The sequence below is a fragment of the Leptosomus discolor genome, chromosome 1, assembly GCF_034619465.1.
Source record: "Leptosomus discolor isolate bLepDis1 chromosome 1, bLepDis1.hap2, whole genome shotgun sequence".
NCBI lineage: Eukaryota > Metazoa > Chordata > Aves > Leptosomiformes > Leptosomidae > Leptosomus > Leptosomus discolor.
This window is the reverse complement of record NC_141391.1, coordinates 214327123-214456258: the sequence shown is the minus strand read 5'-3', so window position 1 is coordinate 214456258 and position 129136 is coordinate 214327123. Positions and strand designations below refer to the sequence as shown.

Genomic DNA, 129136 nt, shown 5'->3' with positions numbered 1-129136 from the left:
CCACAAAGCACGCGTGCATGAACGATACTGCCCTCAGCACCCAGGTCACCTGGCTGGGGGACCCTCCCGGATTTGGATGCCAACAAGCAGGATCTGGCCCCAAAGCACCTCCCGCAGCGCTGCCACAAACAGCCAGGCAAGGCGAGCGGGTGCCTCTTCCCTGCCCTGTGTTTGCATTACTGATGCTCGTTCCAAGCAGCTGTAAAACCCCCTCCTGTCACAGCACTGACATCTTACATCCTCCTTCCGTAGATACAAATGTCAGCATAAGGTGCCAAGCCAGGGACAGGGAGGTCACCATGTACTAATCCTTCTGATTTCCAGCTGTTCTGTCCCCTACTAGGTGGTTGTCACCTTCTCCATGATTCAACGAGCCATTTCCATGATGTAGCCCGGCTTTGGTAAAGCACTTCTACCCATGCTACAGCCCCAACATACACCAATTACTTTGGGAATACAGCATATTTAAGACTAGTCATCTTCTAAAGCTCTCAGCTGAGTCAGGGCCACGAAGAAGACCGAATCAATATCCCAAACACCCGTTACAACAGGCAAAAGACTTGCAGGGAAGAAGAGTGGCAGCACCACCAACCATCTGCAATGTCCTGTCTTCTCCCTCCTCTGTATTTGAAACAGAGTTGAAATGAGGAAGCCTTTTAGATGGGTAACTTGAATACACACAGCTGCTCATCATCCTGACACATCTCAGATGATGTTTATCATCTCAAAACACCCACCACATGGATCAAAAAAAAAAAAATCAGTCGGATCCCCTGAACGGGACCGATCAGCCAAGTGACAGAAGTCACTCAGCGGGAAACATGAAACACTGTTTTCATGGACTTAATTTAGGGCCCAATTCAGAAGTCCCTCATCAGCCGAAACTCCCATTGCCAGGGGTAATTAGTTCTGCCTTCTATGTTGCGGTGCTTTGGAGCAGTCGGAGTTGTTTTGCAAAAAAACTATGAGATGCAAACCAGAATCCAGGAAACATCTGCCACCTGATTCCAACACTTTTTAGGAAAAATGACATTTTAGGTCTTGGCACTGTTTGGTTCATTTAAACAGCACAGCTGATCAGCATTTGGGCTTAGTCCTACACACGCTCACATCCCTCTCAGCGCTTTGCATCCAGAAGCAGCTTCACTGAATGGCAGGATTTGCCAACCAAAAAAAAAAAATAAATATCCAGCCCTTTCAGCCATCTCCTGCCACCCCTTGGTACAAGAGCAGGAAGAGGAGGATCCCTCCCTTCGCCAAGGGCATATGAGGGCAGCCAGCAGACTCTTGCCAAGACCTATCCAGAACCAAATTCCACGTGACATTTTAACTCAGAACCCTGCAAGTCACATTTAAGGGGCTAATTCCACACCGTTTCTCTAACACAAGACAAATTGGACTCCTTTTCATTCCAGAAGTGGCCTCTAAGAGATGCCGTGGTGAACATGTGAGCTGCTCCAGGACGTGCAGGTTTAATGCCCCACCATCACCCATGCATCATGGCATCTGGTCTCACACCTGCACTGAGCTCTCACCCTGGACTTGGCTCAGAACACATCAAGAAACAGTTAAATATTATTTTTTCTTGTCCTTCCTTTATAGGGTTATTTTTAATGTATCCAGGAAAGCTATTGCTTTCCACCCAAAATCTCCACAAGGGACTTGCAGATCCTTTAAGGATGCTCAACCCATGGTTGTCTTGTCTGATTTCCTACACTGCAGGGGAAAAAGAATGTCACCTGCTGGATTTCAGTGGAGGGAATTCATCTTCCTTGCAAAACTTTCCAATAGCTTATATTCAAACTGGGTCTCAGGACTTCACCCAAGAAAACAGGACTCCCTTCTACAAGCCACCCAGTGATGTTAAGAGTATTAATCATCAAAGTAAGAATCATGAGTGAGAATAAAAATAGCAAGGATTCTGCACACACCTTTTTTTAAGCCTCACACCTACCCAGAAATGATCTCTCAGTCAGCTGTCACGAACTGCTTGGGGTTTTTTTTTTTCTTTCTTTTTATTACTATTTAATTTTAGAGCAAACGCTTCTGATTCATAAAAACGGAGTAACTGTGAACACATTTTCCAAAACAGCCCTCTCAAGAATGCTTTGTTTAGGTCTTGCAAAAGGCCAATCTCAAAATAAACTTTTTCAGGGTTTTTTTAAATGTCAGTGACAGAGTCTTTGCTCATATTTCTGCATTCCTCTGTTTTGCAACCCAAACATTTTTAATCACTGTCAGAGTCATACCTGAGACACAGAAAATAAAGAGAAACCTTCCATAAAAAAAAAAAAAAAAAAGATGTATTTGACTGAGATGACTGTCATGCAAAGATCAACAGTTTCAAATGATAAGTTTTAAATATTGACAAGGTACCATCGGCTACTGTAATCCTAAGAAAAGCTGCTCCTGGGGACCAGCACATTACAAACTCAGTATTTGCAGATAGCTTCACTACTAACAACAGCTACAGCATTTCATTTTCAGCACCGAGGATCCCGTTGCACCAGCTGATATATTTGCACATGTCAATATTCACAGTAATAAAATACCTCTGACACCTCCACCGCCTTCAGGTCATCTAAAACGTGAGCCCTATGGTCACCACATTCATCTTCCCTGTGCAGCTTCAGAAACACACCTCTGGCTCCTCTGCATCAAGTTTTGTCTACTTGTTCCAAGTTTTGGAGCTTTCCGCAGTTCCTTTACTTTGTCACTTGGACACAGTCAGGGACCAGCCACCTCCTTCAACCACCACCACCCCTGAAAACCCCCTCAGCCGCTCTCCACACCTCCCATTACCCCACACCAACTTGAGTTCAACCAGCAAAAAGTCCCTGGAAGAAACAAGACAGCACCTTCTCTACCATGTCCTGTCCTTCGGCAAGGTAATGTCACAGCCCCTCGCTGATGCTCCCATATCAGGCCACCACCCCCATGGCTATGAAAGGCCAGAAACAGTGACTCAAACTACATATATGTATTTCACATGCCAGCCGCACACTCAGCACAGCACAAGTCAAGCGTGGGGGAAAAGCATCCCCAGCCTAAAGAGTTGATGGTTGTGGTGTTCAGTCTATTTCTAGTAACACTGCCATAGAGTCTTAATAAATGCTTCATTAAAACATCAACTGTCTGTCCAGCCAATCAATTACCACCCATAATCACAGCTATATAACTATATACTGTCTTCTACAGATGTTCTGACATCTGTGCGAAACACTCTCCACCTCTGCAACATCCTTATAACATCTGTTGAATATTTGTAAATGTTTTCTCAATATATAAATTAAATTACACTGTCTTGCTTATAATGCCTCTACTGTCCCTCTACCCCGTGCGCCCCCTTAAATCTTTAAAAAGGTATTTTCTTGTTGTTTATAATGTACTACTCTCTTGACAGCTCTTTGCCCTATCTACTTAAATGGCTTTTAGATTTTCACTTAGTAACAGATTTCACCGAGCCTCCATCTTATCACAGGAGTTATTAGGACTTAATCCTTTATAAGCACTAAAGTTATTAGACTTGTGAGAATATTTTCTTCCCTTCCATAAATAATCTGTTAGAGAGAAAGAAAAAAATAAAAAAAATAAAAAAGGAGGAAAAAAAAAAGCCACTTGCATCCCTGCCTACCCAGGCAACAGTCCCAGCCCTGGAGAGAAAACCTGTCTCACCTGATCCTCCTTTGCCCCCAGCAAAGGAAATCAAACTTGTTTGTACCTAAAGGCTTCTTGGAAGGAAAAGCAAATTGCACTAAATCCTCGCCAGCACCCCTTGCCATTGCAGGAAAAAGTGCCCGGAGGAGGTTTGCCCAGTGTGACCAGAGCGAACCCTAAAGCAACCCCACTGGCGTCACAGGTGGGGTGGGGATGGGCTTCGTGCAGCAACAGGACCCCCTCTCTTTGAGGGAAATGGGAGCAAAGCAGTCCCATAAATACAGCCCCTTTGGCTGATGTGGGGGTCCCCTGGCTGGCAAAGAGCCAAGGGCGGGGGGAGGTGACCCCACCTTGCGTGGGGTGTTGGTCAGCAGAGCCTGAAACGGGCAACGCTGATGCAAAGCAAGGTGTTCCCCTCAGAAAGCACAGTTTGCAAGGAAAGAGCCATTTGGGGCTGTTTTTTCCACTTTTTAAGCAGACCCCTCCAAGGCAAAAAAACCCAAAAAGTGAAATAAGGGAAGAAGGGTGAGGCTGCAGGTACAGAGGGATCCGCAGAGACCTTTGCATCCCCTCCATCCCCGCGTCCACCGCGCACCACCAGGCAAAGCTGCTCCTGTGCTCAGACACCACGTCTCTCTGCTACAACATTTTCTTCCCCAAGAGCACCAGGGGCTCAAACTGATTTTAAAAGCTGCCCTGCGTCCAAGGGGCAGCAAACTTGGGGATGGAGAGATGCACCGGAGGGACTGCTTCCATTTTGCAATGGCTCCATCCCACCCTACCCCACCGAAAACCCCACAGGCTGACACTACCCCGCTGCAGCTCTTGGTTTTGGCCACCCAAGTCCCACCACTTTTTGACAGCTGCCTTCCAAGCTGCTCTGCTTATAATTAACGCTGTTTCCTGTTATTTTGATAAGAGATCACAATCCTCCCCTCCCCAGTCTTCTCCTCTGCCCCCCTCCCCACCACCATACCCCGTGATGCGATGTGAGTTTGCTGGCTCCCTGAGCAGCAAAGCTTGGTCACGGCAGGGGCTGGAGGTGGGGGGGGAATGAGGTAGGAAGATGAAGCAGAGCCTTTTTTGGAAGGAGAAACCTCAACGTGCATGACAAGGTGTGCAAACAGCTTCTCCAACCGCTCCTGCTAAATAAAAGCCCGGTGGGTTTCTGCTAAGCATCTCCAAGAGGTGCAGGGAAACAGGCAAGGCAGATTAGCTCTCTTTCTCTCCCCACCCCAGGATCCTCCCCGGCTCCTCCATCCCCACCTGAGCACTGCCTGCGGATGCTGGAGCATCCCATCACCTCCCACGGCTGCAAAGCACGGATGCTCCAAAGTTAACATCTTACAACCACAGTGAAACAATCCCAGCACAGCAGCAACAGAGTGCTCCCTGCACGCGAACAAGGAAGTTTCTCCCGCCTCTGAGGCAGCCTCACTCCTTCACTCCCCTGGAAATTACATTCGCAAAAGGCAGCTGGGAAGGGCACAAACAACTCCCTGCAAACTCCTCGCCAACTCTCATTTCGCTGGCTTTGCAAAAGCTGCGATTCGCCTCCGTCGTCGTGGGCTTTTTAGGGTCTCTCCGCAAAAAGAGACGCTCGTGGCGGCACACGCTGGTAAAGTCACTTGTTTGGCAGCTCAAATTTCCGTGTGTAGCAATTTCAGAGCATTTTTGCTAAACAACAGAGAGGAAAAAAAAAAAAAAACAACAAAAAACGAAACAACCACATCCCCACTTGACTGCGCTGAGGCGAGCAGGGAAGGCTTGACAGCTCCAACAGGACACCTCGTCCCACGACATCTCTACTCTTAATGCAAAATAAATCATCGCTGGCTCTCTCGGCATTTTGTTCCTTTTTTTTTTTTTTTTCTCATGGCATGTCTGTCATTTGGGCATTCAAAGGCAAATGGGCCGGGCTCCGAAGTCCACATACCCCTTCTCATGGTTTCATCCCAGCACACACAAACGCCCTACACTTTTCCCACCACTGAGTCCTGCGGGGGAAGGGGGGTGGGAGACCCCGAGGAAGGCTCCCATCCCCTTCCCTCCCCATTTCATTCAGCAGCGCACCTCTCCGAGCAACAAAAGAGTTGAACCAAACGTGCCGCACCTCGGCTTTCCTCTTTTTCCTCTCTCAAAATGTTTATTTTCAGTTTTTAAAGACACCTTAACCCGCCATGTTGAACTGACAAGCTTTATAAATATTCATTTACCGCAGTTCGGGAGCGGTACGGGAAAATATGTATGGATCAGGGCTGCACATTTTGGCACAGCTGATTGCTTTGCTTTTCTTTTTCTTCCCCTCCGCCTTTTGCAGCAGCTTTTTTCTTCCCCCCCCCCCCCCCCCCCCCGCAGATTCAGAAGAAACCCACCCGCACACCCAAAATAACTCTTCCCGAGACGTGCCTCAGCCTCGTAAATTTGAAAGCAGGTCGCGCAAGCAAAGCACCAAAACGATAGGAATTACTTTTTAAAGGGAAAAAAAAAAAAAAAAAAAGAACACCACAAAACAAAGCGGGGGGAGGGAAAGAAAAAGAAAGGAGCGCATGTAAAATACGCTGAGGTGAACAGCAAACCCCGCACGGCTGCAAACCCAGCCCGTGGGAACTCCGCCGTGCCCTGCCCAGGGACGGCAGCGCCGGGGAGCGGCTCCCGGCACCAGAGCGCAGGTACCGGCTCCCGCCGGGGGGCTCTGCCCCAGCCGCCCCGCAGCCCGCACGGCAACACTTCGCAACAACTCCCCTTCGGAGCAGGGCGGGGTGTGGGGGAATTAAAAATAAACCCACACTTGGCTCCCTCCGCTTAAAAAAAAAAAAAAAATTAAAAATATTTCTACTATTTCTCGGAAGGGGGAGAGCGGCTCTCTCCACCCACGCGGTGCAAAACCCGATAAATAAAATAAAGGGAAACGCCAGCCGGGAGGGTTTGGGGGGAGGCTGCCGGGCGCGGTACCTTACCTGGGCAAGTTTGGCTTTTTTTAGGGTGTTTTTCTCTTTTTTTTTTTTTTAATTTTTATTTTTCCGCGCCTCAGCGGCGAGACCCCCGCGTTGCGCGGCGCTGCGCGGCGCGGAGCCGACCCGTCCCTCCGCCCGCACTCGCGGCAGACTCATTCCAATATGGCATCCGCGCAATGCGCATGCCTGCCGCTCTTTTTAGGGCTGCTTTTTTTTTTTTTTTTTTTTTTTTATTTAGCAGCCAACTCCTTCAGTGACCTTTTTCAGCAGTTTCAGAAAAAAAATAAATAAATAGATAGATAGATAAAAAAATCACATACACATCCCAACCACCATCGCCCCAGCTGCGCGCCCGCGGTGCTTCCGCGCCCCGAGCCGTGCCTCCGCTGGGAAAACGGACTAAATCACCGAGGGGGGGGGGATTGAAATTCACTCGTGAAATTGATGCTCCGCGGCGCGGGGCAGCGCGCAGCGGTACCGCGGTCTCGCCGTCCGCGCGTTAAATGCGATAAAACACCACAAAGCGTTGGGAGTGGGAGCTCTGCCCCAGACCTTTCCCCTCCCCACCGCTCTCCGCAACCTTTTATTTCGGTTTCTCCCCTTATTTCGCGTCGCCAAGAAACTTCCAGGGGAAAGAAGGGAAAGGCAAAATGCGCCGCGTCCCCTCCAGCCCGCCCGTCCCCCGTCCCCCCGCCCGTCCCCCGCGCTTCGCCAGGCTCCTGCGTTACCTGTTTATCCCTTTTTGCAGAAAATAAACGCTAAATAAATAAAAATAATAATAAAAAAAAAAGGCAGGCGAAGGCACAGGCACAAGGCACGATGCAAAATCACCCGGTGCGCACCCTCCGCCCCTCCCGGCGCGCAGGCACACACACAACTTTCTGCCTTTTGCGCGTTGGGTTATTTTACGGTTATTTCTTTATTTAGCGGCTGCAGGGGATTCACGGCAGAATTGCGCTGAACGTTGGTGCGTGCGGCTGGGCTTGTGTGGGGGTGTTCGCACGTACAGCCACACTGCGGGATTTTTCTGGTGGGTTGGTTTTTTTCTTTTTTTTTGTGGGTTTTTTTTTTTTTTCCCTTTCGAGAAAAACAGCCCCGATGCAGGGCTGGAAAGTCTGGCCAGACACCCTTGCCCATGCCCTCCTCCCCGACTGTTCCTGCTCCCAGGGATGCCAGAAAAATCCCCCGGGGCGGAATGGGGATAAAAGCCTTCTCTGCAATCGGGCTTATTCAGGATGCTCCGTGCGGTGGTACCCAGCCGACTCCGGAGCTTTCCCTACCCAGGTTTGCTCCGCAGCGGGGCTGTGTGTGTGTTTTGCAGGGATTTCCCCTGCCCAGGGGCTGCATAATGCTTCTTGCTGGGGATTTTTGGAGCCCCAACTCCCTTCTCCTTGCAGGCAGGCTGGGGCTGCGTCCCTGACAGGGCTGAGGACGCAAAGCGGATGCTTTTGGAGCATCCTCCGGGATGAGGGCTGCCACAGCGCACACAGATTCAACAGGTCTGAAGGAGAGCAGAGGGAAAGGGCATCATTGCTGTGAGGCAGCAACCAGTCCTGGGCTTTGCACCATGAAATTCACCGCAAAAGCTGGTGTGTCTGCCCTCCGCAGCCGGGCTGTCAGATTTGAATCTCGCCCACAGGCTCAGATGCGATCGCTGCCTCCACTTGCTTTTCTCCAGTCATTTCTGAGCCGAGGTTTGAAGTTTCCAGGTGATCTTACGAGCATCCCTTCTTGCAGGAGCAGGGGAGAGCTGCAGGACACGGTGGTCTCACACCTCAGGACACAGCAGAGCAGTGACCCTGTTTTCCCATGTGTGGCCCCAGCTCTCCCCTGTCCCACCGCAACCACCGGCACCCTTTGCACTGGTTCTTACTGGGGATTCAGCGCTGAACCTCCCCATCCCCTTTCTTTTCCACTCTCCCCATACCATTTCTTTTCTACCAGCCTCTCGCAGACACATTAGCACACCACAGGGGTTTTGTGCAAGAAGACAAGTGAGGAGTGCAATAGAGATGAAGACTGGAGAAAAGAGCAAATATTGCAGATGGTGCATTTCTTCACCACAATACACGTTCTTGCCATTCACGGTCCATCTCTGAAAGGTCACGGAGATGGGTTCAGCCCCTCCTGTTTCAGCAGGATTCCTGTAAAACATACAAATCAAGCAGTTCAGGCTTTGGGTCGGATGGGATTTCAAAACAGCCAGGGAACACTGTCAGAACTTCAAAACAAGACCAAAACCCCAATGGTTGCCAGGAAAGCATCGAAGTGTCATTTCTGCAGATGATCATGGAAGTGGCTGACATTTTCAGCATGGTGACATTTCAGATTCTCAACACACTTTTGAAAGGAAAGTGCTCTGCGAACACAATGTCTGTGTTCTTGCTCCTTTTAACCTGCTCTAAATTGGGTTACACTGAGATTCCTCTCACCACAGCATATTTTGATCTAAAGCTGGTGGTGGGTGACGCTACCACCAGCTAGCTTGGGGACACAGCCACAGTGGCTCTCACAGTGTTTTAGATGTTCCTCCATCTCCTTTCTGTTAACACCAGGTGCCTTTGTGCATTATTTCCGTTCACATGTAAGCGGTCTTTGCAGGAGCTTTGGTTCCGCTGACCTCTCCAGAGCTTCTTCTTCTCTCTTGGCCTTGGTTTTCTGTGCCCTCCTCACTTTTATTTTTATTTAGACACTATTTCTGAAGCACTGACAGTGCATTTGGTCCAGTACATAGAGATGTAGAAGAAAGCACTATCCTTGTATCCTTGTCTGGAGAGTCTGTGATCTAAATTAGCTCTGAGGAAGGTGTCCAAAGAGGTGGGTTTTTTAAAAAAAAAATAAAAATATTCCCTTCAGAATTTTTTCTAAGTGGCTGCTACCATAAGACTTTCAGATGTGAATGAAAAGGTGCAGATTTATGTCAGGTCTGCTCTGAAGATGACTGTAATGGCTCCTGTTGGCAGCAAAGACTTTGGATCTTGCTCATAGCTGAGAATACAAATTGGTTTAGTGGACATGAACTGCAGTAATATCTGAGAGATTTTGTACTAATTCTACTTTTTAGAGCATCACTGAGAAAAGAAGACACTTTGAGAAATACTGAATTGTCCCAGCGTAGTATCCCAAGGTATAAAACAGATTTAATCCCTGGTGAAAAAACCACACTGAGGTTAGCTCCAGTTTTAGTCTCAGTGATACTGTGTTCTCGGGGCTGTATCTTCAACTGATTAAAAGCAACTTGGCTCCATTACTGTCACTGCTATCCATGCTGTTTAATGCCACATCTGTTAGCAGCTATGTGACACCCAAACTTGTATTTCAAGTTGGGAACAGAAGTTTCACATCTGAAATTTTTTGTCTTTTTTAACAAAAACACTTTCATGCAAATAGCACTGATGAAAAATGAGATTTACCTGAGCACCAGGTACCCAAATTGCGATGAACATCCATCTTGCGTCTGATGATCACCCCCAAAGGATGTGACTGCTCACACCTCAAGTTTTCCATAGCTGAACAAAAGAAACATGTCCAACCCAGTGAAATCCAGACAGTCCCATTACTTTAGATCAGCGATTTCTGACCTCCAGGGTAGATTCTCCATACACAAAAACCTCTCCCATTTTCCGGGCTGTCATCTTCAGCAGGTTCAGGTTTTTGGAGGAGAGGGTCTGTATTGAGATGATGTCTGTATTTTTGCACACAGGGTCTAAATGTGTTCATAAACGTGAGTAAATAGCATTAGCCTTGCAGGTAGTGCAAATGGTGAGGTCTGAGCCAACCTTTCTACAGGCAAAATGGCAAAACTCAAGCTCTGGAGGTTCATCTGTGATAAACACTACCAGGCTGGGCAGAAGCTACTTGGCAGCAGCCAGGTTTATACCCAGAGGAGCTCCACTTTGGGGAGATACTTGCCTGTGTCAGGATGATACCATCAAGCTGCACTGCACTGCAAGAAGGGGGGCAGGGCCGTGCAGCTGGCACTGGTGAATTGATGGGGATGGTTAGGGGAATCCAACTTGAGCAAGCTGAAGCAGGGAGACTGTCTAACAGAAGCTTGGTGTCAGAGAGGAGATCAATGAGACATCATGTGGGGCCACCACAGTTGCCAAGAGCAGCTCTCCTGACTTGTTCCTCTGCGATAGACATCTCTGCTCTGCAGGACTGCTCCTGGGTTTATAGCGAAGCTACTCTGCACTTTCTCCCCTCCTTGCAGCAAAGCTTTCATCTCCTAAGTCTTGCAGTATTCAACCCACCTTCTACTCAGTCTTTACAAGAGGAAAAGACACCGTAAGGCCCTCATTTCACGCCAGCTGATGCTGGCGCTGTGTCTTGAGGCCAGGGCTATCACTTACACCTTTGTCTTCTCTTCATTTCATCAGCCCTAGTTCAGAGAGAAGTTGGTCCCTGGAAACTGGCATTAGGATGCTGAAAGACTGGTTTCGCAGTGCCATCTCCTGGAGAGGAATATCACTTTTAGGCTGCGGTTTGCACATACCTTGTTTGGTCCAATTTACCGTTGAGTGCCGGGAGCTTTGAAGGCAGGTGTTCAAGGCAAGATCTAAAGAAGAGATTAGCGTAAGTGAAGTTAATCCAAAATTTAAACTCCCTCGTTACGCTTCACAGTAAAAGTCCTGCTTCTTAGATGCTGTAAACAGCAATGAGATTATTGACTTGGCATTCATAAACACTCACCGGGTTATAGCCTCACGCTGCTTTGCCCCTCTTCCTTTGCAGCATCAGCCCTATGTACAGTGGTTGCAGGGTTAAAAAGCCTGTCCCTTGCTGTACCCCTTCTGCAGCAGCTCAAGGGATACCATGGCAAAGGGATCGTCACCTCTCAAACGGGAGGTCTCAGGGCCAGGCATCCCCACAGCCTCCAGCAGCAGCTGCCCTGCAGACCCCTGCCTGGGATGCACGCAGCATGGGGAGACCCACCCACCAAGCCCACAGCCCAAAGCAGTCTTCATTGCAGCTTACGTACCAAATTTTATTTATTTTTATTGCCTGTTGCTGCGTAGGGCTTTTGACTATTCAGCAAAGGGGCAACGACTGGCTTTTGCATTTACTGGAAAATCTGAGCCAGTGAATCTTGTCTGAAGCTCAAGAATGCCTAGAAAGCGTGGTCTCGGTACTAAACAATAGCTCTTCCACCTTAGCAGTAAATGAAAAGGAAGCACATGTTATATCCAATAAATCACAGCACCAAGGCTCAATACTGAGGCTCATAGCTACGAGACTTATTGATCACGCCCGCACTACAGAAGAGATCCAATCCCACATCAAGAACTTGCTCATTTCTTCCACTTATTAACAGCTTCCTTATTTATTTTGAGTATTTACAGGCTTTTTCTCAGCAGGAAAATACGTCCTGGTTTGTTTAGCCTCTACAAGCTGGTGTTGGGAAGGGAGGCTGGGGAAACCGAAGCAGGAGGAGCTGAGCTCTCACACACACTGACGTGCAGTCCCAGGGAAAGGCGGCAGTAATGGAAATGGATGTAGACCTCAGGTGTGGAGCAGCACAGCACAGTGGTTATAGCTTTCACTTAACAAGCATGTTTCTGCCCAGCTCTGTGATGCTAAACAAGTCATTTCTCCCCTTCCCTCTAATACAGGAGTCTCCCTAATGGCAGAACAAGACCAAAACCTCTGCCTGACAAGGATGACCAGAAGCTCAGGGTTTTTTAAAAAGTGTAAATTATGCTTCACATCTGCAGTTCTCATCACTGCTGCAGCACCCCGATGGGGCATCAGAGCAGTTGCTGCATGTTGAGTGAATTCAGTATCATAGTACGCAAAATACTGAGTTGTTCTAGATTTCCATGTCCCCTGCTTGCAGAGCGGACTCAAAAGCCAGCCCAGGCACTCCCATGGTTTTGGTACTGAATCAGATTTATGACCTGGTCAGGTGTGGGCAGAAATGCCCTGCCACGTTCCCACCACAGACCAAAGCCCATCCACGACGTGCTTTGTGCTCAAGTTTCTCTGGCAAGCATCTCCCCTTGCAACAAAAACTAATCTTGCAGTTATACACTAGACCTTGTCCTCCCTCCTTCCAGCCCCCATTCACTCCCCTCCCCCCCCCCCCAATAACATTGATGAATTAAAGCAGCATAGAAGTTTTTTTTATTATTATTTATGAAATAAAGATGAATACGATGCATTTGGAACCATCTCTGTGAAGCTGACTGTGAAACGGGCTTGCGGATAGCTTTTACTCTTTTAATGGCTCCTTCTGTATTAAGGAGGAAGATTAAGAATGAAATGCCACTAATTGCACATAAAGGCCCCGGCTTCCACAACAGTGTAAATGTACATTGTGTTCAGCTTAATCTCCATCTGCCCTGAAGAGCATAATTGATTTTTTATTTTAATTTGAAGAAGCTGACACTTCTATTTCTTCACTGCGAGGTTGCTAAGCACATGTAATAAGAATGCATATGAGTGGAGGAGTCTACAATATGCCATTAAAGGTAATAGGTAACATATTTAAGGTCATAATGAGCTCAGGACTAAGTATCTCAGTCCAGGGATCAGGAGGGAAGGTGTATAAATACTTTCCTTACTAGGACTCTGTTGAGCAAGGCATGACTGCGGGTTAATAAATGAAGAAGGAAACAGAGCTTTTCTTCACAAAGTGGATTTTCCCATCTCATTTCAGACCATGCCCCTTTGGTAGGTCATCTCCTGCCTACAGGTGACCCTGGTTTTACTCTAGACTGGCTGACCTCGAACAGGTGACAGCCATTGTGCCTCAGTTTCCCCATCTTTAAAATGGAGAGAGGAATAGTGCCCTGGCTTTACAAACTGCTTGAAGAATTCACTGCTGAACAATGCCGGTATCCTGGACCTTATAATTGAGTCTTGCCAACCCATTGAGCCTTTTACTCCAAAGCAAACCCTGTGGCCCCTTTCCTGTTACATCCCTCTTCTCCACTCTCCAGCTGTGCAGGATGAGCTCCCTCTTGAAATAACACAAAATCTCTGAAATATTCCTAAAGCCACATCTTTTTAAAAACCACCATGTGCTCATAGGTCTTACCTGCACCTCTGATAACCCACAAGCCTTAAAAATACAGTTTCTTGAAAAGAAACATACTAAAAACTGATGTTCCTGGCCAACTTGCGAGCACAGATAATCCTCGGCTGCAGCACAGTGATTTCTGCTCTCCTGCTTTTCCTCTTCCTCAGTCTTGGCAAAGGCTTGCTGCTGGGAAGGTCAGTGAGGTGTGCAGCGCTGGAGATCACTGAGGATAAGGAAGGTAGCAGTAATGATGACCCACATCAGCTTTCAGCCCCTGTAGATGGATTTATTTTTTTAACAGAAAATAAAGTACATCTCTGTTAAAAGAGACATTTTCTCCTTCCTGTTTGAGGTTAGAGGATACACAGCAGAATGAGTGGCATCCATTGCAGGTCTCTGCAGTTTGGGACTTCCCTTTCATTGTGCCCTGGAGCTCTCGATGGACTGTTGGGGAATCAAACCACATGGATTTACTTTCACTGACAAATACAGTAAAAGATATTTGCAGCAAGAGCCTCATTCTGCTCCAGTGCTGTTTGGATCCAGAGGACCCAGAGGAAGGAATAATCTTTGCTTCCCCCACAATCTTGCCTTTAGAAAGGAAGCACTGTACAGGTTGGAGACTGAAATCTAGGCAAATTAAAAGCCAGGTCCATAGAGGTATTTAAGAATTTAAATCCTTCCTTGATTTCCTTTTGTAAACAACAGGTTTTAGGAATGTAGGAACATTTTTAAGAAACTCAAAAGGTTGTAACCAGCTGTGGACATGACCCCAGGATCTCACCTTCTAAGCAAGCATCTTTGCTCAAGGCAGTTCCTCGAAGTCCCTACTTTTATTAAGACATTGGTACCCTTTTCTGTGCTTTTGGGTTCCCAATAAGCCTGCCCAGGACATGGGTGGTTACGGTCAAGCACCCCCAGGCTTGTACAGAGCCTTAGTCAGGTTTGGTCCGATAGCAGCATCTGGTCTTTTTGAAATTCGCACTCACTCTGAAATCATGCAGAGAGACTCAGCTCCTACGTTGCAGCCAAACCCAAAAAATTCAAGGTTGAAAAAAAATTGTAGCTGCTGCCCCACGCAGAGTCAGGCAGCCAGAGACGGTGAAAACCCACAGCACCCATCCTGGCTGCCCAGAAATAGCCGTAATGGGGGTGAGATACAACTTCTCCAAAATGCAGGACTCTTTCCTATGTACCTCCCAGGGAAAAGTGACCTGGGTTTTGCTGGACCCCAGTGGGCCCAATAAAGGCTGCGCTCTCCCGTAACCCGCACAGAGACCCTGGAAGGATCATGGAAAAAAAGCGGGATCGTGGCTGTGGGCAGACATCCTTACCCAGAGCCCACCATGCCAGCAGAAGCAGATGCCCTCAGTTGCCCAGCTGTGCCATCTGAGTCAACCACTCTTATATGGTGGCACTGACCTGATCCCCTAAAAAACCAGCATGGAACATGATCAGCGACAGTTGATGTCATTTAATAAGATATAGATTTTGTCCAGTTTAACTGTATTGCTACTTCCCTTTCAATTTTATAAACTGGCACTGCTGGAGGCCAGGAATGACAGTGGGATCTCGGGACAGTGCTGTTCATCCAGGTGTTTTCAGCTGGCCAGTGTGCACATCTGGCTGTCTCCTAAATCCTGCCTCAAAGCCAAGCAGAAGGGCAGGAGCAGCTTCTGACACTTGCCCTAGCCCGACTTTTCCATGGGTTCGGCTGTACTGTGAAATAACCTACTTTCCCAGCTTGCTCCTGTCGCTCTCTGATCAGCTGCATAGGATTAATATTCATGGTATGCCCATGAATATTAATCCTCTCCAAGGTTTTCTTTTGGATTGAACCAACCATCTCCCTGTGAGATAAAACCTGGGTGCATTCAGGGGTCACTTGAAGGATTTCCCTTTGCAGGCAGGATAACATACAATAAATTTACATCCCTCTGTCCGACACAGTTCTCCAATACTATCCCAGCAAGCCTCAACCTCAGGTACCCATAGGAGATTCTGACAGAAACCCACAGGAGGAATGTGCCACCAAAGCGTCACTCTGGTGGGCTGCATTTCCAGGCATTTTGCACCGAAAATTAACTCTTTTCTTAGGGCCAGACAGATGCCACGTTAATCCCAGGAGAGACCATGGACAAGTACCAATGCAAGGTGAACACGGCCAGTGGCCTTGGGAAGAGACCAGCCACAAGTTGGATGGACATGACTTGGCCTGGAGGCTGGAGATCTCCCCCTTACAGCAAACAACACAAGCAGGGTAGATGCAGTTAATATTTCACTGCTACTGGACAGGTTTCTTGGGGTCTTCACCGGGAAAGGTGTGCTACCAACAGCTATAACATCTTAACATGAAAAATTTCTCCTCCCTCCCCGCTTTTTGACCGCCTCGCATTATAAATGTGAGGCATAAATGTAGAAAATTCTTGGCATGGTGTTCCGAGAAAAGAATAGGGTTTAGTACTCTGACAAATGTTTTTGTCTAAAGGAACATGTCTCTTTACACAGGGCAAATCACATTTTTCTTTGCTCAGCACAAACAACTTCTGTTTTCTGGTTCGCATCTACGATTTCATACCATGAAATGAAAGAAGGTTTTACCCTGACAAATATCCATAGTCCTTGTCTCAATGTCCTTTAATTTGCCTCTTTACAAACAAAAGGATGTTGCCCAGTCCTGTCAAGAGGAAGTGCTTGCTGAAAAGCATTGGATTTAAAGCAGTGTTTATGTAAACAAATCACACTCACAGCCTAGTATTAATTGATTACATTACTGTCTATGAAACACCCTATTTATCCAGGATCCACAAAAGGCAGCTCATTACATTAGCATAAACAAAGGGTGCAAAGTGGAAGCCATGGCAAAGGGGGACTTTGGAAGAGATGCCAACAAGACAGGGCCAGGGCAAATATTTTCTGTTTGAAAAGCAAGAAGTTAGGAATGTCAGGGATGAAAGCTCGTGTGACAATGCCTACTTAAACTGGCAAGTGTAACGTCACTGTTGCATGACTGGGATGTGTCAACCGATGTGCTTGAAAGGTTTATTTGGGTGGGTTGCACCTCCCTCCATCAGTACAACACAGGCTTCACAGCCAGTGCTCTTGACTCATATTTGGCTTTACAAGAAGCGTATATACAAACCCTGCCAGTGTTTGTAATGCTGCCTTTTAACAAGGTTTCTCCAAGCATAATTCTGTGATAATCAGCAAACAAGCTTCACATATTTATAACCAGGGAGGAAGGTTTTTTTTCTCTCAGCATGACCAGCCCAAATTGGCGCAGGAAAACATTCTGGAGAGCAAGGGAGAGCAGGCAGTGAGGAAGAGGGGGAGATGCTGGCTGTGGGCAGGTCATTTTGCGTTTCTTGTCTACCTCCATTGACTGGCCACAGAGTCTGGACAATTAGCCTGATGAGGTGCTTGGGATGCAGCTCCAGATTAGCACACGTAAATCCAGGTTTCACTAATGTAGGCATCTCTGTGTGGGTCAGGAGACGGATTCAAATGCCTAAATGGAGGTGTCCAGTGCCATTTAATTTGTCTTAGGGTATCCCACCTGGTCTCCGACTACTGCTCTGAAAGAGTTGGATCTCTGACTTGTCTTCTCCACATCTGCTAGAAAGCCTTCTCGTTCAGGTCACCGAAACCTATCCCAGGTGTTCAAGCTCAAGGTCAATAGAGATCCAGCAGCCAGTTGGTCAGTGAGATCTGGAGAACAGCAGAGCTGAGCAAATGCAGGTGTCAAACGTAGGGGTGAGCTGAACTGCTCTCCAGACTTGACTGGCTGCATTGACCAGATATCTACCAAGTATAATGGGAGCTCAGGCATCCAGGTCGTATGAAGACATCTCAAATTGATTCTTCAGATTAATCTCACTCCTTACATACTTCAGTAACACCTCTGAGAGTTTCTGGGGTACCCAAGACCGCATTCCAGAGCAGGAATTGGGATTCTGTTCAGTAATTTGGGGAAATTGTCGTAATTTATTATGAGCACTGTGGAAAATCAGGGAACCAAAGTAGCTGGGGCCTTTGATCTGACAACTCTTACGTTCTTCTGTTCTTATAAAATGTCTGGTGCCCAGCCCAGAGGTAGGATGGAAGTAGTGAGCTATGTCTACGGAGACAGATCCTGGTCTGATCAATGTGACAGCACAGGGAGAGAATTCACATTCCTCCTCTGCTCAGTAATAACAGGAGCCAAGGTAGGGAAGGAATTTAATTTTCCTCATCATAAGCTTTAAAATGGACTTGACTTCCAGCTCAAATTTTCATAAAATCAAGCCACTACAAGTAGCTTTCCAGGCATGGATGGGACCACACTTCCTGGCAGAGCAGGCTCCAAAGGTATTTCTCCAGCTATTTCGGAGCGCTCTGCTGCAGCAAAAAGGCAAAAAACACAGCATGCAAAGTCATTCAAAGGCGTTTGCACAGCAAAGACAGAATTTTCAAAGGAGGCAGAGCAAATTCAGACCCAGCGGGATAGGGACAATATTTCCTTTGGACTGCTTGGAAAATCCTCCCTGCGTGTGCTCAGGAAGGTGGCCCTTGTGAGGGCAAACCATGCGCTTATAGAACAATTTCCAAAAAAGATTAGTGCCAGCGCTTGCATGTTGGAGGCACAGAAAGGTGACTTTCCCACGTGACTGGTCACAGCCCAACGATCCATCATTAGGCCATTCTGCCTCCCCATTTTTCATCTCACCAGGTAGTTTTAATGCTAATCTGCTTAAATGTGTTTTTATAGCTGGTAGCTGGAGGCTAGTTAAGAAACCTTTACAGTTGTACAGTCATTTACAGGGCTGCTTTAAGACATGGCATACACTATGTATGAAGCTTCGTAACAGCCATCTGTATCAGAGCTGATGGAGAACATGAAAGTAATACAACAGCGCTCCTTCCTACAGCATTTTGTGACAAGTGACAAGAGATAGGAGATCCAAAGACTGAGTAAAAACAGTAGCAGTAAATTATTTTCCTAAGAGACTACTAAAGAATGTAATGATAAATAAGAATTTGAAGTTACTGTGAAACAAAAGGCTCCTTTAATTAAGAAGAAATCTGATCCCATAAAATGTTTAAGGTTGCATTCATCTGTCTGAACTAGGATATATTGAGATAACTGCATCTGAAGTATTAATCCCCTTTGTAATTAGTGGAGAAAATCACCGTAGGGACCCGGATAGAAAACTCACATCACTCTAGGGTAAATAGCAAATATTGTATCTATGCTGAAGAATTCCTAACTCCCATGTTTGAGTATTCACTCCTGTCTCAGTGCAAGGAAAACTGGCTCCCAGGACCAAAGCAGTCTGTGAGGCCTCTTGATCTGGACCTTCAGGTAAAAAGAGTCCCAAATCCAACCCAAAGCCAAGAAGAAGTCCCGGTCCCACAGATTCCGGTAGGGAGCAGAGATTCCCCATAGGATCACTACTGGTATGACAAAATTATGCATGTACTTAAGAGATTTGCTGCCCTGTATCTACACTGCTTTGTATCTCTCCGAATCAAACCCTAAATGAGTGCCCTAACTGGAAGTTTTCTTCCCAGAAGACAAACTAGAGTCTGCAAAACTACCTTAAATTCACTGTCGCTGTAATCCTTCCTCATGTGTACAGAAGTTCAAATCATCCTCTTTCCTATCCCAAAACAAAGCTATCAACTGCCTTCTCCATTTTTCAGGGCTGATTACAAACAGAAAGTCTTGCTTCTCCTGGAGTTTAAACAGTTTTGCTTTCATGCTATAGTGGACCACAAAAGTTGAGTTTCACCCTCGGTGATTTCAGCCTTTCCCTTTCCAGAGAGCTCAAGAGCCAGCTCCTGTGAATGAAACCACCTCCCACCACTAAATGCTTCTCATTTACACCCACAGAGTACCTGGGCCAGCTTTTCCAAGAAATGCATTTGTGTTCCCACTCCTTACCATGGTGGTCTACTTCCAGGTAAAGCAAACTTGTATAAAGGCATTATAAGAAGTTCATGAGAAAGACATGTGGTGTAATGAGACTAAATGAAAATATATGTAATGAAAGCTTGGCGTAAAAGCATTCTCTCTTAGGAGTGTTATCGCATTAGCGGCACACACACTGCTTACGAAGAGCTAATGCCCCCTTTAAGTGGTATCAAGGGCTGGAGCAATTGAAAGATAATAAGAAGAAAATGAGTAATGAATCAATTTTATGGTGTGCCGTTGAGCAGTCCTCGCTGGAGGAGTGTGTTGATACTGCCCAATAAAAGGGATGGATGGGAACTGACAGCAGCAGGAACGAGCACTCCCACTCTTTCTGAAGAAATAAATGATTTTTGGAATGACTTTTGCCTTAGCCAGTGGGATCCTGAAAACACAGGATGTTTTCTTGTGGAGTTCAGCATAGACACAGCAAGTGAACAGCGTGCTCTTTATTTATGGAGAGAGAAAATACCAGCTTATTGGAGAGACAAACTCACTTCGCACCTTTCTTGAAGGCGGCTTTGCTGGCTTCCCCAGGAATGGTGCCACTCAGATCTCACTTTGCCACATCTCCCTTTTTTATACACTATGTCCCTGAGCCACCACTCCCCGTTTCACCTCTTAGGTTTGGCACAGGTTCCCAATTCACGCTTGCATCCATGCTGCATCCCAATCCAGACACATATCCAGAAAAAAATATAACTGGTGTAATATGTTCCCTGCTGAAAACAGAGTAAAATGAGCCCACACGGGCATTTCTTCTTCTGCAGCAAAACTGGTTGCTGTTACCAGGCTAGCTTGGGTCTCTTCACCCTAGGCTGAATGGTGGAGATATATATGGCAACCATTGTCTTCTGAAATGACACTCTGTGATGTGAAGAATCCCTGATTATTTAGGACCATTTCACACACAAGATTGCATCCTAAATTCACTGCTGCAGCCTTCCACTGGAATATAATTGCCTGCTCTAGGCTGCCTAGGTGACTGTTATGGTTAAACAGGCACCTCCAGAGAGTGATCCCAAGCACTTCTAGATCTTTGTTCCATGCAGAAGGAATTACATGCTGGAGGTATATATGTCTTTGCCTGGAAAACCAAACTAGAATCATAGAATCACAGAATAGTTTGGGTTGGAAGGGACCCTCAAAGGCCACCTAGCCCAACCCCCCTGCAGTGAGCAGGGACATCTTTAGCTGGATCAGGTTGCTCAGAGCCCCGTCCAACCTGACCTTGAATGTTCCCAGGGATGGGGCATCTACCACCTCTCTAGGCAGCCTGTGCCAGTGTCTCATCACTCTGATTTTAAAAAATTTCTTCCTTATATCTAAACTAAATCTGCCCTCTTTTAGTTTAAAACCATTACTCCTTGTCCTACAGCAACAGGCCCTGCTAAAAAAGATTGCCCCCATCTTTCTCATAGTCCCGCAGTGTTCTTGCAGTGCCTATACGGTGAGGTTTTGTCTTGGGGTGGACCCAGGCCCACTACCCTGATGCTGCAATCCTTTGTCATGTATCTGGGAGTCCAAGATTGCTAAAAGGGGTGGGTCAGGAGAAGAAAAAAACAATGATATTTCAGTTCCATCATGATGAACAAGTTCCTTTTCTTACTGTTTCCTATATTCCATTTTTTTCAGCGCTGTTTAATTCTTCATCAAAGCACAATTTATGTCTAATTTCAGGAATTTGAGTCAGTTCTGAATCACACTGACCAATATTATTTCTCCCCTGTGTTAACTTGCAAACATCTGTGATGGCAAGCAGATGTCTTCTGGCCTTTGGAAATCCCTGGGTATTCAGTTTCAGTTGTAACATCCAGAAGGGAAGAGGCAGGAGGACAAGAACATATGTTCTAAGCCAGCATTAAACTAACAGGTTGCCAGCTACAACAGCAGCCTTTTATTAGGCCAAGGGTGAAAGCAGAAGAAACAGTAGAAGAAAGCAGAAACACCCTTTAGGGTGAGTCTGAAATAAACATTGACTTCAAGAATAGATCCTTATTGAATGGTATATAATAACAGACCTCCTCCTCCCAGGCAGAGAGGAATAATCTCAGTTTTGGGAACCCACCTTGAGCTATGCCAAGAGCTAAGATCTGAGCAGAGCTCATGTGGGAGCGGACGGCAAAATGACTAGGCACAAATCTCCCTGCAAAAACAAACAGACTGTAGAGTTACTATTGTTGTGGAATGAGTAAAAGTTAAGTCAGTTAAAGCCTCATTTTCAACTGCATGTACCGCAAGCAGACAGGTGTAAGCTTCACCCCTTCACTGACCTAACACACAAAAACTTTTTAAGAGTAGACCTGGTGTCAGACATGTACAGTGACTGGGGGTTTGCATATCACTCTGAAAAATACCAATTTTCCATCACTTTTTGTTTTAAAAAGAACATTTTTCTATGTTATGTTATGACAAGTATATTCAGGTGCTTCCTTCTGAACTAGCTATGGGAAAAACCACCTCGTGAATGCTACTTGCATAGTTTACGAAAAGCCTACGGGCATCTTTCCATGGGTATGCACGTGCGTGCTCATCTAATTATGTTCCTGAACGAACCACTCTGTCAGTAAACCCCGATTTACCTACAGACACATTTCAGCTTCCGAGAGCCATATGTCAAATCAGTCCCTGAATAGAGTAACCTTTGCTCAGCTTCCCCAGGGAGCAAACACTGGATCGGAAAATCAATGTCTATTTGTCACCAATTGGCAGAGCCCAAAAGTGCTTGCTGGGGAGCTCTGAGTGTGGGTACAGAACCAGTTACCTATTGCATGGCTGTCTTCAAGCAAAGGTCCCTGGTGGCTTAGATAGGACATTAAGAAGACAATACTACATCTTCCTTGCCTGAATAGCAAGCAAATAAAAAAAAAAAAAAAGAAAAGAAAATCCCATTAGAAACATCTTGTCGCATTGTAAAATAACGCCCTTCTTTCACAATGACGGGAAAGACACCCTCTGCCTCAGGGTTTTACCCATCTCTTCTAGCCTTGGACAACTCAGCTATTCCTGGAAGCCATGTGCAGCTCGAGGTACTGTATGACCAAGGCTCCTTCCAAAGTGTAGACGAGACCACCACCCTTACTCTGAAAGCATTCCCATTTCACTGTGAGAGGTCGTGGCCATCTAGTATTAGACACCTCATTGTAGCAGAGAATGAAAAGATACTGCAGGAAGAGGAAGCAGATGAGATGCACAGATATGTCAGCTGGAGAAACAATACAAGCTGAAGCTGCAAAACAGTTTAAGTCCTGTTTTTCAGAGGGTCAAACCTGGCAAAATACATCGGTGGGGTCTGCAATGCAGTCAGACAGGCAGCTGCTGGAAGGGGACAGACTGGGATTTCCAGCCAAAGCCAAAGCAAGGCAAAGGCTGTGGCACTTCTCAATTAAATGTAGCTGCTTAGGAGTAAGGTGGCTAGATCCCACGGAGGGAGATTGCACTGTTGGAGAGCAATTCATCTCACTATTCCGGACAGCAGTATTAAGAGGAGATGAATCTTCTTTAGAGAACTCTGTCTCCCTCCGCAGGCTCTGGAGGGAGCTCAGACAGCTAACTAATGGTCTGAAGGACAGCTCAAATCGACTGAGACGAATCCCACCCCACTGATACTGGGACCTGAGTGAAAGAAGTGTACTTAATGGTCTTGGTCATCAAAAAAACCCGGATCGAAAGTTCTGCAGCCTCCTCGGGGGCAACAAGTGAATATGCTGAGCTTATAATCATCATCCTTCTTTGTTATAACTGCCACCACCTTAGCTCTCTTTTCTTAACTGCATTTTTTGAGCATTGCTTTGTCACCAAATTTTTCAGCAGAATCAACATTTTTTAACCATTATATGTTCTTGGTGATAATATTCTTTTCACAGGGAAATTGGTCTTTCTTTAGCTATTTCTATACTTCAAGTATAACTTCCTTTATGTAGACGTTATCTACATCCCTCCAGGGATGCCCTTAAGGTGTTTCAACTCCCTCAATGAGAATTAAGGTAGGATTCAATCGACCAAATGCAGCTACCCAAGGATTGTGTCTCTAATTTAAGGTTGGGGTCCAGGCTCCCTCAGTGGAGATGGATGGACGCTTACAGAGGTCAGGTCAGATCACGTCTGCCCCAGGGCAGGTGGACTGCATGGTGAGAGCGCTCCTTTCTCCCCTTGCAAGTCTAAGCTGGTTGTCTACAGGTAAGGTTAGGTGAGGCGGATCCTACCTCTAATATTTGTGCATTGTTGATCCAAGTACGGGTATCCTATTGCCTGCAGGACTACCACTTCCCATGCTTCCTCATCACCTCCGTGGTGTTATTTTTTGGTCTTAAGCTACTATTATGCTGTTTTCCATCAAAAACTCACCGTCTTCCCTGGCTATGTTCTGCAGCCTAGCAAATTCTGATCATTTTTTCTAAGTTTAATCAGGGTATTTTCATAAGCTCCTTCTAAGACTGCCTGATTTTCGGAGTGCCTGTTCTCCTTCATGGTTAGTCTCAACTAAGGGATTCCACAAGTCCTCCTAAACTGTACCTTTAACTCAGAAAACACAGTTTCTTCACACATTTCTCAAACCTTCTCCCTGATTCAGTATTCACTGATGCATGTGACATTTTCCCAAAACTTCATTCCTTGTAGGAGTGCCAAACCCTGCAGCACAGTTTGAAATTCGGTCCCAGCGTCTGAAACAGCCGCTTCCATTCAAGATCTTGAGCAGCAACGTCAAATGCAAAAGGCTGGCATGAACATTTCACTGCCTGTAACAGAGCTGCAGATCCAGAGTAGGCACTGCACTTACAAGCAACCACCTCGAAAAACATTCAGGGAAATACAGGACTCTGTACAGCTCCATCACAAAGATGCTTTCCCTTAAGTAAAGGACAATCTTCGGGTTTATTTCTGTTCGCCATGTTGTGTTCTTTCCCAATGATCGCAGTCCAGTTCGACCCCAAACAGTACCAAGTTTGGGTACGCTGCTGTCATTAATTAAAAGAGGCAGTGCTGTGACCCGGCTGTGCTCCCTAGGGAAAATCCTTAGGTTTTCCAAGCGATCATCCTGACTGCAACCACTCAGGCTTTGCAAGCCCAGCCCACTCATACTGCAATTTCTCATCAGTCTCACTGCCTGGCGGTGATGGCTCTGGGACCTACCTCACCTCCAGCAGCAATGTAGTGATAGAGTCTGCAGATGAAGTATCTTGTCTAAGCCATTCACCCAGACTCTGCCTAAGGTCAGGAGGGTGATAAGTTGCTACCCAAAGAGGCCTCCCATCGACTGGAGGAAGCCCAAGTGAGTAGCTTAGATTAGAAAAGGATTAGTTTGGATTAGATTCAACCTTCAGATGACCAAAGATAGGTCACCGTGAGTGTCTTGCCCGTTGTTGTGGGCCAGTGCTCAGAAGTAAACCCAGCCCTAGCTTTCATCAGGACACTGGGGTTTGTTTTCAACTTGCACAGCCTGAACCATTGATTCAAGATAGTCACAGCTGTACCTTCTGCCCTTGCCTTGCCAATGAGGGAACAAGCTTGGTCCTGTTCGTTCTGGGAAACTTTTGCAGAAAAGGGCCTTGTAGACGCTGGCCAAAAAAAAATACCATACATAACAAACGAAATCAAAGACTTAAAATACAACAAAATCTGCAATTAACTCTGGAAAGTATTTCTGGGAGTCATGGAAAGCAAGAGTAGGACTGTAGGGTGGGATGGATTCATATGATCACCTGTAGTGACCACTGTCCTGCTCCTTCAAATGTTTTTCTCTTCTCCTACTAAAAAGATGGAAATACAGTAAAAAACCTTGAGTCCTCTGGGATTCAGCTTCTCGGGACAATTGCCAGACATTTTGGATAGCTTTGCATCCACACACTGCAGAGCTCAGGAGTCAGAGAAGGAAACACAGCCTGGTCTGCAAGCTGTGCTCACCCGGCTGAGCACTGGGGGTCCCCTTGAAAAATAGCTTCAAAGATCCTTTCGTCCATTCCAGATGCTAAATGCAGGCATGGGGTGAAGAGACACAATTTCAGAGAGGCTAGAAAGCCAGCTTTGACTGCGGGTCTACATGTCAGAGCCCTTAAGCTGTTCAAGAGCAGTATACCCCATGCCCCACAGTCACAGCCTCCCCTCCAAAATTGAAGGAGATAGTGAGCTCAGCAGGCATACATATTTAGGCTATAATATTTCTACACCAAGAGAAGTTGTATGTTGGCTATTTGTGGCATGGGTCCAGTGTTTGGGAACTAGAATGTGAAAACACATCTCCAGTAAACGGATTCATTCCACTGAGATTGTTTTTTATCAGATCTCATCTAAGGGTATGATTTACAGATCTGATCTAACGCCTACTGGAGCCAGGAAAAAGATACCCCTTGAATTCAAAAAACACAGGACTAACCTAAGTAACCTCATCACTGTGTTCATTGCTTTGGAAAACCACTGGATATCACAGTGAATGAAAGATAATAACAGTAAAGTTATTATTTTAAATAAAGTGCATATGTTGCAGCAACTTCCTTTACTAACCACCACCAGATTTCAGGTTACCTGTCACAGGAGAAATGAGCAATTCCCTCCTTGGTATTTTCTTTAGGAAGTCACTAAGCAGGGATTGAATCCAAAATCGAGATCCCAGCACTCAGTCCTCCAGGAAGAACTGGCTTGGGCTAATCAGTTCTTCTGTCTTTTGCAACATTTGCCTTCTACAGCGCAAAACTGATGTTTGGTTTGCGTGTTGGATGATGTGCTGGTCTGGGACTCACACTGTCTGTTTTCCTGGATGGGATCCTAAGGATCCCAAGAAAAATAACACAAGTCTCTGGTTTTATTCCTACTTCCCATTTAATTTCCAGTTTGATCATTATGGACTCTCTTATGCTTCTCGTAGGGCTACCAAGAACTTGGCAGTCTCCACACTTGACTTTTGACCTGAAGAAAGGGTGTGCATCTTCCTCATCAGAGACCAGCTAGAGAGTAACAAAAAACTTTTAAGACAGTGGATGTTTTTTAGCAATCCCTGGGAAGAAACGCTGTAGGTTAGCACAGGGACAGATTTTACTGAGCTTTCCAGGATGAAGCCAGGCTTCTTCCCAAATCCTAAGGAGGCTTATGTGCTGCAATATTTGTTGCATTGTTTCTAATCCCAATACCTCTAACACCCCTTTTCCTGCACACCCAGGTGTTTTTCTGGAAGGAAACACCCCCATTAATCCAGAGAGTGAAACTTAGCCAGAGAGTCAAGTCCTCTTCTGAAAGCTTTTTTGTACCTGTAAGGTTATACCACGCTCCTAATCCATAGTTCTGCAGCTGAGATAGCACTGTGAATGCGAAACAGAGTCCTCGAGCAGGTTATTAGCTTAAAGTTAGGTAGCATTTGCTGTTTTGGAAACATCCCAGGAGATATAACTGAGGTCTCTTTCAGGATGACTGTCTGCAGCCTGAATCGAAATAATATCTCTACGGCAGCTGTAAAAAATGCATTAAAGGAAGTAGAAACGATGTTTTAGCTGCAACATTTATAAAACATCAAGGACGGCTTGTGAAGGAACCTGTGGTTTTCAAGTGCTAACGGAAGAAAGGCTTGGGAGCAGTGAATATTCGCCAGGTCTCAGCAAATTAGCATTTTATTTCAAGACTCTCGATGAGCAATAGAACTCGGGGGAAAATAATCAAGGTCCTCTCTGGTTCATGCTACACGAATTTTGTGAATATTTAACATTTCGCCAATTGGGCAGGTCTCCATTTCCTAACTGATCTTTTCACATGAATAGTCACCCAGGAAGTCAGATTCCCACATCCAGCAAAAGATTTGAGAGGACTCACCCAAACCCATGGCAGTGTGGAGAAAAAGGCTTCCTTTTCCCTGGGCAAATCTCAGGTCTGCCAAAGAGACAGAAGAGCTGTAAAGGACAAAACTGTATTTGATTTGATATTTTTTTTCTCTTTACCCTTTTTTTTTTTTGCCTGAGGAGGAGCCTGATCCCCCTGAAGTGGAAGGGTGTGAGACAGGCAGACAGGCAAGTGCTGCCATCTCAATGCGATCCCTGCCTGAAATAAGTCCAGGTCAGGTCTGCCCTGGACCCAGAGGGGGGTGACAGGACCGTGGTGTAACCACACACCTCAGTAACCACCAGAGATTGATTGACAAGCCAAAATACTGTCAGTAGTGCCTCCAAGCAGCATTAGGAGTCAGACCTCCAAAAGTTTAGGATTAGGATTACTGACAATATACTGTCTGTCCAACAAATAATGATGCATTACAGGGAGAGGCTGGAGACACAGGCTGGCTAAAAATAAAGCATGGCAGACTAGAAAATGCAGTTCATGGAGGACTTAGGAGATTAACTCATCCATCCTCCCACCCCAAGCAGAAATTGCCTAGCTATCCCTGAGAGAAGGCTGTCTAAAAAGATGGCTGTTCTTAAAACCCTCCAGCAGCAGAATTTCTCCCTCTGCCTCCAACAATGTACTGCACCTCTTAACTAACCTCATTCCTGAAAAAGGTGTCCTGATGCCAACCTAAATCTACTCTCTTTCAGTTCAAACCTAGGGTGTTCTGCCCAGGCCACAATGGCCATAAATTCAAACATCATCTCAAGCTTGAAGGAACTTGGATCTGACCATCCTGTTCTTACAAAAGACGGGCCCAAGCCACAAATCTGAATGTAGCATGCTACCAAATTTCAGCCCCATGCCAGGAGGTACAGAGAGCAAGCTGAAAAGGTACCGTAGGGGTTTTTTATGGTTTGAGAAGAAAGCTTGAAGTTCAAGAAAGAAAGCAATCTGAAAAGCAAATTTTGATCCTTTCAACCAGTTCCACCCTTATCTAAATATTCACAAACTTGGGGATAACCTTTTCATTAAAAAAATCATGTTTCAGGTCTAAAATTCTGGTGTGATCACTGTCTTGCACACATTTGCACAGCACCCATGAGGGAACTCTGGTCTCAGGTGGGGTTTCCTGCCATTGCAGTGTTACAAATAATAGTTTAATGTCCTACCAGAATGAATGCTCAGGAAATGTAGACCTGCCTCTGGGTGTGCTTCGGTGGGTGCTTGTACTCCAGTTAGATTCTCCATTTGGCTTTCTCCTGTCACCTATTTGAACAGGGGTATATAGGATACCTCCATTTCAGTGGCAACGTTGATTTAAGAAATCCCTGCCTCTTGGACCAGCTCTGAGTTCACCACTCTCACCAGTCGTGCCAGGTTAAACTTTTTAGGAGTTTCCCTATACACAAGGTCAGCAAAGTGATCTGAGTTAAAGGCGCCGAATCATGTTGGTAATTTCTTGCAGGGCTGCTGCCCCTTCTGGGCTAGCTGCAACCTACTGCATTACAGAGTAAAATAAGGCCATGCAAACCATCTGCCCTGGTGGTTCAAACAAGCTCGTCTCACCTGTTACTGTGATGGATTAATTGTGATCTGGGGGCTAGTAGGTGTCCTCAAAATGTGAAGAATGGAAAGAATTGTTGTTGTCCTCCGGTTTACTCAGAGGAAGAGGAAAACGCAGAATGATTTATTGACTGGTCCAAGATAACCTACAAGTACCGCAGCAAAGCCAGCTACTGGAACTGGAGTTTTAGTCCACTTCCTTAATCACTGCATCATCCTTCCTTTAAGCTGGAGTCCTACCAATGGTATATGAACTAGTCAGTCTAAAATGGGCTCTGCACTCCAGGGGACCAGCAGGATAGAAAGGTGATTCTTCAGCTGTCATGAGCTCCGTGCAGGACTGTAGAGTGGGCTCTGGACTCTGATTCCTAGCACTGGTAAAAATGGGCTCCCCCACCACCACTGCATTCTGTAGCCGCTGAGCTGGTGTACAACCATCATCTCTGTAGGGACATAGGGTATATGTGACCTTGGGAGGGTCAACCTTGATGCAGGACCATCATCCCCATAGGGTTCTTCCATGCTGTTGTAGGACCTTCCACTTTTGCCTCCTAGCACAGATGAAGCGATGTCCGTGCAGGGTGAGTAGGATGTGCTCAAAGGGACTGATTTGCATAGCTGAGGTGTTCTGAATGAGGGGCAGAAAACGGGAGGCTGAGACCCGCCTCTTTCTGCATATCAACACAGCTTGGCACCGACCTGAAAGCCATTGTCACCTGCCCTGCTGGCTTACATGGCCAGGGGTGAGCTGGGCAAACAATGTTTGAGAGCCTCAGCTCCAAGCCAAATGCGGCATGCCAACAACGCCACAGGCCCTGTAAGGTATGAAATATTCCCTTTCCTTCAAAGGAAGACATTGAACATTTCATAATAACACAGCTAAAGCACTTATTGAAAATACAAAAGAATTACCTTGACAATTACTCCTTGGAGTATCCTGAAATACAAAGTCTTGGCTGATATAAAAATCAGTGTTGGCCTCTTGCTCATGAATATAACCTAGAACTGATTGTTAAATGTTCCAGGCCTTGTAAAAATGTGTAATTCAGCAAGTCTATCTACTATTTAATCAACAGGGATCATAGCTGCTGGCAGCACGAATAAAGTCTGTTCCAAGTATCAGTTAAAAGAAGTTTTCTCAAGAGACCTTGATTTCAGAAGCCATTTCTCCATCAGATGAGAAAGAAAATCAGATGAATAATTTACACGAGTGTCGTTCTGGAAAGGGCAGTTTCCTGCGCCCCACTCCAACTTACCACAATAACCATCTGCAGACATGCCACTGACCTCTTCTCATACTGGGGACCCTGGAGGTAGAAAACACCTGAGTGCTTATGGGGCAAGTGAGTTGAAGAAAACGATGCTGTGTTGCTGTAAAAAACCAGCACTCACCTTCTTGCCTCTGCCAAACTGTCTGCAGATGGAGCAGACTTACTTCACCTGAGAGCTGACCAGAATGGGTCAGAGGAAGATGTCCTTCAAGAGGCTATTTCTCTTGATAGGCTATGAAAGCAGCCAAGAGACATCTCAATAGGGGACACCTAAAGCCAGGTGAGACGGATCCCACCCAAGAGTAGCTTGTGTAGAGCAAGGACTGGCTTTTTGTCCTGTGACTGTACCAGGACTGCTATAAGGGCATCCAAGGCCATGACAACAATATAAAAAAATAGTAGAACTAAAAAAAAAAAAAAACCATCAGGGCTTTGGATGTGGAGGGGAATGTCGTTTCCTGCACTCTTATTTCCTTCTCAACTCAGTGCAGGAGCAGCAAATGCGAATAAGCCGGAGCCCTTGGCCCGGTGCCGAGTATCCCGCCTGATCCCAAGCCAGCAGCTTTTCACAGCTAAGTGCCCTTGAAGTGAGGAAGCCTTGAAAAACGTGTCCTCCTCCCAGGTCTGTTTTGAAATCGGAGCCCAGCCGCACCGAGGGCTGCTGTGTGTCAGCCGGTATCTGCGTTGCCTGTCAGACATCCCAGCTGGCTGTGCATGGGAAGGGGTGACATGCAGGTGGTTGTCATTAGCCATTGCAATGGGCTGGACCGTTCCCAATGCTCCACGACACCCTTTTTTTGTAACAAAATAAAAAAGCTGATTTGCTATTTTTAAACCAGGACGAAGAAAGGAGCATATTATCCTCAAGGAATACGGGCAGCCCTTTGCAGTGGAAGATAAGTACTGAAGGTCAGGAAGAAAATGAACAAGGTCTCAACATTCATGGGGTAAAACAGAGCAGGATTACTGGGGAAAAAATGCATTCTAATCTAGCTTAGTGCCACACACTTATTTTACAGGTTTTCTGGCAATCGCCACAGCTGATTTCTCTGATCAGATCTGCACAGCTCAAAATGCTTGTGCTGATCCATGCTGCTAATCACAGGACCACAGAATGTCAGGGGTTGGAAGGGACCTCGAAAGATCATCCAGTCCAACCCCCCTGCCAGAGCAGGACCACCCAGAGCAGGTCACACAGGAACGTGTCCAGGCAGGTTTTGAATATCACCAGAGAAGGAGACCCCACCACCTCCCTGGGCAGCCTGTGCCAGGGCTCTGTCACCCTCCCAGGGGAAAAGTTTTTCCTTATGTTCATGTGGAACCTCCTGTGCTCCAGCTTGCACCCGTTGCCCCTTGTCCTGTCAAGAGCCTGGCTTGTCTTACTGCTGCTGCTTTTCACTGATGTGTCGAGGCCACATGCCACCCTCACACTACATGGGAACGGCACAGAAGATGCCCCAGTATCCCGGCTGATTGTCTGTCAAGGTTGAGTTTTAATGAGATGTCCTTTCCTGCACTGACTCCAGTGCTGATGGGCTCCACCACTGCTACAACTCAAGTGAATGAAAAAGGGATTTTTGAGCCTAAAATGAACATCTGATTTTCTCAGTCACTGTTATCTCAGTCAGAAAAGATGCATAAATGGCTCATACCAGTGCTGTCCTTTCGAGAAACCAACAGGTAGCTGTAAAGAACAACTTTCTAATAACTTTGTGCTGGAATAGTTTTGCCACAAACCCCGTTCCTCCAACGGCACCTATAAGCCCTGCAGGTTTTTCTGGGAGGGGAAAAATGATCCTGTTTCCTTTGCAATTCCTATTCTGTCAAATGCTGGTCATTCCTCTCGCCTTCCTCCAGACTCCAGCATGTACCCATCTTCATGCAATAGCAAAACTGAGCCAAACCCAGGCACTGAAGGCAATGGAGCAACTACCCCAAATTTTCCACAAAACACTCCCAATAGTCTCCCAGAATGGAGAGATTTCTTTGCAACACCTTTTTGTTATTGACTCACGTTTTGTCTGCAGGCCATTACATCTCCTGATGCTCTTTCCAGTCAGGTGTGCCACTTTCTGCCTCCTTCCCTCCCTATCACTCATTGCCTTTCGCTTCGTTGACTTTGGAACCATCCCTCCGGTCTAAGGAAATAATTTCTAATTCTCACCCTAACCTCACAAATATTTGCAGACTCTTCTAGCTTGATATCCTTAATCATCACCTAAGGGTATAATTTACCTTACCCAACTTTAGATGCCTACCTCAGAGCATCACACCTCTTCTGATGCAGCAGCAAACAGCTTTTTGAGCAGTTGGTGGGGATTTGTCTGGAGGTGGTGCTCCTGCTGAGCTCACAGGAGCCATATATTCCCTGCTTATTTATGAGAGTCACTGGGGCAGCAAGAAAAGCCTTCCCCAAGTCAAGATACAGCCAGTCATTCTCTCAGAGTAGAAAATTAAGCTGGCTTGATTTCTTCTTGTCAAATCCACATTGGCTGGTTTTTATTAGCTTATTATCCTCTAGATGCTTATAAATTGATTGTTCAACAATTTTTAGCAGTATCTTCCTGGATACTGAAATAAAGCTGGCCACTTTCTGATTCCCCAGACTCTCATCCCCCTTTCTCACAGACAGGCACAGCTTTTGCCCTTCTCCAGTCCTCCAAAACCTCCTCACCATGTCCCCTGTGATAACCCCGAGGAGCTAGGCTTTACTCTGCCCACTTCACAGCTACTCTTGCATAAGCTTCTTCAGGCACTTGAACACATGACACTTGCCTTCTCTCATCTTTTAACCTGTTCTTGCCCTGCACTATCTCTGCTGCCATTGTTTTAAATTGATTTTGCTTGCTAATCCTTCTTTGGAGGGTGAAAAAAAGGAGGTATTTTCTGTGGTTTCCATTATTTGGTTTTCAACTCTCTGAGAATTCATGGGTTTACTCCATCCTTCGTTTTCCTCTTGCTTTCATGCAGAACTACTTGGATTGGTTTTGCATCCCTTATTACTTGAAACCCCTTTGGTGTCTTGGCTTTTCTGATTTCATGCTTACGCACATGGCCTAATATTTAAATTCATTTTTCTTTGGTCTATTCCTTCTTGAATGACTCCTTTATTAATTTCCAGGTCTTAGGAAATTTCTTGTGTAACTTCTTACTTGGTTTGATTTTTCTTACTTTGCTGTTTTGTTGAATGTCATCAATATTTCTCACCAATACTTCTGTAAGCTCACAAAGATCAATAGGTAAATTGAAGTAAATCAGCATAAACTGACCAATGCACTGTGAGCTTCTCCAGATGTTTCTCCAACCAAGGTTAAGGGAAAAGAGAAGGACCACAGCACTTGTCTTCTCTTTTCTGTCATTACCCCACTCTTGCTGCTGAGACTGGCTGGAAAGTCCTGCCATTGCACAGCTTTGGAGAGCCTTACCCTGAGCAGGTAAGGGAGAACATTGACTCACCGAACTTTCCTGCTTGGAAAACAGCTTTGCATCCACTCAGGATGCAAATACACAGCCCCAAAATGAAAATTTCCCTAAAGAAAATAATCAGTTCAGCTGGGGCACCTGAGGGCACCGACTCACTCCTGATGGTTGCAGTCAGGTTCACAGCCAGGCAAACACGCACTTCAGGAACGGTGCCGGGTATAAACAGGATCCAGTGCCTCCCTGTGCATCTGCAGAGAGACGGAAAACCCTGGGGAACAAACCACGGAGAGAGCTGCGGGCCATCTTAATTGCCAGAATAATATAGCGGAATTTAGTAGCCAGAGCTCCCAGGTTCCACCTTGGATACAGCTGAGCCTTAAGGGCTTTTTGCATGAGTTCAGAAAATCCAAATATTTTGAAGTGCAAATCACGCTTTTGATAAAGCAAAGCTGTGGTTTTACAGTGGAGTGTTGAGCAGCAATAGCCACTAAAGGGTATCTGCTCCTCCTGCAACAAGAGGTGAAATTAAGGGGTTTTCTGTTTATTGCCCTCTTATAGCCTGAGTGTTTTCACACGTGTGAGGTACTGTGCTCTCTTGTAAATGTATTAGCACTTGAAAATAAGGCCTCAAACAACTTTGCACTGCTGAATGCAGCAGCAGGGAGAAATCACCCTTAATTGGGCTAGCAAGAAAAGGGAGGAGGCACAACTAGTTCATAGAGAGCCGTAGGAAGACTGTCCCCTTGTGCACACACGGGCAATCCACTGATGGATCGCAGATAACATCTCTTACAGATAATTTGCAGGTTATTCGTAGAAAATAAAATGTTGTTTAAGGAATACCAGTCTAGTTTAAATGTCTTTATTTTCTGTGTGTTCACCAATTGCTGTGCCATACCTGGGCAAATTGAGCCGGAGGCAATTCCCAGGTGAAAAATTATCATCCAGCAACCAATTCTTGCAAATGGTTCTTTAACAGCAGCCTAGGAAATCTGAGAAAATGCAAAATGTTAGAGCCTGAGTAAATCAGTGTTAAGCTATGTATTTACTTAATAGATGCTTCCACATAGAGTCTGTTCAACTGGCTTATATAAGAGTATCGACTTTAATATTTGATTTAGAATTCAATATAAAGGCGACTGATTGCAGAACACAATCAGATTTACCAACGCAGGGGAATGAACCTTTTTATGAAACTAACAATTACACATATAAAATCAGCTGAAAACGAGTTAGTAAGATCAAACTTCCAGCTTGCTGACTGAACGCATTGATGAAACCATGATTAAAGCCGGTGAGCTAAATAAACATCTATCAAACCAAAATTCAATTCACTCTTGAAAAAAGGAGGGACTATTTCTGACGGGGAGTTATTTCAGTGATGTGGAGTCAGCACGTTGGTACCAGGGGATGTGTTGGCTCAGTTGAGGAGCTGGGGAAACCCAGTGCAGGAAGCTCGAGGAGGGACAAGCCTCCAGCCAGCCTGTCCAGCCAGAGCTAACCTCTCCCCAAACTGCCTGGTACTGATGACCTCACCAGGGCAGGGGATTCCCAAGACCATGTATAACACAATTCCCTCTGTGCTGTAAACAGGACCTACTTGGGAAGCAGGCCAGCTCCCATGATCTTCTTGTGTCATAACATTTGCCGCTGTTTCTAAGGCCATTGCTCAGAGTCATATGATATGATGAGATTTGCAGCCTCTTTGGCTTTGTAACTAAACACAAGCTCCTACCTCTCAAAGTCAGGGAGGAAAACTCAAGCACTTGACCTCAAGTGCTCCCTAAGGGTGGCCTCAAGTGTACTGAAAAGAGAAAGAAAACGAAACCTGCCATCTGGGGAGGATGCTGTAGAGGGGGATGGGACCAGTATTACACAGAATAGCAAAAAAAAACAGGTTTGAGGCTGCAGTTTGAAATCCTGACCCCATCAGCAGACCCTGCAATGTCTCAGATCATCTTGCCAAGGACCACAGGAATAGGAGCTCAGGGTAATTCGGTCTGGAAATGACCTGGGAAGGTGTCTGGTTCAACCTTCTACTTAAAGCAGGGTCAGCTCTGAGATCAGACCAGGATGCTCAAGGTTCAACCCAGTCATGTAAACCTCCAAGGACAGAGCCTGTTTGACCTCACTGGGCAGCCTGTGTCACTGCTGTCCTGGAGGGAAAGGTTTGCCTTACATCCAGCCAGATCCTCTTGCATTTCCATTGATGCCCGTTGTTCCTTGTCCTCCCACTAAGCGTCACTGGGAAGCACCTGGCTCTGTCTTCCCCCATCCCCATCCTCAGCTGTCTCACCTCCAGCTCCCTCAGCCTCTCTAACCAGGGCAAGTCCTCCAGCCCTGAGCATCCTGGGACCCCCCCCCAGCCCAGCACCCCCAAACCCCCAGGGCTGCCTCCGTGCTCTCCCAGCCTAGCACCGCCAAATCCCTGACTGTCACCATCCCCCTCCTCTCCCAGCCCAGCATGCCCAAAGCCTTGCTGGGACAGTCTATATCTTCAGCCCATAGCTGCACCCTTAACCCTGCTGCCCACCCCCATGCCCCCAGGCCAGCACCCCCAAAGCCCTGCTGGGGCGATTTCATGCCCTCCCCCCCAGCCCCACTTCCAGCTCCCACAAGCCCTGCTGGGACTCACTCTATCTTTCTCCGGCAACCGTCCTACCCTTTCCAGACTGGTACCCAAAATCCCACCAGCAGTCCCCTCAACCCAGCACCCCAAACCCTACCAAGACCCTCTCTGGTCCAGTACGCCAAACTTTGGTGCTCCCCCTGCCCCGCCCATCCCCAGCTTGGCAACCCCAACATTGCCAGGACCTCTGCAACCCAACACCCCAAACCCCACTGGGACCTCCCAAACTCAGAACCCCAGTCCCTGCTAGACTCCCTCAACCCAGCACCCCAGTCCCCACCAGGATCCCCATTTACCCTCCCCAGCCCAGTATCCCAGTTCCTGTCACCACGAGGACCCCTCTGGCACTGCAAACCCTGCCGGGCCTCCCCCAACCCAGTACCCCAAACACCACCAGAACCTCACCGGCCTGGCACCCCAAACTCCACTGGAACTCCCACAGCCCAGCATCCCAAACCCCACCAGGACCCCCACCCATCCTCCCCAGCCTGGCATCCCAAACCCAGCTGGGACTCCCCCTGCACCCCCAACCCCACATCCCAAACTCCACCAGGACCCTCACCCACCCCACCCCCAACTCTGCCAGGGAACAGCCCCAGCCCAGCATTGAGAACCTTGCCAGGACCTCCCCATTAGGGGACTCCAAGCTGCACCAGGACTCCCCTAACCTGGCACCCCAAACCCTATCAGGATTTCCCCCAGCCTGGCACCTCAAACACCACCAGGAGCCCCCAGGCACCCTAAACTTTCTTGGGCATCCCCTGGCCTGTCATTGAAAACCTTGCCAGGACCTCTCCAGTCAGGGCACCCCAAACCCTGCCAGCACCTCCCCGTCCTGGCACCCCAAACACCTCCAGGACTCCCTCAGCCCAGCACTCCAAACCCCACTGGGACTCCCATCCACCCTCTCCAGCCCCACACGCCACCAGGACTCCCCCAACCCAGCACCCCAAACCTCACCAGCTTCCCAAACACCACTGAAACCCTCCTGGCACCCTAAACCCCACCTAAACCCCACCAGGCCTCACCCAGCCCAGCATCCCAAACCTTGCCAGGACCTCTCCAGCTAGGGCACTCCAAACCCAGCTGAGACCCCTGCAAACCCAGCACCCCAAACACCTCTGGGACTCCCTCAGCCCAGCATCCTAAACCCTAACAGGATGCCCACCCACCCAATCCAGCACATCTATCCCCACTGGGACTCCTCCAATCCAGCACCCCAAACTTCCCCACAACATCCCCAACCCAGCACCCCAGTCCCCGCCAGGAGCCTCCATCTCAGTCTCCATCCCCATCCCCATCCTCATCCCCATCCCCATCCTCATCCCCACCCCTATCCTCATCCCCACCCCTATCCTCATCCCTATCCCTGTCCCTGTCCCCATCCTCATCCTCATCCCCATCCTCATCCCTATCCCTGTCCCCGTCCCCATCCTCATCTCTATCCCCATCCCTATCCCTGTTCCCATCCTCATCCCTATCCCTATCCCCATCCTCAGTCCCATCCCTGTCCCCAGCCCCAACCCTATACCTATCCCCATCCCCATCCTCATCCCTTTCCCTATCCCCATCCTCATCCCCATCCCTATCTGTATCCGTATCCCCATCTCCATCCCTATTCTCATCCTCATCCCCGTCCTCATCCCCATCCTTATTTTCATATTCATCCTCATCCCAATCCCTATCCCTATCCCTGTCCTTGTCTCCATCCCCATCCTCATCCCCATCCCCATCTATACCTGTATCCCCATCTCCATCCCTATTCTCATTCCCATCTCCATCCCTATTCTCATCCTCATCCCCATCCCTATCTTCATACTCATCCTCACCCCTATCCCCATCCCCATCCCTGTCCCCGTCCCCGCCTCCATCCCCATCCTCATCCCTATCTGTATCTCCATCTTCATCCCTATTCTCATCCCCATCCCTATCTTCACACTCATCCTCACCCCTATCTCCATCCCTGTCCCTATCCCTATCCCTATCCCTGTCCCCGTCCCTATCCCTATCCTCATCCCTCTCCCCATCCATATCCCCCATCCTGACCCCCACCCCTTACCCCATCCCCACCCCCGCCCCGCCCGCCCCCTCCCCCGCCCCCGGGCGTGGCCGCCTCCGGCGGGAGCCGGGCGGGGCCGGGGGGGGGGGGGGCGCGGTGGTTGCTTCGGGGCCGCCTTTGTGCGCGCGGCGGCGGGGCCGTTCCGCACCGCACTGCACCGCACCGCTCCGCACCTCTCCGCGCCCGCCATGGCCGCCCCCCGCCCGGCGCACGGCTGCGGCAGCGGCGCGCTGCTGGGCCGCTTCGGCGTGTTGCTGCAGGCGCTGCTGGCCCTCTGCGCCTTCAGCACCCTCATGCGTGAGTACCGGCGGGCTCGGCCGCGCCGGCGGCCCCCAGCCCCGCGGGGCGGCCGGGGGGCACCGCCTCGACCTTCGCCGGGCTCCGGCCCGCGCTGCTGGGGGGCGGTTTGGGCACCCGTTTGGGTCGAAGGAGCACAAGTTCCGCGTTACCTACCTGTAGGGGTTGGGGGGGGGGGGGGGGGGGCGCGGCGGTTCGTGGCCAGGGCTGTGCTGCGCCGGCAGTTGAGGCGCCAGATGCTGCTGCTGCTGCTTCTTAAAACTCTTGTTTCGAGCCGTAATCTGATGGTAATGAAGCGCCGCGAGTTCGCAGCGATAATCTGTGAAGGCTCCGCTTGCGTGAGCGATTACTCGGTCACTTAGAAAATTTTAATGAAGTGTGAAAACTAACGGGGGAACCCGAGGGTTTAGGAGGAAGGAGCTGAAACAGGGCGGGTGTCCGATGCGACGCTGCTGGAGGAGAACAGTAGTGCCCTTAATTGCGTGGTGATGTTTTGTTTAACTTGGCTTAAACTGTAAAATTTTAGGGCTTGGGAGGCTGGGGAAGGAGGTTACCGAGAGAATGTGTTTTAGCTGGTTACTGGGAAGGGGTGAGAAAGCAGCTGAGCAGTGAGCGAAGGTGGGGAGCGCTAATAAAGACCCGAGAAAACTTACTGCTGTTTGGTGCTGCGGCTGCGTTATACTCGGAGCAACGTGTGCCTCGCCTCTCTGTGGGGTTAAGTGGTTTAACACAAGTTGAGTAACACGCCAGAACTCGGATCTGTTTTCCTCGTTTAAAAGCCTGTGGTGATGGGGAACTAAAACTTCCAAGTTGTCTGGCAAAATAGCCGCAGATTTTGAGGCTCCCTTGGTACTCTCTGCCCTCTGGAAACCACTTTCAAAGGCTCCAGCCTTGCGGTTAACGCCAAGCTGCCAGGGAAAACTGCAACAAGTTCTTCCTGCGGTAACTGATAGCTGTTTCCAGCTGCAGGAGCCCAGTTGCAGCACTTCGCTGCTTGTGTTTCACCAAACGCTGACAGCAAGAACAGATTCATTTTGTGCGTCTGCTCCCCTTGGTGATGTGCACACGTGGGTTAATTGCCCTGGGAACTCCGTGGGGTGTCCCAGGAAAGGAAGGACAGCAGTTAACTGTATCAAAGTACTCCTGTGGATGAAGGCTTCCTAACCACTGCTAGCAAATCATCAGCCCTGGGCTAACTGTTGTCCTCCCCCTGCTGCAAGGGCTAATATTTCCTTGAACATTAACCACCTCTTGGCTAATGAGGAGAAACCGAAAGCTGATCCTATGTGGTTTCATTGTGAATTTGCTCAGGGACTAAAGCTGCAGAGGAAACTGCTGGCTGGAACCCCGAAAGCAGATGTGTTTGCAGCCCTGGGATCTCAACCGCAGCACCTTCTCTGGCTGCAGCCGGGCTGGTGGTCCCTAATTCACCCCAGCTGTTTCTTATCTGTGCCCCATTCACACACTCCCAGCTTGAGGCTTTCTCAGATGTGCTGTTGGGGCTGTTACTGTGCAGGCTTCTAACCCACAACAGTTGTAGTGGGCTTGCCAACAACTTTACGTTAGGTAGTAACTTGCTTTGAAGCAGCTTTTGGGCTACGCATGCGGCCGGTTCGGTTGGCAGCTCCAGCTTCAGTTGGAGAAGGCTCCAGCAGCTGGGAGGTGCAGGAGCCTCTTGAGCTGGTGATGATGTGTGTCCAGAGTCAACAAGGTTCTCAAGAACCTTAATTGCATCTTCCTTCCATCCAGCCCAGCATCAAGTTGGGCACCCCAGCTGGATGACTACCTCATCTAGATCTTGGGACACTAGTGTCCCTGGAGTCAGCATCAGCCCTTCTTTGCTACTTCTTCCTTCAGTACTGTGACATTCCTGGTCTGTATTTCTGTTGCTTGTATGTCTGATTTCAGCTTTCAGGGGATGTTGCAGGCCAGCTTGCTCAGTCTTACAGGTCAACAAGTGGAATTCCTATCTGAACCCAAGCCAATGCCTTTTGCATTCCTTCTACTTTAAGGTACCGGCTCAGCTTGGCTATAGGAGCATCTGAGTTTGAACAGATAAGATTTCCAAACTGTGCAGATACTGTTCAGAGCACTTGAAAACAGCTAGAGGAGCTTGGGCTAACAATACTGTGGGTGTTCTGCAAAGTTTTGCAGGTGCATGTGCATGGGGTGTGCTCACAGAGTATGTACATCCACAGCATAGGTCACAAGTATGGCCAGTTTCAGGAAGGATACGTTTATATGTTGTTATCAGAAAAGTTTGTGTCCTTGAATTTCTGTCCCTCGGGGCTGAGGGAAGACTGTCTCCTGCTAACCTGGCAGGAGATCCCAACGGAGGAGGAAGTCTGAATTAATGCTCTGTGTCCCGTGCGTGTTGGAGTTGTAGGAAGCCCAGCTTGTAGTCAATCCTGGAAGAGAATGTAGTGGCAAAATGGAGCTGTCTCCTGTGGTTTCATGTTTTATTGCAACAGCCCACTAGGTTTCTTGAGGCCGGTTTAGCCTGTTTTCAAGGCTACAAAAAAGGTCAATTTAGAGCAAAAGTTCCTGGGCAGCAGAGGGAACACTTGTTTCCCTGTAATGGGAGGAGTGGGACAGTTGCTCCCCATTGCTGTGGAGTACATGAAATGGGTCCTTCACGTGGTGAAAGCAGGACCCAGAAGTCAATGATGCCCAGCCGTGGTAGGGAATCAGGAAAGCTGTTTAGTGTGGTTAGATTAGCCTGGCTAACTACCATGAGCCCTGGTGATGACAGAGTTCCTTTAAGCCTGCAAACATTCTCCTGCTCTTCCAGCAAGAAGGTCTTTCAGGCTGTAGTCAAGCCTAATTCGCTATCGTCCAGGGCTTGTTGCAACTTTGCCCCATTTGGTAATTGAATGAAAATGAGTTGTTGTCCTTCCCACATGCCTGTGGTGGCTTTGGAGAGGCACTTTGGCTGTAAGGACACTTGCTGCGAGAACTAAGACACGAACACTTGAAAGAAGAGGCAGTGAAGCCTAGCAGCTGCGTGTGTGTGCGCGTGTGTGTGTGTGTGGCAATCCAGTTTCCTGTGCAAGAACTTGCCCTTAGGGAGGCTGCGACGTGGAGGAGTGTGGACAATTGTGCAATCCCCTCTGAAGTTGTTTTTAATGCCTTGATCATCACTCAAATGAGTGGAAAAAGCATGTTGCAGTTACTTCAGCTGCAGATGCTGGGTGTGATTTGGGAGTTGAGATCCTGCAGTTGCTCCTATTTATTAAAATTTTCCTGAGGAAGGGGCTGTAGGCTAGCAAAAGCTGTCCAGGTTTGCACCCTGGACAGCAAAACCTTTTGAAATGGAGATCTTGTGTAGAAATTTTAGCTGTACCCTTCTTTGTGTATTAACTGGAGTGCAAGAAAAGCAGATTTTGTGAGTTAAAGGGTCTTTTTCTCCGTTGTGAATGGGAAAAGCTTTCCTTGGAGCTGGTATGCTTGTTTTCTACCTCACCACAAACAGCGTGGAGGGCATCTGAGACCATTTCTTTCTCTTCCAACTTCCTCTCTTCCTGAAACTGTCTTAGCAACCCTCTGAGCTCCTGCAAGAGGTTTAGTAAGTGCTTGTGCTGCAGGTGTCAAAATAGACCTAGCTCTTGGGTGGAGTTCATACTGCCAGGCACTGAGCTCCATAGGCCTCTTCCCACAGTGAAACCTGGTTTTCAGCTTGACTTTTGAAAATGTCTTGGTCCTGCCTAATGTGACACCGTGTCCCTTTATCTCCTCTTGCACATCACTGCTGGATGCGTTGTTCTAGTGCATCTTGCCTTGAGCTGAGTCTAAGAAGGCAGAGCTGTTTGTGGTAGGGACCCTAGTGCTGACCTAGTAGGAAGGGCTTGGCCATGGAAGGGCTCTGTGGGCAAGCAGGGTGATGTTCTATACTCTGGTCCAAGTAGCTTGTCCTGAGACAGGACCACAGGATCTTGCCAGACAGTGTGAAAGAAGCAGTGGCTTTTGACTGTGGTGGAAAATTCCTGGTAAAAATAGAAGTACCACCCCATTGCTGGTGTTTTCCTGGCCCCTGTGCACTTACCAGCTGACTTTCTGGCACGTTTTTCTCCAGGGTGGTGGTCACTTGGGAAACAGCATCCTAGTGTACAGAGTGTCTGAACTTTGAGAGGGGTTAGTGGAAGCTGTGGTATTCCCCTCAATCAGATAAATCAAACTTAAGCAACCTTTTGTGACTTTTGGTAGGGCCTGTAGCGATAGGACAGTGGGTAATGGCTTTAATCAGAGGAGTATAGATTTAGAGTAGATATAAGGAAGGAGTTTTTTAGGATGAGGGTGGTGGAACACTGGTACGGGCTGCCCAGAGAGGTGGTAGATGCCCCATCCCTTGAAACATTGAAGGTCAGGTGTGATGGGGCTCTGAGCAACCTGATCCAGCTAAAGATGTCCCTGCTCGCTGCAGGGGGGTTGGACTAGATGGCCTTTGAAGGTCCCTTCCAACCCAAACCATTCTATGATCCTGCCTCAGTGCTAAGTAAGTTCAGTCTTGTTGCAGTGCATACTTTGAATTGCAGCACTGTTTCTGTGCTTCACAATTAGCCTGAGTACTTTCTATGTGGTGTTTTGGCTTTTACCACGAAAATCTCTCACAAGGGTGTGTGGAAGTGTGAGTGCGTGTCAGCAAGGAGTAGAAATAAATGATAGATCACTTGATCTGTCCAGACCTCCATTCTGTTTTGAAATAAATTTGCCCAGGACAGGAGAGGACTAGAGGCTTACTGTGCCCAGCCCAGGCTCTGCTAACTTTGCTTCCTCTAATACGAATGCGTAACTGTGTGTGATTATTCACACACACGTATATATAATGGGAACTTCACTGCAGACGCTTTTCCCTCTAGGGGAAAACAAAACCATAAAGGTTAACTGTGTCTTTGGAGGTGCAAAGCACGGAGCTTTACGGACTGAGTAGTCGATTTACATGTAGGTTTGTGGGTTAAGTGAAAAGCTACATATGGCAGGACTCTCAAGAGGTTTTTCTTCTGCTTCAGTACATCTGAAAACTGGCTGAGCTTGAAAATGCGCGTTGTGCTTTGTAAGCTGGAAGGTCTGTGCAGCGCTTGATGTGCTTCATTAAGCTGCGTGCAGCTTTCTACAAAGCTTTTGAATTTCAGCTGTTGATTACGTTGACCCCTTCTTGGAAGTCACCTTTTGAACGGCTAAACCAAGCCGTGAAAGCCGCATGCTAAGCGAGGAGTGTGAGGTTCCTGCTTTCTGAAGGAGCAAATGGGTTGGGTGAGCTGAGAAATGAGCTGGCATAGAACTGCATGAAAAGTTATCTGTAACCTGAGGGCTGCAGAGCACTTTGCTGAATTGGTTCTGCGACATATGGTGAACAGTTGATATTATAGGTGACTTCTAACTCTGTAGGAGAAACTTTACAGGGAAACTAGTCTTCTGTAATTACAGGTGGAGCAAGTAAAACTTTAAGGAGGAGTCTGTTAAATTCCCAGCTGGTTTTTTAACATCATTTGTGATAAAACTGTATGGCAGATAGACTTTAATGATAATTACCAGACCAGTTGTATCACTTCATTCTTCAGGTGTTGTTCTCTTAATGATCTCAGATCTTACGGACTTAAGATACAGCATTCCCTGTTTAAACCCCATTTTTCAAGGGACTGACCTGGAATGTGGTGATGCTTATAGAGACAATTACTCCCTACTGCCTCCCCCAGGACTCTGCATTTGAGCAGGAGCCCAGCCTATGTAAGACGTATTGTGTCATCAAATAATATGCCCTGTTCTCAATCTGCAAAGCACAACTGATGCTTGTTATCTCAGATCTGTGGCTTATGACCACCTGGCACTTGGCTATAATGACAGCTGTAAAAATCCACATAGAAATAAGACACATGGGGTAGAGCTTAAAGCTGACAACCATACCAAAGTACTATGCGGCCTTCATTTAGGCAGTTGGGGTCCCCAGATGGATGAATTTTCCAGCAGAGGCTCTTGATATGTCTCTGCAGGGTGGACCACGTGGAGGTTGTGCTGCTCTGCGGGTTCCAGAGCCTCCCCTGCACTAGAGCTGCAGGTGACTCTGCATTTGTATGGGGAATAGGAATATATTGGCTAAACAATGTCAGCAACTACACAAGAAACAGGAGAGGAGCAGCTGTCAGGTGAGATCTGGAGGAGGAAAGATGTCCAGGTCGTCTTTTATTTCTTGTGGTCAGCCTGGGATCTCCAGTGTGCAGCACTGCAGGGCTTTGCGTAGGGCCATTGCTCCAGCAGCAGCTTCTTGAGTGCCTGCTATCCGTGCACGCTTGTCTTGCAAGTCAGAGCACTCTAGCCCAGAATAAACTCTTTTTGCCTGAAAGATGCTGTGGACTACCCCAGCAGTAGCTGGATATCTTCAGTAGGAGTGAGTTCAGTCTATATACTTCCCTGCTGCCTCATGTCTTGCAGGCCCAGAGATAACCTAGAACATATCCTCCATTCCTATTCCTTCCTTCAGTTACCCCCTCTGCCAGTTTTGCTACAGGTGCTTACGTTCTTGAAGCGTTGGTGCAAGGGTATTTGGGAGGGAATGGCTAAATAAATCTATTGCAGGCTAGAGGGATGTGAGTTGGTAGCAATCTGTCTCCTTAAACCACGGACAGGACTCTTGCTGCTCCCTGAACTGATGGAGGGTGTCTGGTTTGAGCCTTTCCAGCTTGGGCGTGTGCCTATCTCGCGAGCAGCATGTTGGCCGCTCTCTGCAAACAGTGGCTGCTGCTTCCTCCCATTGTGTCTCGGGTCGAGCTGTCTGAGTAGCTCAGGCTAAGAATAGTGCAGACCCCAGGGTTTTGGCCTCTGTATGCTGAATGTTGGCTTCTTTCCTGCCTGGCCTTTGGAAAGAGCCTGGGAAAGGGTGTGTCGTTCAAAACAGGTTGAAATGTGTTATTGGAGGCTGTGCTGCCTATAAATAACATGGAGGTTGGGCAGGGGAAGAGCTTCTGTTTCCTCCCTGGTACAGTAGCTCTGAGTCCTCTTCTGCAAAGGCCAGAAATAAAGTCCTGACCCTCTTGCTAGTGTGATGTTGCCCCAGAGATGGGCTTTACAGTAGACGATTTAGCGAGCCTCTCTCTTAAAAGCAGGTGGCAGTGTAACCAGTTCTGGGCATTGCAGCCTTCATTTTTGGTGGATCGTTCACAATTTAAGTGTATTAGTGCTGCTGTACTTATCTCTGGGTACTTCTAATATCAGGTTCATTTTCAGTATTCATCCTCTGGGGCCTGCTACTGAGCTCAGTGGGGTCAGGCTTGCATCTCCTGTGAATCAAGTCCTAGAAGCTTTGTCCGAGCTGACCTCTCCCTTCCAAACCTCAGCTTTTGAATCCTTTGCTTGATTGCAATAAGTTTTATCAAGGAGATGGTGCGGCAATCAACCAAGCACACCTAAGCTTCTCCTAGGGAAGTAAGTTTTCCCATTTGATTTTGTAAAAGCCTGACTTAGGTGCAGCTAATTCTGCACAAATTAAGGGGGTTTGTTTCCACGAGGGGTAAGAGGCACCTGTGCTAGTGCACACACCTGTAGGAGAGCTGTCTGAATGCAACATGGGGTCAGGGATGCAGGAGAATGCTGCATGCAGGGGCCCTCCACCATGTGTGGGGTAAAGAGCAGCACGAGGGAATTGGGTGGTCACTGCTGTCCTTGTCTGAATTGATTATGATAATCAGACAATTCGTTTAAAACGAAAGTAGACAGCAGGGCAGGGTTGCTGCGGACTTGAGTAACGTCAGGGAACTATATGTGTCTGGGGCTGACAAAGCTTGTCCTCCTTCTACTGCATCAAGAAAACACCATAATAGATGTCTACCTCTTATTACTCTGGGGGGAAAAAAAAAGTGAGGCTAGCTGTCATCAAGCTTTTATCTTCTAGCTTTCTGACTATTTACAGATCTATAATGGAAGAGTCTGCTTCCAAACACTTGCTTTTTTTCTTCTATTACATTTCACAGGTTCTTATTCAGATGTCCAACTTCCACCCAGCCTGGTGATCCTCAGGGAATTTCAAGTGTATGTGGTCTTTATTGTCCTTGGCTGAAGAGGAAAGGCCTGGGAGTATTTTGTTTCCTGCCCTGCCCTTTCTCAACCATGGGTAGGCTATGTCTCTCAAATTGTCACTCATCTTCCTTCCCTTTTGGTTTAACTTCATGGCTTTTTATCTGCAGTAACTGGAGCCAAGTAGTAGGAGAGCGGTAACTTGTGAGGACACCAACTCAAGAAGGAAGGCTGTCATCTCACTGAGGCTTTACACCTCTTTAGTGGGATAGACGTGGGTCCCTTTCTGACTCCTAGGAGCATCTTCCTACCTTCCCAGTCTTTTCTTGAGATAATTTGGACCCCATGGCAAGTCTAAGTGGTCACACAGCACCTTATCTCTGTGCTGCAGCAGGGCTGTGTGCCTTGGAGCAGCCTGTATGCTTCAGGTTGGGACTTCATGATGCTTCCTTTAGTTGTTCTTGAGGCTTGTCTTTGCATTTCCTTCAGAAAGGCGTTATTTCTACAGTGTGAACTGTTTTACTATTGACATCCACCTGCTTTACTACTAATTGAAATATAGAGTAATTCAGGATCAGGATGAAATAGGTTCAGTGCAGAGTTGGGTCCTGCAGGATCAATCTGGACAGGCAGTCTCCCTGTTCCTCTGTTTAGCAGCTTGTTTTTTCGTGGGGCTTGCTCTAGCATCCTGCTCTGTTACAAGGCCCCTCAGCCATGAATGTGGAGTCTTCAGCTTTATTTCACCCAGCATCTCCTATCGATCTCTGGCGTCTCTGCAGCAGCAATACACACTGCTGGGTGGTTTTGTGCTGTCAGAGGTAGTTGGCTTGTCATAACTCCCAAATTTGCTGCTCTTCAGAACACAAATAGCTCTGCTCTCTGATGAAAGGGCAACTCCGTAGGCCATCGACACTAGCTAGGACTCACCTTAAACATGCTGCGAACATCCAGACTTTACACCACTGGTGGAAATGTGAGATGAAGCTGACTTCTCAATCTTCCCTGCTTGAAGTGAACCCTGGAGCAATTGTGCCCAACCTGCATTCAGCTTTGCAGTTCATTGCTGCCTTTAGGCTTCCCAGATTTGTCTGAAAGCTCACCTGTATTTCCAGTGGTGTGGACTGCAAGGGGAGGATCTAAAGATTCATGTGAATTTTACTTGCTTCATATATTACTAGGACTAGTGTCCTGTTTAGAGCTGATGTGAAGAGGCATGAGGTGAGATTGGGAGTCCTTACTGTGTGTGTATAGCATGTTTGTAAAGACTTAAAAGGCAGTGACCAGCACATGGGCCCATGAGGAGCAAATGCGTGCCAGAACGCTGTGGGACCTGCACTTTCCTGGCCTGTGGTGGGGTCCCGACTGCTGACCTAAACAGGCTTGCAGGTATCTGGCAGTTTGGAGGGTCACTTAGCTATAGAGATGTGCAGTAACGTTGCTTCCTCACAAAAGCCAGCTTGCTTTACAAGTGGTCAAAGCTGAGAAGGGAATCAGAGTTGGCATAATCAATGCTGTGGCTGGTAGCACTGTTTGGGAAGATAAATTCCTGTTGTTTTCTGCTGTATACCCAGTACATCCTGGTCTCAATTTTATGTAGTTGGATGGGGCTTGTCTCTTGTGCAGCTCTGTGTGCGCTAAACTAAATTTTTAATTGGTTATAGGTGCGAGAACTTAAAGGTGTGATACTTCTTGGTTGCTTTATGTATGTGTAAGCATGCACAACTTTTCTTAAAATAAATCTTAAGGGTGGACTGCTCCGTCTGAGCCATGGCAGCAAGCCCATGCCTACAGCTGGTGGAGAACTGAGTTGACCCCAGTGAGTGGAGACATGTTTTGAGAAGAGCAAAGGAGGCTTCAGCCTTTCTCCAACCTCAGCCAGCTGAGCCTGTGGCTGTGCACGCCGTGGCTTGGCTCTCTGCAGGGCTTGGAAGAGGAGAGGGACGCTTTGCAGTTGCTGCTCAACCTGTTGCTCCAGAGCCCTTGTGTGCTCCCAAAGCGTAAAAGAAGCAGTGCTGCTTCAAAGAGGACTTCATCAGCTCCTTGAGTTTTCAAAGACCTGGTGTGACTTTTATGTGGATTTAGCATCACCCCTAACCTCTGGTTCACGGCTACCGAACAACTCTGCTGCCTGTTTAAGCTCTGGTAATCTTGGCTGGGTTTCTGGTTTAATTTGGAGACAGCCTGCTGCAGCTCTGCACAGTAAATGCCCTATTAAGCAGTTAATTATTTCTCTATAATACTAGCTTTTATCTTTAATACAACAGTTTTACTGTCTCTGATAATTACAGAGTCTCGGATAACTCTTTTAAATCTAATGAGGCATGACAAGCTGTGTTCAACAAGGCACCACGCCATTAACTTCTTACTTCTTACTTGTCATCTTATCACACTGAATTACTGTATTTCTAGCCTGAGTGGCTGTGGATACATAACATGCCACTTCTCATTAAGAAAACAATGAAAATTATCCCTGGTGCTCTTGCAGTTGGGCTAGTGGTCAGCTAGCTGTCCTGGTGGCCTGCAGATCCTTCCAACAGCTTCTCTGCAGCACCCTGCTCTTTGCCTCGTGAGCTGAGCAAGCTTATTAGGTTCAGTTTAAATACTTCTGGCCACTCAAACAGGTCCATGGGTCTCTTGCTTGTGGGTGGGTGAAAGGCAAATGGCCCTTTGAAGGGCATCGGTGGTGATAGACCTTGTTTGTGCTGATGGAAGTCGTTGCTGCAGGGATATCTCGTGGTGGGATGCAGCTGGGTAAGGTGTTTTTTCTGGACAGGGAATAGGTCACAAACTGCTGTGGCGACGCTTGGTATAACCTGACCTGACTTCTGCTTTGTTACCCACTTCTGGCAATAGCGGATCAGGTCATTGGAGTGCTGGTTTTCTGTGGATTTGAGAGTGGCACTGAAACCCCAGCCTGTGCCTGACCAAAGTCCTGAGTTAGGGGGATTGTGTTTTCATGTATCGCCCTGTCACCTTGTCGGTAAATGAAGGACAAAGTTGTACTTCTGAAGTGTCAGTGCTCCTGGCAGGGAGGTTTTTGTGTCCTTCCAGGCTGGACCAGGAAGGCATTTCCCAGGGGAATGAGCCCTTGCTGTCCCTTGGGGCAGATGGTGGGGCTCCAGCTGGCAGGCTGAGTGCTCACATATAGCTGGACCCAACAGATCAGTTAATTACTGTCTAGATGCAGAACAGCAGAGCCCTTTAGTTGGGAATCGGCTGTGCGCAGCTAATGTTTGGTGCTTCTTCCCAGCCTTTACTGCGCCTGCTGCTGACTCTGCTTTGGGAGGTGGGTTTCCCTTCTGGTACACGGAGCCTGTATGAGTTGTGCTGTCAAAACTGTGTATTTCCTCACCGAGCACTGGAGGAAAAAGCCTTGTTTCAGGCTATAGCCTGAGTCATTCAGATACACTGTGGGTATTTTGTGGGATGCCCATGGGACCAGCTACTGTGGTGTGCCTGGATTAGATCAGTTCCTGGCTCCAAAAGGTCAGTTTTTACTTAGAAGCTGTAGTTTCTCCATGGTTTCACTAACTGAAAGACTAACCAGTGGGTCGAGTGTAAATCTGGAAAGAGAGCTGGATACCAAGTTGTGTTTAAAATTGTGCTGGCCTTATCAGCAGTGTTAGTGCTCTAAAATGGACTGGAGGTGTTGCCTGTGTCCCGTTCCTCCCACAGGCAGTAAGGAAACTCAGGTCTATGAAAGTGCATCTCCTTACCCCACGGGAGAGCAGGCAGAAGCACGTGGCTCTGATGTCCCTTTCATCTGTGGCACTTAGGGTCCCTGTCTTCATATCCCCAAGCTGCCCTGGGAAGTGTCCTTGTGTGCCAAGAACTGTCAGCAGTGAAAAAAGCCCCTTCCTTGGTTGTGAATTTGAAGGCTGTGTCTGATTACATGTAGCTGGGGGGGGGCGGATGAAGAAAGAATAGCTGCGACAAGTGGGATGGTGTGTGTCTGGTCTGGCTTTTGGTTGCTTTTTAAAGGAGCAGAGTAGGCTACAGGACTCCCAAGGATGAAGACTTACTGGTGGTAAAATAGATTAACTCATGGTCTGTTTGGGCTTCTGCAGTCTGGGTACTCTTCAGTACTCATTGCAGTGATCTGCCTGGTGTCGGGCACAGATGGGCTGTATGGAGGGATTTGGTGATTACTGCTTACGATAAGTACCCTTGGGGTGGCTTCTCTAACAGGGTTGCACGCTGCACGTTGATTCGTGCTCATGTGTCCTGCTGCTTTCAGGCTCCTTGGTTTCACTAGATGGCACCACCAAGCAGCCGCTCTGCTTCCATCCCTGGCTGGACTGTCAGGAGTTAGAGAGGATGCACTGAATTTTACTTTTTTTTTTTCTTCTTTTTCATTTCCCTCAAAAAAAAAAAGAAAAGTCACAGCTCATTATTTTTAACTCTGAATCCTGTTCAAGGATTCAGCTGGCAGCGTGTTTGGGAACTGGTTGTGGCGGACGTAACCCGCTGTCCATCTCAAGCTCATTAAGCACTGGTGAGGAGGAGAGTGGTTCCAGCAGCGGAGGCAAGGTCAAGGATCTGCACCCTCTGTGTCTGCCTGAGGTTTGGAGGCAGCGTGCTTGGGGCAGCAGCTGTAACGATGATGTTCTCTAGCTCTAGATGTAGCTGTTAGCAACCTTACCACAAAGCAAGACTGTGCCACTGAATGACCTTTACTTTTGTGGGTTTTTTTTCTTCTAATTAGTAAGTCTAATGTAGTGGAAAAGCCGCTTGCAAGTCTGCTTGTTCCAGAGCGTTGCTACCTGGGGGTTTAAGGAGAACAGTTGGCCTGGTAGCTGATACTTTCTAAAATGGGCTCCTATCTGGAGTGGCAGCAAAACTGTCAAAAATTACTTCTGCATGGGATGTGGTACTTGGTACTTTTCCGTTAGCAGCTCCTATTTGTGCATGTGAAAGCTGGCTGAAGCCAAGGAGAGCATCAGATCTCTGTGACAAACTCACTGGGACCTTTTGAGATGCTTCTGCAATGTCCAGATCTCACTCTGAGCAAAACTAGGTAAGAATCCAAGCTGCTCTTATCTCCAGGTAGTGACTAGAGAAAGCTGAGCAATAGACAAACAACTACAAAGGACAGCACCAGAGGACTCCTTGGAGGAGGACAGAAGGGCTGCAAGAAGCAAACTCCTCTATGGCCAGAGGGGCTTCATTTAAAGAATCATAGAATGGTTTGGATTGGAAGGGACCTTTAGAGGTCATCTGGTCCAACCCCCCTGCAGTGAGCAGGGACATCTTTAGCCAGATCAGGCTGCTCGGAGCCTGGTCCAATCTCTCCTTGAATGTTTCCAGGGATGGGGCTTCTACCACCTCTCTGGGCAACTTGTGCCAGCGTTTCACCAAATGTCTCTTTCAGGGCATGTGGTTGGTGGTACTGAAGCCGTGTGTCTTGGACTACTGCTCCGCAGTGGTAGCCAGAGGGCATGCAAAATATTGTGTAGTGAAATAACCTTTTAATATTAGCTGGCACAAGCTTGGAGCCATGCCAGCTTGCAGGGTTTTGGGGGTTGGCACAGGTACCTTTAGGCTGGAGATGTGTGCAAGGTTCCTGGAAGGTCCTCTGGCCTTGTTAGCTGCAAGGAGGAGATGGCTTTATTGTGCTGCTGTGACTCAAAAGCTTAACGGACTCTTGGGCCATGTCATTTCTCTGTTGCTACCATAATTTTAATTTGCCTGGAAGAATTATTAGGGCTGGTAGGTAGTGATGACCCTCCCTAGCTTCCCTTAAGTCGCTTTCTGTGGCATGAAGATGCTGCTGCTGAAGGATGCCAGAAGCAAACATCTACCTCCCAAACACCTCAGCTCCTCATCCTTCTGACCTGTGGGTGCATGCATTGCCTCTGGTTAGTTTGGAGCCGGGTCCTTTGGCTTTGCTCAGCTGGAGACTAGCAAATGCTGAGTGTCCTCCAGATTTTTTTTTGACTGCTTTTGCATTGAAGATTGGCGCAGACTGCACACATGTATCAGTTCAGCTCTGCTGGTTAATGAAACCTCTCTAATTTTCTTTGCAGTGAAACGATTTAAGGAACCAAAGGAAGAGAGGCGTCCCTGGAGGATATGGTGAGATCTTTAATTTGGTAACATGTAATATTTTCTCTTGTACTAACAATCTTCTAGGCCCTCTGAATGTCCTGCATGGTACTCTGTCATTAAATGAGATACTCTGCTGCTGCTTCCCAAGGAAACCTCCATAAAGTAGCTGATGCTCCCTAGAAGTAAAATTCCTTGCCTAGCTCCTCCAGAAAAGCTTGTTTTTACTGTAGGTGACTGAACTGGGAGGTTATGGTCCCCTCCAGTCTGCTGGCATACCTGCATGTGGGCTGTCTCCCAGACAGGGTCAAGTTTTGTTCTTAAATTTGATTAATCGCTTTGCATCCCCTGACCCAGCTCAGGTGTAGACCAGGCAACACGTTTAGCTGTGTGTTGATGTAAGGTGGCTGGGTGTTGCTGTCAGCTTCGGGCACCTCTACAAAGCATCTCTGTATTGTAGAATTTATGAGTTGCCAAGAGGTGGGCGTAGGGTTGGGATCGGCGTATGGTCGGGCTGGCTTGGCAGCATGGAGCTACCAGCCAACATGAGTGGTGAAAAGCCTGTTGGTCTCCTCAGTTTGGTTTTTCCTCCAAAATAATTTGGGAATTCAATCCAATTCCCTGAGGATGGGTGCAGAAATTGTACGTAGCTGAACAGCTTCCCTGCACCTTCTGCTGGTTGGAGAAGCTGGGGCTGGGCTGGGCACTGGAGGGCGAACTGCCTTTTGCAGGCTAAAACTCAGCAGCAGTTCTGCGAGACTGAGCCGCTACGTGCTGAAGCGGGAGGGGGGAGGTGGTGTTTAGGGGTTGTTTTTTGGTGTTGGCAAAACTGCCCCTTTTCACCATGTACAACTTTTTGGGCATCAGGAATGCGTCTTGGAGGAACGCAGATCCACGCAGGACCTTCGCTTGGGTGACTGTTCTGCTGCTGGTGCATCAGGGCACAGATCTTTTTGCCTTTTTTTTTTCTTTTCTCCAGGTTTTACGATACCTCCAAGCAAGCAATAGGTGCCCTCTTCATCCACTTTGCCAACGTTTTTCTGTCGGATCTCACTGAAGAGGACCCTTGCTCTCTGTAAGTACACAAGGTGTTCGCATTCGTGTCCTACGTCTGCAAAAGGAAGAAACAAGCCTGTTGGAAAAGGTCATACCTGGTGGAAAGTGATCCTTTTGAGGTACTATGTGGGGATAAAGCACGCTGAGCTTATTTTCAGGGTAGGGTTGTCTTCTGGTCTTTGAAGTCTGATGGAGGTGAAGTAGTGCAATCATGCTTTGAAATACAGTGGCAAAAAGCTGCAGTAAACAATGCAGTGGTGTCCCACGGAGTGTCAGCTGTTAAATGTGCCGTTTGTTTGCACACCAGACTGCAGTTTGAGCAGTATTGAGAAGGATTTCTGAACTGTGTGGGTGAAAGCCTTTGTCCAGGGTAAGGATATTTTTTGGGATACTCAGTTGCACCCACCACATGTGTGCACAATAGTCCTGTTGGGGGGCTTTTTTAGCCAGGCTTTGGGCTTAACGTAGAAGTGCCACCTTTACTTCAGGCCAGCTGCTTCGCAGCTGCAAACTTAGTTTCAGAATTAACTTTATCCTGTTTTGAGAGAATTCTCTAGACTTCAGAAGGCTGCTGAAAACCTTCTGGCCTATCTCCTTTTTATATACTAAAATGCTGCGCCTCGATATGTGTCTTTAAACAGACACAAGTTTGGCTGGGGCTAACTATAACCTCTAAAATGATTTATTGCTTTTTAAACAGTGTTTTAAAATAAACCCTTTTGTGCTTATGCTGTGCCCTTCAGTGTTGGGTTTTTTGGTTGATGGGGTTTTTTTTTCCTCTTAATGTATGTTTTGTTTCCCTGTGCTGCCTGACTTGTCATCCTGAACCAGGCAGCTTAGAATGCTACAGCCTGGGCTTTGAGGCTCATATGCTACGTGTCCTGCCCAGTATAAACCACCAGAGACTCATGTTTGTATTGGAGTGCTCTGATTTCAGCAGCTGGAAACTGTAATAAGCTAGTCTGAGCCTTTGGATGTAGAAAAACTTAATGTCATGTTTTCAAAGTGGATATCAAAAGCAGATTGTTATTTCCAGTGTCCTTATTCAGAGGCAGTATCAAATTCTGGAAAAGGAAATGTTCATTCCTGTAGCTCTGTGCTTGGTATTTTCTTCATGCTGTAGAAATCTGGCCTGATCTGGCAGAAAATATTCCAGTAATGGAAAACTGGCCAGAAAACATTAGTCTGAGTGATATATTTTTTTGTTCTGGAGTTCATTAAAATACCAAGCCCTGGATTAGAGCTTGGACCCTGCAATCCCCAGAAGGTCCCTGCAGGTCTCCAGCCTCTGGCGCTCTATCCAGTGAGGTTTAAACATCCAAAGCTGCAAAGCAAACCTGTTGAGCCCGAATGTCCTGGTGGGGATGGGTTCAGCTCCTGGATCTGCAGTGGGGACCCTGAACCAGAGGCCTTTGGGGGCCACGGGATGCCTCCTATTGAGCCAAGCCTCTCGCCTCTCCCAAGACCTTCTGCCTCTTGGTCTCTTTCTCTGCTTATAGGAGCCTCTTGCAGCTGCTCAGTGAAACAGATTTTTTTTGCCTCCTCTTCTGCACAGTTTGCAGAGCAGCCGTGGTGTCCAAGAAGCTTCCATTTTCTTGTATGAAATTCCAGAAGTGTTTGGTTCTGTTTCCCTGAAACTTGGGATTTCATCCTAATAAGAACAAAGGATACTGCAGATAGGAAGCCTTCTTTTTTGGGGTAGCTCTTAAGCAAGGCTGGCCCAGGAAATATTTAGTGCTGTATGAATAAATGAGAAATGCCAGAGAGTTGGCGGAGCCTGCGCGCTTCTCTGCTGCACAGGCTATTAAACTAAGAAATTGCTGTTAAGGCTGTAGGAAAAATCCAGTAAAAAAGCAAGGAAGTGAGCTTGGAATATTAAGTGGGAATTTTCTTAAATCTTGGGGTTTTTTAATGGATTCCCATATTGAAATAAAAGATTTTGAGTAAGACTGAAGACCACGACTGAAACCTGAGTTTTTCCTCTGCTCTTAGCTACCTTATTAATTTCATCCTTGATGCTACGCTGGGGATGCTGCTGATCTGGCTTGGTGTGAAAGTTGTCTCCTGGATCGTGCAGCGTAAGAAGTACACGTACCTGGTCTTCGGAGAATATGGTAGGTGTCAGCCACTCTGCACAAAGGTGGCTCGTTTGCTCCCAGCTACGAATGGGGAGAAGAAAATGTCAGAAACTACCTTTTGGGGTTAAAACATGCGAGCAGCTTGCTTCTGTTATCCCTTCTGCAAGGAGCTCACAGAGCATAGTACCGATCAGCCTGTTAAATGCTGGGACATCACTGGTTTCATGGTAACTCTGCACAGCACACTCGAGCGTAGCAGGTTGGTGATGAAAGGTTGAACGCTTCCTTGGGTGGATAATATACCCCAGGACATGCATATGATAAATTAAGGTGCTTTGAATGTGGTGGTGGTGACTTTTGTGGGGTTCTTTTAGGGTTTGTTTGTTTTTTTCCCCTAGCCTCTCAGTTCAAAACATTGAGTTGTTCTTGCGTTTGCCTTGAGGAGGCATCAGCAGGACGCAGCCTGGCCCCAAAACTGAGTTCTCAAGTGACTTGTGGGGTTTAGGGGGCGGGATGTGCCAGTTGATTTTTTTTTTTAAAAAAAAAAAGAGCGTGGCTGAATCTGGCCTCTGATTTCCTGCGTTGAGATGATTCAGAAAAGCCTTTCTCTGCCATCCCCACTAGAGGGTAGCACTTCTCTTCAGAAAGACCAGAGCCAGCTTCCAGCAGAGCAGGGCTTCTCTGCGGCTGCAGGGAAGGGGAAATTAACCCTTTGCCTATTGTACGTGGTATCTCGAGTAAAGACAAATTCAGGCTGACTTTAGAAAATACAGCCTATTCATACCAATCACATTCCAACACTTGAAGACCTTTAATCATTAAGCCTATTCTGAAGGTGGTCTCATTCCTTTGTATTTTTAGTAGCTGGTCCGATAACTGAGCTGGTGAAACTTGGGCCAAACTAGGACTGGTGTGGAGACCCCACTGACTCGTGAGCTCTTACCGAGACTCACGTTCAGCATCAGTCAGTGGGTCATGGCATAGGATGAAGGGGGTGGTTGGGTTCGTGAGGCAGCAGAAGGAGCTACAGACTGGGAATGAGGTGACAACAGATGGCTTGAAACGACGGCACGTGGCAGGGCTGGCTCTCATCAAACCTGAGAGTGGCTTTAAGGGCTGCAGTGGTCTCCAGAGCAGGTTGAGCATCCTGACAGCATGCATTTGGTGGGGAATACCTTTTCCCCTGACAGCTCTTTCTCAAAGAGCTGAGGAGCCAAGCATAGAGTGCTAAAGTCCTTCCGATGAGACAGCAGAGGAATCCAGATATTCTTGGTTCAGGGACTGGCATTTTTCCCTTTTTGAGCAATAGGGACTGGGAGCCCAACTGCAGCCATCCCAGGAGGCATCCCAGAGCGCAGCTTCACGTGTCCCATCTGCAGTTGAGCAAAAGCAAGGAAATGTTAAAGTGCTTTAACAGCTTGCTTTGACCTTGCAGAGCAGTAATGAACTTCTGTTGAGCTGTAGCTGGCCCCTCATGAAGGCTGGCTTAGACTACAGAAACAGCTCACTCCTCTGAGGAAATCTTGCTTTCATTAATAATAACCAAAAAAAGTTTCTGCTGTTGCTTGATTTTAGCTCTTGAATTGGGGGTTAAATATTTCATCCACCAAGCACCACTCTTGGCACAGGTCTCTGGCCAGGGCAACCACACTGGAAAAGTTAGGTAGGAGGCAAGTGGCGTGTCCAATGCCATCCTGCCGTGGGGCTCGGGAAGGAAAACACTGCTGTCCTCATCTTGGGTGTTGAGTAACTTCCAAAACTGTTTGGAAGATGCTAGTAAACTTTGTACAGTTTGATACAAGCTCCAGGAATATGATTCATTTTCTGGTCTGATTGCTGTACCAGACTTCGTGTTGCTTTCCTCAGTTCCCCTGAGGAGCAAAAGCATCTCTTGCAGCCCTGCAGAGGAGGAGGGGCAGAATACCAGGGGAGCACCAAGTCCCTGTTGCAGACAGTAGTGAGTGCCATTGCTCCAACTATCAGGAAAGAACAGTTGTGTCTTCACCCATCTACCTGTCTGGTCTCTGAGCAGGAAAAACCTGTGGCAGCCGCTTCCTTTCTGAAGTTCCAGCTCTTGGTTGCATCCCTGCAACTGATGCAAACTGCTGCAGTTATCCTTTGTTTTGGGCTCCAGCAGTCCCTTCTGCTCTGCTGTTGGTAGCCTGTCTCCACGGCCCCGGGTGGTTCTCCCTGCGTGGCTGCAATGGCTACATTAATGCAGAAGAAGAAAAAAAAGGGGGTGGGGGAAAGGGAAAACCCCTAAATCTACACTGGTATTTCAATCATCCAGCTGTCCAGAACTGTTTAGAAAAATCAATTACTTTTCTGTTTCCAAAAGCCAGGAGACAGCCGTTCTGAGATCAGCCCCTGTTGTGCCTGAGCTCTCAGCCAAAGACTGCTGCAGCCAAGAATGACCTGGTTTTTAGCTAGTGGAGAGTCGAGGGCTTCTATATGCTTGTGTTGCTCCATCTTTGCCCAGCAGCTCTTGATGACTCTTTGGACCGAGCACAGGAAACTGCATTTTACAAGGCTGCTGTCTCTTCTGAAGACGCTTGGCTCCTGAGATCAAAGATTGGAGAGGTTTATTCTTCATCTTGGTTCATGTAGGCTTTGGAGAATGATGGTTGCCTCACACATACTCAGAGCTGACAAACTACAAATGCTCTGTGCATCACTGCTCTAGCAGGGGAGCAGCAGGCCACGTCTATAGGTGCTTTCCCTGTAGGGGACTTCTGCAGGGAGGAGAACAAAGCAGAGGGCTTGAGAGGTGGCTACCCATGGTCTTGCAGGTCCCGTGGGCCTATACAGACTGAGCAAGGGAGATGCTGGCTGGAGTCAGCACGCAGATGAAGCTCGGTTCAGCTTGGTGCTCCACCTCCAAACTGCTCCAGTGCGCTTCTCCCTCCCCTATTCCCATGGCAATAAGCAGCTCCCTGGAGGGAACCTCTGGATGGCTGCAGTGTCCTGGCATTGTAGTTGTGTCTAAAGATGCTGAAGTATTACTTTAGAAATACTGGAGTATTTCTTTCAGGTAAGCAAACACTACGAACTTGTGTTAAGAGATGATTTCTGCAATGTGCAAGTAAAATGCTGAAGAGGAGCATTAAGAAATGACGGGGAGAAAAAAAGAGGGTGTTCTTGCTTGAAAGTGCCTCTCTGGATGCTGACTTGCGTATGACTGTGGTCACGGTCAATGACTAGTCTAAGCTTGATGCTTTGTGCTCATTCACTGTCTGGAAATGGAAAGGCATGTTGCTTGGAGGCCTTTAAAGTCTGTTTGGTGGCCTGTTGAACTCTGCTGGTCAAATTTAGTTATAGGAGAATGTGCTCTGTGCCAGCTGCTGGGTTTAACTGAGGACCTGTGTGGGCTGCTTTTGGCCCTCTTGTGATGTTGTACAAAATTTCCATAACAAATATTCCCATGTCCTGAAGCAGCCAAGGGAGCTGGCTGCTAATGCTTGAGGAAATACTGCTGAAAATAGCTCTAACCTGAGGGGCTGTCCTGTCCTGAGCATGCTTGGCTTTTCCAACCCTAGGACCAGAGGAGAAAAGTAAGGAGAGGACTGAAGATCATCTTCAAATGGTCAAGTGTGTGATCAGGTCCCTTGCTTTGAGCAGGGGTGCGAACCTTTGAGCCTCCTGGATCCGGTTGATAGCAGCAGTGCTTACCCCACTGCAACAGCAGTATTTCCAGGGACTGCAGGCTGGGGACTGCTTCCAGCTGTACGCTCACTTTTAGTTCAGATGCAGAACATGCCGGAGAGGGTCTGGGATGTCCGTTGGACCCATCTGGCTGCTTTGATGCATCAGGTCCCAATCTCTGAAAACCTTGTTCTTGCCCTCACAGTGAGCACTTCTGTGCAATTCAGATGCTCTACTGCTATTTCTTGCCCTCCTTTGTCCTTGACACTGATAATTAGGTCTCTGTTTTAGTGGTACCATTTGAGTATATCTTAAGAGGTTTTTATTGACCTTTTCTATTCCCACCATGTCACCTGGTACAAATTTTTGGTGCTTTCAGATGTTTGGTTTTCAACCTCCCTGAACTCTCTGCTTTGGCTGTGGTGAAGCTTTTTCCTACCTGCTCAGTGCACACACAGTCCTCAAAAGACTGTAAATAAAGCTGTCTGGCAGTAACGTGGGCCATGCTGACAGCTTGGTGCATTAGACAGCCTGGATTAAAACTAATCCTGTTGTGTGGTAACAACTCAAATACCTCAAGCAGCGCTGCTTTTGCTCTGCAAGCAGTTGGGTGCCCACGCACAAGCGGAATATGTGAGACAAGTGTTTGTGTGAGGCTGCTGGAGGCAGCAGTGGTCCTAGGTCTGCACCAAGGAAGTCTTGCTGATGGTGGGGAGCATCAGCGATGCTGCTGGAGAACAGTCTAAAAGAGTGTGTGTGTTCTTTGAGGTGAAGGAGGATATTTGTTTTTATGAGGGTGGGAGGTGGCTGTAAGAAGGCTTGAGCAAAGAGTGTTCATTAAGCTAAAAGATGGTAGAGCCAATGTGTAGAGCTGAGATGTCCTGAGTTACCTTCCAACCAGGAAACTGGAAGTGTTCAAAGGGAGCATGGTACATGTAATCTCCTACAGGTGTGATGTGGAGGCTGCTGCAAGGATCCTTTGGAATGATTCCCCATGCTTCAACAAGGAAAGGGAAGCTCTGAAGGCAGCGAAGAAGAGGAGAGCATATTTATTTCTCTTTGTTTTTGTGGGCTGGTGATCTTCTGTGACAGAAACGTTGTTGTATGTAACGGAAACACTTCATGTAAGAAGAATCCATGCATGGAGCAGGGCGCCTCTGGACAGCACTTGATCCATTAAAGACATCAGGTGGCATCTGAGGATGCCTCTGACCATCCTGCTGTAGGAAGCCAGCACCTAAATGAGGTGTCTGGTTAGCTGGGATCAGTTTAAGCTTTCTAGCCTTGCTTCCTAACTGTGGAAGGAGGAGATGTGGCCCTTCTGTCTCATGGGCTTGTCCAGGGACCACACCAAAGGCTCCCTCTTCCCTGATGAGATGCGAATAGATGGTGACTTGAAGGTTACTGGCATTAGAGTTAGGTGAATTAGTGGTGAGTTAGGCGTGGATGATGGCCACTCTGAGGTGGATCAGTGGTCCTTGGATGACTTCAAACTTGCTGAGGTAAGCAGCAGCCAGCTGAGCTCCTTGATGAAGAGGAAATGAGCCACTGCCTGTTTCTAGCTGAAGGCATCCTTGCAGCCCTGTGGGCCGTGCTGCTGTTTCATTTTCATCTTTGTCCTGAGTTATTTTGCTACAGAGCAGCCTCCTGTCCTTGGGAGACCAAGATGCAGTAAAAAGTAACTGTGGAGACACCCTCTGATCTTCTTGTCAGGGAGTGGAAATTAAGTCCTGTCTGATTCTATGCACCAGGATGGATTCATGTACAGAAGCATCTCATCCCATAGTCTGAAAACAAAGCTCAGAATGGAAAAGGAGGAGGAAGAGGTGGTGGAAAAGTAGCAGTTTTGAGCTGCTCAAGGTGATACAGCACCTGGCCACATCTGGCCTCTGTGTAGGTCTGTGGGTCTCTTTCCATAACCTTCTACTCTCTACCCTGGACATGTAAGAAGTGCTGATGTCCCTCTAACTGTAGAGAAGATTCACAGCATCTTCTGTAGGTAATGCAGAAAAGACTGGAGTGAGAAATACAAATACTTGAAGCTCCATGCTGTGGTGGAGGCACCTTTGACAAGGTGGGATGTGGTGGGTAGTGAGGGGCGCAGGTCTGCTTGGTAGTGCAGGCGTGCTGTACCACTTGTGCCTGCCCTGTACGCTTAGCCAGTGAAGCTGGTCTAACTGGGGTAGAGCTCTGGTCTCGGAGAAGTGGGGTTCCCTAAGGGGGATCTTGGAGTCGCGTGGTAAAACCTGTTCTCTAGCAAAGGGAGAAGAGTTTTTCATTTTCCAAAGGTTGTCAAACCTCAAGAAAACTCAAGAGCAATTTGATAGCTTTCTTGTGAGCTGAAAGCGAAGGGGAAATATTTTGGGTGAGGAGCTGTTAACGTTGGCGACGTGGGCAAGTCCATGCCTAGGGTGAGTTCAGAACCAGGTTGTCTTTTGTAGTGGCTGTGTATCAGCCTGGTTAGCCCTGGCTAGGGCTGCCTAGTGCACAGTATGCGAAACTAAGAACCATAGCCTGCTGTTTGTGATGAATGGTAGTGACCTCCTATCCCCAAAAGGGTGTGAGGGGGGCGGGTATTTGGGAGAGATCTCAAACTTGCCGCTGCTGCAAGCTGAGATGACAGAGGGAGGTGTTCTGCCAGTGCTGTCGCAACTGCAGTACAGAAGGGCCGACTTGCAAAGGGTGCTGTGGCCGTTAGTCCTGTCTCCCCGGGCGCACGGAGCACAGCTGAGAACACAGAGCAAAAGGGAAGGAGTTCAAATGCAGGAAGGACACGATGGATATGTTTGTTTTCCTGTTTTGTTTGTACTCGGAGCTCCGCTGGGTGATGGTAACCTGGGGGTTTGTAGGAGAATCGATTGGTCTTGGGGTATGGGGCAAAAAGCCCCGCTACAAAGTCAACTGTGTGCCCGAGTCTATCGGGAGAGGCTGTCCATGCTTCGGGAGGGTTAAAACCTCTCTGACACTGACCTTTAACTGCCAGCTGCCTGTAGCACCGTTCCAGGCTCCTCTGCAGACCACCCATTAAGCTGTTGCCTGCCAGGGAGCGGAGACGTGTGCTTTCTGAAAATCCTCTGCGGGTTGCGCTCCCACGTAACCTTCCTGGCTCCCTCTTCCTTCCCTCCCTCTGTGCGGCTGCCTGCTGGTCTGCCGCTCTCTGCTTGCTGTCCTCCCGGCTCAGCAGCCTCTCTGCACCCTTGGCCTCCCAGTCCTTCCCTCTCCCCTCCTTTGCTTCCTTCTTGGTCATGGCTTGAGCAATTAAAAAGCTGGGATGCAAGGTGATCACGCTGAGGTCTCTGGCATGGAGACACTAGCTGGATGCCACTACTTCTTAGCTGTAGCTTTGTGACGAGGCAAATGTTCTGGTACGTTGCTAATAAATGGTAGAATAAGGACAAATAGACACATAAACCTGCTTTGCCCTTGCTGGGAGGCAGATCCCCTTAGAGCTGGGCTTGGTTGGATACCAGCTCTTACTAAATCCTGGCATGCACTGCCGGTCTCTGTGGCCTGTGGTTTGGATAAATGTGCTTTTGCAAACTGCTGGTGATGTCTTCCCCTGCCACGTCTCAACTGTGTTGTGCTGAGGAAGGTGGGGCAGAGCTCCCAGTCTGCTCCGGCAGCGCATTGAGCATCGGCATCTCGCAGTGGGTTGGGTTCTCTTGCGCAGATCTAATTCCAAATTCTGGCCTGATTATGCTGGAAATGAGTGCTGCCAGGGGTTATCTTTATATTTGAGTGGTAAGAGGAAATGTTGCAGCTTCCTAAGGCAGATACTGTAGCTCAGTTTTGCAGACCTGAGATATTCTGATGAGCCCGGGAAGATGATAACCAGCTGGCAGGGTGCTTACAGAGGGCTGAAGCAAGCACATGTAATAGATATGGTACCATTATCGTTGTTAACAATGCAAATATGCTTTTACTTACTGCTTAGTGAGTACCCCATTGGAAACATTCATATTTAATTAGCATTGATTCTTTTTGAGTGAATTGCTCTAAAACCTGGAGCAATGGAGCCCCTGTCTCTTGCTCAGACAGCAAGTATCGCATAACCAGTCGTTCACTTGATCAGCAAAAAAGTTAATTCAGTTTAGGACTGAAAGCTTATGCTTCTTGTGTTGAAACTGGTGACCAGAAATTTTCAGACTGTTGCTGGGTGGGTAAGGCTTGGGCAGAAGCAAATTGCAGGTAATGTCTTTAATGACTGATTTGGATTTTTTAACTTATTTTTTTCTTTTATAGAGGGTGCAGGATACTTACTGGTCCTTGTATAGAGGAGAGTCAGTCTCTTGGGGACTGATCCTCCAATAGCAATCCCCAGTGCCTTAGGGATTGCTATTGGGATTAGCTTTAAATCAGGAAGGATTATCAGTCTGCCATGCTGGTCAAAATTACCAGGATTTTGTGAGCTACTCCTACGAGGCTGCTAGCCACTGGAAGGGTGGGGGAAAAGTGGAGGTGACCCATCTCTGCAGACTTCTCTAGGTTTGCCAGGATGAGAAATTAAATCTCTGGTGCCTTGACAGAAGGATACCAGACAAGGGGCAAATGAAACAATGGATGCCCCAAAGCACTGCATGCTTGTCAGGGACCCTTTGAGTAGGATGCTGAGGTTTCTGAGTTTTGAAGCTTCCTCTAAGGAGGATTTGAGTGATCTGTACATTGAGGAGAGGGGATGTTTGCAGCCTTTTACAAGGAGGGCTTCCTCCCCTCAAACCCCTGTACCCATCCAGCTCAAAGTAGCTCAGTACCATGGGTTGGATACTGGCAATGCCCACTGGTGGCTGAAGGGGAGGGAAAAATGCATCTCCAAGGCTTTGTGCATCCTTTCCCCCAAGTGGAGGAGAACTTGTTACCCAAGATTCATTGAAGTTGATCTGGTCTCCTTAGAGTTACCAGGGATGGCTCTTCCATTAGGCACTCGTGATACTGCTGAGCTGTGGCTCTTGAGAGCCCAGGAGTGTCTGCAAGTGTTGCAGCTGCTGGATAAACTTGGAGAATTCCAGATCTTCAGGTAGAGAGCCGGAGCTGTGTCTTTCCCCTTTTACAGAAGTTGCCTGTCTGCCTTGTAGGACACTTGTAGGACTCGCTCTAGCAAAGCAGTTGATCTAGAAAGGACAAGCAATGGGGGAGGAGATGCAAGGCAAGAAGACTTTTGGTGGTGGTTTCTCCTTTTGGTGGATTTCAGAGGCAGGTTGGTGGAATGGAGAGCAGGGCAGAAGGAAGATGAATACAGGTAGTGTTAGCATCTGGGAGGTAGGTAGGGCTTTTTGAGTCATGTCTGAAATTCCTTTGTTACCTGCCCTTCAAATTAGCCAGAGATCTCCTCAATTGCCATATCCATTTCAGAATCATCCTTAAAAGGAGCAGAAAGAGAACTGGCTTTTAGAACAAAAGGCCAGTGGTGGTAGTGGTGTCTGGTGTCTCATGAGAGAGCTCTCTTGCTTATAGTCAAGTTTGATTCAAAAGCACATCTGCAGAATGAAAGACAAAGAGCTGCTCTGATACGGGCAGTCTGCGCAAATGGAAGCAGGGTGCATTTTTGCCTGTCTGCACTTATTTTTCTGCATCAGCTTGCAACTATACAAAATGACCTGCAACTAGTAAGGGATGCAAGTCTGCTAAATTTTCTCTAATACAAGTCAGATTTACTTTTTTTTTTTTAAACTAGAAAGTTTTGAGCTTAGGTCTTGGTATGTTTTGATCTTCAGTGGAGTAATGACTTGTAGACCCAGCAGTGACCCCAAACCTTTCTATCCCAGGCATGTTCTCCTACCACTAGAGACAGAAAATTTCTCCAGTAATTTTAAGTTTGATAACAAGTATTTGTCTCACTGCAAAACTTGCAAAGTGGAAACACTTCCCTGTCCCTCTGATCAGCTTGGATATCAAGCGTGAGGCAACTTTTCTTCAAGGCTGTCTCCTCCTGTCCTCTGTCTCAGATTTAATGTGCTGTTTTCCCAGGTGACCCACCACAAGCTGCTGCCTGGATTGGCCAGTGTATCCTTTACTTGCTGATAATGGTTTTTGAGAAGACTGTGATTAGCCTTGTCCTGCTCATCCCTGGTTGGACAAAGGTAAGCTCCTGAGCTGTGCTTTTCTAGCCACAGTTGTTGTGGCTTGTTTTTTTGTCAGTTTTGCTATTAGTGGTCCCCATCGTCATAGGCCTTTAATCCTTATGACTTGCTGATGTCTCTCTGTAATCATTAGCTATTACTTAAATTTGAGGAAACATGACTTTCATAACAGTTTGGCTTTTGGTACGTTCTCTCACTACTCAAAAGCTAGTGGGATGAGGCGCTGCTTTAATTTTTTTTCCATCCTTGGAAGGATAAAATGGGCTGGGCTGGCAGCTGAGCTACTTCAGTTCTGCCAGAGGATTTCTACATTATCTTGTCAAGTCAGTTCACACTGGTGTGTTGTGATCCCATGCCTAAACTAGGGGGACTCTTAGAGGTTGGATAGGAAAGAACTGTCTCAGTAGTATACTGTCCTTCCCCACCCACCCCCAGCTGCCTCTGTGTGGTAGCTCATGCAATGGTACTTGTGTTGATCATGAGTTTCTCTCTTAAAAAATAAAAATTGTAATCCTGTGGCAGTTGTAGCCACGTACCTTGTGGCACGTAGGTGTGATGGGTATAAAAACCAATTCTGGGTGTTGATGGGCGACTCCAGTATTGAGTGCATTTACACAAAGTGCCCAGTACCTCACAGGCTGATGTGACTTGACTGAGGAGTTGTTTACAGCAATCTGGGAGCACTTATCTGTTCTGTTAAGGGCTTCTCCTTCTAACCCAGTAGCTTTACAGTGCTGACTTGGGCATAAACACACTGCTAGATCCAGAGATGCTGCTGGATTCCTCTCCACGCTTATCACACGTGGCTGGTGTCCTTATTTTGCAGCTAGGCTCCAAGGAGCCGAGGAAAGTCCCACCAGTTGTCACGGGTAGTTAGACTGAAACACTAGCAGTACTTATTTCTTGATCTGTACAAAATCCCGTGGTTGGCAGCTGGGCTGAAGGGGCAGCCTGTGTCATCTTTGAGAGCTGGGCTAAAGCAAAGGCTGCAGAGGCCTAGCTAGGAGACTGCTGGTGTAAGAAGGCAACTAGTTTGCAGCAAAGACTCACAACAGAGCTGTTCAAATAATGCTTCTAAATGCTTTCTGCTCTGCAGCTTCAGCAGATCCTCCTGGGTTATATCCCAAACCCCCAGCTGGAGCTCGTCCTGGTCATGCTTGTTGTGCCTTTTATAGTCAATGTAAGTGATGCCTCTGCAAGCATTGGGTGGGGTGGTTTGGAAATGATGGTCCCCCCAGCGGGGAGCCTGTATGGGAACTGGCTTGGGGCAGCCTTGAGTAATTGAAGTGGCTGGGACAGGGTGGAGGGGAGTGGAAACAAATATGTTTGTTGTCATGAATACACAAATATGTCACTACTGCCCTGCCGTGGTCTCTGTTCCTGATTCCCACTCCCTTGTCCAAGCTGCTGGGTGGCTGACTCTTTGAAGAAAGCTGGGGCTCATTAGCTGAGGGCTGCATCTCGGCCGCAAGCTACAGGCATGGGAATGCCCCAAAGCCCTTGAAGTTCCTATAGGATGGCTAGTCGCTGGTGACTTTTGGCAACCTGCCGATCTAGCCATTTGGCTGGACTTCAGATTGCGTTACAGCAAGGCGAGGTGCTGAGGTTACCCAGAACTATTGATCTTCGCAAAACTAGTTTGGTAAAACCTCTTGAAAGCTCAGCTTTTTCCCGATTCCCCTGATTCTGGGTAATCCTTGACCTGCTGCTTAGTTCCTGCTAAGATGGGAAGTGGGAACAAGGTGTTAATATTCAGATTCCCCCTTGGACAAGGAGTGAGTCCAGCTCTTTTCCGTTTATGCCATGAGTGTTGCAATGGATGCAGCATTGGTAAAGTTGGGTTTACCTGCCTGTGCTGCTAGGCTTTCTCCCTGCCCCAGGCTGTGTTTCCTTATTTGAAAGCAAACTCTGGTTCTCAAAGAAATGACCAGTGACTGATGCAGACAGAGCAGATGAACCTGGGGTGGAGCTTGATTTAATGGTTATTGCCTGGTGGAACCTTGGCCTATTGTGGTGGTCTTCCCCTCCACCCCCAACTGGATCTTCAACTATGGAATCAATAGGATTTATGTGAGAGGGGATTTCAGGAATTTGACTCATCCAACTCCCATGGATGCACCTGATGCAGGGTTAATTTAGATATTAAATTAGGTTGGTGAAGGCTGGACATCGGGAGAAACCAAAAGGAGAAGAAATAGCTACGATTGAATGACTCTGTATTTTGGTCTCTGCAGTCTATTCATGCAACTTCTCTCTCCCCAAGGCCATTATGTTCTGGGTTGTGGACAGCTTGATCATGAGGAAATATAAGCAGAAAGACACCCTGGACATTAATGGATCCATAGAAACTCCTCGGGCTAGGAGGACTGAGGAATCTCAGGTAAGGCCAAGGATGTCCTGTGCTTGAGACCGAACTGCGAGCTTGTGGCACAGTCTGTGTGCTTCACCACAATCATGCAACACACAATCGTGTTGCTTGGACCTCCGGTGATGCCTCATGCATGTGATCGATGACCCTGCTGAGTCAAACTGACTCTCCATGCTTGCAGCTGGAGGTCCACACAGGGATGTTTTCTGGGGTGATCTGTCCCTGCTCAACAAAGAGCAATATTACAGCCTATAGCCCTGAATGACGACAGTATCTGGTTGAGGGATGAGCGAGCTTTTGCACTAACCTGTGTGGGCTTGTTGGAGTGTCAGGCTGAAGCTGGGGGGTACCTCTGCGCTGTTGTTTTGAACCTTCCCGTTTTGAATTGTAGTTAATCTTGGCTTAGAAGAGCTTTCTTTCCTTACTGTAACTGGTAGCATCATTTTTAGAGGACAAGGCCTAGCTGGGAATCCTATTTTTGTCAACATTTGGTATTTTTTCAACCAGAAGACAGTCCCTTAGCTGTAGGAAGCTGTGTTTTGTGTAGTCTGAGCTTGACACTTAAAATTTATGGGAGGGAGGAAGTGCTCCAGTCCCAGCAGACTTTGTTCTTGTTAATGACATGCGGTTTGCTGGGTAGGTGGTGTCTGCGCTTCTCATCAGCTTTTGGGCAGAGACCGCAACCTGAGTTGCTGTGTTGAATTCCCTTCCTTCCCTTGGCACCCTGACCCTGTTTCAAAGTGCTCTGTGTATGACTGCTGATATCCTGCAGCTCGCTGGCGAGACTTGCTGAGATAAGATAGTTTCTGGCAGTCGCAGGCTGGCTGCTGGAGTAGCTTCTGCTGATGAACTCAGGATGAACAGGAATAGCTCTTGCTTTCTGAGAGCTCTTTTATAAAGAGTAACTCTGCTCTTTTGCTCCTGGGTGGGACGGCCAACTACTGGTGGTAGTGTTCAACGGTGTGCTTGGCAGTCTGCACAGCAGCGATGGCTTCCACGGCTCAAGGGTGCGGTGGGGGAGCAGCTGCTGCTCGTGGGGTTGTGGTGTTGGAGGCATCCTCCCGCTGGCAGGACGGGCAGGCAGATGTGAGCAGCTGCTGAGACGAGTCACTCCTCCTGGTCTGACCTCCAGATAAACAGTTGCAGCTTGGCAAGATCACTGGGAATGTGTGAACAATGTGCCCCAGGGAGTTTCCTGGGTGGTGTGTGTGGCGAGGGCATCCTCGAGAAATCTTTTGCCATTTTGGAGAGGGGAGGGAAGAAAGGCCTGAGCTGGGCAGTAGCAGTATGTTTTGATAGTTGTGTGTTGAAACTTAAGAGCTCATACCTAGGACGTGAAGGTCAATTAACTCTGGGCACGAACGTCTCCCTGGTTGTGGCACAGTCCCAGTTTCTCAGTGATGATCGATGTTCAAGAGTGGTACTTCCTTGGAAGAGCTAGGTTGGAGGTCTGCTCAAAATGTAAAAGTGGTGGTGAAGATCTGCCTCGCTGACTGGATATGCTGGTGTGTTCCCGAAGATTGGTTAAAATTACACCAGCTCAGAAACAAGGATAAGGAGGTGGCATCTCTAGTTGAGAAGCCAATCTCCTTTACAGCCTTTCAAACCTAAATTTGGAATATCTGGTCTTACAGATGGCTAGCTGCTGTGGATACTGTGTGGAAATGGAGCTGATCTTCTGTCTTTGCTTCACTGAAGGTGGGGCAAATTTTTTGTGGCCTGTAGCTCAGTTTTGTGTAATCTGAAGGGAAGATATCTGTTAATCTGAAGAAGCTAGGAGAGGCTCTTCTGGTAGCCTAACTAGACAGGTTGTTTCAAGTGGTGGAAACTGGACTCGCACAGACTGACCCTTGTTGTCAGAGGCCTCTTCCTTCTTCCAAGTACTTGACTCTCTTTCTCAGACAAATTTTTGCTGAGACCTTCAATATGCAGGTCATCTGTCCACCTTGAAACCCTCTGATCCATCACTGCAGTGGAGCTGCCAAGAGGACTGGTTTGTACCTGGAGCAGTCTATGGGGACTGCATCCTTTGTGCTCAGACGTGTTCCTGTGCCTCTGGCCTGACATAGTTTGGGCAGAGAATGCAGGTGATGAAGAAATACAGACAAGGGTGACCTGCTTTTCCAACTTTGTTTCTTGGCAATGGGCCTTGAGGTGTAGTCACAGGCTCCTGCTTCACACGTCAACTTTTTAGGCTATGAATTAAAGATTGTGTTGGCTGGCTGGGCCTTACAGCTGGATTGGTTGGAATTTAGGCTCAAAAACAGAAAATGAGGGTTTGCTGGGCTTGTTGCTCCTAATAACCTGTTCACGTCGGGGAACTTCTTCCCTCTCTACTGCCCCACGGAGAGGGAGGGAGGCTGAGAAGCATCTCTGTACAGGGTGGAGCTGGCTGAGGCTAAGGTGTCCCGCCGTTTATCAGGGTTCATCAGGGCTGTCTAGCAGCAGGCGCCAACAGCTCTCCATCATGCTGCCTTCTTGAATTTCAACCCTCTGCCTATCTCTCCAGTAAGGAGTGTCATTATTTTCACTCGAACTAGCAGTTTGTGTTTGGGAAAGGAAGGGGAGAGAGGGAGAATGGAAAGGATGGGCTGGAGTTAACTTGTTAAAAACCCACGCTCAGTATTTTCTATAGGGAAAGCAGGAACAAAGATCTCCCAAGCTTTGTTCTTGGCATGGGAGATCAGCTGGGTAGCAAGAAGAAACCCAGCAACCAGCAGTCCCGCCACTGATGTCACTTACTGTCTCATGGCTGCAGTGTAGGCCAAAGAACTGGCAGTCCCTGGTGGGCTTTAAGGCTCTTCTGGTGAGCCACAAATGTGATGATGGGCTGTTGCTTGCAGTGGAGCAACTGCTGAAGTACTTTACACTGAAACTCTGAAAGGGACAAACTCATTCTTGTGGCTGAAAGGATTTCACCATTCCTTCCAAGTCAGTCTTAAAGCTTTCTGTTGTTTCAGACTTGTGCCCTGCCTTGGTAAATCTTCACACAGTCTTTTTTTGCCCTCTCGTGGGATGGAAAGAGACCTCTCAAGAGTGCTGGTCTGAATCCAGTGCTGTTCAGGCTGGAGAAATGCATGCATTTACATGGCCCTTGTTTCTGCTTTGTGTATGTCCTGCCCTTGACCTGAGTCTCTTCCCTTGCCCTTGCATGTGCCAATAAACTTTAGATCTTATCAGTAATTTCTTTGTTTCCTCCACTCAGGAAAACAACTCAGTTTTAATAATGTTTTATTTGATCTTGTTGTTTTGAACTTGTTTCTATTTTTTTCCCCGAGGATGGTGTGTCAGTTTCTGCTCCTTTTCTGAAGGCTTATGTTTTCAGAGGTGAGCCTTAAAGCAAAATTTGGTCTGATAACAGTGGTACTTAATGAGAATCATTAGGGTGAAACTAGAGGCTAGTGTAAGGTTGGAGGAAAACTAATGTACAACGTGGGGACCTGCATTGGTCAGCACGGAGTTCAGCACCTATCCAATTTCCCTTCATAGGAGCTGTGACTTTTGGCAAATCCCTAGACTGAAGATGCTGATGAATGCTAAGAACTATGCTGCTTGCTTTTGAGTATTGAAGAATACTCCAAGAGCATGTTTGAGTTGCTGGTTGCTTAACTGAGCTGATTTTTAAGTAGCTGAAGGTGAACTAAGGTGCCTGGTCCTTACAGGGAAGCTAAATGAAGGTGGCCATAGAGGTGCTTCTGGAAGGTGATTCTCCCACCTGCCAGCCCTACTGGCACATGGGAACTCATCTAAGCTCAGATGCAGGAGGGTGGTAGGATGATTCCTGCCTCTACACCAAGCTAATGGAGCCTTAAGCAAGCAGGTTTCCGTTGCTGCCAGGGAAATGGCCCCAGGGCTGCTTTGTTTAACAACCCACGTCATGGTGCTCGCCTGTCTGTGCACATTCTTCCTCTGCCACTGAGATGGCTTGGTTATCTGGAAGGTCTGCTTGGATGGAGTACCAAACCAGTAGGCAGCCTCTTCCCCCAGGCAGGAGGGGCTGGCAGAGCACATGGGCAGCCCTGTTTCAGGAGCGTGACCCACGTTGTTTTGCAAGCTGCTGGCCTCCTGGTGCGGGGAGGAATGCATGAAGTATTGGAGGACTGTCGAGTGAGACAGTAGCACATTGTCCCGGGACTGGGAAACTGTGGTCCGTTCCCAGCTGTGCCACCAGCCTGCTGTGATCCTGACCTGGATGCATCTGCAGGGGAAGTGTCTTGTCCAAGTTCTGCTGAAAACTCCCAAGACTGGAGTTTGGCTTGAAAACTGTACGTGAGGGTGTGTCCCATGACTGTCACAGTGATGAGGTGCCGTCTCGTGATGAAGCTCCCTGAGGAATTGTGGAAAGGTTACTGGGGGACTGTTGGCTTGAGCAGCTTCGTGCAGGTTGTATGGTGGGCAGGTAGCAGCCTGAATGGGTCTGGATGCACAACGCTTGGTGCCTGCTCAGCCAGCCACGCTTGGCTGCAAGGGGATTTGAGTTTGCAGGTGAAACCCACTGAAATCACCAGTTCGTTAGGCCCCAAAACTAGCCTGCTGCAGCCTGTCAGAGTTCAGTGAGTTTACAATGCTGTGTGTGACTAATTATCCACCCATTTTTTCAGGTTCAACAGCATCACAATATTAATATGATAAACAGAGGAAATCTTCACTTGGAAGTGATGGAAACTTTCCAGCATGTGTCTTGAACCAAAAAAAATTCCTTGAGACCAATGGGGGGGGGACACAACACACACAAGAGAGCTTAATCTGATCTACTGTTATCCTTTGAGCGTCTGATGTGCTGCTGTGAAGATAACAACATCAGATGGAGGGGCTGGAGTGTGCGTGAGGGTGGGGAGGAAATCTTCCCCTGCGGCGCTTCTGCTCCTTTGAAGTCCTTGACTCATTGCAGTTTGTTTTTCCTGTTTAGTTGGTTTGTTGCTGTGGTGACTGGCCCCGTGGTGCTGCCTAAGTGCTAACAAGTGAAGGGCATGTTAATTCACAACTGTGCCGGGAAATAGCCACCATTAAGACCAGTTCCCCCATGCTCCTGGTTTTGTACAAGCTCCAGGACTGGCAGGCTGAGCTGGAAGGCTGCTGTGGGTCAGGCACAGGGAGGCTTTATAGCGCGTTGGTTCAGTGTTTGGAGCAAAGTGGGGTCAGATGCGGCTGAGGCTTGGGTGGGAGGTCTGCACAGCCTTGCTGGAGGAGGCCGTGTTTGTGGGGGTGGTTGTGGTACCTGCCCCTTGTCCCTGTATCAGCTATGAACTAATCATGCTATTTGGGTTCTGTGATGGGCAAGTGGAGGAGGGGGAGTGGGCTACTGGTATTGCTTATCTAGGGGAATATCACTGGAGGCCCTCGATTGTGCTGTTAGCCTTGTACCCCTCTGCAGAGTTGGGTGCTGAGGTGCCAAGGACCTGGCCAAGCTTCTGGCGTCGTAGCCACTGTTGACCAGAAATCCGATGACCTAGTTGAGCTCCCAAGTACTGCTGGGCATGACACAAGCTGTAGCACAAGGGTTGACTGCACTGCAGCTGTCCTTAGAGGGTAGGGCTTCTCTTGCCCAAAGTTGGGTTTTTGAGGTAAGAAGAAGGGGTGGGGTAGGGTTAAGCAAACAATATTTCAGTCTGTGAATATTAACCCGTGCAAACTGCTCATCCATCCAGGCTGCTGGCTGGCATTGGGTTTCAGCTCTTCTGCAGTCAGTGCAGCCGTAGCCCGAGTAAAATCCGGCCTCTTTCCTCTTCCAGATGATGTGGCTGGAGGATGTCCCACGCGTGGCTCTGTCTGCATCGTGCAAATGCTCCGGGCCGGTGGCAGCCAGTTAGCTCAAAGCAGCCTGTTGGTAGCTTCAAGTCTGAAGTTAGCTACTGAGAGCGTAGGTGTTCCAGGAGGCAATGGGCAGCCTTTTGATCGTGCAGCAAAGCTGTGGGCTTTCTTACCTGGAGAGGTACCGGTGAGAGGCGTCAGTGCTCTAGTTTGGCTCCCACAATTCAGACTGAGCCAGGAGCTGCTGTGCCAGGTAGAAATAAGATGCTACCAGGCTAGGACACCACTCCTGAGCTTGCTGGCCATGGCTGAAGCTCTGTAGCTCTGCTTGCTCTCCTGGCTGAGCTCTGGGGATAGCAAGTAGCTGGGGGCCTGGGAAAAGGTCTACATTTGGTACAGCTGTTTGCAAAATATGTGGCCTAGTGTTTTTGTACATCTCCACTGAGGCCGCAGCCTGGCCTGAACGTGCATGTGTATGTGTGAGTCCCGTCCCACGGTGAACAGAGCTTTTAGCTGCCTGTTCCGTTCTTAAGGCAGGGGAGGCGGGGGGTGGGTTGGGACACCAGATCATCATGGTGTCTGCGCCCAGATCTGTCTGGCTGTTGTTGGAGAGATGGCCAAGGTGACCTTGAGACCTTTCCCATCTGCTAGAGAGGATTAGATCTTGCAGCAGACCCCTCGAGGGGTGCTTGACCCCTTCAGCAAGCAGTAGCAAGAACAGCTGAGAACTTTCTCTCCATCAGCATCTGTCTGTTCTCCTTCCTAGGTGTTACTCTCTCCAGACATGGATTTTGATCAGTCTGAAAGTGACCAGGATATTTCAGGACTCCAGGGAATGAATCGGAAGATGAAGCAGCCCAGCTATCAAGTGGTCATCTGACAATACCGAGACAAGGGAGGTGGAGGGAGGGAAATAGCACTGTGATCCTTGAGCTGGCCGAGGAAGGGCACGGTGGGGAATGCTAGTTGATCCCTATGGATCTGCAGAGGTCCTTTTGCCCGCCTCATCTAGACCTATCCTTCTGCAATTGTCTCTGGGATGGTGTCTGTGCATCCTGTACAGGCTTGAGCAGTATCTGCTTTACCTGTCTGACCCTAACCTGTACACATGCAGGCACGGTGAGGTTAGGGGTATGGATATGTACTTCCCCTGGCTGGCCAGCTGGGTGTAACTTTTTGTGAGGGCTAGAGACTGAAATCAAAAGATTGTCTGCTTTTTTTTTTATAGAAAAGAAAAAAAAAAATCTATCCTGTACTACCTGAAATGTGACACTTTTTTTATATTCACAACACTCAAAAGAATTGGTTTGCAATATGTATTTGAATGTCTTGAATTGGGAAGATTGTCTCAGTGGATCTGACACTTTTTACTGTTTTATAAGGAATGCAATAAATATTTGATCTGAAACTGCTTCATAGTTGACATGCCTCCATGTGCTTGATGTTTTGCAAGACCCTAACGCTGCAGAGCGGAGGAAGGGGATCTGTTGAGATCTTTTTCCTGACCGGTTCGTCACAGGGCAGGCTGTCTTGCTCCAGCAGGGCTATCCTAGTAAACCTACAGAAGAAGAGTTGAGCCACGGTGCTCAGTTTCTGTAGGTGGGTTTTATGAGTCACTTCAGTGCAAAGACCTTATGTTGCAGCATCAGCCTGTGCCAGGCTCCAGATCCCAGTTGGCACCTTACAAGTGAGTGTTTACCAGGAACTAGAAGTTGATTACTTTCCTCTTAAAACAAACATAAAATCTCTGCAGGACCTGGTTCAAAAACTGGATCTGAAGAATCAACTGAAGCCCCATTAGCCAGCCATGATCTTCTGGATGTGAGGGAATGGCCTCAGGTTAGAATGCTGAAGATGCCCCTGGGTCATCCCAGATCTTGGCACCTTCCACTCCAAGCGGGAGGTGCAGGGCTTTGCCCTTGATCTCTTGTTAACACACTATATTCATCTATAAACACATAAAAGTGCAAAACACTTCCCAGCTCTCCTGGGGAGAGGGAGCACAGAGCAGCTGCGTAATGCACTCGCAGGCTGGGTGCAGATACACAGCTGTGAGACCCACACAGAGTTCCAACGGTGGGTAGACCTCAGAGCAGGGCCTGATCCAGGATCTGCTGAACAGATCAACCTAGTTGAGCCACAGACAGGCCTTGCTTATTTCAAGACAGTCCCTACAAGTTAGGCAGGAGTTAGCTTTTTCTTCCCTTTTTTCCTCCCTCCCTTGTATTTTTCATTTTTTCTGAAGAAAACACGTCTTATGAAGGAGTGGAAAATAAAGGATTTAGTTTTTTCTAACTTAAATGGCTTTAGACTTTTTTAAAAGCTGAGCCCGGAGCGTGTGAAGATTTTTGTTGTTGGGTTTTTTCCCAACTTCAAAGTAGTTTAGAAACATTAGATGCAAATCAAAGTCTTGCGTGCCCCTTAGTGAACTAGATGTGCTTGGCTGCACTTGCAGCTGTGCAGCCTTATACTGTATTTTTGGAAGTTAAATCCTTTTTTGTTTCTTCCTTAATGAAGGGTCAAAATCCTACTTGTGCTGGCAAATCAAATGGCTTTTGGAAAACATGGCACACAGCTCTCTGAATAGATGATTTATATTGCTTAGTGAAATCAGTTTCACAATGCAACTTTTGCTCATCTGGTGGAGTTCTGCACTGATAAGGGCTGGAATAACTCCTGTGCTGTATAAGGTCTTGACTGAAAATAGGCTAAAACAGCTTCCCTGTTGGAAACTTGCTCCTTATTTCAAGGTGTGCTGGTATTTTGAGTTTTGTTCTTGCTGTAGGGCCACACAGTGCAAATCAAAGACTGCAAATTCAGCCACAGCGAAGTCCTTGCCCCAAAGCGAAAGGTGAGTGACGTGATATTGACCGGGGAATAAATGTGTCATTCAGCTCTTGGTTGAGGCTGGCCAAAGAGGCTCGCAGTAGGTGCCAGCTGAGCAAGCATGATGTGGGGGAAGGTTGTCCCTCTCGGGCATTGCTTAGCCAGTGCTGTTTCAGCAACCCTAAATTCAGGAGTCCTGTTCCCTTGTCTGAAATGGTGGCATGCCATTGTTTCCACTGGGCACCGGGGTCGTTGCTCAGCCCTCATTCCTGAGCTATCCCAGCAGCTCGTGATCTTTAACCGTATCACTTGCAAAACAAAGTGCTCTGGGACGGTCTCGGGAGATGAGAGCAAACGCGTGCCCGTACGTGCGGTTGTCGCAGTGCAATTCCTGGGAGCGCCCTGCGCTACGACGAAGGGCTGTGAGGACCAAACCTGGACGCGTTCTCCTGAGAGAGGAGAGCATTGTGGTGTCCCCTTTATAGATGGGGAAAGCTGAAGGTTATGGGCCGTGACCTGCCTTTTCTTTCACTGCTGTTGGGGCAGCAGGAGCACAAACTCTGGTTTCCCATGTCTTGTGCTACTGTATTTAAAGGCTGGATCAGTCTTCTCTCTGTGGCTCAATTCTGAGTTTAATGTGGGAGTAGAACCATAGGGTCTGTTCACCCAACACACTTCTTGCTTCCTACCGAGTGTGTGGAGGCTGAAGAACATCATTGACCTGTAATTTTCTGCTGAAATTACTTTGGTTCCCAATCTATTGTTAACTCGTGAGTGGTTGTTTCAGCCATCTGGTAACATGAGCTTGTCCAGCGGTATAAAACATACATAACCTTAGCTTCAAAGCTCATTTTGTCTTTGCCAAATGAAAGCTTCGCTGCAGTGTTCACCATAAAATATTTATTGTGAAATGGATAACTGGAGCTTTAACGGGAACTTGAGTATATTGCTCCAGGTGCTTCATATGGCTGGGAAGTTGGACTTGATCATTGTTCTTTTCTTGCCCTGAAGGAAATATGTTTCCTTGACTAGAGGAGGAGGAGGAGTAATGATGCACCTGAAGCATTAGCAATATGTGTGTGTGTGTATATGTATATATGTGTATCTATATACAGGAGAGATGAGACGAGGAGAGCTGAAGCCAATCGCTCCCCCTAGCAATACACTTGAACAACAAAATGTGGGAGGAAAATGAAGATTTCAAAGAAATCTCTTTTCAGTAAGGACTGTATGAAGAAGACATCTGCCAAACCCTGGAAGTTCACTGCTGTTATCCTGTTCACCCTGTGCTAGTGAAATGGGAGGTTATTTGTAAATGCACTGGGTGATCTTGCCACTGTCGTCTTTGGTGGAGAAGTCAACTTCACAGATGCTCTTTCTGATCTCAGTTCTGGCCCGTGAGCATGCTGCAGAGCATTAACCTCTGGTTATTGCATGCTCGGGACTGTGCTGAAGGTCTTGCCTTCAGCTCTCCCTTGCAGAACTATTTCTCAAGATAGCTGGGCCCAAAGCAGTAGGTTTTTTATGTTTTGTTCCAAAGCATGAGCCTTGGCATGAGTTTTGCACTAACTAAGCTCTCTGTAAGGATCTTCCAGAGTGCAATTAAATCTAGCTGGTTGCTTTTTCCTATGTCCCTCTTCCCCCCAGCACATGGCGTGAATAAGCAACTGTGCTTGTTACCTGCTCTGCTGCCACAGCGCTAGCAGTACTGACTAGGTGATCAAGCAACTGGAAAACCACCACCCCACACTCAGAAGCTGGAGCTCCTACAGCAAAAATATGATTTAATTTTTAAATATGCAAAAAATTAGTCAAGATTGAACCTATTTCTGTAGGTCTCTGGCAACTCTGTTTTCTTTCAACACATGGATATAATTTAGTTCCTGGAGATGCTTCCACACCCGCCCTTCTTCCTTTCAGTTCTGGAAAGACAGAGCATACGTGAACTCAATTTGGCCTTGCCATGTAAATGTCTTTGCGGTTGAAAAAGTCCTCTTTGGCCAAGTTCTCTACTAAGCAAACTCCCCTGTGGCTTATCTATAGCATTATTCAGTGATGCCTCACTTTAAAATAGACCACAGCTTTGCAGTTCGGGTTTGGAGGTTTCTTTGCAGAGCAGCACCACCTGCAGTGGGGGTGGCTGGCAGACCCTTCTGTATCCTCCTGCTGCCAAATTCCTGCAGTGTAAGGAAGGAGAAGGAGCCAGGGAAATTGGGATGAGAAATTTTTGACAATTTGGAGTAAATAAAGACTTCCTCCCTGATTAGAAAAGCAGCTAGAAATGTCAAGTCTCAATTCAAGAGGCTGCTTTGTAGGGCCATAAGCTGTTGTGGGTGCTGGTTTATCATCCTTTAGAGGATTTAAATCTCTGCTAAGCAGAAGTGATGCTCTGCTCAAGGAGGTGGCAGATCTGTTGGAAGCTCATGGTGGAACTTTGTTTCTCTCTGAGGGAGTCAAGACTCAAGAAATCCCTAAACCTGCAATGTCATTTCAATGAATTGTTTCATGGAGTGGGAGCCTGCACCGCTTCTGTTGCTGCTGAAGACCAGAGGTGCTTTTTAAGCACACAGCTTGCACACTGAGACAGCAACAAACCACATGAAGGTTTTCACAGCTGTTTCAAGCATCCGTAGTGGTTCAGGGAACATCATGCTTAGTGGCAAACGCAGACCCCACCACAATAACCACAAAAGCAATACCCTCTTGTGGCCTGTTGATTTAAGGTTTTGACTTCTTTGTTACTGCTTTGATGCTGATGGGTCACTGCAGATGAATATCCACCCACCCCTTCTCTCTCTCTTCTTTCCCCAGGGACCATGGTTGGAGCATTTGCTCCAAGTCACTTCTTTGCAAGGCATATCACCCAAGGTTGTCTCTCTAGAGAGGCACTGTGCTGTATGATCTGTGCCTTTCACTGGGTGACTCACCAGCCCCTGGGGGTATTGCACAGATCCCTGCATGGGTTTACTTTAAGGCCAACAGCTCTGTACTGTTCAATATCAGTGCTGGCCCTTTTCTCCCTCTCTTCCCGCTGGGAGAGCATCAGTCACACCTTTAACCACGTCCTCAACCCTTCCCCCCGCCCCCCAAACTCCTTGTCTTCAGGAATTTGATGAACAATGTTCATCTAGCATGAAAGAGAGACAGCTGATTTCCAAGGGCAAAAAGCCTTGGTTTCTTTGGCACCAAAAAGTAAAGAAATATTCATAAGTTGCCTAGCTCTAGAGGCTTCAGAAGGGAACCGCTGTCACACAGGCTGCTCTAACGCATTGCTATGATCGGCCTTAATGGCTGTTGATCGTCCCAAAGCTGGTCCCTGTGTCAAAAGGATGAGAAGCCAAATAGTCTTTATAGCTCCCATCGATCAGTTTGTCCGCGTTGTTTTTGGCAAACCAGCAGTCAACTTCCTGCTGGCCGTTGTAGATCCTCCGCTGCTTCCACACAACAGGAACGAGCCGTCCCTTCACTTTCAGGGTATTTGTAGGGTTTGGCTTTAATGCTTCAGTTTGGTTCTGACCAGCCTGCTGACGACTTGTGTTTAGGGATTCCTGAAGAAGTTTAACTTCATGGTTCAAGAACTGACCTGCAAGGCAAGATAAAATAGAGTCCATGACTGGCTGTTTTGTGCCTATTTATAAGTTGTTTTGTTGGGTTTTTTAATAGGCCGTGTTCTGAGGATTCTTAGTGTATGGGGTTGTGAAGGGCTTCTCTGCAACAGCAGGATGAATCTAGGTCCTGCAATTCTTTTCTAAATCTTACAAACAGAGATTAGAATAAAACCCTATTTCTTTTTTTCAGTCATCAAGATACATTGGCTGAGCTAAAGAGCTTTTTGAGCTGCTAGTAGTAAGTTCCGTTCTGTGAGCCACAGTTACTAGAGGATAATAACCCACACAGTGCCCATCAGCAAGCAGAAAGAAGATCTAGGCCAGAAGCTCCAAGTTCTCTTCCCTTGCCTTCTTGGGGAACGCTCTCTTAGGCCAAGCCTAAGTGTGGATTTAGAGGTTTGTGCATGTGAGTGGCCTGCATCCAAAACCCCACTCCTAAGGGATCATCGCCGGCATAACCTGGAGGTGCCTGAATGTCACGGAAACTATGGCTTCAGTCTTAAAAGAGTTCTGTACCTGTACATGGCCATAAACATCACTACTACTTGTTGGCCGAGAGAAACAAACCATCTAGACATTCTTTGTGCCTACCTAAAGCCTTGTTGCTCTCAAAATGCAGGGATGGCTCTTATTTCACCTCACATTTGAAAGAAAGGCGACATAAAAAGTACCAACGTTTCTTGATCTTGATTGAGCTTAGGTGTAAACAGCTCAGTCCTGCAAAAACAGACCCTCTGGACATGTGCAAGTGCAGTACTTGAAGGCTAAGCAAATGATCTCTGGCAATGTGCTAGCTCTGTGACCAGAGGTCTCTTTGAGAATCTGCAAGACCTCAGTTGACTGTCCTCTCTGCCTAGAGAGATTCAGACCCTACTTTGCTATGTCCCTGAGAGCACATTAGCAGCTGGGTTATTCTGAATTAGGACTACTGTTAGAGCATCTCTTATTGGTGCTATTCAGGGTTCTTGTGCAATATTTGCTTTCTGTCTCTGTATTGGGAGCATCAAGCATGTGTACTCTAATGACAACAGTATTAAACAATCATAAAAAGAGTGAAAATGTGAAAAACAGGCACAGCTACATAGCTAGGATAGTGGGAGATAGTTTGTACAGAAAAAGAGGGGAGAGGAGTTGGGGATGCTAGCAATAGAGAAGTTGTTTGAGAGTGGATGTAAAAGTCTCACCTGGGAGCTTAATCCCCACCTGCCTTGTTCATTACGTACTATCTCTGTCCTTTAAAACAGTTTAGAAGGATCATTTTTGTCTGGTTTGCAGCTCAGAACCTGTTACCTACCCAGTAGCCCGTGGGAGTCAGAAGAGAGGCCTTTGCTGTTGGAGATGTAGAACCCCAGGTGATTTCTCTGATATGGGGCTGGCTTCTTGTAATGGTGGATGAGGATGACAAAGCTGATTGTGTCTCGTATCGTCACAGTGATGTTGGAATTGGCAAAGATGGACACCTCGAGGCTGCTGCTTCGCACAACAGCACTCCGATCACAGGACAGGAGAAGTCTTTCACCATCATCCAGGATGATTCTTTTGGGTGTGATCTCTAGGTAAGATCTCTCTGGCTTATTGTTGAGGATAGTGATGGTGCTGAAGTAAGTCCGATGCTTCTTGTGGCCGTTGGGTGGTGCAGGAGCTCCGATGAGTTGCCCATTCACAGTTACACCTTGCAGGAAAATAATCAATAAATGAAAGCTGGAACCAAGAATAGGTCTACTGTCTCAAGAATATGAGCCTTGCAATGAGGACATGCAGATTCACCACCTCGTGCTCAATTATTTCACCTACCTATACTCAAAACAGTGTAACCACTCTGTTACAAAATTACTACCTTACAGAGAGTGCCTAAATTTACCCAAACTCAGAAATACTGGCCTTCCCTGGAGACAGGTGTCCCCAGCCCCATTAGTCCTAACATTGTGTACACAGTGCTACAGGATAGAATCAGCAGCTCCTCAGCATAGCCACTTCCTAAGCTCCATCCAACCTTAGACGTACCTAAGATTGAGACAATGACGTGGGGGGGATTTTGAGCCACATAAGGCAAATATTTATCTTCCTGACTGCTATAGCCTGACCAACTGTGGTGTGATTTACCTAGACCACCTATTTGTTGATGTGTAACTCAAACCTGGGCAAACACACCAGATCTTGGAGGACTAGGACAAGCTGCTGGCAGGCCTGCTTTTCCTCTTTTTACCAACTGGCATAGGGACCAAAGTTCTAGGAAGAGGACCTGGGTGTATCTGCTGCTGTCTCAGAGAATCTCAGGGTAGTAGACAGTTGTGGTTTGATGTCCCTCTTTGCCTGACGCCTAAGAAGAGAGTTAGCCTGGGAAGCCCCAGAGTAAGGGTTACTACCTTGGCTGACACACTGAAGCCTGAGCAGGACCTGTAGAGGGAAAAGCCTGACCTGCAACAGTCTGAGGTGAAGTGCTGAACCTCCTCAGGTGGCAGTGTAAGGAATTCAGGTTCTCTTTGTGTCGCTGCAGAGGAGGACCCTGAACCCTGCGCTCCCATTGGGTTATTTCCAGCCTCACCAGGGCTGACTTAGCACTTCTCTCAGTTTTGCCTCAAAAGAACCACTTTGAGTAATTTAAGGTGCAGATCCCACTAAGTTAAATAAAGCCTAGATGTCCACAGTAAGATTCCAGATCATTCTGATGACTTTTGTGACTTGTCCATAAGACAGTGTCTTCCTTCCCACAGGCCTCTGAACAACTACCACAACAGTAACAATAAACGAGAAGGCTTATTGCTAACCCGAGCTAGACCCAAGCCATCAACACTGAGATGAAATGTCTCCGTAACCCATCATTCCCAGAGGGAGCTCTCATTTCTGTCTTCATAGACTCAACTTGCTAGTGCTACGGAGTCCATTTTCCTCAAGCTCACTCTGCATATGAGCCACAGAATCACTCCAGCAGTAGCACAAACACAGTCTGTGAAAGAAGTTTAAGGGAAGCATTGCGAGGAGCTGGATCTTATTCACTAAGGCAGGCGTGAACACAGGAATACGGAGGCTAGACCACTGCCACACAGAACAGAATTCTTGTTACTTTATTGTGGGGTTGTTAATCTTCTGTGTAAAACAAGTCTGTGCATTGTCTCTGGTTTTGTCACCCGTTCCTCCCACTATTTCCCCGCTCAAGACATAATCTCCTTATTAGCTGCCCTGCTTAGAATTCCAGATGGGATCAGACCACAGTTTGGGCCCCTGAGGATCAGACTGGCTTGGGCAAAGCAGGTCCTAAATCATGTGGGTTTTCTCAAGGCTGTCATGACTCGGTAACCAGTTTGGTAGTCTCTTCACTGAAACAGCCTCAGTGCTTGATTAGCCTGTTTGGATACTTCGCTCTGTCCTGAAGTGAACAGAACTGTAAATAAAGAGTGAAGTTCCAACAACAGAGCACTTTTGGTGAGTCCAAATCTTTTATTTACATGTTGTGACTTTGTAACTAGAGAGCTGATGAAGTTGCACCGTCAAAGAAATGCATTGTCTCTGCATCAGAAAGCCAGATCCCCTGTGTAATCTGCGTGGCTTATGCAAACACTACATGCAGTAGGCAAAACGCCTGTGGCTGTTCCTTCGGCTGTGGCTGTGGTAGCACTGGTCGAGCGCAACGGCCAGACCATACTGGGTCTAGTGATGAGGATCTGAGCTCTCCAGTCTAGCTGGACTGAAGGGGTGCAATGTGGTCCTCAGGCGCTCAAGTGGGTCTCTTGGCTGTTTACAGGGAACTGCTGTTCCCTTGACTCCAGTCAATGAAGACCTGAACTACAAAAAGTTTGGGTACACATAAAGGCCAGTTCTCTCTATGGTTAGGTCTGCTCTGTTGACAAACCCTCTGTAGATGAACTGTCTATCTAACAGTAGCCAGGCCTCTTCCCTGTTTAGGCTTGCTGTGAATTTACCCATAAGCTATGATGAAGTTGGAGGTCAGTAAGTGCAAATGAACAGTTTACCTCACCTTCTAATCTAGGTGATTAGAGCCGAAAAACCTGGTATGCACCAATTTTCCATTGCCTGGCCAGAAAAGCAACTTTTTCTACATTCCTGCCACTTTCTTGCCTAGAGAGCTGGCCTTGCACTTCAGCTTTCCTCCATAAGCAACTGCTTTGCTTGGCTGCTCACCAGATTCCTTATGATCAGAGACCAGTCGGAGAATGTCCCCTGGTTCTCCGTCAATATTGAAGCAGACGGAGAACTTGCTGGAGGGGAAATCAATGACAAAGTGAGGGTCTCCATCCGCTGAGAAGACATGGAAAAAGAGACAAATGTGAGAGACTTACACAAAACTGAAGTGTCCAAGAATGTAACAAAACTGCTTTTCAAAGTGTGTTTGTCCCTGTTTTTTCTACGACCTCCCGGTTTGTTGTTTTTAGAGGGTCGGATGGAGTTTGCCAGGAAATGCCACGTTTTGCTTTGTTTTTCACAAAGATTGTTTTAGTTTGTTTTGTTTTTCTCACAAGAAAAAGGTTGGGTTTTCAATGAAAACTCAAAACCCAAAGCAGTCCAGGTGAAAACCAGGGTATTTTCTTCCTGGAATGTCATTTCAGTGATTTATGGGAATTGTCATGCAAGTGTTTTATACTCCTCCATACTTTGTTGAGAGGGTACATCCCCCTCACCACACAAAAATGTATCCTCTGACCAAGGACTGCTGCATGGGCACACCTCACACCGAGCCTTCCTGGCCTCAGTATCATATTGGAGCAGTCAACAGCAGATTTTAAACAATCCCACAACCTTAATTTTTCAACAATCCTTGACCTATCTTCAACTACCAGATAGCTGTTATTAATAATAAGACAAGCCAAATACCTAGTTTTTAAGGTAAATTTGACCTTATTCAGTGAAATTCAAGTCTAAATTCTAGATCCGGGCTTATCCTTCAGTATTTTAATGTATGAAAAGGATGTTAAGTAGAGATGCAGAACCAACAGGGAAATAGCAAAACACTATAGCATTTTCCCTTTTTTGATTCTTTTGACAACACTTTTTATGTTTCAGCAACATTACTTTATAAAATGTTTTTTGACTCATTCTAGTACAGAGAGAACGTGCTTCTTGTTCTCCCCTAATCTACAGAAGTCTCAAACATGAGGATCCAGTGTTGTAGATCATCTGCCTTGCGATATTTCCTCACACTTCTTCTCATTACTGATCCTCTCTGTATTTTGTTTTTGTTTTCATTTACCTCCCTACTCTGCAGGTCTAGTAAACAGGGTTTTGGCTGATCTATCAGGATGATTACACCACAGTGGCATGCAACTGATGTTTCCATAAATCAACCATTATTATTTTGAAGTATTAAACATGAAAATAGGCACTGACCTGAAGTTTTGGAGATTTTAATTCTGTGTTTATCTTGCTGTCTGCGTATACCTAGAAGTGCGGAAGGAAGACTGTTACAATTACTTAGTGAGCAGCAGAAAGAGCCATAGAATAATAATGTTCCCCAAATATTATTCAGGGAGATTATGGAACATATTTCTGCAGCTACTTTAAGCTTCATTTAGGATACCGATTTTTCTTCAATAGTTTCTGCAGAGCAGTAACTGCTTCCAGGGGGTGAGTTAGGTGCATAAAAGGTTTGCTCAAGGTCACCCATCCACAATTAGCAAAATCGATATGAAAATCTCAGCTTTCTGTTTACCACCCCTCAGTTCATTTGCTAGATCGTCCCTATTGACGTCCCAAAGTCAGACGTGAGACCTGTGCAAAAAGATTTCTTACCAGCACATGGTTATTTTTCCCTCGTACCTGGTGGTGCCTTGTGTCCCTGCAAGCTCTGCAGCTTCTCACCAATGCCATCAGTAGAAGGGCTGATAAACTCCTCTTGAGGTGGTTCTGAATGGAGCCCAGCCTCTCTCATCTTCAGAACGGTGAAGGGCGTAACAAAATTGTAAGTCAGGGCCATTGACTTGGCTTTCTCCATCAAATAGTCCTTTTCCTCATCGTTATCACTCTTCAAACGAGAGTTAAGCAGTTCCTTGATGGTGAGGTAACTCCATGCCCTCTCAATGTAATTTTTATCACCTTTGCCATCTTCCAGGCCGGGGACACCTCTGATGTCATTCCTGCTTGGCAGGTCAATAGCCACATCTGTTTTGAGGAGGATGTACTTCTTGGAGTTGCTAGCAGTCACCTCCACGTGGAGACTATCTGAGGTGTGGTTGATGAGTTTGCCAGCTATTATAATTTCAGAGCCATTGAAGTAGTTAGGGAAGAAGTTCTGGGTGACTTGCTCCACATTGTCTTCAGGGTAATCAACACGGATGTCAGAGAGCAGGGGTGTTCCTATTTCATCATAGAACCTTAAACACAGACACATTTCACACCATTAGTTCTGTTCATCCAAGTGTACGCACACGCTCTTGCACTTATACGTGGCCAAGGATACAGTCAAACTATCTAATCTGGCTCCTAAGGAGCAGTTAGTTACTGGGCCCCAGATTTAACTACTGCATGCACTGTAACTGGACCCAGAGAGACAGGGGAGTCTCTGCCCTTAGAGTTTTTCAAAATTCGAGTGGATAAGGCCCTGAGAAACCTCACCTAAATTTGAAGTTAGCTCTTCTCTGATCAGAAGGCTGGATTGCATGATCTCCAAAGGTCCCTTTCAACCAGAATTATTCTCTGCCTTATTTTAGTTTTCAGTATTTCTTAGGCATCTAAGTCTCTCAAGTATGTTCAGAAGCATCCCAGCATGGTCTTGCAGTCACCTACCTTCCACTATGATTCAAGAGTTCTGCAAGGAGGTATCTGTGACCACTCAAGTTTGCTTAAGAGGGCCTGTCCATCGAAAGTAAATTCGTGGCTTCTCAGGCTCACAGAAAATACCCTAGTTATTTCAAAATGTACTTTGAAGAGATGCTGTTACCCACAGTTTTCTAGTGGTATTATGCATGGTATTGTATTCCAGAGCCAGAAACAGTTAAGACCAAGATGCTAGGCCCCCCAAAGCTGGAGAGTATCTGAACCAAAGCTTCTGTATCACTGGAAGAGCCCTAGATAATACAGTTTGGGATGATCAGTGTGGGACAGGCAGGAACATGGTTTTCTGAGGGTCAGAGGAGAAATAAAATCAAGAAGGACTCTCACTGTGCCCCCATAAATGAGGACATTTCCAAGGAATGGAGGAATCCTAACTACTGAATACAGGAGGACTAGCAGAAGAGAACTCACTGCTACCTTATTGCTAACTTTCTGGTGGAGCCAGCAATGACTTCCGTGGAACCAGAGAGTTTAACCCTATGATGCTTTATTAACATGGCCTACCATTCTTCTGAGAATACTTTGCACTGGACAGACCAGAAAGCCTTTACAAGGGGTCAAGGCCTAAGTTTACAGTACTGTGTTTTCCCTGCAGTGATGTTCTTTTGATGGTTCTTCCCAAGCTGCTCCAAGAATGCCATATTTCCCATTTAAATGCCAGACGCCTCATCTCTTGGCAAGCCATTTGAGTCTAATTTGGTAAATAAACAAAGAACTGGCCTCAACCCTTTTGTAGTTCAGGCTGCATTTATTTTTCACATCTGCTTAAACAGATTGCCTGGAGGCTAGAGTCACACTTTCTGTTTTATTCTCTCTCCAAGGAAACCCAAAGCCTAAATTGTTTGGCTTCATTTTAAATGTGCTCTCTGAGCACTCAGTGTCTTTGATGCAAGAGACCTTGATGCGTTGTAAAAGATGGGTGAATTAAACCTGAGAACTTCCTGTGAAATAACTCCTGGGGTATAACAAATAGTGGAGTGAGGGATATAACCTGTCTTACAGCACGCTGCAAGGAAGTATCTGCAAAAATACAACCCACTGACCACAAAAATCAGAAAGGACGTTGGCACCCATGTAGATTTTCCCTCCAACAGTGATTTGAATTGGCCTCCAGCAAGTGATCGTACCTTTCTGTATAAATTTGGCACCAGATGCCGAATGGGTTTGCCATCATTGAGCTGGATAAACAGTGAGCTGTTTATCAGATAGAGGTGTTTGAACAAGTACTTGCAATGCTGAGTTCCTGTGGCCCAATCACTCAGCACATCCTTTGTTTGCCAGGGAATGCCACTCGCTATCCAAAATGCATGTTCTGAGAAGCAAATGACGTAGGCCGAGTGGCAGATGGATCTACAAGATCTGGTTTAAAGGAAGACACTCTTGTCCACGCGTAACTATCACAGAAAGAAAAGCTCTAGTGGAAGGTGCATGGTCTCATTGCGCCAGATGAATTAGACACTAGCTAGATGAGAGGTCTCTGCTCAATGACTGTCTCTTTTTGGTTTCTGAGGTTCAAAACATTAACATTTTGGGAATTAAAGCCAACCATTTTTGCCTGGAAGTACTGACACCCTGCCTGACATATTAGACAGAGCTGTGGTTCAGATATCTCTTTGCTGTTCCTCACTAGGGTCTCCCCTTGGACTACAGCTCCCTAATCACAGAAGAGGAACATAATCTATGGTCCTAATGAATGATGAGGATTATAGGAAACTTGTTGGGAGTTTGGGTCACAAAGAATGAAGGAATGAAGTGACTACATGTTCCCAGGAATGACCCCTGTGTATTTTTTAAAAAGTTTAATATTTTGGAGTTTGGGCATACGGTTATCTTTTTCAGAAAATGAAGAAATAGTTTTCTGCCCCAAACTGAGATCTCCATTCCTGAGCCCCTCCATGCTGTTTATGTTGTCAATTTGAAGCAAGCAATGCACCCTTTCCTCCCTCCATCCACCTGCGGAGAGGTGGCACTCATGCCTCCCATCTCTCCAGGTTTACGTGCCCAAAACAACCATCCGAATTAGGGAAAAAAGTGCCTTTTTTCTGAGTGGGTGGGAAGTTCCAATGTAGCTCAGGGGGTCTGCTAGGAAGGAGCTATTTCTGGGTAGGCATCCTTGGTATCTGCATCTTGCAAGCAGAGTTGAGACTCAGAGAAACTCTCACCTCTTGTGATGTCTCCTTAGATGATTTACCTCCCCAAAACCGTTGCCCAGAGGACCCAATGTAGATATAAGCACAGAAAAAGCAGAACAAACCCTTTGAGGTGGCTGGCTGCATCCTCATCCTCCTGGAAATGCCTCGTCATGCCACAGTTCTCCAGTGCCATCCTCTCCAGCAGCTTTTGGTCCACGTCATTGCCGATGCCGATGGTGAAGAGGCAGAATTTATCACGGATAGCATCCTTGGTGTTGCTGAGGATTTTGGATGACTGTGTTTCCCCAACAGTGGGCCTCCCGTCCGTGAGGAAGATGATCAGAGAGACACTCCTGGCATCGATGTCGTTCTGAGCAATGTAGTCATTTAGCAGCTTTGCACCAGTCTGGAGAGCGCCATTAATATTAGTCCCTGGGAAGGTACCAAACAATTAGCACATTTTTTCTAAGAGTGGTAGAAATAATTTCCCTAAGCTCCCTTTAGTACAATGACAGCATCTCTGTTCATCAGGATGTTGCTTTTCTCTACATCTCTAGGTTGCATTAGCCCTTTAACTCAGTTCAGCTCTGGTACTCAGCACCAGTTTGGGACAGGTGTTTATGGTCTTATAAATGAATGATGAATTGCAGTGCGTTATGTGAAATTGCTGCATCCTTGAATGTCTCAATATACAATAGTCAGCCGTGGTAAGCAGAGTTATAACACTGTGCATGTCCTGCCGGTATGCACAAAAACAGTTAAACTTAATTAGAGACTCTCCCAGATGGCATCTGAACTGGGAAAACAAGTTCTGCCCATTTTGTCTGAAGGGCACAAGATTTGAAGGGAGGAAAAAAGCCTTCAAGTGGCAAAACAAATGGTTGGGTTTGTTCTTCAAACCCCAGGGGCTAACGAAGTTTAAAGGGAAGAGAAATGGCTTTGTTAGCTGAGGAGTGTGTTTTCACAAAACAACTGGATAGTGAAGAATGGAGCTGCCTGAAGTGGGGGGAGAGGGACAAAACTGAAAAAAAAAGAGAGACTAGATGTACTTTAGATGGATAGCCATGAAAAGGTTTCAAACTTACTGCTTGTTCAGAAAAAAAGAAAGCAGGAAAATGAGTACAGGTATCTCCCTGCACCATGTATTTTTTGTGCTAGTCAAGCAAAGGGGGATGTGAAGCCTTTGCAAGGTTAGAATGTCTGGGTTAAAAACAGCTGTCAGAAAAAAGCAGGTGAAATGGGCTAAGAGCCATACACCAGAGATTCCTGAGGGGCAGAAGGGAGATCTAGGGAGGTTATCAGCAAGGATGTGCTAGCAGGTCTGACCATGCGTCATGTACCTAGAAACTTAGCGTGCACAGCTCCAGTGACTGCAGCAAGGCAAGGAACAGGAAAGGGGCTAAGACTTCTGAAAAGTCCTCAAAATCCAGATTGTGTTTTTTGCAAAATGGTTTTGAACCCAAACCCTGCACCTAAATACCCTAATACTCTCTCAGTCTCCATCCAGATCCAAAATTTCAGAAAGCATTTTTTCCCCAGAAACAGAAACAACCCATCCCATGCAGCAGATAGTGTCATTTCAAACCCAGCCATATCACAGAAGCTACCAAGCACTGAAAACTGGCTTTTCCCACACGCACAAATATTTCACAGCAGTATTTTGTTCCCATCTCTTTGGTGTGAGAGTATGACACAGAGGTGTAAGCACGGTACATTCTTCATGTGTGTGACCTGTGAGCCTGAAGGCATTCACGTTAACTGGAAGATACTCAAGCAACAGCACCTTTATAGGGAAAATGCAGAGATGGCCAAAACTAAAGTACCACTGGCCTGTAGTGTAGAATCACTGCACCTTCCTGTTCAACTTGAGTTAATCATTTCCTTTAACTTGTGTTCTCTGGCAGGTCCATGGGCAAATTCAGCTGGTTCCTGCACAGCTCTTTTGGCACTTCAGGAGTAAAAAGCTTTGTACTCTGAGTTTAGTCCCACTATTAGTAATTGTTTAACTGGGCAGGTCCCTTGACCGCTTCCTAAACTCTTCCTCTCACGATACAAACAGTACGGCAAACCATCCTGTTTGCTGTGGTTTTCCATCAGAGTGTTTCCTTTGCTAGGAGCGGTCACTGCTCAGGGGCAGCCATGGGAAGGCCCTGCCTGACCTTGAACCAGCTGTGACTGTTTGCATGGGGAAGGATTTGCATAGATGATTTTGCAGCTCTCTGCTTACCTGGGGAGTGCTCGGCTAGGATGGGCACAGCTGCCAAAGTGTGTTTGATTACAAACTTCACTGTTTTTTTTATACTAGTGTCCATAGCCTCACAAGAGACCACTGAATCAAATTCAAAATCATGCCTGCACTCTGTCACTGTTTTGGGGGCTCCTCTTCTGCCCTCTCTGTTCCTGGCAATACGACACAAGCAAAAAGGGACAAGAAATTCTTAAATGTCATTCTGGCTGCTCCTTGGTAGGGACAAGAAGACAGTACTAGGTGAGAAACTAGCTTTTGCAGAAGGCAATCCCACAGTCCACACTGGGTAGTCCATCTGTAGAGTTTCCAGCCCAGACAAAACCATGTGCCTGCTTTTACACAGGCTTTCAGAATCTGCACGAGTACTGGCCCTTTGTGTCTGTCACCAGGATATGGTATTTTTTCCTGTGTCCTCAAGAAATAACCTTGGGAACTTTCCCACCCTGAGGGTCTCACTAGATAAATGGGAGCATGGAGCCAGCTTGGCTTTAATAAGTGTATGAGGTCAATGGCTGGATCTGAGGACGCCTCTCCATCATGTACACTGAATAAAGGGCACATACTCTTCTGTCACATAAACCCAAGTGGAGGTGGGGAAGGGCTCCCCTTTTCCCACAGACCAATTGTTGGAGCAATCACCAGATTTAGGATTTTAGGATACTGCTTAGAAATCCCCTTACTTTTCCCATCTTGATTTAAATATCAAGAATTCTAATTAATGAATATTATTAGAATAAACTAATAATTATATTGGGAATATAAGTCTCAAATGGAATAAATGATCAAATATAAAATAAAGTCTGTATTGCCAATGCTGCTAGCCTACTCCTGTAAAATTCCAGGCCTAAGGTATTCATTAACCAATGATCTGTTAGGACAGGATTTATTATGGTACCCATTGTGTATAATCTTTGAATCATGACCAAAGCAGGTACGAGCCAAGAGCCTACGAGGCAAGGACATGTTCCTTGACCATACATGGTCAATTTGAGGAGTGGTCAAGACTTCCGAATCACGGACCACCTACCCAAATTACACCACCTACTCAAAAGAGAACAATAGAAGACTAGGACAGAGGCTGCGCGCTAATTTGCATCAGAAGCGAGAAAAGAAGAACCAATCATCAAGAGGATGAAACTGAATATGCATTGTATAGACTGAATATGTATGAATTTAATATATAAATATTTGTTGATTGCAGTATGCAGGCGGACATCTTTGGGAAGGATCCCATGTCCCCGGTGCGCACGGTGCGCATCATTAATAAAGGACGACTCTACTTATCTAACTTTGTGTAGAGAAGTTTTTCTTACCACTGCAGATTTGCAACACAATGTCTTTTTATTGCTACAGGCTACAGGACCACATTCACCACTCTCCATTCTGGTGTAGTTAATTGGATAGGAAAATCAATCCCATTCATATCTCTGGAACGTACCTCCAGTAGGCGACATGTTATGAATGTACTTTTTGGCATCTCTTATATTATTTGGAGTAACTGCCACCAGCCGGTCCTGCTGCCAGACCTTTATTCGGTTGGAAAAGCCAATGATATTGAAGTGGTCTTCAGGCCTTAGGTCTTGGAGAATTGTGAAGAGAGCTTCTTTGGTCTAGAAAGAGAAGAGAAGAGAAAACTGTCACTGCTTTAGTGGGCAAGGATTTAATTCTTAAGATGTTTACAGATCTTACAGGTATTTCTATGCTGCTAGTCTGGCTAATGAAGAAAATTAGGATGTCCTTCCTTGTCTCAAGGCCTGATGTCTGTGGTGCCAGGTGCTACGCAAATGTAAGGCAAAAGAACCACTCTTGCCCAAGAGACCTTGCAAATCTGTGAGACACATGTCTAGACCTAACTAAGCTTGAAGTCATGCATGACAATTAGGATAAAAGCTCCCAGTGACTGGGAGAACCATCCTCTAAACTAAGGGATACTGAATAATGTTGATGAATACCAAAAACCTCCCGGAGTTCCTGTAAAGCCCTCTAGACTTGCAGTAAACTGTAAGTGGCATGTAGTTTAAAAGGTCACTTATAAGTTGAAATGTTTCTAAATATGTCAAGGATGCACATGTCATATCATAATTAGGATACTGAGTGTTACATACATACTCCAACGAATAGTTCCAGCAATTCACAAATGTTTAAGCTAATATGTTCAAATGAAGAAGACCCAAAAAGAAGCCCTGACTAGTCATTGCAGATTCTACCTGCTGATCAGTTTTGTCCCAGGCACGTTGTTTTTCCAGCAACATGCCAAAATTACATTGCTCTACTGTTCATCACCCTGTGTAAATATAGGCAAGAGTGAGGAGAGCTAGTATCAAGGCAAGTTCATTGTAAGCGAGGTTAAGGTTCCTGAGTGATAGGAAAGACAGACCACTGAGGAAAAGCCAACAGGAAGAGTGCAGATGTGTCCAGTTCTCCCCAGTGTGACCAGCTTTGATTTAGCAGCCACACAGCTGTGTTCACATGGACACAAACTTCAGCTTAGTAAGACCAGCTGAGAGAAGATGCCCAAAATCAGCCTCTGTCCGTGCAAGCACACCCTATGGATGCAAAACACGTGGGAGGAATACGAGGCAATATCTGTAAGCAGAGGGATCAGCAGCTTCTCAGCTCTGCCCCTCCTTGGCCACCGTTAAGCCTTTCAAATGCCAAGGGAAGATATGCAGGAAATAATACGGTGGACTCATCAGCATTTAAAGGTTTCTCTCATGCGTATCACAGGAATATGTGAAGGGCCTGTCCAGCAAAAATACGAAAGGTAATCAGCAGTGCTGGAAATCACATATTTCTAGGCCTGATGTTGCTATGTAAAGACAGTTCAGAAAGGATCTCAAAAGACTGAACAAGCTGTGTCATCAGTATCCCTCTGGATTCTGCATTGAAGCTGATGATGCAATGATGCAACTGCGAACGAATTACCCACCGCAGTGGAATCTCTAATCCTGCCAGCTGGTGACTTGGCTTCCAGTCCGTCTGTAGTTAAGGGGGATATTTCCCATAGCTTCAGCCATTTTGGAGCCAGGTCTGGAGTCCCTCCCTGCCTGTTTCTGTCCTCTGTATAAACCATTTTACTCCATAGGGATCGCAGGATTCATCCCTCCATTTGCTTAGCTGGAACACCTCTCCGTGTCTCACCACCATGCATTTTATGAATGTTTCATGGATAAGAATACTAAACCAAATGCTGGTGGAAGAGGCTTTTTCAAAGAGAAGGGGTCAACCCCACTATGTTCACATCATGATGTGCCAAAATAAACCTTCAAGAAGAGGAATGCCTGCTCCAAACATGAAGGCTGTTTCCCCAATCTAACAGTCCATAGAGAACTTGCTAAGATGAGCTGAAGAGCAGTTATCTGAAACAGAAGGGAAGGGATTCTGCTCTCTCATCTCCCCTTCTACAATAGCCTTTGTATTGTAGAAATGCATCAGCTGATACATGACATCACCCTTCAGAGGGACCCTCAAACATTCACCGTCCCATTTTACAGAAGTGAAAACTGAGGCACAGGCTACTTCAGTGATGATGTCAAGGCCACAAATGGAGAGCTTTCTAAAACTTGAGGAGTTTCCCCCTCTCGATCCAGTACACCAAACCATCTCTCAGGCACCTAGTGAAGAGAAGGACTCTTGGATTTATTGCATGACAACAGGAGTGGCCCCCTCAAAAAATGCAGGAAGCAGAAAATGAAAACGGAGAAGCTTCTCTCCTGTGTGAGTGCGATCAGGCCTTCATGCCAACCTCTGCTGAAGGAAACTTGGGGCAGGGTGATAAAGCGAGAAACAACGACATCACAACAGCTCCCTGTATGTAACATCCCCCCTCTGCACCCCCACAGGGTAGGCAAGGGAGAGAAACAGAGGTGCCTAGAAGCAACGATTTGGAGGGGAACTCCCCAAATTCATTATCCATATTATAGCTCGATTATAATTAACATCACTTGACCTTTCCCATTACAAAAACCGTCTTTTCAGTTTTTTGCAATTCTGTCAAACTTTTTGACAGAAAACAGCCCTTTTCTCAGAGGGCGTTGTTGAGCCCAAACAGCTCTGTTGTTTCTGAGAACAAAGCAAGAGGAAAAATAATCTTGCTTTGGCCTTCTTGCAGAGACACTGCATCTCACCTTCAGTGTGCTCAGAAATTTGACATTCTCGCCTGTGTTCAGCCGAAAGAAAAGGAAAAGAAAAGGTGCAACAATGCAGAGCAGCAGCGTAGTTTCATGTACACAGCATCCAAGTTAGGCTTGCAGAAGGGGTCAGGAGGGAACTGAACTGAACTTTCCTAGAAAATGCAGCACTTCCTCACACCCTCATATAAGGGCCAAATGTGTAGCAGGGATCATGTCTCTCCCCTCTTCTTTCGTTCTCTCTTTCCTTTTTGTCTCTTATTTTTGTCACAATTAAGTAATTTCTGTGGAGTTTGAGTCAGTTTCTCCCAGGAAAAAGTTCTGTCGTATTTTAATGAACGTGCACAGACAGCCTGGATTCTGGTGTCTCTATCATGAGCTTGCCTCTGCAACTTCAATAAAAAAAACCATTTGAATTTATGTTATATATATATATATATATATATATATATATACACAAAAAAACATATGTACAAGTGTGCATGTGTGCACATGGTTTTGCTCCAAAGCAAACAGAATGAGAGAGGCCATATGGTTCGTTCTCCTGTAGCTTTTACCTCATCCCGAGTAAAATTGAAGGGTGGGATTCAGCTTTCCCAACTCAGTCATCAGAAAGCTGGGCATTGCATCTAATCCCTCTCCGGGCAGGCGAAGACACCTCCAGAGAGTAATCCACCCCATCTGTTTTGGATAGGGTTTAGGATGGGCTGAGTCATTGTCTGGAAGTGCCTGTCTCACAGCATCGCCTCCAAGAGGCTGAGTAGCTCAACTATAGAGAAGGTGGGACTCACCTCAGGACCTAATCCTGCCCAGTCCTGAGCATTATAGTGCTTTCTGGAGCTGAAAGGAGCTGAACTGGCTCTCCACCTCTCCCAGAGTGCTCTGAGTTGCCTGGCTCATCCTATGAGTTTCCGTCTCTCCTCCAGGCCCACAAGGACCTCTAGGTTTATCCTAAAGACTGCAGTCCTCACAGGGTGGTAACACACGCTTTGCTACCAATATTCCTCGCTCATAAATGGGCTGCGAGAGAGACGTGACTTCCCTCCAAAGGGCTGGATATGATTCAGGAGCTGGCAGGCGAAAGCGGCTTTAAATAAGGAGAATATTTTGGTAAAAGCGCACTGCTTGAAGTGCTTAAGTACGCAGCTATGACTGAGTGCTCCTGGTGCGCAGCCCTCTCCTCCAGGCAAGGATTTGCAAAGCTTTTCGTGCAAAGAGTGCCTGGCAGCGGCTGCAGTCGGGACACGGCAGCAAGTTTCTCGTTCTGGCCTTGTAAGGCCACAGCTGGAACTTCTCCTGGCTCCCAGGAGCCAAGGGCTGAGGCTGCCGTGGGATTCCCAAGCCACCGCAGCGAAGGGGTCTTAGCACTTCCACTCCCACCTGGCCCCAGTGAGTCATTGCACTGAAACTCGCAGAAAATTAACCATTTCTTCCCTGGTGAGGGCCAGATCGTTCCTCCACGGCCGTGCATACGACACTGATAATTTCATTTGGGGCATAAGCTGGGCACAGATCTAACCCACTCGCACCGAGGAAGTCCAGTTTAAGGGCTCAGAGCCCTTGTGCCAGGTGAAACACCTCCCCTAATGTGTTTGCCTGGATTAAAGGATTAAAGGAGAGGATGTCAGAAATCAGCAATATAGAATAGATTAAAAAAAAAAAACAAAAACATTTTTGTAAGTTGGGAACGGTTTGTAGCTGTCAGAAACAAGTTTTAAATCAGGATTTAAAAGAGGATAACTCAGTGGAGGAAGATTCCTTTATTTCCCCCAAATTAGCACAGACCAAATTGAGCTGAAAAGTGGAGACTGAATTGCCACTCCAGTGCATTTGAGTCAAGAAGCTGTGCTGGTGAGTGAGCTGTCAGCGCAGCTGGAACCTAGGGCTTGAAACAGCCACCTCCAGGGCTACACAATACCGCTCCCCGAATCTGGAGCAGAAGAGTCATGGTCTACAGTGGAGGACAAGAGAGATGACCATGGCTGCCAGGGAGTCATCACGGTTTTTGTCTGTGCTTCAGAAATTACAAGAAGCTGAAGATGGCCTCACACTGTCTAAGTGACCGATGTGCAGATAGTGTCTTCTCAAGCTTACAAGATCAGAGACAAGCTAGCTCCCAGCCACCACTCTGGTCTTTGTTGTCACCTCCACACCAATCCCTGGACATGCAACACAACTGCTGCTTTTCTGGTTCTTGCTTGCTAAGGGCCCTGCACCGCACCACAGCCAAGATTGTTTGGGCCTGTATGACCCCAGCAACAGCAGGAAGAGCAGGACTTCCTCAGCTACACTCCAGCTTGGCTGTGAATTGTCACCCTGGTACCTGGCCCTCGGGGCTAGCTCTGACAGACCTCACTTTGCTTAAACACTGGTGGAGCAAAGCATGGGAAGAGATGCAGTCCCATGCGAGAGCCAAGAGCCTTCAGCCCTTTCTTGGGTCAAAGAGCTGCCTCAGAGACATCTGGGATGATGTCAGACCATCTGGGTACCTTTTAGGAGGAATCTGAATCCTGATGACATTTCTCCCACAGTCTCTTGGTTGTTTGAGGAGGAGGGTGAGGGCGAAGCCTGGCTACTCTGAAAGCTGTGCAGTTCCAAGGGAGACAATGTGTGGTTGTTAGACGCTGTGGCATTGCCAGACATTGGCCCTGCTATGAAGTAAGAGGGGAATTCAAGCACCTCATTATAATGTGTGTCCTAAGCCCACGTATTCACACTTTCCATTGCCTAGGAGCACTTGTAAGTGCTTCATCCTAGGCTCACATCCTCTGTGCAAGCTTCGTGCCAGCCCATAAGAAAAAAAATGACATAAAAAGACTTTCAGTTCATGCTGAATCCAACTCTATATGGATAGTGGGTCTCTGCAGCACTGCAGTGTAACTCAGCCTCTCTTAGAAAGAGCTCCCAGATGCAGAGGGAGCTCTCCCAGCACCCACCCTGCCAGTGCCTCTGAGATCACTTGGCAACCCTTGGCTGCACCCTGCACGCCCAAACACAGCTGCCGTCTGCCCTCGCAACGGCTGGGCAGTGAGGCATCGACACCAGTGATGCAGCCCCTTCCCAGCTTCAGCCAGCACCAGGGAACTGTGTGGGCTAGAGATCAGTCAGTCTAAAGAGCACGGCTGGCAGCGAGGAAAGCATTCACAACCAAAGCCTTTGGAAAGCAGTACCCATCAGCTGAAAGAGGTGCACGAGAACAGGCTGCAGATAGCAGGCATGGGACCATCTGCAACCATAGGCTGAAGGAAGCCACAACTAGAAGACAAAATTTCAATAGCCTTTACTTTGGCCTTCCAGATTCCCTGTGAGAGACCATATTTAACAAGAAAGGAGTTAAGGCACAAGATGTAAGCTCAAGGGGAATTAGGAACCCATAGCTTTGTCCAGGAACTTGCTTGAGAGTGCAACAGTGCAGAGAAGGGCTCAGAAACTAGATCTCCTACAGCAAGGAGAAAAGTACAAGTAAATATGTTGTTTGGCAAAACACTGCAAGGAAGCACAGGCAGAAAAAACAGAAGAGCTCCTTCTTCCCCTTCAATATCCTCTATGCTTTGATTCATATCTTTCCCTTTCCAAACATGCACAGGCAGCTGATAAAAAGGCCCAGAGCTGGCTTTTCCAAGCTACAACAGCCTTATCTGGTCAAACCTCCCCATAGTCTGTCAGAGGGATTAATACTGTGTCTTAAGGAAAGGCTGGCATCAAAGTCGCACCTGAAGTGGCACTGTTGAGATCAGACAAGGTGCTGCCATAGACTTGGGTTGGGATCCAGTAGCCAAGGGAAAGGCAGTGTGAGCACCCATGCCATTTTACAAGGAAGGAGCTGAGGTACAGAGAGAGCAAAGGTTTGGGCAGTGCCATTCCTGCTGAGATTTGCAGCCACATCTTGTGAATTTTGCTTTCCTCTATGTCCCAGTTTCCTTTCTGCCCACATAATGCACATCACATGCCAGTTGCTAGCAACAGGGACTTTTGTACCAAAAATGGGGTTTAACCCAGAAGCATATCCTTGGATTTTTTTACCTTCCTCCTTCCCCCTCTCGGGGAGGACAATCTGCCCTTTCTTCCTCTGCAGGGTGCGTCGTGCAGTTCAGGGACTGCAGCTCACCCGCTCCCTGTCAATGTATCTTTGTGCTTTCTTCCTCGCAGACACTGACTGCGTAACCGAGGAAAACTCCTTCACAATTCTGGACAACAAGCGTTTTGTTTTACACTAACACTGGCCTGTGACGGGAGGGAGTTTGGTTGTAGAGCTCAGGACAATAAAGTTCTGTCTCCAGTCCATGGTCTACTCTCTCCTGCCTGAACATCACGGATCCCTTGCTAGCAACTTGAACGTTGCTGACTCCCTACATGGCCTTAGAAAACGTTGCTTTGTAGTTTCCTGGTCTGCAAAAGAAATGCTACATCATTTAAAGCAACTGTTTCTATTCCCTCTTCTTAAAAAGATTTTCCACTTACCATTGAGTAAATCACTTAGCTCCACATTCACCCAGGGCATTTGAGCACTAGATTTCTGCTCAGTGGAAGATAGAACTGTCTTCAAGCATGCGCACAAGTTTAGCTATCAGTTGGGGTAACTCACTTCTCTAGCACCCAACAGCATGGTGAGATAAACATGAAAAACCGAACGATGATCTGATTTCTCAGGAACTGGAGTTTCAAGTGCCCAGCGTGCAGAGTAGATGCTCAGTCTTTGCAATCTCATTGCGGTGTTGAGGATATAAATAAATGCCTGTGCAAAGTTTTAAGGAGGCCACCTCTTATCAGCACCAAGCATCACTACTTCCAGCATTTATCAACAGTGCAGTATGGGTTACATTTGGAGCAGTAAACTTTTCTGTAGAATAAGTCAAAAAGGGAAGAGTTTAAAGGCTGCCCCACAGTGCCATACTGAAATAATCCCACTGGAAACAAGGGGGCTACCTGGGCAGACAGCCAGACTGACACAGCAGTGTATGAAGGCCACATTCTTGTCTTGTGCTTAGCTCATTTTAAGTGGGATCACATCCCATAACATGCCAGTCAGACACCCAAACCCCCGCCCTGTCAGCATGACAAACAGTTTCCATGGAGCTAGCAGCAAAAAGGTCAATGCCAAGGGAAAAGTGCCCCATGCCCTCAATGCAGAGCTTGACATCTCTCCCTCCGCCCGTCCTCAGAAGATGTAGTTACTCCCAGCGCATGAAAATTGTTTCAACAACTCGGGACTTTCATTCTCTCTCACACAGATCAGCTGCTGACACAGTGCTGGGGAGAGCTGACATGCCCAAGAGGCTGTCCACTGCTCATCCCCTCGATTTCAGCAACCATTAGCTACTGTGGTATGTAGCAGGGGTTGGGCTGAGACGTGAATTGCTATGCTTTCCATGTTGATTAGCCTCCATTCCTTATCACGTAGACACTCTCTCAGAGATTGCACCATTCCTGCTGAAGGAAGAGGAGTTATTTTTCCATGAAAAGGAGTGCTGTACTTCCACACAGATGAAGTATCTGTTACCCTTCTGCAGAGGCTGTGACTCTGCAGCCACCTCCTCTCATAGCCCTGGCCTGTTTTACTTGAACTGTGGTACCTTTTACTTTCAGATGCAGCTTCCCCATTTTCATCTCCAGTGCATGAGGGATGGTGACGATGGTTGGTTGGGGTTTTTTTGCTCAGGGTTAGCATTGAGCAATACAAGAGCACTAAGTTGTTCTCTAAAAAAAGCAAACTTGCCTGTTTTCCCGCCTGAGAGTCTGCCACAGGGCCCTCACAGTCCTCCAACACCTGCTGCCCTTCCCATTTTCCCCAAATCCCCTCAGCGTCTCCAGGATCCCCACTCCCTCATGCACATCCCTGCCTCCAGCCCTTCCCATGCCCATTCCATCCCAAGCCACTGCCTCAGATAGGAGCACAGGCCAAGTCTTTACCCAAAACTTCTCTGCAGAGAAGGAACAGATCTTTTGGAGAAGATGAAGTCACTGCATCAGGGGTAACTCTCCAAGCAAAAGCTCTCATGACACAGGTAGTATCATATCCCTTGTTCCTAAGGGACCTCAAATTACATCATGTGGACCTCAGAGCCAGAACTGCCTGTAAACACTGTTTGATGACTTCATACGGTAACATAACATGGAAGACCTCACTCCAGCAGGCTGCCACACAAAGTCCCACGAGCACTTCTGAGCTTCAACTGCTCTTCACAGTTAGAAACAGACTGTCCCAGTTGAGCAATGTGTAGCACACACCCTGTATCAGAGTGAAGGGGTGTTTACTTGGAAATAGCAGTGTTGTTACAAGCACTAGTTAGACTAATAGCTTAAGTCTAGGCAAAGATCAGGTGTCTTTTAGACTTGGGGGATCTTGTACAGCCGTAAGCCCAGCCGTGGGTTTGCCAGCTAAACTGACAAGCCTCTGCAAAGAGACAAGCACAGACAAAGAAAAGAACCTACCTAAGTTCACATAACTGATAAACGATGAAAACATGACTAGAAGCCAGGTCTGGCTTCCAGGTATTGCTCCAGCAACTGGAAAAACACAATTCCAGCTTGGAAAGGACTATTAAAGAAGCCCAAATCTATAGCTTCATAGACTTGCATGTGTATGCCAGGGCCTTGAGCATATTAACAGGCTTTCATGGCTCTGACCAGCCCCTCCTGGGGCTTCCACCCACACTCCTGCCCATTTAAGCTCCAGCCTGGGCCCCTTAGTCCCAGTTTGAGCCTCAGACCAAGAGCTGTGCTGTAGCTATCTCTAGGTTTGTCACAGCTATGCCTGGTCATAGCCCCCAATGACTCTGATCCATAGACTGGCTTCCCAGCTTGATTTAGCCCCTTTCTTTTCACTATGGACTTGTCTGGTGATCACTGGTCTGTGTCTGCCACTTCAGTAGCACCTGTTTTCAGTTCATCCTTTGCCGAATTCAGCAACCTGCCTGTCTGCCCTGGTGACCTCTTCAAAGTGGGTTTCACAGCAGTCCCCCAGACAGAGTCCAACACCCCCAGCACCAAGGCCCTTTGGCAGAGACTGTGGGCACATTTCATTAAAGCAACACCAGATTTTGAAGTTCTGAAATGCTCTTCTGAGCCGTAGCAGAAATGAAAACAGGTAATGGCAACAGGGAGATCAGCAGCCACTGGACGCCAGAAAAGACCTTTCAGGTCTGTGAAGATGCTCAGGGGGCTGGAGCACCTCCTCTGTGAGGACAGGCTGAGAGAGTTGGGCTTGTTCAGCCTGGAGAAGAGAAGCCTCTGGGGAGACCTTATAGCAGCCTTCCAGTGCTGAAAGGGGGCTGCAGGAAAGGTGGGGAGGGACTTTTTACAAGGACCTGCAGTGACAGGATGAGGGGTAATGATTGGAAGCTGGGAGAGGGCAGGTTTAGACTAGACACAAGGAAGAAGTTCTTCACCCTGAGGGTGGTGAGACACTGGCACAGGTTGCCTAAGGAAGTTGTGGATGCTCCATCCCTGGCAGTGTTCAAGACCAGGTTGGATGGAGCCTTGAGCAACCTGGTCTAGTGGGAGATGCCCCTGTCATGACAGGGGGGTCAGAACTAGATGATCTTTAATGTCCCTTCCAACTCAAACTGCTCTGTGATTCTACGATTCTATGACTGAGGTGACACAGCTGTTGTGTATTCCCAAGTAGGAGGCAGCTGCATGAAGCTATGAGTGCTGAAGACACTGCATACAATTCTCTTTTCACTCGGGCTGTTGTTTTCCAATAGAAACGGAAAAGCTGACACACCTTTCCTCTCCACAGTAGCTTTAAACTCACTAAAGGCTGCAATTAGATTTAGCATTTTTTCCAAAGTCCCCTGGTGATTTAAGGTAGTTCTCCTGGGCAGCGGCCGTTATTTGGATTAGTAGTCATCAGCCAGCTCTGCAGCAACTAGCAGAAGTCAGTGGAGTTTGAAATAAGAACATTGAGTGTTCAGGTGCTTATCTGCTCTCTTACCACCCTGAAACTACTCAGAGTCTGTGTGCTAAGGCACAGAGGTTTAGCAACATGTGTATATAAGGCATGTATATATTCCATCAAGGGTACCGACAGTGTACCTTGGATGGATGCAGGCAAATAAAGTGGAACACTTGCAAATATGCAGCAAGTCCCAGATTCAGTTGAGTTCCTCCTAGAGCAATTAACCTCAAAGAAAATTACAGTCTGGCACACTACCGTTGACAAGTTGCCAGGCTTGTGGTGTAGCCAACTGTTTAACTGAGTGTGTGGGCATTTATTGCCTGTGGGAAAGGTAAGGTGAAATGAATCTGTGGTTGAAACAACTACATTTTACCGCATGTCTGCAAAGTATCTGCAAATCCATCCTCTTGTGGTCACATTCATAGCTCGGAACATGCTTGTTCTATAACACTGAATTGCAGACCGATAAAGGTCCTTTTTCACCGTGTTTAGTGAAGCTGGGGATAATCATAGTAATCGCAAGCTGGTGAACTCCGAACCGGCCTCTCTTTTGCCTAGTTACACCAATGTAAAACTGCTATGTCCCCCTCAACCTGTCCAAAGGTACCATAAAAATCAGCAGGTCAGTCTGCTCGAAGGGCGAATCCTTTTGCTTCCTAGTAAACCTTGCAAATGTAACTTGTTCGTCAGTCTCTTCTGGCTCCTCTTAAAAGTAACTATTCCGCACAGAGCTTGCCATCTCTTTGCAAATTAAGGAATAAAGCTCATGAGGACAGAAACAGTATTCTCCTTGCCAGTGGGACAGCAGTAATGACGTGCAAAGTCTTGAACACAGGAAACACTTTTTTATCACGATGCTCAAGAGTTTTCTCTTCCTGACCTTTACCTCCCTGCCAGCGATAGAGGGTGAATGTCACGAAGGCCCAGATCCTCAGTGGAGGTGGACTGCTGTAACACAGTTGAGCCTGCTAGACATCACCAGAGTTCAGAGGCTGTGAAAAATGCAAGAGGAATATGTAGGTTAGCTGATCTTCCCCACAAAGCTAATATATGTCTCAGTGATGTGAGAGAAATGTCTCAAGGGTCTTCGTGATTTTATTTCAGCTGATCAAGCACTCTCACTATGTATGTTGTAACTGGGTCTGGACATCTTGTTGCTTCAAAGACTGAGATATCTTAGGAAGAAAGGATGGCATGAACAGATAAAAATTAATGTAGGAAAAGGAAAGCCTTGCGAAAAGAAAAGAAGAAACAACTCACAATTAGATTGTGGGAACTGCAGGATGCATGAAATCCTGACCCCATTTGAGTCACTTTGCCATTAGCTTCATGAAAGCGGTTGAGCGAAGAGTACAAAATCTCCTCGAGTTACTACAGAAAAGCGTGCACAGCTCATGTCTCTCATCCTTGCTTATACAACCCTAAAAACTGTCCTTTGTCATAGTTACCACAGCTGACCTGCAAGAGCACTCTTTACAAGTGCTGACCATATTTTTAGCTGATCTTGCATGTGACTCAGTAGAGAGAAATGAGGAAAGGCAGCTCCATGGGAATTCCCAGCTCTCTGCACACCACCATAGATCACCACAGCTGCAAGAGTCCTAGCGAAAAGAAAAGCAGGCATTTCCTCTGCTCAGATGTAACCTGCCACCAGGGGACGTGTCTGTAATTCAACAAACATCTTAATAACAACAACAATTAGGTAAAAAGTCCACAGAGCAGACATGGGTTAGGGCTGTGACTGATCACACTTTCTTAGTGTACCAAAAGAGGCATATAATACAGCCGGTCCTAGATTTTGGTCTTTCCTTGACTAACCTGTGTGGGTTTTGTATGATTTAGGTCACAATTCCAAGAAGTTCTGTTTTCTGGAGCAGTTGAAATCAGAGGAAGATAAGTGCTTCCTGCACATAGCACTCCTCCATAACACACTGGTGGTTCTCCACTAAAAAAGTACACCTGATAACAGGGCAAAAAATTTGGTATACCCTCAACAAAGGTTCTGGCTAGACATGTCTCTCACTTCAGGCTCAAGAGGCACCTATTTGTAGCTAATTAGCCTGAGATTCCTATATATTTAGCAGTAGGAGCTGGCTAGGCTATGAAGTAGACCTTCGAGGGTTAATCCCTGGCCATGTTGTTTCTAGTAAGTATATGAAAAAGAAACACTAATAAGCTCAGGAGGAGAATAAAAGCTTTCACAGTACAAGGTTAATCTGCTGACCCTAGGCACTACTTGCGCAGCTCACACTAGCACCAAAGCCCTTCAGAGTCTTAATCTCCCTGGTTCAACGCTGTGACTGACTGCTTTCAGCATGCAGGACTGGGTGCATTTGTCCAGTATCTGTTTACTCTGCTAGGCAAGGCAGATGTTTTTCAGTAGAAGGATAACAGAAAACCAAGAGCCAGGCTCTGTCCACAGGAATTTGCAAAGTTTCAGAGGCATCTTCATTCAAGACCTCATTCGGCACAGTACTAGGTATGTTTGTTAACAACTCTTTGCTACACCAGTCGCTGGGGAAGATAATTAGGAGCCACAAAAGTCATACTCCACTTTAGCTCACAGTAGAGATAATTTTATTTAAGATGAGACACAGCTTCTAAACTAAGATTTTTGATCACCATTGAAACCAGAGAGTAAAGTTTTTAGCAGAGAGAGAAAGGCATCTATACCCACAATGTCCTCATTCAAAGACAGAGAACTGTCAGCGAATGACCATGGTCTGTGTTGGTCAAGGATATTTGGGTTAGGATTGGTGGCCAAGGAAAAAAAAAAAAAGGCTCTCAAATAACCACACTTTGCAGAAATATCAACATGTTCCAGGCAGGCAACCAAGGAGCCTGAATGGACTAATTAGAGCTCCTTAACTGGTCAAGATACAAGTCCAAGCCGTCGGCCCTTAGTCATTCTAGTAGAGTTACAACGTCACATCATCTGTACAAGCTGAAACTGTCCCATATTGGTGTGAACCAATTGTCACTTTCCACTGTCGTTAGCTCGGCCATGGTAAGAAAGCAGAAGGTAAAGATGTGGCCATCCAACAGAGAGGAGCCAACTAACTTCTCCATATTTTATGCCTGTGGGGCAAGTCTTCAAATAGAAGGAAACAATACTATCCCTACCAGGACTTTTCTTCTTTTCTACACAGATATATAAGATTGAAACTGTACTTACCTCTCCAGTCTGAGTGCAGACCTGAGATAAAACTGTCAAATCATTCAGAATAGAGTTGGAGTCTTATTTTATCTCTGCTTCTAGTTTAGACCGATAATACTGTGCTGGGAGAGAGAGTATATGTACCTAGGCAGAGACTGCCGTTTAGACTGATAACACCGTGCTGAGAGAAACAGTATATTCCCCCAGGCACCGTACCCTTCCAAGCCAACTACTTGGCTCCTGAACTGGAGATGATTTCCATCTGTCCAGCTCAGAGAACTGAAGAAGCAAAAGCATTTAGGCACCAGCCTGAACCCTCCATGTCAAAGGTCCATTTAAGCATTGGTGATGTGCCCTTCAACTTCGTATGTTGGCTCATGTCAAGATCTGTGCCCTGGAAAAAATGTCTGAGATTTGTGCTGAAAGACTCAGATTTTCAGATAGGACTAATTGACCTTTCTTTCAACAGAACCTATCGAGTTATATATTGCTAAGGGTTTTGCCAAGGTAATTTAAAGACAGCAGTATCTTTTCTCTGCTGTTAAGCTGGCTACAATGGTCTGCTGAATGCATTTTGCTATGAATTCTCCCTCTTCTCTCTCTCTTCAAACTGCCAAGAACAGAACAGAACAGAACTGCCCAACAATCCTAGCTGCAGCATCCTAGCTCACTTTTGATGGCACTGACCTTTTTTACAGAGTGGTGAAGTCCTCTGCCCTTCTTGTTCCCATCCCATTCCTGCTAACATGATAATTACTCACTGCAGGTAAGTCACCTCACTTTCTTCAGAGCCTCCTCTCACCTCAGACATAGTAAACATTTTGCAGAAGAAGCCATCTGGTGAGACAAAGTCTGAACCAAGCTCTCTGCAACCTTACAGCGAACCAGTCTATAGTAAATGCTAGAACCTCACCTGTTTCAGTTTCGTTCCCACCATGGAAGCACTGCTGTCGAGCACAAACACAACGTTCTTTGGCAATGGAGGAAGATCTGTGGGGGCGAAGTAGTGCACGAAATACCCATTAAGAATCTGTGGAAGAGCAAGGAAGTCAGGAATCAAAGATAGATCATGATGCAATGTTTGACACACGTCATTTTATGGGTTAATTGGTCAGGCACACCTGATTCAGTGTGTCTACATTGGAGGATATGAGTGTTTCTTGGTATCCCTCTTAATCCTAGTCCCCTGTTTATCCAGACTGGGGGAGTCTACTGGAGCTCTCGACGTCTCCTTCCATGGTGGACACTGGGATTTCCTTCCAAATGCAGTGAGGATATAATGTATGTACCCAGGGATCAGAACCACAACATGCATTTGGGGCACTGGCATTGTATCTATACAGCCAGTATACTGAGGAACTGAAAAGCAGATACAAAAAAGAAACCAAATGAAATAGGTACTTGTGGTTTTTAAGTCCATCTTATGGCTGCCAAATGACTGGTGTTATTTTGGATAGTTCTTACAAGATGGGGAAGTAGGCTTCACTTGGAAAACATTTTCTAGGACATTTGGAGCATGCAAGACAATTGAACTATCTCAGGTATAGTTAATAAACCAGAAAAATCGTCACGTGTACAGTACCTGAACATCCCCAACACTCAGTTCCCTATTGACGTCATATCTAATTATGAAGTCTCCCAAAATGCCATTTCGGGCAATCCTGGTTTGCTCAACAACACTGGGATTGAATGTAACTTTAGCTAAGGTTTTGGTATGTCCAACTACAGTAGAAGGAGGAGGAGAAACATCACCTGTTGAGACAAAACCCACAATATTACAAGGTTTTCCCGTTGTTTTACAGATGTCTGAGCACAGCACATACAGCATTACCATGGAGTCAGGTCAACCAGCACAGTTACATACTGAGATTAAAGATTCAGCTCACCAGTGATAAAATAAGAACTTAATAACCCCTCCCTTTCTAAACTGAAACCAACATTGCTGTCAGGGATATAAATATTTGGGCAAAATTCCTGTGTTCACTTCTATTTGGAGGGCACTGAACTCAAAGGCCAGATATTCTCTGTATGACTGTTAATTTCTTTCTGTAAATAATGAACACACAACTTCAGACATGTATGTGGTATTCATTCCATCCAGCTCCAGACATCTAGAATGCAGATCCTATACCTGAGATGATTCTGCCAGTCAATGCAAGTGTGATTCATTTGACCTGTTTAAACATGTCCTCTAAGATTAGATGAATCGCACTGCAGATTTCTCCCTATTGATTATAAAGAATTCTTGAGGTGACTTGTTCAGATATACTGTAGGCATGTGAGGTGGGATTGATCTGATTAATTGACTGCTGTATCTGACAAGCGTCTTATGTGTAATGTCTACATCTGAACAAGTCATCTTAGCTGCCTTTATGTTCAGCAAAGAGCCGTCAGTACAGTTGCTGCAATGTCAGTCTTACTCATTGAGACAAAAATCCAACACTTGCTGGTGCAGTCATGCAAACTGTGTCCCTGAGATGTAACTCACCGTAATCTCCTACAGCCGTTCCTGAGTCAATGAAGAGAGATGTGCCTTTCGGAGGGCATTTCAGAGAAAGACGATAATTTAGGTCTGAGTCACCCTGAAGGAACCTCTGCTTGTCTTGTTAACTGTGTTCATTTTCTAAAGTTCAGGGATATGGAGATTCCTTTTTGTCTCTGTGTGGCCAAAATCCCACCTTATTTTCTTTTGATATACCAGCTGTTCATTCCCTCTGAACTCTATAAGGACCCTTACATGAGACTGACCAAAGGTCAGATTTGGCCTTGAACTTCCCCAGATTTTGAGGACTTATCCTATGCTAGCTATTGAAAGCATCAAATAGATTCTCAGATGATGTTCTTCTTGGGTGCTTCAGCTCTCACAGCGATTGTTCCAATACTCCTCTGTGGCACAGAAGTTCCATTATATTTGCTCACGCGCTGATTAAAATTGGTGGGAACGAGCTGCTTAATTATACTGTGTGTTGGGGTCTCAAATCTTTGCCAAAAATGGCCCAGGAAGTCTGTGGTATGGCAGGGAAACGAAAAGCTGTGTGAGATTCAGTTCCAGTTTGAGTGTTCACCATGCAAGTACCTACATCTGAGCTTATTTTCTAGACTCCCATTATGCTCAATGGAGATCAGGTCGAGAGTGTCAGGGGAGATGAGGGTATGATACATCTGGCCAGACGTAGACGTCTGGTTAAGGATAATTTTAATTATGTGCTATACCCTATTAACAATATGGATCACGATGACAATGTGCAGGCAGTCTTGGAAAGCTCCTCTCCAGGGTTTCCTATAACACTGTCTATGTGAGGAGGAGTGGCACTTCTCCACCTTTGTAAAGTGTTTTGAGCAGCATTAGAGGAATACAACGTGACGTATGTAACATCGAATGCAATCCACCACACATCCAGATCCCACAGTGATTTACAGAATTGGATATGATTATGCCCATCTAACAAGTAGGAAAGCGGAGGCATGGAGTGGTTACCTGACTCACATCACTTCCCACAGGTCAAAGTCCACAGAAATGCTGGGACTTGGGTTCTTGTGGGTTTATAAAATGATTAGCCAAAGCTGTGATGTTTGTTCTAAAGTGCTATGTGTAATCTAGACTCCTCTAGGCAGAGGCATGAACGTGAGAGTCATAAGTCAATAGCACTCTAGGATGTTACTTTCATATTGATTTGGTTTTACTTTTACAGCTGTCCTGCGAGTCCACTTGAACAGACAAGGCACAAGACCATACTATTAAGGCAGGGAAGATTTTCCTCACAGGTCAAGTATATGCGCAAATAAATTGTAGTTGGAGGACCTGAAATGTGAAACAAACTCATTGGCAAAAGTCTCAATCAAAGGAGTTTGAATGATAGATATTACTCAATTTCAGTAAAGTCAAGAACTGACTCTTTATCGTGGCTTCTCTGACTGTGCCAATTCCAATCCATAATCCATCCATCCTGACAGAAACAGAAAGAGAGGTCCCAGTCCATAAACTGAAATCACTTAAGGACACTAGTGTCAGATCTTAGAGGGGGCTTACAAATTTATTACCCAGAGCTTTGACATTTATTGTAAAATCTGTGTACAGTTCAGATTTCCCCTGGCAAAGAAAAGTCATAAATCGATAGATATATAAGATTTTACCTCCGTCTTGATTTGGTTTTACTTTTATAGCTGCCCTCTGATCTGATGAATCAACAGATGTAATATGTTTTTAAAACACAGTGCAGCAGATTTGCTTGTATTGGACTTCCTGGATTTTCCATCTGTCTTCTATCACTTCCAAGATCTCATTTAACTGCCAGTTCATCTGGGAAATGCCCAGAATTCATAGAAATGGCTTAACAGTTTGTTTATATTTTCTGATCTATTTGAGGGTTTCACATTACTTCTCCTCAACTGCTGAAAAGCAACCATTGTCGTCCAGTAGGCTGCCTGGCCGTGTCACATCAGGGTTAGTGAAAGTCATTCTCACACTGGAAACAGAAGCTCCCTCCTTATACCTACTGCACATATACATCTGTGGCTGTGGCCTTTGGACTTCACTTCTGTGTTTCTCTGCCATAAGTACATTGATGGCTGAGCACAATATGCTGGGCACCACAACAGCATGAGTTCCAGTCTTTTTATGGACTCTGACCATCTGAAATTAGCTGGGTTAGGTAGCCATGCCTCAGTTTCCCCACCCGTTAAATGGACGTAATGATATGTATCCAGTTTTGTTAAAGCACCGTGGAATCTAGATTGCATTCCTCTGTTACTTCTCAAAACACTCTCTGGAGGCGAGAATTGTCAACCCGTATAACACAGACAGTGCTTTAGGAACCTCTGGAGAAGAGGTTTCCAAGGCTGCCTCACATAGCCATTGTCAGTGACAGGAATAGCCGGGGAAGATCTCCTGTCTTCTTCATAGTCACTCATCTCCCATCTCCAGGACAGAGATTAAAACCAAAAAATGTTCTGATAGAAAAGGTCCAAAATAACTTTTTTTTTTTTTTTCCCCTGGAATAATAGAAATCAGATCTGGAAGGCAGATTATCTAATTCATCCCATGTTCCCAGACTGAGTTCCTTCCTATTTGGTTTTATGACATGGCCTGGAAACACCCCAGACCTCCAGTAATGGAAACTCAGTACCTGCCCTTGCCAGTCCTTTCCAGAGCTTCAATTTTTAACTGTTAGACATTTTCAATGTCTAATTTACATTTTTCTTTCTGGATTGTAATCCCATGACTTCTTGTTCTTTCTACTATTGACACAGAAAGCACAGTATTCCTTTCCTCCTTGCAGCAGCCTTTTGTATATCTCAATATGATGTCTTCCCCTAGGTTTCTTCCTTTAGGCAGCACTTGATATCTGGATCACAATTACTCTCTCTGTTTATTGGCCCAGTTCTTTTCAAACAAGTGGAGAGAGAAAAATCTGTGAGATATTGCAGAGCACAGAGCATGGATGAGCTCCAAAGACTTGAGCTGGTCTGTGCTCACACTGAGGTAGTTAATAGGGCCTTTAGACAAATTTTCCACCAAATTCAGCTAAAGAAGTAAACAGAGCAGGAAAAAGCATTTTTCATATGAAACTCTAGTCCTCACATGATGAACAGTTAAACCTAAATTATTCTGGAGACTGGCAGAGTTGGGATCAGAGCTCGAATGCAAAGTTCATCCTCTGCTAACTCGTGGAATCTTCTAGACAGCTGTGATAAGAAATAAAAATCTTTCTGAGACCTGTGACTTTGAAGACAAATAGTCGTTCTCAAGCAGCCTAGTGTCTCCCTGCCCAAGTTCATGACTAGTTCTCACACCACGGTGCCGGAGGAAAAGAATGAGGACAATCATCCCTGAAGATTCTGGGTAGGATATCATTCAGAAAATCACTCCATTCCAAGGTCACCAGAGAAGGCCAGGATCATCGGCCACAATATCTCCTGTTTTGAGGTCTGTATGTGACTGAAGACAACACCTACATGTGCCAAAAGATCACTTTCCAAAACTCATGTGCCTAATGTCTTCCTTTGGGAAAAATACAGCTCCCAGTCGGACCTGTGTGCACAGGAGTCACTGACAAAGGAAATATCCTGGAAACACCTGTCATCACATTGTCTCTGCTCCATATTCAGAGAGGATGCACTCAGGACTTTTCAAGAGACTCTATCTATAGCAAAGTACAGCTTTACTTTTCATAAATCATTGGAAGTTTGTGGAACCACGTCCAATCTTTGTATCTTGGGCCTCTACAGCCAAAACCAGGCAAAATCGGACTCTACTTCTTCTGCTCCTACTGCTGGGATTTCTGTGCTGTTTTAGAAATGGGAAAAAAAAATGTCCTTCACTTTTTCTCATCAAGGAACATCTTCTGTCTATAGGTCTTTAAGTTTTATCTCTTCTGTTCATCACAGATTGTATGGATACCAGCAGTTCGGCTGGAGTCAAAAGTGCAAATCCTGAATGACCATTAAATAGAGAAATTGTTTTTTACACTATGCTTCTTTCATGGTACGTTGGTTCTATGAATAGCGCGTAGAAAGCTGCACAAATGTAAGAGGATTGGTCCACGAAATAAAGGCAGATCAGCCATTCCTCTACTTTTGGTCATCTAAACTATGGCTACTATTTTCTTCATTTGTTTTGCTAACAGCATTTATTGCCACAACAGGTTGACATTTCAGTTATGAACATCAGTCACTGCTGGTGCTCATCATCTGGAGCTGTGGATGACTCCAAAGCCAAACATATTGGATTTTCAGCTTAACATGTCTATCCTACACTGGATCTGCAGGACCTGTACTCAGAAAAAGAATGTCGTTTCTCATCTGGGTCAGTCAGAGTTGAAAGTATCTAAATGACTTGTGAGGCTACATCCCATCCTCATCAGTGGTTTCAATACTCTCAAGGTAATTTATTAAAACTTATAAAAATCTCACTTTTTTTATTAACTATGAATCACGGAATCATAGACTCATAGCATCATAGAATCATTTTGGTTGGAAAAGACCTTTAAGATCATCAGGTCCAACCATTAGCCTAACACTACCAAGCCCACCACTATGAGATACTATGGACATCTTTGTAGACACAGAAAATTGAGGCAGAGAGTTTTCAGGGCGTATTCAAACTGCAATCAGTCAGGCAGTACCATTTTCCAATGTGCAGGGCCCACTCCTTGTTTGGTCTTTTTTTTTAAGTCATGACCTCTCCTTTGCAGTACCACAGGTAACATGGTATGGCAGCACCTGGTCTGGCATCTTTTGCTGGCCACTTACTTACTAGATTGTTACCATGCTTTCCAGTCGAGAGATATCGAAGAGTTTGAAGCCATAGGAATCCAACAAGAGACAAGACACTGTATTTTTCCTGTTTTACTCCTAGTTTGCAAACTGTCTGCCAAGGAGCCACTCTGACCTAGCACACAATTTACGTGTTTTTCACTTAAAAACCCATAGCCTTCCCCAGCGGTCTCACTTCATGTGCAGATCTCTTTAGTCTTTGGGTGTGATATGAGCAAGAAGGCTTTGCAGGGAGGATTTGATGACTCAGATGTTTTGCTTTCTTGATCAAGCTTGAGAGACGACAGCTGACTGGAGTACAGTGGATTTCCAAGTGAAATGCTTCTTGCCTTGGCCTTGCCCTCCCTAGGAGTATTCTTGGGGTTTACATTTGTGTTTAGGAAGGCAGGAGGTTCCTGTTGTCTGCTCTGAGTGTGACTGATCTTTTCGGCTAGAAAAGGTCAAAAGCAATAAATCCTCTCTCCTACCCAAAATAAGCTGTCCTTCTCTGTGACATATATTGACCCTTCTGAGACCCTCTGCCAATTCCTTTTTTTTTTTTGGTCTGGCTGCTAGCGATGTCCTAATCTCATCATCTTGCTTCAGATCAGAAAGAAGCTCAGCAAACCTGCTGAATTCATTGAAACCTATACACTCCTCTGAGTGGCACTCACCTGAGTACCAATGAAGACTTGATCTGGCAGAGACACAACCCATTTCTGATTGTCCATAATGGACCCCAAAAGTGTGTGTGGCATTTCAGTGACTTCCATCGCAGTGAGTTTATCACAGCAAACAGTTTTCAGCAACTGTATAGGGTGATTCCATGTAGAAAGGGTCTGTAATTGAGTTCTGAGCAAGGATAAAGCACAGGGAATCTGAGCTTCAGGTGCTTTACCCACCCTGCAGTGGGACATCTATTTTATATGCATTTTACTGGCTAGGAGGATTATGGAATACTAGAGCTTAGGCCCATTTCTATGCGAGCTGTTTGAAATATGAGACATGGTGCCAAGAGTGATCCATGCTCACAGATTGCCATTTGGACAGCAAGTTATGAGAGTTTTCCCTGTATGTCATTTATATCTAGGAATTTCCATACTGCACTAGACCAAGAGTGTGTCTGCTCCTCTTAGTCTGTCTCTAATCTTGATCAGTGCCAGATGTTTGGCAGGAAACCGTATGCCACAATGCACTATGGTACTCCCTGATAGGTGAAAAAGGCTTCCTATCTTTATGGATACGGAGCAGAGCACATTTATCGAACAGTGTGTGGATGTGCACTCAGAGTCACGATCAACAGCTTGACGTCCGAGTGGCGACCAGTGACAACTGGTGCTCCTCAAGGGTCGGTATTGGGACTGATGCTGTTTAACATCTTTGTCAGTGACATGGACAGTGGGATTGAGTGCACCCTCAGCAAGTTTGCCAATGACACCAAGCTGTGTGGTGCAGTCAACACGCTGGAGGGAAGGGAGGCCATCCAGAGGGACCTGGACAGGCTGGAGAGGTGAGCCCATGCAAACCTCATGAAGTTCAACAAGGCCAAGTGCAAGGTCCTTCACCTGGGTCAGGGCAATCCCAAGCACAGATACAGGCTGGACAATGAGTGGATCAAGAGCAGCCCTGGGGAGGAGGACTTGGGGGTCACTTGTGGATGAAAAACTGAATATGAGCCAACAATGTGTGCTTGCCGCCCAGAAAGCAAATCGCGTCCTGGACTGTGTCAAAAGCAGTGTGGCCAGCAGGTCAAGGGAGCGGATTCTCCCCCTCTGCTCTGGTCAGACCCCACCTGCAGTGCTGCATCCAGCTCTGGGGCCCCCAGCACAAGAAAGACATGGACCTGCTCAAGCAGGTCCAGAGGAGGGACATGAAAATGATCAAGGGGCTGAAACAGCTCCCCTGTGAGGACAGGCTGAGAGAGTTGGAGTTGTTCAGCCTGGAGACCAGAAGGCTCCAGGGAGACCTTATAGCGGCCTTCCAGTGCTGAAAGGGATCTACAGGAAAGGTGGGGAGGGACTCTTGATCAGGGAGGTCAGTGACAGGATAAGGGGTAACAGATTCAAATTGAAAGAGGGGAGATTTAGGTTAGATATTGTGAAGAAATTCTTCCCTGTGAGGGTGGTGAGGCACTGGCACAGGTTGCCCAGAGAAGCTGTGGCTGCCCCCTCCCTGGCAGTGTTCAAGGCCAGGCTGGATGGGGCTTGGAGCAACCTGGTCTGGTGGGAGGTGTCCCTGCCCATAGCAGAAGGGTTGGAACTGGGTGATCTTTAAGGTCCCTTCCAACCCAAACCATTCTGTGATTCTATGTACAGCAGAGGGACTAATTAGCTATATGAGGCTTGACCTGAAGCTAGTCCAAGTCACTGAGAGCCTTGATTTCACTGTGATTTGGATTAAATCGGTAGGATCACACTGAGCATTCACTTTAACTCCAGTTCACATGCTTTAAGATCTCTACCTGGCAGACATGAACAACTCCACTGATTTGCTGGCACTTAGAGTAACTGAGGATCAAGTCCCATTAGACTCTACATCCTGCTTCCAGTTCAGACTCACTCTCTTTTTTTGGTGAGGGTTTTTATCAACATGTCAACATGTAGCAATCACAGTATCCTGTGCTCCTCACTGTTAGTTTACACTAGAAGAATTATCTTTACACTGTCTGAACAGCAAGCGAAGATGGTTCTGGGTAAGAGTGGATACTCAGACCGCATTTAGTTCTTTGGCAAAACATGGATTTTCCTCCTGGAATTTCCCATGTTCTAAAATGCAGGATTTCCTATCTGCCTTGGCATGGGTGGATGGAAAAAACAATTCACTTAAAATAAGCCGTTCCCAGGAGATGTGGAGCCAGGGAAGAGCCTGCTCAAATGCTGAGCACAAGGGCTGAAGGCCCAGTTCAAAGCTCGTAAAGACAATAGGAAAAAAAAAAAATTCTGTTGAGTTGAATGGGATCAGCCCTGTATTCAGTAAGCTTAAAAGTTCTCACATGCTTATGCACAGATACAACATAGATACAGTCATCTATAGAAAATAGGACAAAAGCCACCAGCCTTTATGATAAGACTGAATTCCCACCACTGAACCTCATAGAGTTCATAATCCTAAAATCCCTTTCATAGCATGGTTTGGGTTGGAAGGGAACTTAAAGACCATCTAGTTCCAACCCCCCTGCCATGGGCAGGGACACCTTCCACTAGACCAGGTTGCTCCAAGCCCCATCCAACCTGGCCTTTCACATTGTAGCTGTTCTACCAGCTTTCATTAACCTGGAGACTGCCCTGCCCAGTGAATGAGAGATCTCTAAATAGGAATTGCTGATGGCCTGCAATGCTTAGAGACTTGCTTCTCCTTCAAACGCAGCCACCTCTGGGGTGGAATGTGCCTGCCACACAGTGAGTGCAGCAAGAGTTAAGAAGGGAAAGTAAAAAAAGGATCTTTCTAAATAAAGTCATAGTTAGAATTTACCAGAATAATTTATGCCTAATGAGCTGCTAACATTAATTTTTCTTGTTGTCTTCATGAGACGTGTCCTCTGATTTCTAATACAGTCTTGATCCTAAACAATGCTGCTTTAACTAAATGTTAAGGTTTTGTTTAATGCCTCATTTGGAGCAGAGGGAAAGTGAATGAAACACCAGCCTACACAATTATCCAAGATTGCCTTGAAGAACTCCCAATAGTTCTAATCCTGTTCTTGAGAAGTGGTTAAGGTCCCACAAGTAACAGAACCGTGGTTCATAAGATTCCTCCTTACCTTCAACTTTCCCATTGCCTTTATGCTTGCTGTTTCGAAGGGGAGGCACTTCCAGTGAAACTATGCCTGAGTTCTCCAGGATGTTCACCTCCACTCGTAACCTCCCCACCAGCTGCTGGGGCCGGATGCTGACTGTATACTCGTATTTTCCCAGTCGCCTTTGCAAAAGCTCTTCATAATGCAGTAGGAACCTGGCCTGCATCTTGCGAGGAATGAAGACAGAAGCTTTGAATGTCTCATAGCCATTCTCCCTGGAAGGAAAATCCAAAGACACCTTCACATCCCATGCACATCACACACCACCTCCTCCAGTGAATCTGGATCTTGTTGGTCCAATAAAAGTAATTCCTATCCTTGCATATGTGAAACTAGCAAGAAAGAAAACATTGTAATACTTCACAAAGCATTGGGCATGTACGAGGTTTCCACAGGAGGAAAGGTCTTAAAAGATGAGATGACTTCTTATGGAGAGGAATATGACAAACATGTATGGCATAGAGCAGGGCCAGAGGAAAGGCTGTGTCTTGGTTTCTTACACAGAAGATTTGCAAGACCCATATTGAATTCTTGACTTTGCCACTGCTAACTCATTGCCATCTCTTAAGTGCAAATTAATTCCTCTTCCCTAATATTATCTGTTTATAACTACATATTCAATGGGGAGAAATAGGACCCCTAAGGCAATTGAACCACTGGATACTTCTCTCAAAGGACTCTTCTATTCCGATTGGCCACAGTGTGCCACCAGTCACCCAGCATACAACTGACAGCCAGCTTTCTGCTCGCTAATTTGAAGCGAAATGAATTCCCACCTTTAGCCTCTATTGTCTTCAGCTGCCCTTCTGTTAAACAGAGATAACTTAAGATGATCTACGCCCTGAATATTGCACTGCAGTGTCCAGCTACCAGGCACCGATATGATGCTGGGCACTACTATTTGTGAAGGGAAAATAAACAAGCCACGTAACAAGAATGGAAATTTTAATGTCATTAAGGGGCAACTTCAGAACTCACTGATGTGAGATTTTGGTCATGCCCACAATTCAGTGAGTAATGAAAAGGATTTGAGACTTTGATTTCTCTAACACATGTAAAAAGCTTTTCTTTTTTTTTTTTTACCCTTTAGGACAGTTGGAATGGTGTCTCTGGGTCATATCAGTGGTTTAACAATGACAGGTAGTGATCATCTACAGAAGAGGATGCAACAGGGCGTGACAAGAGAAATATAGTGCTTCCACAGAAATATAGAAATCTTTCAGGTTCTGCCAGTCTGTGTCTGGATCCTGAGACAGCATCCCTTATTAAAGTTTCCTGAACGGATTTTTCCTACCATTAATTCATCTAGTCACTTTTTCAACCCATGTTAAGTTTAACATCTACAATTCACAGCGGCAAGAAACACAATTTATGTGAAGAATACCTTATTTTGGCCATTTTGAACCTGACATCTGACATAATTTCATTCCATTTTCTCTATTTTTTCTATGAAAGCCAGAAAATAAAAATTCCATATTCTCCTTCCACATATCACTCATGAGTTCAGCGCTCTGCCAGAAGTAACAAGATTTCTTTCCCTTTCATGTACATCCTGAAGCATCTTGGAAGTGAAAATGTTGTGTTACAGGGCTAGAAAAGGCTACATGCAGTTTTACATGACTTGGAGTATGGGAATGACACCAGGCAGTGCAGATAACATTCTGTTTAGAAGTTTCTTCCTATAAATCCATGGATGGGTGTGCCAAAGCAGCCAAAATAAAGATGGGAGAAGAGTATGTCGCTTCCCAGAACACAGCCAAATGCACAACACTTACCTTCCATCTGTGGGGCTTGCAGGTTTCTTGTGCCTTTCTTTGTCATCACTGTCATGTTTCTTTTCTTTCCCTGTGACCTCTCCATAATAAGTCTTGTTGCCGATGCTCCTGGAGAGACCAGAGATGCCAGCATGATCGCCCCGCACCCATATACAGTGACAGCTGTGCAGCTTGCTGTGGAAGGGTTCACAGACTGTGTCCGTGTGAATAGGCTAAGTGTGCTGCTGGTGTAACTCTCCCAGAGTCCACTGACACAGAAGCCAGATTAGAAATTTTCTGGCTGGTTATACTAGCAGAGTATATTTTTAGTTTGGGAGTTTACCCCTCTAAAATGCCAGTTCAGCAGGTAATCCCCAAAGCATAAGGATGCAAACCAGAAAGCAAAACACTTGTCAAGAATCCCAAAGAGCAATTTTTGTCTGGTCTCAGGTCTACTGTCTGTGTCACTACACATAACAATATCCAGGATGACTGGTTTCAGTTAGCTGCCCCCCTAATCAAAATGCTTCTCCTGGGGAATGAGTTACAGGGCCATGGATCCATAAAGAAACAGGTCTTCACATATATTTGAGATGGCCAATGGCAAAAGACTGGTTTTCCTCCTATTCAGTCTAAATGGAAGTCTTTCTGAAAGAGCTGGTCCCCTATCTACTATGGTCAGGTCTGAAGTTGTAGGGCCAATATTTACCCATAGGGGGGATCTGAGCATGACCAAACATAACACGTTTTTGAAACCAACAGCTTAGTTTATTCCCTAGTGAGTCATTTCAGTATGCATTTGGTTGCCCTCTGCTTGCTCTGTTAAGCACAGAGAATGACTAGCACCTCCAGCGGCAAGTCAACCTATCTGCTAGTTGGACTTGACTCTCCTCCTCCATTGACAGTATAGAGAACCTGGAACAGCAGGCACCACAGTCAGTTAGGCGAGATAACTGTTCTGTGCAAGTGTTGCTGAAACTTTAACTGGAGAGGGCTAGGAGAGGTTTTTTTGGTCCAAATCAAAGAGAGAGGAGGAGAAGGAAGTTGTTAAAAGACACTCAGATGGGAAATAGAGTCATTTTCTTCCCCATGTACTCTGAGGGCATGAATCTTGGCATCCTATCATCTGAGGACTTGATCTGTGCTTTAGGGCCATGATCAGTCTCAGATGGAGTATAGCATGTGTGTGGTTTTATTTTTCCCAAAGAAATGCAAAAAGGCCTTGATATAGCCCTACTGCAGACTAGTTTTTTGAAATCTAAAAGAGAGCTGTCTGTGGGATGGGAGTACCATTGTCCATCCGGCTGTCAGCATTACTTACTTACATGGTAAAGTTGGAGATGAAGGCTGCAGCTGGGATCTGCATCTCAAACACACCTTCACGTGCCTCAGATCCGCTGTTCACCATCGTGCACGACACCGTGGTGAAAGCATACCGAGAAATGATCGTGGATTTCACAGTGAATTCGGACATCCGAGGCCTGGTTTCCTGTAGGTATCGAAAGGTTATCTGTTAACGCTGACAGCTAGATAACTCACCCCTTCAGTGTTTCAATGGCTTTAATACTTAATATGCCTAAGCAAATAACCACCCTATGAGTGTTAGACTCCCCTATGAAAAAGAGTCAACAGCAGGCAAGGTGGGCTTGCCCTCAAAATTTCAGGTGAGCCGCAAAAAGGTAAACCAGAGACACGACACTGCCTTTGTTCACGCACATGAGCAAAGGCCACAGTCATTCTCCAATGCTTGGGAAGGATGAGAGCTCTGATTATGCCAGCCTTTATGTTGTGAAACACACTGATGAAATCCACCTGTATCCTAAATTACACCCTTCAACTCTGACCATTTGAGAGGATCAGGATCAGTTCTGTATCGCCCGGGAAGAGAAGCCCAAAATATGTCCCCATAGGGTGCAGAACTGATGTCAGAGGAACTGCCCCATGGACTGTGCACAAGAGCAGATGTAAGACTGGTTGAAAGACTGAAATCATTGTGTATGAAGCAGCATCTTCAAATTCAAACAATCAGATCTGTAAGTTATGTAAATGGAAAAAACGCTACTAATGGAGTCAACTGAGTCCTGCTTTACTGAGAATCCATCCTGGAGGTCTCAGGCAATGGATGGAAGAGATTTAGTAAGAAACACTGACACTGTGACGTCTCAAGTAAAATATTTTAAGCCTTTTACCCCACACGGGATTCTTTCCAGCAGAGAAGCAGCAGAGACTGCAATGAATGACACATGATGTAGCAATGGAAGCTGAACGCCAATTTCTGCTTCTTGGAAATGTGTTTTTGTGCGAAAGTCCTGTGTTGGAGCATTTCTCCAGTCTAAAATGTTTTTTGACAGCAATGTCTCCATGGAGCTCAACAGTTTTCTTTGTGGAAGATTTCAGTGTATTTAACTATAAGCAGCCGGTGCAAAAAAAATTCTGTACGTTGCTTTAAACAGTCAAAGACTGAACTCTCAAAAGCAGAAGAAGGCTACACAGTAAAATACGTTCCAAATACAACTTCACTAAGCCAGATACACCGAGACTCTTCCCATTGAGGTTGATAAAAAGTCACAGTCACGTAAAACTTGTGAAGACCAGAATGTGCTCTTCAGCTGCACTTCCAGGATATTTTTTTTCCGAACAAAAATGATTTTGACAAATTGCTTAACAAAGAGAGCAAGTGTTTGTATGAGCCAGTATGAAACAGGAACATTTCTGCAGCAGCTGGTGGCATCAGAAATAGTAATAAGTGAGCATCCAACTAACAAAGCTGCTGGGCTAGTGAATTCCAGGCAAAATGGCAGAATGAGAATCCACTGGAAATGAATACGAGACTGTCAATAGACTTGAAATAAACCCCCACCTGCCTACACTTTCAAGGCTTGGAAAGACTCTGACAAATGTGTCTCAAATGAACCTAATCGTGACAGCTACATTTAACAGCTGGACAATATGTGATGTGCTCTGTGTCCATGTACATCCTGCGTAGCATAGGCTCAGCTCACACGGAGCACAATGGCAAGAAATTAGCACTTCTCACTGATTTCAGACAGCTCAGTGCGATGGATCTAGACAAGAACACATCTGTGCAGATCTGGTGCCCTCTCCTCAGGCCACTAGTGGCTTTTATTCAGTAGCTGTTGATCAGAACTAGACCCCGCTGTCCTTAGGACTTTCCCTGATACCTAAGCATGGCTTTCCAGTCTCATTATCCTGAAGGTGGAGAGGATGGGGAGTTTTGATCAGAAGTAGTGCTGTAGGAATATTTCCAGATACAATGAGCTGATGTTTCATTCAGCCTTCCGTGCCACTAAGTGCCTGTGGCATAGCAAGAGATACAAAGGATTTAGTAGCAGAAGAAAGAATCTGAAACTGCAGCAAATTCTTTGGTTCCAGATACTCTGCATCCACTGCCATGTTCTGCGTTTCATCATAAGCTGTGGGTTCAAACATACTTGACAGCTCAACAGCAAAAGAGGATCAAGCCCTTTGCATTTTACTTGAGATACAAATGGTTCTGCAGTGGCAGATCTGACACTGAGACTAACACCGTGAATACAGGGATGGATTCACCTGAAGTCAGAGTCTTTAGAATGTGACAGACAGCGTGCACTTGCCCTTGTTATGACAAGAACATAAGAATGGTTGTATTGGGTGAGGACAAAAGCAACCCTGACCCTGTAGCCTATCACTGACAAGAGATCAATAGTACATGCTTAGAGGAGGGTGTAAAATCAGTCCAACCTGCAGTGATACTACTCAAAAATATTCTCTTGGTTTTCAGTAACTTGGGACTGAAGGGACTTCTGAGGTAAGAGTGGTATTTTTTCTGCATAGCAAAACTCTGTGAAATTTTCTTCTACAACTTTACGCAGCCGCTTTTTGAATCCATGTAAAGTTTAAGCATCCACAACATCTTGTAGTGAGGAATTCCACAGCTTAATGATATTTTATATGAAGAACCAAATAACTTAGGGGGTTTTGCTGAATCTACTACTTGCTGGCTTCAACTGATCTCTGTCATATCTCTCTATCCCAATGAACAAGCTCCAGCTCTGATATCCTTACAGACTGAGGAACAGCAAAAACAAATGAAAAAAAAGGCATGCAACATCTCTCCCGCTTCCTGGTGCTTAGGAGTTGCTGCTGGAGAAAGCAAACACTGAATAAGGGCATCCCATACAACTGAGGATGAAAGAAATGACTCATCTTCCCGTCCCTGGAAGGGATCTGCCATTCCTTGTGTATAGAAAATATAAACGGTGGGTGCAGAGGCAGTTTGCAAACAGGTTGCTAGGTCAGGCTTGGCGAGCAGCCCAAGTTCCAGTCTGCGATTCTTGTGCGTTCCCTGGAGCTCTTGCACAATCCGTCAGCGCCTGATGCTCTGACTTACAGCTGCGCAAATGCCTGTTTGTTTTCTCCCCTCTTTACTGAGGCGTTCAGAAGATCAGAGGCAGCACCAAGGAAAAAAAAAAACAAAACAAACTATTTGTTTAATATTGTTGTTACTGTGATTTATTATCGCTATAAAAAATAAAGCTAGGGAACGCCAAGGCAGCAGATTAGCACGCTGCTGTGAGGCAGGGTGGCTGGATGCTTTATGAAGGTGTCTTGGTTATTATGATGAACTGGGAGTTGAAATTTTCTTGCCAAATAAATGATTTTATGCTTGTTTACATCGAATGTTTGGAAAGACAGAAGAGAGCTGAAAATAAATGAAATAAACTCCATGTTTTTGCATTTATCAGTTGCTTTCATCAAAACAAATTGACCATATCTCAGAATAGAAGTAATAAACTGGTAATAAGACTGAGCGTTGCTCTCCTCTAGGCTGCTGATTCAAATCTGTCAAAGATCAAAGGGACCAGAAGCTATTAACGTGTGATGGCTGCTCAGTGTGTGAAATTAGTTCCTCCAGTTCTCAATTGGGACCCTCGATCCCTCAGAAAAGCCAGAAAAATAACTGACCATGAACACCAATTTCACCGGCTGCCTCTTTAGCCAAAGCTTTGATAAAAGCCATGCAACTCTCAGTGCAGCAATATAACCAGATCTCACAGATTTGCTGTACTTCTAAAGCTTAGGTTCCCGTGCTGAAAGAAGGATATTGGCTTCCTTGTTTCCTTCCTTTCTTCCGTGGATTTTGGACCGAGAACAACCGAGATCTTCAAATTTCAAAACAAGCTCTCCCTTTCTCTTCAAATTCAATGAGATTTCATCAGGCTTATGTGCACTGCATGGTCAGGGTTCGTAACATTGGATGTTCTGTCTCCAAATCAGGGGTTCGGAAGATGGATTGGGAAGTAGGAGAAGAACCTGTGCCTGTTGCATTAATCAAAATGAAGATTTTTTTACCTAGAATCTCACTCTACCATCACCCACCGACATAGTTCATTCCTGGGCACAAGGATGCACACACACATATATACATAGAGCAAGTGTAAGTCCCGTGAGGTAAAATAAAGACACAGCGTGATACATACCAGCCTCTGCAAAAATTTGGCCTGTCTTGGAACACGGCGTGCAACCTGCAAAGAGTTAAGGGAGTTAATGGAGTCTAGTCAACTTACAGAAGACGTGTCACTTGTTTAAATCCAGACATGGGTTTGTGTGACTGATCACCCATGGCCAGGTTCAAATGTTCCTCTGGTTAAAATTAAAACCTAAATTTCTTCTGTATTAACAGCCCCATTGATCAAAGCTCAGCAGTGGAATGCGGTTCTTGCAGGCAAGGAGGTACAGTGTGTTTTGCAAATGCTACTTGTCAAGAGACCCTCTATATGAAGACAGGGCCCTCGGCCTTTAGCCCTGGCCCTGGGCGCTAGGTCTTGACCCTGGAAGAGTATTCCCTCATAGCTTCCTACAGAGTCACACAAAGGCTCTGTGCCGCTGTCTTTGCCCCGTTGCGGTGTACGGCACACGACGAGAAGGGCGGCTAAATGGTCCGCAATGCTCATCAAATGCCACGCAGGGCCCATCTACGTCCTCAGGTAAGACAAAGCCGAAGCCCACTCCCCAGTCCAGATGTGGTCTGCAGCTGTGCAAGAGCGCTCAGCACTCACCGTGGTTCACAGGCACTGGGCAGGGAGAGGGCTGAGGGCAGGACAAGCCCAGCCACCTGCAGCCGCCCTCCGCTCAGCACGGTGTGGCTGCTTTGAGCCTGAGCAGCGACCAGGTTGACACCTAGCACTCACGTGGTGGGGCTTAGCAAGCGTAACTCCATTCTGCTGCTCGTGTGGACCTGCTTCAAGGGAGGACTTGTGTAAAGTAATGTTACGGCATCGGCTTTATTGATATTACCTCAACAGCAGATCTGTTTCTTAAGAACTCTCCACAGGTACTTTGGAGTGACAGAAAAGCACTAGTGATGTGCAAAAAGGGAATACAGATACTTAAACTCAGCCACAGATTTTATTATGAAACAAAGTGCTTCACCTATGACAATGCAATCGTCCTCATTGTATCACCCTTCACAACAACGACAACAACTCCTCTGACTTCTTCCCTGCACATGGTGTAAGTCTCAGCTTAGCAACATCTCCAAATCAAATCCCTCCCCAAAACAGAGAGAACAAGTCTCTTGTCAATGAGGGAAGCCAAGTGACTTCTTAAAGTGTCAGTGGAACTCCAGAGAGCATGGGAATGCAATGATATTTTTTCACCTGATTTGCCCTTTCTGTAGATTTACACTGAAATAACAGCAGTCTTTGCCAAAGAGATGATTTTGTGTATGTTTATAGGATACGTTGAAAAGCTTAGGAAAGTCCAATGGAGAAATTAAAGTCTCCTCCACTAGAATCTCTATTATTTCCTTCTGCCTTATTTTAGCCAACATCTTGTAAAATTAGAACCAAAGGAAAACAGCTCCCTTGGGAAATTCTAAAGGAGAGGAGAGGAGAGGAGAGGAGAGGAGAGGAGAGAGGAGAGGAGAGGAGAGGAGAGGAGAGGAGAGGAGAGGAGAGGAGAGGAGAGGAGAGGAGAGGAGAGGAGAGGAGAGGAGAGGAGAGGAGAGGAGAGGAGAGGAGAGGAGAGGAGAGGAGAGGAGAGGAGAGGAGAGGAGAGGAGAGGAGAGGAGAGGAGAGGAGAGGAATTCTCTGCAGTTTAAATTTTGGAAGAAATTTTCTGTCTGGGTCTGCTGTCTCAAGGAAGTAAAGCACCTTGGGAGCCTGCTGTGAGACACTGCAGAGTCTCCATCACTGCAGGTTCTTCAGAACAAGCCAGACATATGTCTGTGAAGTTGGTCCTGCTTGGAGCAGAGGCAGGGATGAGAGATCAGTGCTCCTCGGTGCTTGTTTTACTAAAAGATTACCTTTAGTAAATCTTACTGTCACCTGATGTCGTGTATGGAATGGTCACAATGGTTTTTACTGACTAACAGGTGAAACTGGAAATGTGGTTGCTGGTTTTATCTTTCCCCACCACACACCCATTTTATTCTCTTGCTTATTTGAGTAAGAAGGCTTTGTATGACTTGGCTCCTTCAAAAGCTACCTTCTAAAGTCTTGAGGATAACCAGTAGACACCAGTGAGCAGCTAAGGATCACCAGATTACAGTGCTGTTTGCTAGGACTTCATGACTACTGCCAAAGCACGGCTGCAGGGTTTGCGATACTGATCAATCCGTCAAAGAGTTTTGAATCAGCCAGCGTGACTAGCATCATCTAATGGAACAATTTCGAAATTAACATCAACCTGTAGCTTTAAAGCCTTCCAAAGCACTCATTAAAGCCCAATAATTGCCAGTAGTGACCTCATAGCTGTTGCCATGTGCTAGTCTTTGTGTGGTATACAGAGAATAAGCTGGGCAGTAGCAATGCAACTACCTGTGAACAGCTATCCAGAAGAACTACCTCTAGTGCAACGGTAATAACTAGGAACCATGTCAACTCCCTTAGGAGAGTGGTCAATCATTGGATAAGTCAACAAGCAATCCACACTCATTCCAAATACCATGATCCTGAAAAGTCCTGTGTCTGTACCTGTCTTTATGTAGGAAGATCCTCCCAGGACGCTACAGTTAAATGCAGCCCCATACGCTCTCCTGAATCTGTCAGAGATTTGTTTATAATGTAAGATCTTGATCTAGGGAAGAACCTGCCTGTTCTTAACCTGGCTCATGTGTTCAGTGAAGACAGACAGATGTCCTCTTCTAGATCTGGCTGTTCCAGGGCACTGGGTCACCACCTCTATTTATACATCACTGCTTTTCTGTTGGAAGTGACTGCTGCCACTGATCTGCCAGCAGCACGGCTCCTGCGAAAACACCTTTGTTTGCCTCAAGCAAGTTCAGCCAGGTTGTTTCAACGCTGTGATACTGCTGCTTGAGCTTCACAACTGATTTTCCCCCTAATTCAGATGAGTGTTCCTGGATACCTCTCCACTGGCAGGACAGGGTGGAGACATTCTCTCCCACTTGGACAGGTAGGTCTGCGAGATAGTGTTGGATTGTGGCCTAGTACCCCAACAAAGAATATGTGTTCGCAGTAATCAGGATCAACAACAAAGTTGCTGAGGTCCTCATAGATGAGAGGCATGGTTACTACTGGGCAGAGATTCTTCCCATTCCAGGTGGGATGAGCACCTGAATGACCACCTCTGAGATGGGTACAGATACGTATGAAAAGTCTCACTCAGTTACTGTATGGCAGAAGATGTCAAATACAGGCATTCAGTGACATTTCAGTCATGCTAGGGTATACCACCTGGCCTCCAGCAAGGGACAGGTCTTCCATAGGTCCCACTTTGTATCCACCAGTCCCACAGGTACCTCTCAGATCTGATCAAAATTAGATAACTGATTGATGCCCTAAGTGACCCAAGTCACCCATGACAGCTGGTATGGACCTCGAAGATGTGAGCACAGATCTGAAGCTCAGCCTTTTAAATCACAGCCTCCCAAACCACCACCCAAACTCTCTTGCTAACTTGCAAAAAGCTCGTTGCCCTTTTCGGCCCTTTTTCCCTAGAAAATCTAAGCCACAAAATGACACGACAAAGCAGCCCTCACTTGCAGAATATATTTTTTTTCTCTCTCCTGGTAAAGCAGCATTTTACAAGCCAAAACTCACGCTGATTGTTTCATCCAGCGTGAGTTAAACATCTCAGTACAGTTAAGACTGAGACCATAGACAGAAAAACTTTCCTCTGAGCCTGAAATATTCTGAATTACTCAGACTGGCGTGCGGCCAGGACACTGTGTTAACTCCCTTGTCCCTGCAAAACGCCTCGTTAGCACAGCTATGGAGATGTCACCTTCGAACCCGTCCCCTGGCAGTAGCACCCATCCCCTGGCAGTAGCACCCATCACGGGAGGGTGCCGGTGCTCTCCTAGCTTAGCCCCTCCAACAACTGCCTTGCTCGTTGCTAGCAGCCTCCCACGGAGCTGAGCCACAGCCGTGGGCACGCTGCAGGGATGGGTGCAATTAATGTGGTTTTAGCAGACTGCCCCGTGTGTCGATACTGCCAGTTTAGAGGGGGACAAGCCAGCCCCAGCCACCAGATGCTCCCGAACGACAACCGCCTTAAAACCTACTTGCTCCATGATGCTGTCGTCTGCCATCAGCTTCTCTTCCAGGTACCTCGCCATCAGCTCCGAGTCGGGCTGCCCCACCGAGGTGGAGAAGCCCCAGCAGAGCCACAGCCAAAGGATCATGGTGGAGGGGAATGGCTGGCCGGGGAGTCCTGCCCCACAGGTGAGAGGAAAGCCCGGCTGCCGGCAGCTGCTGCCTGCGCTGCCAGACGGGCTGCGAGGAGGCTGACAGGAGGCGAGATGACCCACCCTCTTCTCCTCCTTCCCAGCTCCGGACCAGCCCCTTTCCCACTCAGGGCGGCTTCCCGTGCTGCCCGGGGCTGCGGGGGATCCTCGCAGGGTTTCCATCCTGCAGCTACCCCCCG

At 46.5% G+C, this 129136-nt stretch overlaps 2 protein-coding genes across 2 annotated transcripts; one reads left to right on the top strand and one right to left on the bottom strand.

Moving 5' to 3' along the window:
• The first annotated feature begins 38524 nt into the window (after nt 1-38524).
• On the top strand, nt 38525-74534 carry LOC104344791 (store-operated calcium entry regulator STIMATE). Its single transcript, XM_086474908.1, has 8 exons — nt 38525-38633; nt 52664-52712; nt 53662-53757; nt 55731-55852; nt 65423-65535; nt 66632-66715; nt 67799-67915; nt 74421-74534. The coding sequence occupies exons 1-8, from the start codon at nt 38525-38527 to the stop codon at nt 74532-74534; spliced, it is 804 nt and encodes a 267-aa protein (XP_086331034.1).
• A 5230-nt stretch (nt 74535-79764) lies between these two features.
• ITIH5 (inter-alpha-trypsin inhibitor heavy chain 5) lies at nt 79765-128894 on the bottom strand. The gene is made up of 14 exons (XM_086462472.1): nt 128775-128894; nt 124726-124770; nt 120571-120734; nt 119267-119374; nt 117456-117706; nt 108024-108193; nt 107355-107471; nt 92693-92864; nt 89129-89438; nt 85861-86414; nt 85432-85482; nt 84229-84345; nt 81383-81760; nt 79765-80063 (listed from the first exon to the last, which is right to left on the bottom strand). The coding sequence occupies exons 1-14, from the start codon at nt 128892-128894 to the stop codon at nt 79765-79767; spliced, it is 2856 nt and encodes a 951-aa protein (XP_086318598.1).
• Nucleotides 128895-129136: the final 242 nt, after the last annotated feature.

Excerpts from the sequence above, each read along its gene's own strand:
- LOC104344791 (XM_086474908.1), top strand. The coding sequence starts at position 38,525 with ATGGCCGCCCCCCGCCCGGCGCACGGCTGCGGCAGCGGCGCGCTGCTG. Across the intron at positions 52,713-53,661 it reads AGGCGTCCCTGGAGGATATG|GTTTTACGATACCTCCAAGC; the intron begins GTGAGATCTTTA and ends TCTTTTCTCCAG. Across the intron at positions 67,916-74,420 it reads GGAGGACTGAGGAATCTCAG|GTGTTACTCTCTCCAGACAT; the intron begins GTAAGGCCAAGG and ends TCTCCTTCCTAG.
- ITIH5 (XM_086462472.1), bottom strand. The coding sequence starts at position 128,894 with ATGATCCTTTGGCTGTGGCTCTGCTGGGGCTTCTCCACCTCGGTGGGG. Across the intron at positions 117,707-119,266 it reads GCAAGCCCCACAGATGGAAG|GGAGAATGGCTATGAGACAT; the intron begins GTAAGTGTTGTG and ends TTTTCCTTCCAG. Across the intron at positions 92,865-107,354 it reads TGGGAACGAAACTGAAACAG|ACCAAAGAAGCTCTCTTCAC; the intron begins GTGAGGTTCTAG and ends TTCTCTTTCTAG.